The sequence below is a fragment of the Scyliorhinus torazame genome, chromosome 17 (genome assembly GCF_047496885.1).
Source record: "Scyliorhinus torazame isolate Kashiwa2021f chromosome 17, sScyTor2.1, whole genome shotgun sequence".
In the NCBI taxonomy this organism is placed as follows: Eukaryota; Metazoa; Chordata; class Chondrichthyes; order Carcharhiniformes; family Scyliorhinidae; genus Scyliorhinus; species Scyliorhinus torazame.
The window spans coordinates 140147024-140290512 of NC_092723.1; the positions used below are offsets into that span (position 1 = coordinate 140147024).

The 143489-nt window shown below is 54.5% G+C and overlaps 1 protein-coding gene across 2 annotated transcripts; it reads right to left on the reverse strand.

The window, feature by feature from the left end:
* Positions 1-48469: 48469 nt before the first annotated feature.
* Positions 48470-113844, reverse strand: LOC140394200 (epithelial sodium channel subunit gamma-like). 2 transcript variants are annotated; one of them, XM_072481187.1, is made up of 13 exons: positions 113278-113844; positions 111333-111671; positions 110230-110542; positions 103220-103419; positions 96127-96230; positions 90389-90552; positions 71516-71614; positions 71302-71419; positions 70755-70833; positions 70354-70411; positions 64443-64504; positions 58247-58322; positions 48470-50896 (listed from the first exon to the last, which is right to left on the reverse strand). In XM_072481187.1, exons 2-13 carry the CDS (start codon positions 111650-111652, stop codon positions 50534-50536), a joined length of 1956 nt encoding a protein of 651 aa, XP_072337288.1. In that variant the 5' UTR covers positions 111653-111671; positions 113278-113844; the 3' UTR covers positions 48470-50533. The 2 variants fall into 2 exon arrangements, with proteins under 2 accessions (XP_072337288.1, XP_072337289.1); XM_072481188.1 differs by lacking the exon at positions 71516-71614 and having other exon boundaries at positions 113278-113843.
* Between the last annotated feature and the right edge of the window lie 29645 nt (positions 113845-143489).

Genomic DNA, 143489 nt, shown 5'->3' on the forward strand with positions numbered 1-143489 from the left:
ACATACACACACAATCACACACACACACAATCACATATATATATATATACACACACACAAACACATATATGTACACACAATCACATATATACACACACAATCACATACACACACATAATCACATATATACACACACACAGACAATCACATATATACGCACACACAATCACACACACACAATCACATACACACACACAATCACATACACACACAATCACATATATACACACACAATCACATATACACACACACAATCACATATATACACACACAATCACATATACAAACACACACACAATCACACATATACACACACACAATCACATACACACACACAATCACATACACACACAATCACATATATACACACACAATCACATATACACACACACAATCACATTTACACACACACAAAATCACATACACAGACAATCACATATATTAACACACACATACACAATCACATACACACACACACAATCACATACACACACACACACTCAAATACACATACACACAATCACATATATACACACACACATAATCACATATATACACACACACACAATCACTCACACACACAATCACATATATATATACACGCACACAAACACATATATGCACACAAACACATATTTACACACACACAATCACATATATACACACACAATCACATATATACACACACACCACATATATATACACACACAATCAGATATATCCACACACACAATCACATATATACACACACACAATCACATACACACAAAATCACACACACACACAATCACATATATATATATATACACACACAAACACATATATACACACAATCACATATTTACACACACACACACAATCACATACACACACAATCACATACACACGCACACTCACATACACACACACACAATCACATATATACACACACAGAATCACAAACACAAATACATAATCACATATATATACACACACACACAGTCACATATATATACACATTCACAATCGCATACACACAATCACATATATACACACACAATCACATATTTACACACACAATCACATACACACACACACTCACAAACACAAGCACAATCACATATATACACACGCACAATCACATATATACACACACACAATCACACACACACAAACAATCACATATATACACACACACACAAACACATATATACACACACATTCACATATTTGCACACACAATCACATACATACACACACCCACACACAAACACATATATATACACACAATCACATATATACACACACACACAATCACATACACACACGCAATCACATATATACTCACACAATCACATATACACACACAATCACATATACACACACAAAATCACATTTACACACACAAATCACATTTACACACACACACAAAATCACATACACAGACAATCACATATATTAACACACACATACACAATCAAAATCACACACACACAATCACATACACATACACACAATCACATATATACACACACACATAATCACATATATACACACACACAATCACATATATACACACACACAACCACATATATATACACACACAGTCAAATATATCCACACACACAATCACATATATACACACACACACAATCACATGCACACACAATCACACACACACAATCACATATATATATATATACACACACAAACACATATATACACACACAATCACATACACACACAATCACATACACACACACACTCACATACACACACACAATCACATATATATATATATACACACACACACAGACAATCACATATATATACACACACACAACCACATACACACAATCACATATATACACACACAATCACATATATACACACACACAATCACACATATACACACACACACAATCACATATATATACACACACACAATCACATGTATATATACACACACACACATAATCACATATATATATACACACACAATCACATATATACACACAATCACATACACACACGCAATCACATACACACACACAATCACATAGATACACACAATCACATATATCACACAATCACATATATACACACACACAATTACATACACACAATCACAGATACACACACACAAAATCATATTTACACGCACACAGAATCACATACACAGACAATCACATATATATACACACACAATCAGGTACACAAAATCACTTACACACAGAATCACATACGTACACACACAATCACATATATATACACATACACAATCACATATACACACACAAAATCACATATATACACACACAAAATCACATACACAGACAATCATATATACACATATACACAATCACATATATACAATCAAACACACAATTAGATACATATATACACACACAATCACAGATATGCATACATACAATCACATACACACACGCAATCACATACACACACACACACAATCACACACACACACAATCGCATATATACACATACACAACATCACTTACACACAATCACATAAATACACACACAATCATATATACACACACAATCACATATACACACACACAATCACACACACACACACAATCACACACACACACAATCGCATATATACACATACACAAAATCACTTACACACAATCACATAAATACACACACAATCATATATACGCACACAATCACATATACACACACACAATCACATATACACACACAAACATATATATACATGCACACACATACACACAAACACTCATATATATACACACACACAATCACATATACACACACAATCACATATATACACACACAACCACATATACACACACAATCACATATATATACACACACAACCACATATATATACACACACAATCAAATTTATCCACACACACAATCACATATATACACACACACACAATCACATACACACACAATCACACACACACAATCACATATATATATACACACACACACAAACACATATATACACACACAATCACATACACACACAATCACATACACACACACACTCACATACACACACCCAATCACATATATATATATACACACACACACAGACAATCACATATATATACACACACACAACCACATACACACAATCACATATATACACACACAATCACATATATACACACACACAATCACACATATACACACACACAATCACATATATATACACACACACATAATCACATGTATATACACACACACACACATAATCACATATATATACACACACAATCACATATATACACACAATCACATACACACACGCAATCACATGCACAATCACATAGATACACACAATCACATATATCACACAATCACATATATACAGACACACAATTACATACACACACAATCACAGATACACACACACAAAATCATATTTACACACACACAAAATCACATACACAGACAATCACATACATATACACACACACAATCAGGTACACAAAATCACTTACACACACAATCACATATATACACACACAATCACATATATATACACATATACACATACACAATCACTTATACACACACAAAATCACATATATACACACACAAAATCACATACACAGACAATCATATATACACACACACACAATCACATATATACAATCAAACACACAATTAGATACATATATACACACACAATCACAGATATGCATACATACAATCACATACACACACGCAATCACATACACACACAATCACATATATACACACACAATCACACACACACACACACAATCGCATATATACACATACACAAAATCACTTACACACACAATCACATATACACACACAATCACATATACACACACACAATCACATATACACACAAACACATATATACATGCACACACATACACACAAACACTCATATATATATATATATATACACACACAATCACATACATACACACACAATCACATACATATACACACACCCAATCACATACACACAATCACATACATACACAGCAACACAATCACTTACACGCATACACATATACACACAATCACATACATATACATACACACAATCACATACATACATACAGACACACAATCACACACACACAACCACATACATATACACACAATCACATACATACACACACACAGTCACATACATATACACACAATCACATACATACACACACGCACAAAATCACATATATACGCACTGATTGGTGGAATTGCGGATAGCGATGAGGACTGTCGGAGGATACAGCAGGATTTAGATTGTTTGGATACTTGGGCGGAGAGACGGCACATGGAGTTTAATCCGGACAAATGTGAGGTAATGCATTTTAGAAGGTCTAATGCAGGTAGGGAATATACGGTGAATGTTAGAACCCTCAAGAGTATTGAAAGTCAAAGAGATCTAGGAGTACAGGTCCACAGGTCATTGAAAGAGGCAACACAGGTGGAGAAGGTAGTCAAGAAGGCATACGGCATGCTTGCCTTCATTGGCCGGGGCATTGAGTATAAGAATTGGCAAGTCATGTTGCAGCTGTATAGAACCTTAGTTAGGCCACACTTGGAGTATAGTGTTCAATTCTGGTCGCCACACTACCAGAAGGATGTGGAGGCTTTAGAGAGGGTGCAGAAGAGATTTACCAGAATGTTGCCTGGTATGGAGGGCATTAGCTATGAGGAGCGTTTGAATAAACTCGGTTTGTTCTCACTGGAACGAAGGAGGTTGAGGGGAGACCTGATAGAGGTATACAAAATTATGAGGGGCATAGACAGAGTGGATAGTCAGAGGCTTTTCCCCAGGGTAGAGGGGTCAATTACTAGGGGGCATAGGTTTAAGGTGAGAGGGGCAAGGTTTAGAGTAGATGTACGAGGCAAGTTTTTTACGCAGAGGGTAGTGGGTGCCTGGAACTCGCTACCGGAGGAGGTGGTGGAAGCAGGGACGATAGTGACATTTAAGGGGCATCTTGACAAATACATGAATAGGATGGGAATAGAGGGATACGGACCCAGGAAGTGTAGAAGATTGTAGTTTAGTCGGGCAGCATGGTCGGCACGGGCTTGGAGGGCCGAAGGGCCGAAGGGCCTGTTCCTGTGCTGTACATTTCTTTGTTCTTTGTTCTTTGTTTGATTCATATCCTGGTAAAGAGGAGCCCCAATTTTGTTACGATCCCAGAGCAGACGCCAAAACTGGCTAGGATACTGGTCAGAAACCCCAATATTCTATTTAATTTTGTAAGACTGTGAGGAAAGAATATCTTGTTCCAGGAGTGATTTCACAAAGAAATATGGGTATAGTATATTAAAACAATTTTATTAACACAGGATTAAAATAACTTTATCATCCTAGAAAATAACTTAATTACCCACTAAACAATACTTTTTAAACAATGCATTCCAGTGACAATGAAACACTAACTCCTAACATAAAACCAAGATTTTTAAAAACATGACTGCAGCAGCCACACACACACTAACCCAGGGTTTTAACCCTTACTGCACCAAATACACATCATACAATGGGCGGGATTCACCATTGGCCGACGCCGAAATCGGGAACGCGATTGGGTGGGGAATAGGTTCCGACGTCAAAAGTGCTGATTTGACAGCAAATCACAATTCTCCATCACCGTGACAACGGCGCCAATGCAGTTTGGAACGCAGGTACAGTAAACACCGTTTGCACATCATTAGCGGGCCCGACCCGGTATTCTCCAGGGCCTCCTCGATTCTCCGCCTCCGATGGACTGAGTTCCCGATACGCCATTCACTTGTGCTTTTAAAAATTGTGACACCAGCGTGGTGGCTGCTGAGGGAGAGAGAGAGGAGGTTGGATAGAGAGAGGAGTGGCCATGGGCTGCAGAGCCGGACACTGGCCGGGCTGGCTGGGGTAGTGGGGGGCCTTGCCTGGGCCGGGGGAGGAAGGGGACGGGGGGAACAAGCCGAGTGGCCAGGATGACCCCCCACGGGACTGGTGGGGTGTCCAGGCACGGACTGCCATTATTGCAGCCTGCAAGGCAGCCATCTTGCTGCTCATCCCATAACTACCCACCCTGGCCCCTGGTTCTGCAAAGTGACACCGACTGTATGGACGCCCACCACCCCAACCCCCGGCACTCTGTAGACAATGGATATTGGGATTCAACCAGCAATGGTGGCCTTCTTGCTAGTCGCTGCAGCCCTGGGGAATGCCTTGCAGCTGTACGAGCGGGCACTGCCCGAGGAGGAGGAGGCTGCGGAGCGTGCAGCAGCGGAGCGTGCCACTGCGGAGCGCGCAGCAGCGGAGCGTGCCACTGCGGAGCATGCCACTGCGGAGCGTGCCACTGCGGAGCGCGCAGCAGCGGAGCGTGCCACTGCGGAGCATGCCACTGCGGAGCGTGCCACTGCGGAGCGTGCAGCAGCGGAGCGTGCCACTGCGGAGCATGCCACTGCGGAGCGTGCAGCAGCGGAGCGTGCAGCAGCGGAGCGTGCCACTGTGGAGTGTGCAGCAGCGGAGCGTGCCACTGCGGAGCGTGCAGCAGCGGAGCGTGCAGCAGCGGAGCGTGCAGCAGCGGAGCGTGCCACTGCGGAGCGTGCAGCAGCGGAGCGTGCAGCAGCGGAGCGTGCCACTGTGGAGCGTGCAGCAGCGGAGCGTGCCACTGCGGAGCGTGCAGCAGCGGAGCGTGCAGCAGCGGAGCGTGCAGCAGCGGAGCGTGCCACTGCGGAGCGCGCAGCAGCGGAGCGTGCAGCAGCGGAGCGTGCAGCAGCGGAGCGTGCAGCAGCGGAGCGTGCCACTGCGGAGCGTGCAGCAGCGGAGCGTGCCACTGCGGAGCGTGCAGCAGCGGAGCGTGCAGCAGCGGAGCGTGCCACTGCGGAGCGTGCAGCAGCGGAGCGTGCCACTGCGGAGCGTGCCACTGCGGAGCGTGCAGCAGCGGAGCGTGCAGCAGTGGAGCGTGCCACTGCGGAGCGTGCCACTGCGGAGCGTGCAGCAGCGGAGCATGCAGCAGCGGAGCGTGCCACTGCGGAGCATGCCACTGTGGAGCGTGCAGCAGCGGAGTGTGCCACTGCGGAGCGTGCAGCAGTGGAGCGTGCCACTGCGGAGCGTGCAGCAGCGGAGCGTGCAGCAGCGGAGCGTGCCACTGCGGAGCATGCCACTGTGGAGCGTGCAGCAGCGGAGCGTGCCACTGCGGAGCGTGCAGCAGCGGAGCGTGCCACTGCGGAGCGTGCAGCAGCAGAGCGTGCAGCAGCGGAGCGTGCAGCAGCGGAGCGTGCCACTGCGGAGCGTGCAGCAGCGGAGCGTGCAGCAGCGGAGCGTGCAGCAGCGGAGCGTGCCACTGCGGAGCGTGCAGCAGCGGAGCATGCAGCAGCGGAGCGTGCCACTGCGGAGCATGCCACTGTGGAGCGTGCAGCAGCGGAGCGTGCCACTGCGGAGCGTGCAGCAGCGGAGCATGCCACTGCGGAGCGTGCAGCAGCGGAGCGTGCAGCAGCGGAGCATGCCACTGCGGAGTGTGCAGCAGCGGAGCGTGCCACTGCGGAGCGTGCAGCAGCGGAGCGTGCCACTGCGGAGCGTGCAGCAGCGGACCGTGCAGCAGCGGAGCGTGCAGCAGCGGAGCATGCCACTGCGGAGCGTGCAGCAGCGGAGCGTGCCACTGCGGAGCGTGCAGCAGCGGAGCGTGCAGCAGCGGAGCATGCCACTGCGGAGCGTGCAGCAGCGGAGCGTGCCACTGTGGAGCGTGCAGCAGCGGAGCGTGCCACTGCGGAGCGTGCAGCAGCGGAGCGTGCCACTGCGGAGCGTGCAGCAGCGGAGCGTGCCACTGCGGAGCGTGCAGCAGCGGAGCGTGCAGCAGCGGAGCGTGCCACTGCGGAGCGTGCAGCAGCGGAGCGTGCAGCAGCGGAGCGTGCCACTGCGGAGCGTGCAGCAGCGGAGCATGCAGCAGCGGAGCGTGCCACTGCGGAGCATGCCACTGTGGAGCGTGCAGCAGCGGAGCGTGCCACTGCGGAGCGTGCAGCAGCGGAGCATGCAGCAGCGGAGCGTGCAGCAGCGGAGCGTGCCACTGCGGAGCGTGCAGCAGCGGAGCATGCAGCAGCGGAGCGTGCCAATGCGGAGCATGCCACTGTGGAGCGTGCAGCAGCGGAGCGTGCAGCAGTGGAGCATGCAGCAGCGGAGCGTGCCACTGCGGAGCATGCCACTGTGGAGCGTGCAGCAGCGGAGCGTGCAGCAGCGGAGCGTGCAGCAGCGGAGCATGCCACTGCGGAGCGTGCAGCAGCGGAGCGTGCAGCAGCGGAGCATGCCACTGCGGAGTGTGCAGCAGCGGAGCGTGCCACTGCGGAGCGTGCAGCAGCGGAGCGTGCCACTGCGGAGCGTGCAGCAGCGGACCGTGCAGCAGCGGAGCGTGCAGCAGCGGAGCATGCCACTGCGGAGCGTGCAGCAGCGGAGCGTGCAGCAGCGGAGCATGCCACTGCGGAGCGTGCAGCAGCGGAGCGTGCCACTGTGGAGTGTGCAGCAGCGGAGCGTGCCACTGCGGAGCGTGCAGCAGCGGAGCGTGCCACTGCGGAGCGTGCAGCAGCGGAGCGCCAATGCAGTTTGGAACGCAGGTACAGTAAACACCGTTTGCACATCATTAGCGGGCCCGACCCGGTATTCTCCAGGGCCTCCTCGATTCTCCGCCTCCGATGGACTGAGTTCCCGATACGCCATTCACTTGTGCTTTTAAAAATTGTGACACCAGCGTGGTGGCTGCTGAGGGAGAGAGAGAGGAGGTTGGATAGAGAGAGGAGTGGCCATGGGCTGCAGAGCCGGACACTGGCCGGGCTGGCTGGGGTAGTGGGGGGCCTTGCCTGGGCCGGGGGAGGAAGGGGACGGGGGGAACAAGCCGAGTGGCCAGGATGACCCCCCACGGGACTGGTGGGGTGTCCAGGCACGGACTGCCATTATTGCAGCCTGCAAGGCAGCCATCTTGCTGCTCATCCCATAACTACCCACCCTGGCCCCTGGTTCTGCAAAGTGACACCGACTGTATGGACGCCCACCACCCCAACCCCCGGCACTCTGTAGACAATGGATATTGGGATTCAACCAGCAATGGTGGCCTTCTTGCTAGTCGCTGCAGCCCTGGGGAATGCCTTGCAGCTGTACGAGCGGGCACTGCCCGAGGAGGAGGAGGCTGCGGAGCGTGCAGCAGCGGAGCGTGCCACTGCGGAGCGCGCAGCAGCGGAGCGTGCCACTGCGGAGCATGCCACTGCGGAGCGTGCCACTGCGGAGCGCGCAGCAGCGGAGCGTGCCACTGCGGAGCATGCCACTGCGGAGCGTGCCACTGCGGAGCGTGCAGCAGCGGAGCGTGCCACTGCGGAGCATGCCACTGCGGAGCGTGCAGCAGCGGAGCGTGCAGCAGCGGAGCGTGCCACTGTGGAGCGTGCAGCAGCGGAGCGTGCCACTGCGGAGCGTGCAGCAGCGGAGCGTGCAGCAGCGGAGCGTGCAGCAGCGGAGCGTGCCACTGTGGAGCGTGCAGCAGCGGAGCGTGCCACTGCGGAGCGTGCAGCAGCGGAGCGTGCAGCAGCGGAGCGTGCAGCAGCGGAGCGTGCAGCAGCGGAGCGTGCCACTGCGGAGCATGCCACTGTGGAGCGTGCAGCAGCGGAGCGTGCCACTGCGGAGCGTGCAGCAGCGGAGCGTGCCACTGCGGAGCGTGTAGCAGCGGAGCGTGCAGCAGCGGAGCGTGCAGCAGCGGAGCGTGCCACTGCGGAGCGTGCAGCAGCGGAGCGTGTTGCAGCGGAGCGTGCAGCAGCGGAGCGTGCCACTGCGGAGCGTGCAGCAGCGGAGCGTGCAGCAGCGGAGCGTGCCACTGTGGAGCGTGCAGCAGCGGAGCGTGCCACTGCGGAGCGTGCAGCAGCGGAGCGTGCCACTGCGGAGCGTGCAGCAGCGGAGCGTGCCACTGCGGAGCGTGCAGCAGCGGAGCGCGCAGCAGCGGAGCGTGCCACTGCGGAGCGTGCCACTGCGGAGCGTGCAGCAGCGGAGCGCACAGCAGCGGAGCGTGCCACTGCGGAGCGTGCAGCAGCGGAGCGTGCCACTGCGGAGCGTGCAGCAGCGGAGCGTGCCACTGCGGAGCGTGCAGCAGCGGAGCGTGCAGCAGCGGAGCGTGCAGCAGCGGAGCGTGCAGCAGCGGAGCGTGCCACTGCGGAGCGTGCAGCAGCGGAGCGTGCAGCAGCGGAGCGTGCAGCAGCGGAGCGTGCCTCTGCGGAGCGTGCAGCAGCGGAGCGTGCCACTGCGGAGCGTGCAGCAGCGGAGCGTGCAGCAGCGGAGCGTGCCACTGCGGAGCGTGCAGCAGCGGAGCGTGCCACTGCGGAGCGTGCCACTGCGGAGCGTGCAGCAGCGGAGCGTGCAGCAGCGGAGCGTGCCACTGCGGAGCGTGCCACTGCGGAGCGTGCAGCAGCGGAGCGTGCCACTGCGGAGCATGCCACTGTGGAGCGTGCCACTGCGGAGCGTGCCGCAGCGGAGCGTGCCACTGCGGAGCGTGCCACTGCGGAGCGTGCAGCAGCGGAGCGTGCCACTGCGGAGCATGCCACTGTGGAGCGTGCAGCAGCGGAGCGTGCCACTGCGGAGCGTGCAGCAGCGGAGCGTGCCACTGCGGAGCGTGCAGCAGCGGAGCGTGCCACTGCGGAGCGTGCAGCAGCGGAGCGTGCAGCAGCGGAGCGTGCAGCAGCGGAGCGTGCCACTGCGGAGCGTGCAGCAGCGGAGCGTGCAGCAGCGGAGCGTGCAGCAGCGGAGCGTGCCACTGCGGAGCGTGCAGCAGCGGAGCATGCAGCAGCGGAGCGTGCCACTGCGGAGCATGCCATTGTGGAGCGTGCAGCAGAGGAGCGTGCCACTGCGGAGCGTGCAGCAGCGGAGCATGCCACTGCGGAGCGTGCAGCAGCGGAGCGTGCAGCAGCGGAGCATGCCACTGCGGAGTGTGCAGCAGCGGAGCGTGCCACTGCGGAGCGTGCATCAGCGGAGCGTGCCACTGCGGAGCATGCCACTGTGGAGCATGCAGCAGCGGAGCGTGCCACTGCGGAGCGTGCAGCAGCGGAGCGTGCCACTGCGGAGCGTGCAGCAGCGGAGCGTGCAGCAGCGGAGCGTGCCACTGCGGAGCATGCCACTGTGGAGCGTGCAGCAGCGGAGCGTGCCACTGCGGAGCGTGCAGCAGCGGAGCGTGCCACTGCGGAGCGTGCAGCAGCGGAGCGTGCAGCAGCGGAGCGTGCAGCAGCGGAGCGTGCCACTGCGGAGCGTGCAGCAGCGGAGCGTGCAGCAGCGGAGCGTGCAGCAGCGGAGCGTGCCACTGCGGAGCGTGCAGCAGCGGAGCGTGCAGCAGCGGAGCGTGCCACTGTGGAGCGTGCAGCAGCGGAGCGTGCCACTGCGGAGCGTGCAGCAGCGGAGCGTGCCACTGCGGAGCGTGCAGCAGCGGAGCGTGCCACTGCGGAGCGTGCAGCAGCGGAGCGCGCAGCAGCGGAGCGTGCCACTGCGGAGCGTGCCACTGCGGAGCGTGCAGCAGCGGAGCGCACAGCAGCGGAGCGTGCCACTGCGGAGCGTGCAGCAGCGGAGCGTGCCACTGCGGAGCGTGCAGCAGCGGAGCGTGCCACTGCGGAGCGTGCAGCAGCGGAGCGTGCAGCAGTGGAGCGTGCAGCAGCGGAGCGTGCAGCAGCGGAGCGTGCCACTGCGGAGCGTGCAGCAGCGGAGCGTGCAGCAGCGGAGCGTGCAGCAGCGGAGCGTGCAGCAGCGGAGTGTGCCTCTGCGGAGCGTGCAGCAGCGGAGCGTGCCACTGCGGAGCGTGCAGCAGCGGAGCGTGCAGCAGCGGAGCGTGCCACTGCGGAGCGTGCAGCAGCGGAGCGTGCCACTGCGGAGCGTGCCACTGCGGAGCGTGCTACTGCGGAGCGTGCAGCAGCGGAGCGTGCAGCAGCGGAGCGTGCCACTGCGGAGCGTGCCACTGCGGAGCGTGCCGCAGCGGAGCGTGCCACTGCGGAGCGTGCCACTGCGGAGCGTGCAGCAGCGGAGCGTGCCACTGCGGAGCATGCCACTGTGGAGCGTGCAGCAGCGGAGCGTGCCACTGCGGAGCGTGCAGCAGCGGAGCGTGCCACTGCGGAGCGTGCAGCAGCGGAGCGTGCAGCAGCGGAGCGTGCCACTGCGGAGCATGCCACTGTGGAGCGTGCAGCAGCGGAGCGTGCCACTGCGGAGCGTGCAGCAGCGGAGCGTGCCACTGCGGAGCGTGCAGCAGCGGAGCGTGCAGCAGCGGAGCGTGCAGCAGCGGAGCGTGCCACTGCGGAGCGTGCAGCAGCGGAGCGTGCAGCAGCGGAGCGTGCAGCAGCGGAGCGTGCCACTGCGGAGCGTGCAGCAGCGGAGCATGCAGCAGCGGAGCGTGCCACTGCGGAGCATGCCACTGTGGAGCGTGCAGCAGAGGAGCGTGCCACTGCGGAGCGTGCAGCAGCGGAGCATGCCACTGCGGAGCGTGCAGCAGCGGAGCGTGCAGCAGCGGAGCATGCCACTGCGGAGTGTGCAGCAGCGGAGCGTGCCACTGCGGAGCGTGCATCAGCGGAGCGTGCCACTGCGGAGCGTGCAGCAGCGGACCGTGCAGCAGCGGAGCATGCAGCAGTGGAGCATGCCACTGCGGAGCGTGCAGCAGCGGAGCGTGCCACTGCGGAGCGTGCAGCAGCGGAGCGTGCAGCAGCGGAGCATGCCACTGCGGAGCGTGCAGCAGCGGAGCGTGCCACTGTGGAGCGTGCAGCAGCGGAGCGTGCCACTGCGGAGCGTGCAGCAGCGGAGCGTGCCACTGCGGAGCGTGCAGCAGCGGAGCGTGCCACTGCGGAGCGTGCAGCAGCGGAGCGTGCAGCAGCGGAGCGTGCCACTGCGGAGCGTGCAGCAGCGGAGCGTGCAGCAGCGGAGCGTGCCACTGCGGAGCGTGCAGCAGCGGAGCGCACAGCAGCGGAGCGTGCCACTGTGGAGCGTGCAGCAGCGGAGCGTGCCACTGCGGAGCGTGCAGCAGCGGAGCGTGCCACTGCGGAGCGTGCAGCAGCGGAGCGTGCCACTGCGGAGCGTGCAGCAGCGGAGCGCGCAGCAGCGGAGCGTGCCACTGCGGAGCGTGCCACTGCGGAGCGTGCAGCAGCGGAGCGCACAGCAGCGGAGCATGCCACTGCGTAGCGTGCAGCAGCGGAGCGTGCCACTGCGGAGCGTGCAGCAGCGGAGCGTGCCACTGCGGAGCGTGCAGCAGCGGAGCGTGCAGCAGCGGAGCGTGCAGCAGCGGAGCGTGCAGCAGCGGAGCGTGCCACTGCGGAGCGTGCAGCAGCGGAGCGTGCCACTGCGGAGCGTGCAGCAGCGGAGCGTGCCACTGCGGAGCGTGCAGCAGCGGAGCGTGCCACTGCGGAGCGTGCAGCAGCGGAGCGTGCAGCAGCGGAGCGTGCAGCAGCGGAGTGTGCCTCTGCGGAGCGTGCAGCAGCCGAGCGTGCCACTGCGGAGCGTGCAGCAGCGGAGCGTGCAGCAGCGGAGCGTGCCACTGCGGAGCGTGCAGCAGCGGAGCGTGCCACTGCGGAGCGTGCCACTGCGGAGCGTGCAGCAGCGGAGCGTGCAGCAGCGGAGCGTGCCACTGCGGAGCGTGCCACTGCGGAGCGTGCCGCAGCGGAGCGTGCCACTGCGGAGCGTGCCACTGCGGAGCGTGCAGCAGCGGAGCGTGCCACTGCGGAGCATGCCACTGTGGAGCGTGCAGCAGCGGAGCGTGCCACTGCGGAGCGTGCAGCAGCGGAGCGTGCCACTGCGGAGCGTGCAGCAGCGGAGCGTGCAGCAGCGGAGCGTGCAGCAGCGGAGCGTGCCACTGCGGAGCGTGCAGCAGCGGAGCGTGCAGCAGCGGAGCGTGCAGCAGCGGAGCGTGCCTCTGCGGAGCGTGCAGCAGCGGAGCGTGCCACTGCGGAGCGTGCAGCAGCGGAGCGTGCAGCAGCGGAGCGTGCCACTGCGGAGCGTGCAGCAGCGGAGCGTGCCACTGCGGAGCGTGCCACTGCGGAGCGTGCAGCAGCGGAGCGTGCAGCAGCGGAGCGTGCCACTGCGGAGCGTGCCACTGCGGAGCGTGCCGCAGCGGAGCGTGCCACTGCGGAGCGTGCCACTGCGGAGCGTGCAGCAGCGGAGCGTGCCACTGCGGAGCATGCCACTGTGGAGCGTGCAGCAGCGGAGCGTGCCACTGCGGAGCGTGCAGCAGCGGAGCGTGCCACTGCGGAGCGTGCAGCAGCGGAGCGTGCAGCAGCGGAGCGTGCCACTGCGGAGCATGCCACTGTGGAGCGTGCAGCAGCGGAGCGTGCCACTGCGGAGCGTGCAGCAGCGCAGCGTGCCACTGCGGAGCGTGCAGCAGCGGAGCGTGCAGCAGCGTAGCGTGCAGCAGCGGAGCGTGCCACTGCGGAGCGTGCAGCAGCGGAGCGTGCAGCAGCGGAGCGTGCAGCAGCGGAGCGTGCCACTGCGGAGCGTGCAGCAGCGGAGCATGCAGCAGCGGAGCGTGCCACTGCGGAGCATGCCATTGTGGAGCGTGCAGCAGAGGAGCGTGCCACTGCGGAGCGTGCAGCAGCGGAGCATGCCACTGCGGAGCGTGCAGCAGCGGAGCGTGCAGCAGCGGAGCATGCCACTGCGGAGTGTGCAGCAGCGGAGCGTGCCACTGCGGAGCGTGCATCAGCGGAGCGTGCCACTGCGGAGCATGCCACTGTGGAGCGTGCAGCAGCGGAGCGTGCCACTGCGGAGCGTGCAGCAGCGGAGCGTGCCACTGCGGAGCGTGCAGCAGCGGAGCGTGCAGCAGCGGAGCGTGCCACTGCGGAGCATGCCACTGTGGAGCGTGCAGCAGCGGAGCGTGCCACTGCGGAGCGTGCAGCAGCGGAGCGTGCCACTGCGGAGCGTGCAGCAGCGGAGCGTGCAGCAGCGGAGCATGCAGCAGCGGAGCGTGCCACTGCGGAGCGTGCAGCAGCGGAGCGTGCAGCAGCGGAGCGTGCAGCAGCGGAGCGTGCCACTGCGGAGCGTGCAGCAGCGGAGCGTGCAGCAGCGGAGCGTGCCACTGTGGAGCGTGCAGCAGCGGAGCGTGCCACTGCGGAGCGTGCAGCAGCGGAGCGTGCCACTGCGGAGCGTGCAGCAGCGGAGCGCGCAGCAGCGGAGCGTGCCACTGCGGAGCGTGCCACTGCGGAGCGTGCAGCAGCGGAGCGCACAGCAGCGGAGCGTGCCACTGCGGAGCGTGCAGCAGCGGAGCGTGCCACTGCGGAGCGTGCAGCAGCGGAGCGTGCCACTGCGGAGCGTGCAGCAGCGGAGCGTGCAGCAGCGGAGCGTGCAGCAGCGGAGCGTGCAGCAGCGGAGCGTGCCACTGCGGAGCGTGCAGCAGCGGAGCGTGCAGCAGCGGAGCGTGCAGCAGCGGAGCGTGCAGCAGCGGAGCGTGCCTCTGCGGAGCGTGCAGCAGCGGAGCGTGCCACTGCGGAGCGTGCAGCAGCGGAGCGTGCAGCAGCGGAGCGTGCCACTGCGGAGCGTGCAGCAGCGGAGCGTGCCACTGCGGAGCGTGCCACTGCGGAGCGTGCCACTGCGGAGCGTGCAGCAGCGGAGCGTGCAGCAGCGGAGCGTGCCACTGCGGAGCGTGCCACTGCGGAGCGTGCCGCAGCGGAGCGTGCCACTGCGGAGCGTGCCACTGCGGAGCGTGCAGCAGCGGAGCGTGCAGCAGCGGAGCGTGCCACTGCGGAGCGTGCAGCAGCGGAGCGTGCAGCAGCGGAGCGTGCCACTGCGGAGCGTGCAGCAGCGGAGCGTGCCACTGCGGAGCGTGCAGCAGCGGAGCGCGCAGCAGCGGAGCGTGCCACTGCGGAGCGTGCCACTGCGGAGCGTGCAGCAGCGGAGCGCACAGCAGCGGAGCGTGCCACTGCGGAGCGTGCAGCAGCGGAGCGTGCCACTGCGGAGCGTGCAGCAGCGGAGCGCGCAGCAGCGGAGCGTGCCACTGCGGAGCGTGCAGCAGCGGAGCGTGCCACTGCGGAGCGTGCAGCAGCGGAGCGTGCCACTGCGGAGCGTGCAGCAGCGGAGCGTGCAGCAGCGGAGCGTGCCACTGCGGAGCGTGCAGCAGCGGAGCGTGCCACTGCGGAGCGTGCAGCAGCGGAGCGTGCCACTGCGGAGCGTGCAGCAGCGGAGCGTGCCACTGTGGAGCGTGCAGCAGCGGAGCGTGCCACTGCGGAGCGTGCAGCAGCGGAGCGTGCCACTGCGGAGCGTGCAGCAGCGGAGCGTGCCACTGCGGAGCGTGCAGCAGCGGAGCGTGCAGCAGCGGAGCGTGCAGCAGCGGAGCGTGCCACTGCGGAGCGTGCAGCAGCGGAGCGCGCAGCAGCGGAGCGTGCCACTGCGGAGCGTGCCACTGCGGAGCGTGCAGCAGCGGAGCGCACAGCAGCGGAGCGTGCCACTGCGGAGCGTGCAGCAGCGGAGCGTGCCACTGCGGAGCGTGCAGCAGCGGAGCGCGCAGCAGCGGAGCGTGCCACTGCGGAGCGTGCAGCAGCGGAGCGTGCCACTGCGGAGCATGCAGCAGCGGAGCGTGCCACTGCGGAGCGTGCAGCAGCGGAGCGTGCAGCAGCGGAGCGTGCAGCAGCGGAGCGTGCAGCAGCGGAGCGTGCCGCTGCGGAGCGTGCAGCAGCGGAGCGTGCCACTGCGGAGCGTGCAGCAGCGGAGCGCGCAGCAGCGGAGCGTGCCACTGCGGAGCGTGCCACTGCGGAGCGTGCAGCAGCGGAGCGTGCCACTGCGGAGCGTGCAGCAGCGGAGCGCGCAGCAACGGAGCGTGCCACTGCGGAGCGTGCAGCAGCGGAGCGTGCCACTGCGGAGCGTGCAGCAGCGGAGCGTGCCACTGCGGAGCGTGCAGCAGCGGAGCGTGCAGCAGCTGAGCGTGCAGCAGCGGAGCGTGCCACTGCGGAGCGTGCAGCAGCGGAGCGTGCCACTGCGGAGCGTGCAGCAGCGGAGCGTGCCACTGCGGAGCGTGCAGCAGCGGAGCGTGCAGCAGCTGAGCGTGCAGCAGCGGAGCGTGCAGCAGCGGAGCGTGCAGCAGCGGAGCGTGCCACTGCGGAGCATGCCACTGTGGAGCGTGCAGCAGCGGAGCGTGCCACTGCGGAGCGTGCAGCAGCGGAGCGTGCCACTGCGGAGCGTGCAGCAGCGGAGCGTGCAGCAGCGGAGCGTGCCACTGCGGAGCGTGCAGCAGCGGAGCATGCAGCAGCGGAGCGTGCAGCAGCGGAGCGTGCCACTGCGGAGCGTGCAGCAGCGGAGCATGCAGCAGCGGAGCGTGCCACTGCGGAGCATGCCACTGTGGAGCGTGCAGCAGCGGAGCGTGCCACTGCGGAGCGTGCAGCAGCGGAGCATGCCACTGCGGAGCGTGCAGCAGCGGAGCGTGCAGCAGCGGAGCATGCCACTGCGGAGTGTGCAGCAGCGGAGCGTGCCACTGCGGTGCGTGCATCAGCGGAGCGTGCCACTGCGGAGCGTGCAGCAGCGGACCGTGCAGCAGCGGAGCGTGCAGCAGTGGAGCATGCCACTGCGGAGCGTGCAGCAGCGGAGCGTGCCACTGCGGAGCGTGCAGCAGCGGAGCATGCCACTGCGGAGCGTGCAGCAGCGGAGCGTGCCACTGTGGAGCGTGCAGCAGCGGAGCGTGCCACTGCGGAGCGTGCAGCAGCGGAGCGTGCCACTGCGGAGCGTGCAGCAGCGGAGCGTGCCACTGCGGAGCGTGCAGCAGCGGAGCGTGCAGCAGCGGAGCGTGCCACTGCGGAGCGTGCAGCAGCGGAGCGTGCAGCAGCGGAGCGTGCCACTGCGGAGCGTGCAGCAGCGGAGCATGCAGCAGCGGAGCGTGCCACTGCGGAGCATGCCACTGTGGAGCGTGCAGCAGCGGAGCGTGCCACTGCGGAGCGTGCAGCAGCGGAGCGTGCAGCAGCGGAGCGTGCCACTGCGGAGCGTGCAGCAGCGGAGCGTGCAGCAGCGGAGCGTGCCACTGCGGAGCGTGCAGCAGCGGAGCATGCAGCAGCGGAGCGTGCCACTGCGGAGCATGCCACTGTGGAGCGTGCAGCAGCGGAGCGTGCAGCAGCGGAGCATGCAGCAGCGGAGCGTGCCACTGCGGAGCATGCCACTGTGGAGCGTGCAGCAGCGGAGCATGCAGCAGCGGAGCGTGCAGCAGCGGAGCATGCCACTGCGGAGCGTGCAGCAGCGGAGCGTGCAGCAGCGGAGCGTGCAGCAGCGGAGCGTGCCACTGCGGAGCGTGCAGCAGCTAACCGTGCAGCAGCGGAGCGTGCAGCAGCGGAGCATGCCACTGCGGAGCGTGCAGCAGCGGAGCGTGCAGCAGCGGAGCATGCCACTGCGGAGCGTGCAGCAGCGGAGCGTGCCACTGTGGAGCGTGCAGCAGCGGAGCGTGCCACTGCGGAGCGTGCAGCAGCGGAGCGTGCAGCAGCGGAGCGTGCCACTGCGGAGCGTGCCACTGCGGAGCGTGCAGCAGCGGAGCGTGCCACTGCGGAGCGTGCAGCAGCGGAGCGTGCAGCAGCGGAGCGTGCCACTGCGGAGCGTGCAGCAGCGGAGCGTGCAGCAGCGGAGCGTGCCACTGCGGAGCGTGCAGCAGCGGAGCGTGCAGCAGCGGAGCGTGCCACTGCGGAGCGTGCAGCAGCGGAGCGTGCAGCAGCGGAGCGTGCCACTGCGGAGCGTGCAGCAGTGGAGCGTGCCACTGCGGAGCGTGCAGCAGCGGAGCGCGCAGCAGCGGAGCGTGCCACTGCGGAGCGTGCCACTGCGGAGCGTGCAGCAGCGGAGCGCACAGCAGCGGAGCGTGCCACTGCGGAGCGTGCAGCAGCGGAGCGTGCCACTGCGGAGCGTGCAGCAGCGGAGCGCGCAGCAGCGGAGCGTGCCACTGCGGAGCGTGCAGCAGCGGAGCGTGCCACTGCGGAGCGTGCAGCAGCGGAGCGTGCCACTGCGGAGCGTGCAGCAGCGGAGCGTGCAGCAGCGGAGCGTGCCACTGCGGAGCGTGCAGCAGCGGAGCGTGCCACTGTGGAGCGTGCAGCAGCGGAGCGTGCCACTGCGGAGCGTGCAGCAGCGGAGCGTGCAGCAGCGGAGCGTGCCACTGCGGAGCGTGCAGCAGCGGAGCGTGCCACTGCGGAGCGTGCAGCAGCGGAGCGCGCAGCAGCGGAGCGTGCCACTGCGGAGCGTGCCACTGCGGAGCGTGCAGCAGCGGAGCGTGCCACTGCGGAGCATGCCACTGCGGACCGTGCAGCAGCGGAGCGTGCCACTGCGGAGCATGCCACTGTGGAGCGTGCAGCAGCGGAGCGTGCCACTGCGGAGCGTGCAGCAGCGGAGCGTGCCACTGTGGAGCGTGCAGCAGCGGAGCGTGCAGCAGCGGAGCGTGCCACTGCGGAGCATGCCACTGTGGAGCGTGCAGCAGCGGAGCGTGCCACTGCGGAGCGTGCAGCAGCGGAGCGTGCCACTGCGGAGCGTGCAGCAGCGGAGCGTGCAGCAGCGGAGCGTGCAGCAGCGGAGCGTGCCACTGCGGAGCGTGCAGCAGCGGAGCGTGCAGCAGCGGAGCGTGCAGCAGCGGAGCGTGCCACTGCGGAGCGTGCAGCAGCGGAGCATGCAGCAGCGGAGCGTGCCACTGCGGAGCATGCCACTGTGGAGCGTGCAGCAGCGGAGCGTGCCACTGCGGAGCGTGCAGCAGCGGAGCATGCCACTGCGGAGCGTGCAGCAGCGGAGCATGCCACTGCGGAGTGTGCAGCAGCGGAGCGTGCCACTGCGGAGCGTGCATCAGCGGAGCGTGCCACTGCGGAGCGTGCAGCAGCGGACCGTGCAGCAGCGGAGCGTGCAGCAGTGGAGCATGCCACTGCGGAGCGTGCAGCAGCGGAGCGTGCCACTGCGGAGCGTGCAGCAGCGGAGCGTGCAGCAGCGGAGCATGCCACTGCGGAGCGTGCAGCAGCGGAGCGTGCCACTGTGGAGCGTGCAGCAGCGGAGCGTGCCACTGCGGAGCGTGCAGCAGCGGAGCGTGCAGCAGCGGAGCGTGCAGCAGCGGAGCGTGCCACTGCGGAGCGTGCAGCAGCGGAGCGTGCAGCAGCGGAGCGTGCCACTGCGGAGCGTGCAGCAGCGGAGCATGCAGCAGCGGAGCGTGCCACTGCGGAGCATGCCACTGTGGAGCGTGCAGCAGCGGAGCGTGCAGCAGCGGAGCATGCAGCAGCGGAGCGTGCCACTGCGGAGCATGCCACTGTGGAGCGTGCAGCAGCGGAGCGTGCCACTGCGGAGCGTGCAGCAGCGGAGCGTGCAGCAGCGGAGCGTGCAGCAGCGGAGCGTGCCACTGCGGAGCGTGCAGCAGCGGAGCGTGCAGCAGCGGAGCGTGCCACTGCGGAGCGTGCAGCAGCGGAGCATGCAGCAGCGGAGCGTGCCACTGCGGAGCATGCCACTGTGGAGCGTGCAGCAGCGGAGCGTGCAGCAGCGGAGCATGCAGCAGCGGAGTGTGCCACTGCGGAGCATGCCACTGTGGAGCGTGCAGCAGCGGAGCGTGCAGCAGCGGAGCGTGCAGCAGCGGAGCATGCCACTGCGGAGCGTGCCACTGCGGAGCGTGCAGCAGCGGAGCGTGCAGCAGCGGAGCGTGCAGCAGCGGAGCGTGCAGCAGCGGAGCGTGCAGCAGCGGAGCGTGCCACTGCGGAGCGTGCAGCAGCGGACCGTGCAGCAGCGGAGCGTGCAGCAGCGGAGCATGCCACTGCGGAGCGTGCAGCAGCGGAGCGTGCAGCAGCGGAGCATGCCACTGCGGAGCGTGCAGCAGCGGAGCGTGCCACTGTGGAGCGTGCAGCAGCGGAGCGTGCCACTGCGGAGCGTGCAGCAGCGGAGCGTGCAGCAGCGGAGCGTGCCACTGCGGAGCGTGCCACTGCGGAGCGTGCAGCAGCGGAGCGTGCCACTGCGGAGCGTGCAGCAGCGGAGCGTGCCACTGCGGAGCGTGCAGCAGCGGAGCGCGCAGCAGCGGAGCGTGCCACTGCGGAGCGTGCCACTGCGGAGCGTGCAGCAGCGGAGCGCACAGCAGCGGAGCATGCCACTGCGGAGCGTGCAGCAGCGGAGCGTGCCACTGCGGAGCGTGCAGCAGCGGAGCGCGCAGCAGCGGAGCGTGCCACTGCGGAGCGTGCAGCAGCGGAGCGTGCCACTGCGGAGCGTGCAGCAGCGGAGCGTGCCACTGCGGAGCGTGCAGCAGCGGAGCGTGCAGCAGCGGAGCGTGCCACTGCGGAGCGTGCAGCAGCGGAGCGTGCCACTGTGGAGCGTGCAGCAGCGGAGCGTGCCACTGCGGAGCGTGCAGCAGCGGAGCGTGCCACTGCGGAGCGTGCAGCAGCGGAGCGTGCCACTGCGGAGCGTGCAGCAGCGGAGCGTGCAGCAGCGGAGCGTGCCACTGCGGAGCGTGCAGCAGCGGAGCGTGCCACTGCGGAGCGTGCAGCAGCGGAGCGCGCAGCAGCGGAGCGTGCCACTGCGGAGCATGCAGCAGCGGAGCGTGCCACTGCGGAGCGTGCAGCAGCGGAGCGCACAGCAGCGGAGCGTGCCACTGCGGAGCGTGCAGCAGCGGAGCGTGCCACTGCGGAGCGTGCAGCAGCGGAGCGCGCAGCAGCGGAGCGTGCCACTGCGGAGCGTGCAGCAGCGGAGCGTGCCACTGTGGAGCGTGCAGCAGCGGAGCGTGCCACTGCGGAGCGTGCAGCAGCGGAGCGTGCAGCAGCGGAGCGTGCAGCAGCGGAGCGTGCAGCAGCGGAGCGTGCCGCTGCGGAGCGTGCAGCAGCGGAGCGTGCCACTGCGGAGCGTGCAGCAGCGGAGCGTGCCACTGCGGAGCGTGCAGCAGCGGAGCGTGCCACTGCGGAGCGTGCAGCAGCGGAGCGTGCCACTGCGGAGCGTGCAGCAGCGGAGCGTGCCACTGCGGAGCGTGCAGCAGCGGAGCGTGCAGCAGCGGAGCGTGCAGCAGCGGAGCGTGCCACTGCGGAGCGTGCAGCAGCGGAGCGTGCCACTGCGGAGCGCGCAGCAGCGGAGCGTGCCACTGCGAAGCGTGCAGCAGCGGAGCGTGCCACTGCGGAGCGTGCAGCAGCGGAGCGTGCCACTGCGGAGCGTGCAGCAGCGGAGCGCGCAGCAGCGGAGCGTGCCACTGCGGAGCGTGCAGCAGCGGAGCGTGCCACTGCGGAGCGTGCAGCAGCGGAGCGCGCAGCAGCGGAGCGTGCCACTGCGGAGCGTGCCACTGCGGAGCGTGCAGCAGCGGAGCGTGCCACTGCGGAGCGTGCAGCAGCGGAGCGCGCAGCAGCGGAGCGTGCCACTGCGGAGCGTGCAGCAGCGGAGCGTGCCACTGCGGAGCGTGCAGCAGCGGAGCGTGCCACTGCGGAGCGTGCAGCAGCGGAGCGTGCAGCAGCTGAGCGTGCAGCAGCGGAGCGTGCCACTGCGGAGCGTGCAGCAGCGGAGCGTGCCACTGCGGAGCGTGCAGCAGCGGAGCGTGCCACTGCGGAGCGTGCAGCAGCGGAGCGTGCAGCAGCTGAGCGTGCAGCAGCGGAGCGTGCAGCAGCGGAGCGTGCCACTGCGGAGCGTGCAGCAGCGGAGCGTGCAGCAGCGGAGCGTGCAGCAGCGGAGCGTGCAGCAGCGGAGCGTGCCGCTGCGGAGCGTGCAGCAGCGGAGCGTGCCTCTGCGGAGCGTGCAGCAGCGGAGCGTGCCACTGCGGAGCGTGCAGCAGCGGAGCGTGCCACTGCGGAGCGTGCAGCAGCGGAGCGTGCCACTGCGGAGCGTGCAGCAGCGGAGCGTGCCACTGCGGAGCGTGCAGCAGCGGAGCGTGCAGCAGCGGAGCGTGCAGCAGCGGAGCGTGCCACTGCGGAGCGTGCAGCAGCGGAGCGTGCCACTGCGGAGCGCGCAGCAGCGGAGCGTGCCACTGCGAAGCGTGCAGCAGCGGAGCGTGCCACTGCGGAGCGTGCAGCAGCGGAGCGTGCCACTGCGGAGCGTGCAGCAGCGGAGCGTGCCACTGCGGAGCGTGCAGCAGCGGAGCGCGCAGCAGCGGAGCGTGCCACTGCGGAGCGTGCAGCAGCGGAGCGTGCCACTGCGGAGCGTGCAGTAGCGGAGCGCGCAGCAGCGGAGCGTGCCACTGCGGAGCGTGCCACTGCGGAGCGTGCAGCAGCGGAGCGTGCCACTGCGGCGCGTGCAGCAGCGGAGCGCGCAGCAGCGGAGCGTGCCACTGCGGAGCGTGCAGCAGCGGAGCGTGCCACTGCGGAGCGTGCAGCAGCGGAGCGTGCCACTGCGGAGCGTGCAGCAGCGGAGCGTGCAGCAGCTGAGCGTGCAGCAGCGGAGCGTGCCACTGCGGAGCGTGCAGCAGCGGAGCGTGCCACTGCGGAGCGTGCAGCAGCGGAGCGTGCCACTGCGGAGCGTGCAGCAGCGGAGCGTGCAGCAGCTGAGCGTGCAGCAGCGGAGCGTGCAGCAGCGGAGCGCGCAGCAGCGGAGCGTGCCACTGCGGAGCGTGCAGCAGCGGAGCGTGCAGCAGCGGAGCGTGCAGCAGCGGAGCGTGCCACTGCGGAGCGTGCCACTGCGGAGCGTGCAGCAGCGGAGCGTGCCACTGTGGAGCGTGCAGCAGCGGAGCGTGCAGCAGCGGCGCGCGCAGCTGCGGAGCGTGCAGCAGCTGAGCGCGCAGCAGCGGAGCGTGCAGCAGCGGAGCGTGCCACTGCGGAGCGTGCCACTGCGGAGCGTGCAGCAGCGGAGCGTGCCACTGTGGAGCGTGCAGCAGCGGAGCGTGCCACTGTGGAGCGTGCAGCAGCGGAGCGTGCAGCAGCGGAGCGTGCCACTGCGGAGCGTGCAGCAGCGGAGCATGCAGCAGCGGAGCGTGCCACTGCGGAGCATGCCACTGTGGAGCGTGCAGCAGCGGAGCGTGCAGCAGCGGAGCATGCAGCAGCGGAGTGTGCCACTGCGGAGCATGCCACTGTGGAGCGTGCAGCAGCGGAGCGTGCAGCAGCGGAGCGTGCAGCAGCGGAGCATGCCACTGCGGAGCGTGCCACTGCGGAGCGTGCAGCAGCGGAGCGTGCAGCAGCGGAGCGTGCAGCAGCGGAGCGTGCAGCAGCGGAGCGTGCAGCAGCGGAGCGTGCCACTGCGGAGCGTGCAGCAGCGGACCGTGCAGCAGCGGAGCGTGCAGCAGCGGAGCATGCCACTGCGGAGCGTGCAGCAGCGGAGCGTGCAGCAGCGGAGCATGCCACTGCGGAGTGTGCAGCAGCGGAGCGTGCCACTGTGGAGCGTGCAGCAGCGGAGCGTGCTGCAGCGGAGCGTGCCACTGCGGAGCGTGCCACTGCGGAGCGTGCAGCAGCGGAGCGTGCCACTGCGGAGCGTGCAGCAGCGGAGCGTGCAGCAGCGGAGCGTGCCACTGCGGAGCGTGCAGCAGCGGAGCGTGCAGCAGCGGAGCGTGCCACTGCGGAGCGTGCAGCAGCGGAGCGTGCCACTGCGGAGCGTGCAGCAGCGGAGCGCGCAGCAGCGGAGCGTGCCACTGCGGAGCGTGCCACTGCGGAGCGTGCAGCAGCGGAGCGCACAGCAGCGGAGCATGCCACTGCGGAGCGTGCAGCAGCGGAGCGTGCCACTGCGGAGCGTGCAGCAGCGGAGCGCGCAGCAGCGGAGCGTGCCACTGCGGAGCGTGCAGCAGCGGAGCGTGCAGCAGCGGAGCGCGCAGCAGCGGAGCGTGCCACTGCGGAGCGTGCCACTGCGGAGCATGCCACTGCGGAGCGTGCAGCAGCGGAGCGTGCCACTGCGGAGCGTGCAGCAGCGGAGCGTGCCACTGCGGAGCGTGCAGCAGCGGAGCGTGCAGCAGCGGAGCGTGCCACTGCGGAGCGTGCAGCAGCGGAGCGTGCCACTGTGGAGCGTGCAGCAGCGGAGCGTGCCACTGCGGAGCGTGCAGCAGCGGAGCGTGCCACTGCGGAGCGTGCAGCAGCGGAGCGTGCCACTGCGGAGCGTGCAGCAGCGGAGCGTGCAGCAGCGGAGCGTGCCACTGCGGAGCGTGCAGCAGCGGAGCGTGCCACTGCGGAGCGTGCAGCAGCGGAGCGTGCCACTGCGGAGCGTGCAGCAGCGGAGCGCGCAGCAGCGGAGCGTGCCACTGCGGAGCGTGCCACTGCGGAGCGTGCAGCAGCGGAGCGCACAGCAGCGGAGCGTGCCACTGCGGAGCGTGCAGCAGCGGAGCGTGCCACTGCGGAGCGTGCAGCAGCGGAGCGCGCAGCAGCGGAGCGTGCCACTGCGGAGCGTGCAGCAGCGGAGCGTGCCACTGTGGAGCGTGCAGCAGCGGAGCGTGCCACTGCGGAGCGTGCAGCAGCGGAGCGTGCAGCAGCGGAGCATGCAGCAGCGGAGCGTGCCGCTGCGGAGCGTGCAGCAGCGGAGCGTGCCACTGCGGAGCGTGCAGCAGCGGAGCGTGCCACTGCGGAGCGTGCAGCAGCGGAGCGTGCCACTGCGGAGCGTGCAGCAGCGGAGCGTGCAGCAGCGGAGCGTGCAGCAGCGGAGCGTGCCACTGCGGAGCGTGCAGCAGCGGTGCGTGCCACTGCGAAGCGTGCAGCAGCGGAGCGCGCAGCAGCGGAGCGTGCCACTGCGGAGCGTGCAGCAGCGGAGCGTGCCACTGCGGAGCGTGCAGCAGCGGAGCGCGCAGCAGCGGAGCGTGCCACTGCGCAGCGTGCCACTGCGGAGCGTGCAGCAGCGGAGCGTGCCACTGCGGAGCGTGCAGCAGCGGAGCGCGCAGCAGCGGAGCGTGCCCCTGCGGAGCGTGCAGCAGCGGAGCGTGCCACTGCGGAGCGTGCAGCAGCGGAGCGTGCCACTGCGGAGCGTGCAGCAGCGGAGCGTGCAGCAGCTGAGCGTGCAGCAGCGGAGCGTGCCACTGCGGAGCGTGCAGCAGCGGAGCGTGCCACTGCGGAGCGTGCAGCAGCGGAGCGTGCCACTGCGGAGCGTGCAGCAGCGGAGCGTGCAGCAGCTGAGCGTGCAGCAGCGGAGCGTGCAGCAGCGGAGCGTGCAGCAGCGGAGCGTGCCACTGCGGAGCGTGCAGCAGCGGAGCGTGCAGCAGCGGAGCGTGCAGCAGCGGAGCGTGCAGCAGCGGAGCGTGCCGCAACGGAGCGTGCAGCAGCGGAGCGTGCCTCTGCGGAGCGTGCAGCAGCGGAGCGTGCCACTGCGGAGCGTGCAGCAGCGGAGCGTGCCACTGCGGAGCGTGCAGCAGCGGAGCGTGCCACTGCGGAGCGTGCAGCAGCGGAGCGTGCCACTGCGGAGCGTGCAGCAGCGGAGCGTGCAGCAGCGGAGCGTGCAGCAGCGGAGCGTGCCACTGCGGAGCGTGCAGCAGCGGAGCGTGCCACTGCGGAGCGCGCAGCAGCGGAGCGTGCCACTGCGAAGCGTGCAGCAGCGGAGCGTGCCACTGCGGAGCGTGCAGCAGCGGAGCGTGCCACTGCGGAGCGTGCAGCAGCGGAGCGTGCCACTGCGGAGCGTGCAGCAGCGGAGCGCGCAGCAGCGGAGCGTGCCACTGCGGAGCGTGCAGCAGCGGAGCGTGCCACTGCGGAGCGTGCAGCAGCGGAGCGCGCAGCAGCGGAGCGTGCCACTGCGGAGCGTGCCACTGCGGAGCGTGCAGCAGCGGAGCGTGCCACTGCGGCGCGTGCAGCAGCGGAGCGCGCAGCAGCGGAGCGTGCCACTGCGGAGCGTGCAGCAGCGGAGCGTGCCACTGCGGAGCGTGCAGCAGCGGAGCGTGCCACTGCGGAGCGTGCAGCAGCGGAGCGTGCCACTGCGGAGCGTGCAGCAGCGGAGCGTGCCACTGCGGAGCGTGCAGCAGCGGAGCGTGCCACTGCGGAGCGTGCAGCAGCGGAGCGTGCAGCAGCTGAGCGTGCAGCAGCGGAGCGTGCAGCAGCGGAGCGCGCAGCAGCGGAGCGTGCCACTGCGGAGCGTGCAGCAGCGGAGCGTGCAGCAGCGGAGCGTGCAGCAGCGGAGCGTGCCACTGCGGAGCGTGCCACTGCGGAGCGTGCAGCAGCGGAGCGTGCCACTGTGGAGCGTGCAGCAGCGGAGCGTGCAGCAGCGGCGCGCGCAGCTGCGGAGCGTGCAGCAGCTGAGCGCGCAGCAGCGGAGCGCGCAGCAGCGGAGCGTGCAGCAGCGGAGCGTGCCACTGCGGAGCGTGCAGCAGCGGAGCGTGCAGCAGCGGAGCGTGCAGCAGCGGAGCGTGCCACTGCGGAGCGTGCAGCAGCGGAGCGTGCCACTGCGGAGCGTGCAGCAGCGGAGCGTGCCACTGCGGAGCGTGCAGCAGCGGAGCGTGCCACTGCGGAGCGTGCAGCAGCGGAGCGTGCAGCAGCGGAGCGCGCAGCAGCGGAGCGTGCAGCAGCGGAGCGTGCCACTGCGGAGCGTGCAGCAGCGGAGCGTGCAGCAGCGGCGCGCGCAGCAGCGGAGCGTGCCACTGCGGAGCGTGCAGCAGCGGAGCGCGCAGCAGCGGAGCGTGCCACTGCGGAGCGTGCAGCAGCGGAGCGTGCAGCAGCGGCGCGCGCAGCAGCGGAGCGTGCAGCAGCTGAGCGTGCAGCAGCGGAGCGTGCCACTGCGGAGCGTGCAGCAGCTGAGCGTGCAGCAGCGGAGCGCGCAGCAGCGGAGCGCGCAGCTGCGGAGCGTGCCACTGCGGAGCGTGCCACTGCGGAGCGTGCAGCAGCGGAGCGTGCCACTGCGGAGCGTGCAGCAGCGGAGCGCGCAGCAGCGGAGCGTGCCACTGCGGAGCGTGCAGCAGCGGAGCGTGCCACTGCGGAGCGTGCAGCAGCGGAGCGTGCCACTGCGGAGCGTGCAGCAGCGGAGCGTGCAGCAGCTGAGCGTGCAGCAGCGGAGCGTGCAGCAGCGGAGCGCGCAGCAGCGGAGCGTGCCACTGCGGAGCGTGCAGCAGCGGAGCGTGCAGCAGCGGAGCGTGCCACTGCGGAGCGTGCAGCAGCGGAGCGTGCAGCAGCGGAGCGTGCCACTGCGGAGCGTGCAGCAGCGGAGCGTGCCACTGCGGAGCGTGCAGCAGCGGAGCGTGCCACTGCGGAGCGTGCAGCAGCGGAGCGTGCCACTGCGGAGCGTGCAGCAGCGGAGCGTGCAGCAGCGGAGCGTGCCACTGCGGAGCGTGCAGCAGCGGAGCGTGCCACTGCGGAGCGTGCAGCAGCGGAGCGTGCCACTGCGGAGCGTGCAGCAGCGGAGCGTGCAGCAGCGGAGCGTGCCACTGCGGAGCGTGCCACTGCGGAGCGTGCCACTGCGGAGCGTGCAGCAGCGGAGCGTGCCAATGTGGAGCGTGCAGCAGCGGAGCGTGCAGCAGCGGCGCGCGCAGCTGCGGAGCGTGCAGCAGCTGAGCGCGCAGCAGCGGAGCGCGCAGCAGCGGAGCGCGCAGCAGCGGAGCGTGCAGCAGCGGAGCGTGCCACTGCGGAGCGCGCAGCAGCGGAGCGTGCCACTGCGGAGCGTGCCACTGCGGAGCATGCAGCAGCGGAGCGTGCCACTGCGGAGCGTGCAGCAGCGGAGCGTGCCACTGCGGAGCGTGCAGCAGCGGAGCGTGCAGCAGCGGAGCATGCCACTGCGGAGCGTGCAGCAGCGGAGCGTGCCACTGTGGAGCGTGCAGCAGCGGAGCGTGCCACTGCGGAGCGTGCAGCAGCGGAGCGTGCCACTGCGGAGCGTGCAGCAGCGGAGCGTGCCACTGCGGAGCGTGCAGCAGCGGAGCGTGCCACTGCGGAGCGTGCAGCAGCGGAGCGTGCAGCAGCGGAGCGTGCCACTGCGGAGCGTGCAGCAGCGGAGCGTGTAGCAGCGGAGCGTGCCACTGCGGAGCGTGCAGCAGCGGAGCGTGCAGCAGCGGAGCGTGCCACTGCGGAGCGTGCAGCAGCGGAGCGTGCAGCAGCGGAGCGTGCCACTGCGGAGCGTGCAGCAGCGGAGCATGCAGCAGCGGAGCATGCCACTGTGGAGGGTGCAGCAGCGGAGCGTGCAGCAGCGGAGCATGCAGCAGCGGAGCGTGCCACTGCGGAGCATGCCACTGTGGAGCGTGCAGCAGCGGAGCGTGCAGCAGCGGAGCGTGCAGCAGCGGAGCATGCCACTGCGGAGCGTGCAGCAGCGGAGCGTGCAGCAGCGGAGCATGCCACTGCGGAGCGTGCAGCAGCGGAGCGTGCAGCAGCGGAGCGTGCAGCAGCGGAGCGTGCCACTGCGGAGCGTGCAGCAGCGGACCGTGCAGCAGCGGAGCGTGCAGCAGCGGAGCATGCCACTGCGGAGCGTGCAGCAGCGGAGCGTGCAGCAGCGGAGCATGCCACTGCGGAGCGTGCAGCAGCGGAGCGTGCCACTGTGGAGCGTGCAGCAGCGGAGCGTGCCTCTGCGGAGCGTGCAGCAGCGGAGCGTGCAGCAGCGGAGCGTGCCACTGCGGAGCGTGCAGCAGCGGAGCGTGCAGCAGCGGAGCGTGCCACTGCGGAGCGTGCAGCAGCGGAGCGTGCAGCAGCGGAGCGTGCCACTGCGGAGCGTGCAGCAGCGGAGCGTGCCACTGCGGAGCGTGCAGCAGCGGAGCGCGCAGCAGCGGTGCGTGCCACTGCGGAGCGTGCCACTGCGGAGCGTGCAGCAGCGGAGCGCACAGCAGCGGAGCGTGCCACTGCGGAGCGTGCAGCAGCGGAGCGTGCCACTGCGGAGCGTGCAGCAGCGGAGCGCGCAGCAGCGGAGCGTGCCACTGCGGAGCGTGCAGCAGCGGAGCGTGCCACTGCGGAGCGTGCAGCAGCTGAGCGTGCCACTGCGGAGCGTGCAGCAGCGGAGCGTGCAGCAGCGGAGCGTGCCACTGCGGAGCGTGCAGCAGCGGAGCGTGCCACTGTGGAGCGTGCAGCAGCGGAGCGTGCCACTGCGGAGCGTGCAGCAGCGGAGCGTGCCACTGCGGAGCGTGCAGCAGCGGAGCGTGCCACTGCGGAGCGTGCAGCAGCGGAGCGTGCAGCAGCGGAGCGTGCAGCAGCGGAGCATGCCACTGCGGAGCGTGCAGCAGCGGAGCGTGCCACTGCGGAGCGTGCAGCAGCGGAGCGCGCAGCAGCGGAGCGTGCCACTGCGGAGCGTGCCACTGCGGAGCGTGCAGCAGCGGAGCGCACAGCAGCGGAGCGTGCCACTGCGGAGCGTGCAGCAGCGGAGCGTGCCACTGCGGAGCGTGCAGCAGCGGAGCGCGCAGCAGCGGAGCGTGCCACTGCGGAGCGTGCAGCAGCGGAGCGTGCCACTGCGGAGCGTGCAGCAGCGGAGCGTGCCGCTGCGGAGCGTGCAGCAGCGGAGCGTGCAGCAGCGGAGCGTGCAGCAGCGGAGCGTGCAGCAGCGGAGCGTGCCGCTGCGGAGCGTGCAGCAGCGGAGCGTGCCACTGCGGAGCGTGCAGCAGCGGAGCGTGCCACTGCGGAGCGTGCAGCAGCGGAGCGTGCCACTGCGGAGCGTGCAGCAGCGGAGCGTGCCACTGCGGAGCGTGCAGCAGCGGAGCGCGCAGCAGCGGAGCGTGCCACTGCGGAGCGTGCAGCAGCGGAGCGTGCCACTGCGGAGCGTGCAGCAGCGGAGCGCGCAGCAGCGGAGCGTGCCACTGCGGAGCGTGCCACTGCGGAGCGTGCAGCAGCGGAGCGTGCCACTGCGGAGCGTGCAGCAGCGGAGCGCGCAGCAACGGAGCGTGCCACTGCGGAGCGTGCAGCAGCGGAGCGTGCCACTGCGGAGCGTGCAGCAGCGGAGCGTGCCACTGCGGAGCGTGCAGCAGCGGAGCGTGCAGCAGCTGAGCGTGCAGCAGCAGAGCGTGCCACTGCGGAGCGTGCAGCAGCGGAGCGTGCCACTGCGGAGCGTGCAGCAGCGGTGCGTGCCACTGCGGAGCGTGCAGCAGCGGAGCGTGCAGCAGCTGAGCGTGCAGCAGCGGAGCGTGCAGCAGCGGAGCGTGCAGCAGCGGAGCGTGCCACTGCGGAGCATGCCACTGTGGAGCGTGCAGCAGCGGAGCGTGCCACTGCGGAGCGTGCAGCAGCGGAGCGTGCCACTGCGGAGCGTGCAGCAGCGGAGCGTGCAGCAGCGGAGCGTGCCACTGCGGAGCGTGCAGCAGCGGAGCATGCAGCAGCGGAGCGTGCAGCAGCGGAGCGTGCCACTGCGGAGCGTGCAGCAGCGGAGCATGCAGCAGTGGAGCGTGCCACTGCGGAGCATGCCACTGTGGAGCGTGCAGCAGCGGAGCGTGCCACTGCGGAGCGTGCAGCAGCGGAGCATGCCACTGCGGAGCGTGCAGCAGCGGAGCGTGCAGCAGCGGAGCATGCCACTGCGGAGTGTGCAGCAGCGGAGCGTGCCACTGCGGTGCGTGCATCAGCGGAGCGTGCCACTGCGGAGCGTGCAGCAGCGGACCGTGCAGCAGCGGAGCGTGCAGCAGTGGAGCATGCCACTGCGGAGCGTGCAGCAGCGGAGCGTGCCACTGCGGAGCGTGCAGCAGCGGAGCGTGCAGCAGCGGAGCATGCCACTGCGGAGCGTGCAGCAGCGGAGCGTGCCACTGTGGAGCGTGCAGCAGCGCAGCGTGCCACTGCGGAGCGTGCAGCAGCGGAGCGTGCCACTGCGGAGCGTGCAGCAGCGGAGCGTGCCACTGCGGAGCGTGCAGCAGCGGAGCGTGCAGCAGCGGAGCGTGCCACTGCGGAGCGTGCAGCAGCGGAGCGTGCAGCAGCGGAGCGTGCAGCAGCGGAGCATGCAGCAGCGGAGCGTGCCACTGCGGAGCATGCCACTGTGGAGCGTGCAGCAGCGGAGCGTGCCACTGCGGAGCGTGCAGCAGCGGAGCGTGCAGCAGCGGAGCGTGCCACTGCGGAGCGTGCAGCAGCGGAGCGTGCAGCAGCGGAGCGTGCCACTGCGGAGCGTGCAGCAGCGGAGCATGCAGCAGCGGAGCGTGCCACTGCGGAGCATGCCACTGTGGAGCGTGCAGCAGCGGAGCGTGCAGCAGCGGAGCATGCAGCAGCGGAGCGTGCCACTGCGGAGCATGCCACTGTGGAGCGTGCAGCAGCGGAGCATGCAGCAGCGGAGCGTGCAGCAGCGGAGCGTGCCACTGCGGAGCGTGCAGCAGCGGAGCGTGCAGCAGCGGAGCGTGCAGCAGCGGAGCGTGCCACTGCGGAGCGTGCAGCAGCTAACCGTGCAGCAGCGGAGCGTGCAGCAGCGGAGCATGCCACTGCGGAGCGTGCAGCAGCGGAGCGTGCAGCAGCGGAGCATGCCACTGCGGAGCGTGCAGCAGCGGAGCGTGCCACTGTGGAGCGTGCAGCAGCGGAGCGTGCCACTGCGGAGCGTGCAGCAGCGGAGCGTGCAGCAGCGGAGCGTGCCACTGCGGAGCGTGCCACTGCGGAGCGTGCAGCAGCGGAGCGTGCCACTGCGGAGCGTGCAGCAGCGGAGCGTGCAGCAGCGGAGCGTGCCACTGCGGAGCGTGCAGCAGCGGAGCGTGCAGCAGCGGAGCGTGCCACTGCGGAGCGTGCAGCAGCGGAGCGTGCAGCAGCGGAGCGTGCCACTGCGGAGCGTGCAGCAGCGGAGCGTGCAGCAGCGGAGCGTGCAGCAGCGGAGCGTGCCACTGCGGAGCGTGCAGCAGCGGAGCGCGCAGCAGCGGAGCGTGCCACTGCGGAGCGTGCCACTGCGGAGCGTGCAGCAGCGGAGCGCACAGCAGCGGAGCGTGCCACTGCGGAGCGTGCCACTGCGGAGCGTGCAGCAGCGGAGCGCGCAGCAGCGGAGCGTGCCACTGCGGAGCGTGCCACTGCGGAGCGTGCAGCAGCGGAGCGCACAGCAGCGGAGCGTGCCACTGCGGAGCGTGCAGCAGCGGAGCGTGCCACTGCGGAGCGTGCAGCAGCGGAGCGCGCAGCAGCGGAGCGTGCCACTGCGGAGCGTGCAGCAGCGGAGCGTGCCACTGCGGAGCGTGCAGCAGCGGAGCGTGCCACTGCGGAGCGTGCAGCAGCGGAGCGTGCAGCAGCGGAGCGTGCCACTGCGGAGCGTGCAGCAGCGGAGCGTGCCACTGTGGAGCGTGCAGCAGCGGAGCGTGCCACTGCGGAGCGTGCAGCAGCGGAGCGTGCAGCAGCGGAGCGTGCCACTGCGGAGCGTGCAGCAGCGGAGCGTGCCACTGCGGAGCGTGCAGCAGCGGAGCGCGCAGCAGCGGAGCGTGCCACTGCGGAGCGTGCCACTGCGGAGCGTGCAGCAGCGGAGCGTGCCACTGCGGAGCATGCCACTGCGGAGCGTGCAGCAGCGGAGCGTGCCACTGCGGAGCATGCCACTGTGGAGCGTGCAGCAGCGGAGCGTGCCACTGCGGAGCGTGCAGCAGCGGAGCGTGCCACTGCGGAGCGTGCAGCAGCGGAGCGTGCAGCAGCGGAGCGTGCCACTGCGGAGCATGCCACTGTGGAGCGTGCAGCAGCGGAGCGTGCCACTGCGGAGCGTGCAGCAGCGGAGCGTGCCACTGCGGAGCGTGCAGCAGCGGAGCGTGCAGCAGCGGAGCGTGCAGCAGCGGAGCGTGCCACTGCGGAGCGTGCAGCAGCGGAGCGTGCAGCAGCGGAGCGTGCAGCAGCGGAGCGTGCCACTGCGGAGCGTGCAGCAGCGGAGCATGCAGCAGCGGAGCGTGCCACTGCGGAGCATGCCACTGTGGAGCGTGCAGCAGCGGAGCGTGCCACTGCGGAGCGTGCAGCAGCGGAGCATGCCACTGCGGAGCGTGCAGCAGCGGAGCATGCCACTGCGGAGTGTGCAGCAGCGGAGCGTGCCACTGCGGAGCGTGCATCAGCGGAGCGTGCCACTGCGGAGCGTGCAGCAGCGGACCGTGCAGCAGCGGAGCGTGCAGCAGCGGAGCATGCCACTGCGGAGCGTGCAGCAGCGGAGCGTGCCACTGCGGAGCGTGCAGCAGCGGAGCGTGCAGCAGCGGAGCATGCCACTGCGGAGCGTGCAGCAGCGGAGCGTGCCACTGGGGAGCGTGCAGCAGCGGAGCGTGCCACTGCGGAGCGTGCAGCAGCGGAGCGTGCCACTGCGGAGCGTGCAGCAGCGGAGCGTGCCACTGCGGAGCGTGCAGCAGCGGAGCGTGCAGCAGCGGAGCGTGCCACTGCGGAGCGTGCAGCAGCGGAGCGTGCAGCAGCGGAGCGTGCCACTGCGGAGCGTGCAGCAGCGGAGCATGCAGCAGCGGAGCGTGCCACTGCGGAGCATGCCACTGTGGAGCGTGCAGCAGCGGAGCGTGCCACTGCGGAGCGTGCAGCAGCGGAGCGTGCAGCAGCGGAGCGTGCAGCAGCGGAGCGTGCCACTGCGGAGCGTGCAGCAGCGGAGCGTGCAGCAGCGGAGCGTGCCACTGCGGAGCGTGCAGCAGCGGAGCATGCAGCAGCGGAGCGTGCCACTGCGGAGCATGCCACTGTGGAGCGTGCAGCAGCGGAGCGTGCAGCAGCGGAGCATGCAGCAGCGGAGTGTGCCACTGCGGAGCATGCCACTGTGGAGCGTGCAGCAGCGGAGCGTGCAGCAGCGGAGCGTGCAGCAGCGGAGCATGCCACTGCGGAGCGTGCCACTGCGGAGCGTGCAGCAGCGGAGCGTGCAGCAGCGGAGCGTGCAGCAGCGGAGCGTGCAGCAGCGGAGCGTGCAGCAGCGGAGCGTGCCACTGCGGAGCGTGCAGCAGCGGACCGTGCAGCAGCGGAGCGTGCAGCAGCGGAGCATGCCACTGCGGAGCGTGCAGCAGCGGAGCGTGCAGCAGCGGAGCATGCCACTGCGGAGCGTGCAGCAGCGGAGCGTGCCACTGTGGAGCGTGCAGCAGCGGAGCGTGCCACTGCGGAGCGTGCAGCAGCGGAGCGTGCAGCAGCGGAGCGTGCCACTGCGGAGCGTGCCACTGCGGAGCGTGCAGCAGCGGAGCGTGCAGCAGCGGAGCGTGCCACTGCGGAGCGTGCAGCAGCGGAGCGTGCAGCAGCGGAGCGTGCCACTGCGGAGCGTGCAGCAGCGGAGCGTGCCACTGCGGAGCGTGCAGCAGCGGAGCGCGCAGCAGCGGAGCGTGCCACTGCGGAGCGTGCCACTGCGGAGCGTGCAGCAGCGGAGCGCACAGCAGCGGAGCATGCCACTGCGGAGCGTGCAGCAGCGGAGCGTGCCACTGCGGAGCGTGCAGCAGCGGAGCGCGCAGCAGCGGAGCGTGCCACTGCGGAGCGTGCAGCAGCGGAGCGTGCCACTGCGGAGCGTGCAGCAGCGGAGCGTGCCACTGCGGAGCGTGCAGCAGCGGAGCGTGCAGCAGCGGAGCGTGCCACTGCGGAGCGTGCAGCAGCGGAGCGTGCCACTGTGGAGCGTGCAGCAGCGGAGCGTGCCACTGCGGAGCGTGCAGCAGCGGAGCGTGCCACTGCGGAGCGTGCAGCAGCGGAGCGTGCCACTGCGGAGCGTGCAGCAGCGGAGCGTGCAGCAGCGGAGCGTGCCACTGCGGAGCGTGCAGCAGCGGAGCGTGCCACTGCGGAGCGTGCAGCAGCGGAGCGCGCAGCAGCGGAGCGTGCCACTGCGGAGCGTGCCACTGCGGAGCGTGCAGCAGCGGAGCGCACAGCAGCGGAGCGTGCCACTGCGGAGCGTGCAGCAGCGGAGCGTGCCACTGCGGAGCGTGCAGCAGCGGAGCGCGCAGCAGCGGAGCGTGCCACTGCGGAGCGTGCAGCAGCGGAGCGTGCCACTGCGGAGCGTGCAGCAGCGGAGCGTGCCACTGCGGAGCGTGCAGCAGCGGAGCGTGCAGCAGCGGAGCGTGCAGCAGCGGAGCGTGCAGCAGCGGAGCGTGCCGCTGCGGAGCGTGCAGCAGCGGAGCGTGCCACTGCGGAGCGTGCAGCAGCGGAGCGTGCCACTGCGGAGCGTGCAGCAGCGGAGCGTGCCACTGCGGAGCGTGCAGCAGCGGAGCGTGCAGCAGCGGAGCGTGCCACTGCGGAGCGTGCAGCAGCGGAGCGTGCCACTGCGGAGCGCGCAGCAGCGGAGCGTGCCACTGCGAAGCGTGCAGCAGCGGAGCGTGCCACTGCGGAGCGTGCAGCAGCGGAGCGTGCCACTGCGGAGCGTGCAGCAGCGGAGCGCGCAGCAGCGGAGCGTGCCACTGCGGAGCGTGCAGCAGCGGAGCGTGCCACTGCGGAGCGTGCAGCAGCGGAGCGCGCAGCAGCGGAGCGTGCCACTGCGGAGCGTGCCACTGCGGAGCGTGCAGCAGCGGAGCGTGCCACTGCGGAGCGTGCAGCAGCGGAGCGCGCAGCAGCGGAGCGTGCCACTGCGGAGCGTGCAGCAGCGGAGCGTGCCACTGCGGAGCGTGCAGCAGCGGAGCGTGCCACTGCGGAGCGTGCAGCAGCGGAGCGTGCAGCAGCTGAGCGTGCAGCAGCGGAGCGTGCCACTGCGGAGCGTGCAGCAGCGGAGCGTGCCACTGCGGAGCGTGCAGCAGCGGAGCGTGCCACTGCGGAGCGTGCAGCAGCGGAGCGTGCAGCAGCTGAGCGTGCAGCAGCGGAGCGTGCAGCAGCGGAGCGTGCCACTGCGGAGCGTGCAGCAGCGGAGCGTGCAGCAGCGGAGCGTGCAGCAGCGGAGCGTGCCGCTGCGGAGCGTGCAGCAGCGGAGCGTGCCTCTGCGGAGCGTGCAGCAGCGGAGCGTGCCACTGCGGAGCGTGCAGCAGCGGAGCGTGCCACTGCGGAGCGTGCAGCAGCGGAGCGTGCCACTGCGGAGCGTGCAGCAGCGGAGCGTGCCACTGCGGAGCGTGCAGCAGCGGAGCGTGCCACTGCGGAGCGTGCAGCAGCGGAGCGTGCCACTGCGGAGCGTGCAGCAGCGGAGCGTGCAGCAGCGGAGCGTGCAGCAGCGGAGCGTGCCGCTGCGGAGCGTGCAGCAGCGGAGCGTGCCACTGCGGAGCGCGCAGCAGCGGAGCGTGCCACTGCGAAGCGTGCAGCAGCGGAGCGTGCCACTGCGGAGCGTGCAGCAGCGGAGCGTGCCACTGCGGAGCGTGCAGCAGCGGAGCGTGCCACTGCGGAGCGTGCAGCAGCGGAGCGCGCAGCAGCGGAGCGTGCCACTGCGGAGCGTGCAGCAGCGGAGCGTGCCACTGCGGAGCGTGCAGCAGCGGAGCGCGCAGCAGCGGAGCGTGCCACTGCGGAGCGTGCCACTGCGGAGCGTGCAGCAGCGGAGCGTGCCACTGCGGCGCGTGCAGCAGCGGAGCGCGCAGCAGCGGAGCGTGCCACTGCGGAGCGTGCAGCAGCGGAGCGTGCCACTGCGGAGCGTGCAGCAGCGGAGCGTGCCACTGCGGAGCGTGCAGCAGCGGAGCGTGCAGCAGCTGAGCGTGCAGCAGCGGAGCGTGCCACTGCGGAGCGTGCAGCAGCGGAGCGTGCCACTGCGGAGCGTGCAGCAGCGGAGCGTGCCACTGCGGAGCGTGCAGCAGCGGAGCGTGCAGCAGCTGAGCGTGCAGCAGCGGAGCGTGCAGCAGCGGAGCGCGCAGCAGCGGAGCGTGCCACTGCGGAGCGTGCAGCAGCGGAGCGTGCAGCAGCGGAGCGTGCAGCAGCGGAGCGTGCCACTGCGGAGCGTGCAGCAGCGGAGCGTGCAGCAGCGGAGCGTGCAGCAGCGGAGCGTGCCACTGCGGAGCGTGCCACTGCGGAGCGTGCAGCAGCGGAGCGTGCCACTGTGGAGCGTGCAGCAGCGGAGCGTGCAGCAGCGGCGCGCGCAGCTGCGGAGCGTGCAGCAGCTGAGCGCGCAGCAGCGGAGCGCGCAGCAGCGGAGCGCGCAGCAGCGGAGCGTGCAGCAGCGGAGCGTGCCACTGCGGAGCGTGCAGCAGCGGAGCGTGCAGCAGCGGAGCGTGCAGCAGCGGAGCGTGCCACTGCGGAGCGTGCAGCAGCGGAGCGTGCCACTGCGGAGCGTGCAGCAGCGGAGCGTGCCACTGCGGAGCGTGCAGCAGCGGAGCGTGCCACTGCGGAGCGTGCAGCAGCGGAGCGTGCAGCAGCGGAGCGCGCAGCAGCGGAGCGTGCAGCAGCGGAGCGTGCCACTGCGGAGCGTGCAGCAGCGGAGCGTGCAGCAGCGGCGCGCGCAGCAGCGGAGCGTGCCACTGCGGAGCGTGCAGCAGCGGAGCGTGCAGCAGCGGAGCGCGCAGCAGCGGAGCGTGCCACTGCGGAGCGTGCAGCAGCGGAGCGTGCAGCAGCGGCGCGCGCAGCAGCGGAGCGTGCAGCAGCTGAGCGTGCAGCAGCGGAGCGTGCCACTGCGGAGCGTGCAGCAGCTGAGCGTGCAGCAGCGGAGCGCGCAGCAGCGGAGCGCGCAGCTGCGGAGCGTGCAGCAGTGGAGCGTGCCACTGCGGAGCGTGCCACTGCGGAGCGTGCAGCAGCGGAGCGTGCCACTGCGGAGCGTGCAGCAGCGGAGCGCGCAGCAGCGGAGCGTGCCACTGCGGAGCGTGCAGCAGCGGAGCGTGCCACTGCGGAGCGTGCAGCAGCGGAGCGTGCCACTGCGGTGCGTGCAGCAGCGGAGCGTGCAGCAGCTGAGCGTGCAGCAGCGGAGCGTGCAGCAGCGGAGCGCGCAGCAGCGGAGCGTGCCACTGCGGAGCGTGCAGCAGCGGAGCGTGCAGCAGCGGAGCGTGCCACTGCGGAGCGTGCAGCAGCGGAGCGTGCAGCAGCGGAGCGTGCCACTGCGGAGCGTGCAGCAGCGGAGCGTGCCACTGCGGAGCGTGCAGCAGCGGAACGTGCCACTGCGGAGCGTGCAGCAGCGGAGCGCGCAGCAGCGGAGCGTGCAGCAGCGGAGTGTGCCACTGCGGAGCGTGCAGCAGCGGAGCGTGCCACTGCGGAGCGTGCAGCAGCGGAGCGTGCCACTGCGGAGCGTGCAGCAGCGGAGTGTGCCACTGCGGAGCGTGCAGCAGCGGAGCGTGCCACTGCGGAGCGTGCAGCAGCGGAGCGTGCAGCAGCGGAGCGTGCCACTGCGGAGCGTGCCACTGCGGAGCGTGCCACTGCGGAGCGTGCAGCAGCGGAGCGTGCCACTGTGGAGCGTGCAGCAGCGGAGCGTGCAGCAGCGGCGCGCGCAGCTGCGGAGCGTGCAGCAGCTGAGCGCGCAGCAGCGGAGCGCGCAGCAGCGGAGCGTGCAGCAGCGGAGCGTGCCACTGCGGAGCGCGCAGCAGCGGAGCGTGCCACTGCGGAGCGTGCCACTGCGGAGCATGCAGCAGCGGAGCGTGCCACTGCGGAGCGTGCAGCAGCGGAGCGTGCCACTGCGGAGCGTGCAGCAGCCGACAGGCAGCAGAGGGGCTGGTGGCAGCCGCCCAGAGTGGAGAGCCAGCTGCCCAACAGGCTGAGGAGGAGTAGGTGCCGAGGAGGTGCCGCATCAGGCCTCGTGTGTACCGGCAGCGCCTGTTATCCGAGGACCTGCGGACAGGGCATGCTGTTGAAGACTCCAGCTGAGCAGAGAGATAGTCGACATATCTGCCAGATTATGGAGCATCTGACACCGCAGGAGTATGAGGGAGAACACGTGCTCCCGGTGGCGTCAAGGTGATGGTCGCCCTGAACCATTATGCGAGGATCCTTCCAGGTGCCGAGTGGGGACCTGCCCGGGATCTCACAGATCTCGGTGCACAGGTATATCCGTGCAGTCACGGAGGCCCTATATGCCCAGTCGGCGCAATGCATCCATTTCTATGTGGACCGAGCCCACCAGGATGCCCGGGCAGCAGGGTTCGCCTCCATCGATGGGATGCCCCGGGTCCAGGGGGTGATCGACAGGATGCATGTCCCCCTATGGGCACCTGCAGATAATAGACCGCTGTACACAAACCAAATGGGCTCCAATCGATGAACGTGCAGCTGATATGTGATCATTGGATGTGCATCATGCACGTCTGTGGCGGTACCCGGGCAGTGTGCACGACGTCTTCATCCTGACACTCGACGATTCCTGACATGTTCAGGACGCCCAGCCCGGCTGGGGGTTGGTTCCAGGGTGACAGGGGTTATCCACTGCGGCCGTAACTGATGACTCCTATCCGGAGGCCACACACTGATGCGGAGACCCACAACAACAACGCCCATGCAGCGACCAGGGGTGTGATCGAGCAATGCTTGGGCATCCTGAAGGTGCGGTTCAGGTGCCTGGACCGCTCTGGAAGGGCCCTCCAATATGATGCTGAGAGGGTCGACCACATTGTGGCGGCCTGCTGTCTCCTCCACAACATATCACAGCAGAGGGGCGATGTGTTGAAGGAGGAGGAGGAACGCCAGGCCTCGTCCGATGAGGAGGATGCAGGGGAGGGGAGGATGGGCAGGACTGTGAGCTCAGGCAGACACAGGAGGCCGCACGACCTGTGCGCCAGGGCCAACGTGCACGGGATGCTCTGATCACCTCCAGGTTCACCGATTGAGGGGGTGGAGGAGAGGGACTGGCTAGGGCCATGGCCTGCAACTCCCTTCGTGATACATACCTGCGATGAGCTCTGGTGCGCCGCATCGTACGGCGATGTCTGACTCCAGCCTACAGCAGCACTTTCCACCTGGGTGATCCCTGCATGCGAGCTGGCCAGTCCATCACACGGTTCCGTTTAATTCCTGGGGTGGCAGTGGTGGGGACGGTTGTGGGGGTGGGGGGGGGGGGAGAGCACCCTAGCCACCCACAGGGTCTGCCCATTCCCCCCCCCCTCACCAACGTCCCCCCATTCTACTCCCCCCTCCCCACTGTAGAAGCCAAGTATTTCAAATACAACTAGTATAGGTAAAAGATAGCTGTTTAAGCATAAATGTTGAGCCCCAGTTACAGCATAATTCACTTTTACTGAAGTCCGTTGTTCTGGCAAATGCATATTTTCAAAGACAGTGTGACATTAAAACAGCAAGTTTAATACCCATTTATATAATTTGACACTGCTTGTGCTAATTGTCAAGGACAGGGACTGAATACACAGCAACATATTTCAGAATGCAGATAACAGCTGGGTCAGAAAAGCTGATGTTGCACATTGAAGATGGACGGCTTGCCATCAAATCAAATGTGTTTGAGTCTAACCCAAACCAATTAGGATTATATTGGGGTGTTATTAGATGACTTAAGACAGATATGAAAGTGTATAACTAAAAAGTTTCTCCCCGCCATTTTGGGGTTTTGTTGTCTTTGTGAGTATTGTCTTTGTAGCTTAAGTTTTGTTTTAGTGTTTAGTTTAGTCAGTTTTGTCCTTTATAGTCTCCATTTTAGAGATGTCTTTTGGGGGTTCTGTCAGTCTAACAGTCTGTGTCAGTGATGTTAGTCCACTTTTGACTTTGAGTTTGAGTTTAGCTGAAGATTAGCTTTCTCTCTCTCTTCATGTTTCATTGCCAGACTTTGACCTTTAAAAAGTTACTTTCGAGCTGTCTGCCTAAGCAAAGAAAGATAATGTCTGTAATTCTCTGAAAGCTTCGAATTGTCTACGAATTGCCTTTTAAATGACTTTCAAATTGTAATCAAGCGACTACAAATAAAACAATTCTTTTTGGCACCTGAGGCGTTTATACTGCAAATTTCTGCTGAGTTCCAGTATTCGCAAAGTGCTACTGATAACCGAATAGCAGAGATGATATAAATTCCTTCAACTATACACAGTCGAATAATACAAGGAATCGAACAACTTAACACAGTCTACAAATATTACAAATCTTACAACTTGTCGTATTGCGCCAGGACTTGATTCATCAACTAAGCTTCCCCCAAACTTGGCGTGGTTCGACAGGTTAAGATCCCTATGAATTAAAGATTCTATTAAAGATTCCTATACCCACCCAGCCTGCCTGGATGCTCACCCCTCACACTCATTGGACAGAGCACCGAGGCAGTTTGTAACAATGGTAACAGGTGTTTAATGTAAATGAATATATACAGATTTGTACCCTAGTCCCTATAACTAAACTGTGCCCTGCACCTGTGCCAACTTAACTAGTGCCTAACTTCCTGGCCTTACGGGCCCTAACGCTACGTCTAGGTGGATCCCCAGGTGGTACAGCAGGGGTGGAGGCAGCCTGCTGTGATTCCTGCACTGCGACCTGAGTCCCCTTTGGCGGGCATCTTCTGGGGCGATTTGGCCTGGATGGGCCTGGCTGCTGCTTGGGTGTCCCAGGTGGCGTGGTGCTGCCCTGTAATGCCTGCTGCCCACCAGATGCACCAGGGATAGGAGGGCTTGAGTCCGAGGTGATGTGGTGTTCCGCCACCCTCCCCTGCGGGAGTCACTGGCAAGGCCCCCATCACTTCCTCCTCCCTCGAGATGGTCCCTGGGCTACTCCATGGGAAGGGGGTGAAGGGAGATATACCCTGAGGCTCCCTCACCACCTGGCGCTGTCAATCCTGGAGGCCTGCTCTGGTCTCGACCAGGGTCCGCACGCTCACGGCCATGGAGCTCAGGGAGTGGACCATCTCCATCTGGGACTGCATCACATCATGCTGTGACTGCGCCACCACCTTCTGGGTTTGTGTCACATCAGCCAGTGACTGCACCATCTCCATCTGGGACTGGGCCACCTCCTTCTGCATCTGTGCCATGTCAGCCAGTGCCTGGGCAATGCCACTGATGTTCCCAGCCATGGTCTGCTGTGATTGGGCCACACTCAGGAGCGCTGCTGCGATTTCCAGGTGGCTTTGGGACATGGTCGCCTGTGAGGTGGCAACCTTGTCCTGGGCCTCGGCCAGCGCCTGCACAGAATGTCCCAGGCCTTGGACATGCTGATTCACAGCCGAAACCCATGCCACCAATGCCTCCACCACGGACGCCACCCGTGCGGTGTTGGCCTGGGTGGGATGCATTGTCGGCACCACCTCCTGCTGCACGCGGTTGGACTCCTCCAACTGCACTTGCAGGTACTGAATGCTCTCCGATAACCCCTCATGTAGTCCCTGGCTCTGCGACTGCATCTCCACAATCAATGGGACTGTCTGTTCCAGAAGCTCGAGACCCGTCTGGACGGCAGTTAGTCCCGGGGATCGGCCTGCTGGTGATGGGGCAGGTCACCTGGCGTCCCCCGCCCCAGACAGTGCCACAGCCGGAGCCCCCCCGTGAGCCCAGCATCAACGCTGAAAGCAGCTTGGACACCAACCCTCCACCCACGACACAGGGGACCCCAGAGTTCAGGTCAGAGGATGACACTGATTTCCCGTCACAGCTGTCTCCAACACCCTCCACCATCTCAGAGACACTGGGAGTTTCTTTGGACACTATCTGGTGCGCACTACACTGTTGACCCCGGTACAACAGAGGTAGGAGCACCTGAGGGGGCAGACGGTCGGAGGGCAGGCCGATCCCAGGGACTAGCTGCCACCCAGACAGGACTCCAGAATTGCATACATGGACCGTGTCACCTGGTGTGATCCGCCTAGGTGGGGCATGTCTGAGAGGGCAACGCCTCAGTTGCTTACCTTCTTGCCAATATCGGGTAATGCCAGGCTGAGGCGAGTCTGAAGCCCATGTCCCATAAGAAGCTGGCACACATCGGTGGTGGCGTATGGTGTGATACGGTAGCAAAAAAGTAAGCACACCAAACCCATGTCAAGGGACCCCGTGATGTGCTTGGGCATTCCATGCTTGAATGTCTGGACTGCCCGCTTGGCCAAACCATTGGAAGTGGGGTGAATGGGGCAGTCCATATGTGGCGTACTCCATTGGCCGATTAGAGGAATCCCAAAGGCTACGGGCGCAGGAGATGTTGCCAGCCATGCATGGCACCGAGCCCAACACTGCTAGAGTGGCGACCGCAGTGGAAAGCCTGGAGCATGCGTCCACTTCTCGAGTGGTTGAGTCCAAGGCATGGTTCAGTCTGTGATGACCATGGCTGAGGGTCTCACCATCATGTCCAGTCGCTGAGGGACGTGCCCCAGCTGCAGGTGGACATTGCCGAGGCATTGCAGAACATGGCCCAGTCACGGAGGGCCATTGCTGAGGGCGTCCAAATCCCCCCTCCTGACACCGGCGCATCTCAATGGCAGTGAGCAGAACAGGGTGACATGGCGACCCCAGTGATGCAGGTAAGTCGACTCCCACCACCACCAACCCCCCCCTGCTCCAGGTCCACTAGAGCACTGTTTTTCAAGCTTTTTGGCCCGCAACCCATCTTTACCAACCGGCCATCCGTCGGGACTCACGCCGGCCGATCTTTGTGCCCCATGCTGACTGAACGTTGTGGCTGATTTTTTTGCTTACCTTTAATGTGACAGGTGAGCCTGCTTTGTCCTCACGATCTCACTTGCTTTGTCATTCAATGTTACGTTTCTGCTAAGGACTTCAGCTGATGATTTAAGTTCTCGCTGCATCGTTTGAAAAAAATCAAGAGATTTGTCCTCGAACTCGCCATGCTTAGTCTTCAAATGCCTTTGAAGTTTTGAATATTTAATTTTTCATTTGCCATACTTCCCTGCACATAACACACATGGGCTTTGAAACATGATTCGCTTTGGCATAATTAATAAAGCCATACCTCAAGACATCATCTTCATACTGCTGTGTTTCCGATTTCAGCTTCTTCTCAATGGGTTGTTCACCAGAGGCCCTGGAGCTCACACCAGCACTGCTTTGTCCTGCTGTGGACTCTCCTGAGAAGCTCTCTGCAGCAGATTCAGTTGTGAGTTCCTGGCCTGTTTGTGACTCTGACCTTCTCTTCCTTATTACAAACTGACCCATCTTCAGTTCTTCACACAATCCTGTTGCTTGCTTGCTGGCAGCTACAAAATGGAGGAATCTCTCCTTCAGGATTTCACGGCCATAGCAGGGATCGCGTGACATCAGTGTATTCGCCGGGCACGTGACGTGCTCTCTGCTGCCACTTCTGGTGCGAAGACTGCCGTTTTTAACAAGAAATTTGGTCCTGGGACAGTAGAACCATAGAGCACTAACGTCAGAAGGAGGCGGTACTAGGGCAGCACACTGACGTCAGGAGGAAGCGGCACGAGACCAGTACACTGACATTAGGATGAGACGGTACTGGGATAGCGCGCTGGCGTCAGGAGGAGGCGGTACTGGGATAGCGCGCTGGCGTCAGGAGGAGGCGGTACTAGGGCAGTGCGCTGACATTAGGATGAGACGGTACTGGGATAGCGCGCTGGCGTCAAGAGGTGGCATTCTGTGCCACTGGGCTCCGGGTCTCTGCATTGCTGGATCTGCCTGAGAGGGTGTGCATATGGATGGCATTAAACAGCACATGGTGTCCCATGAGTTTTGTTTGTGACGGCTGATAATTATAATACACCATTATAGTGACAGGAGTGCAGAAGTTTCAAACATTCACACGCTGGTGCTTAAATTCGACTTGCCCTCCCCCAGAGGAGAAACACACTGGATTTATTTTCTGTGATTGCTGCTGGTGCTTTCTTCTTGGATCTCAGTTTGAAGATCAAACAAAGTGCTGTAATCCTGTTTTTATAGCTGTGACATAATTCCCCCTCCCTGTGACGGTGTCGGCATTGAAGTACTTGTGGAGGCCAGTGAACTGGTGCTGACTGCCAGCACTGTAACCCGCCATTCACATCCCTCACACAAATATCACTCGGCCTCTCTCCTTCACACGCCCCGAGCTCCAACACGCCCCGAGCTCCAGCATTCCCAACACCAGAGCTCCGCCCCTGCCTCCTCCTATTGGTCAGTGGAGCAGGTCGATGTCAATGTGACGTTAGGAAAGCTAATCTGGGTGCCAATCAGATGGAGCAAGGCAAAACGCTGCGGCATTCGCGGCCGGCATTCTCAATCAAAAAGTCGGTGCCGGCTGTTGCCGCTCCTCCCGCGATGGGGAGTGCCACGACTAAACGCTCCGCGACCCTCTCGACACCCGCCGCGACCCACCTGCAGATCGCAGCCCTAGGTTTGAAAAACTCTGCTCCAGAGGACGTCTGCCAAGACCATCAAAGGCCACAGGGTGCAGAAAGCAGCAGGCTGTCCCCACCTCTGATACAAATCCTGGAGACACTCCTAGAGCTAGCACTTGACCACGGAAGATTGAGAAGAGTCAGGAGCACACAATGGGCACTGGTGTGGTCATTATCTGTAGCTCGGGAGAATGGAAATCTGTCACAGTAAAATGTTCACTATTAAAACATGTCACACCTCATACTCTGTCACGTTAATCTTCACAGTGGGCCTGCCCGCACCCCTACCCCCTGTTGCCCTCCGCTCCCCAACCCCCCTGTCCTCGGGCACAGTGGTCCAAGATCAAAGGTCCCCGATGCAGACCCCGTTCAGAGGGTGTGTGTGAGCAGAAAGACAGGAGTCAGAATTTAGCAGAAACTGAGGAACACCAGAGCTAACCTCACTGTGAGTTATCATCACTCTCCTGCCCTGTATAGTGACCTGCTGACACTGCCAACGCAGGCCCATCACCCTGGAGTAATGGTACACAGACTCTTGGAGGGGGTAACAGGGTGGTCGGGGAGAGAGCGGTGTGAAGTGGGGTGGGGGGGGGGAGAATGGGGAGAAGGGAAATGGGGGAGGAATGCAGAGGGAAGGGGAAATGCGTGGAAGGAGAATGGGGGGGAAGGAAATGAGGGGGGGGGGGTTGGTTTGAGCTGACATATGCAGCCTTATCCTAGAGGAATCTGGAGACGATGAAGGCCTCCCTGATCCTCCTGGCATGTCAGACCCTTGCCGCCGCCTGTCCTGCATTCACTGGCTCTTCCTCCACGTCCCCCTCATCCTCCCCCTCAGATGAGGCCACATGTCCGTCTGCCTCCTCCTCCTCCAGCATGTCACCCCTCTGCTGTGCCAGACTGTGGAGGGCACAGCAGACCACCACAAAGTGGGAGAACCTCTGGGGGTGTACGGCATGGCATCATACCTTGAGCATCCCCATGCACCACTCAATGACAGCATGGGTGGCAACATGGGCTTCATTGTATTGGGCCTCCAGCTCAGTCTCAGACCTCCATGATTGACTGTTATTTTTTGTTTTGATCTGGAATATACAGGTAGATGTTGATTTGTACATTGAGCAGGGTGCAGTTTGTGTTTGGGGGATTGTTCTTGTATTTGTTTTTTCTTTGGTTGGTTATTTGATGAAAATGTTGAAAATGAGGAGAATAAAAAGATTTAAAGAAAGAAAAGTAAATGAAATGAAAAACAAACAAATGGCAGAAATGCCCAGCCGGTCAGGTTGCGCGGGAAACAGATCTCACATTTCATGCCAGCACTCTGACTCTCTCCACAGATGCTGCCTGACCTGCTGAGCATTTTCAGCATTTTCAATACTTATCTCAGATTTCCGTTGCCTGAGTGTTTGCTTTTGTCTCATGTACTAATAATAATCTTTATTAGTGTCACAAGTAGGCTTATACCAACATTTCAATGAAATTATTGTGAAAAGCTCCTCGTCGCCACACTCCGGTGCATGTTCGAGTACACTGAGGGCGAATTCAGAATGTCAATTCGCCTAACAACACGTCTTTCAGGACTTGTGGGAGGAAACCGAAGCACCCGGAAGAAATCCATGCAGACACAAGGAAAACGTGCAGACTCCGCGCAGACAGTGACCCAAGGCGGGAATCGAACCTAGGACCCTGCCACCGTGAAGCAACATTGTGCTACCGTGCCGCGTACCTGGATTGTGGAGGGAGCAGGTATTGAGGGGGAGAGAGTGGGAGTACTGAGGCATAGAGTGTGGGGCAGGCTGTATTTATTTCCTCAATTGGTATTTAAATTGAAAAGATTGTAGAGCGACCAGTCAAAATAATTGCTGTATGTTGCTGCTCTGAAATTACACCATAGGAGCCTGTCGTCAATGGGCGAGGGCTGAAATCACACCACCATAATGGTGTTGTGACTGTGAATGGACTTGGAAATGGCAATGACAAAACTGTCTTTAAAATAATCCGATAACCTTCAGATCTGCCTGAGGCTATTGGCTAATTTCAGCACATGAATTTAACCCACCATCCCCCTGCTGCCTTTGAAAGAGCTAGCCAATTAATAACATTCCCTGCTCTTTCCCCATTGCACTGTACATGTTTTCCTTTCAAGGCCTTGTCTGAAAGAAAGACTTCTTTGGGGTGGCACTGTGGTGAGCACTCCTGCCTCACAGCACAGGGGACCTGGGTTCAATTCTGACCCTGGGTCACTGTCTGTGTGGAGTTTGTATGTTCTTCCTGTGTCTGCGTAGGTTTCCTCCAAGTGCTCCGGTTTCCTCCCACAGTCCAAAGATGTGTGGGTTAGGTGGATTGGCCGTAATAAATTGCTCCAGAGTGTCCAGGGATGTACAGGTTAAGTCATGGGGTTAGGGCGGAATGGACATGGGTAAAGTGCCCTTTCGATGTGTTGGTGTAGATTCGATGGGCTGAGTGGCCTCCTTCTGCACTGTAGGGATTCTATGATTTTCCATATCTCTTTGGTTACTATTGAACCTGCTCCTGGCACCCTTTCAGGTAACACATTCCAGATCTTGACTTGTTGCATCTCATCTCTGCTTACTTTTCCAATTATCCAATTGTACGACTATATAGAGTTTGTGAATGGACTGGAGGCACAGAGGCCAGGAAGTACCTCAATACTGCGGTACAGTACAAAACCAGCACCGGTAGTTCCTCACCTTCCTGAATACAAAATAAAAGCACACCCAACATCCTAAACAAATAGTCAGCCTGAGACACATACAGCACCAGAAAACAGCTGGGGCTGACACTGAGACACACAGACTGCACAGCACTAGATGGGACTAAAGCATTTGTGATTTTAAATCACCTTTTTATTTTTACAATAAAGGTTGTTGGGTACACTTTCAAAAATGATTTACAATTTGTGACTTTTGTTACATGTTAGAATCAAACACAGAAGAACTACTTATATACGGATTGGACCGGTTCCAGCTGGATGACCAGTAGTTTGTTATTGGCAACAATTTGAAATAGCGTTTATTACTGATTGGATCACAAAGGTAAGAGGGAAGAAGACCGTATACATTCCTGGACTAAAGGTATCATTTGCTTTGATTATTGTGTTTTACTAGTTCATGCCTCCCCTGAACTGGCTCACGTCTCTGTGCTCACTCACCCTGCACCGGCTTATTCCCACATCTAAGCGGCACGGTAGCATAGTGGTTAGCACTGTTGCTTCACAGCGCCAGGGACCCGGGTTTATAATATAATAATCTTGATTAGTGTCACAAGTAAGCTTACATTAACGCTGCAGTGAAGTTACTGTGAAAATTCCCTAGTCGCCACATTCCAGTGCCTGTTCGGGTACACTGAGGGAGAATTCAGAATGTCCAATTCACCTTACAGCCAGTCTTCCGGGACTTGTGGGAGGAAACCAAAGCACCTGGAGGAAGCCCACGCAGACACGGGGAGAACGTGCAGACTCCGCACAGGCAGTGACCAAGCCGGGAATCAAACCCCACAGGTCCCGGAGGATGTGCTTGTTCGGTGAACTGGACATTCTGAATTCTCTCTGTGTATTTGAACAGGCGCCGGAGTGTGGCGACTAGGGGATTTTCACAGTAACTTCATAGCAGTGTTTTTAAAAAATAAATTTAGAGTACTCAATTCATTTTTTCCAGTTAAGGGGCAATTTAGCATGGCCAATCCACCTACCCTGCACATCTGTGGGTTGTGGGGGCGAATCCCATGCAAACACAGGAAGAATGTGCAAACTCCACACAGACAGTGACCCAGAGCCAGGATTGAACCTGGGACCTCGCCGCCTTGAGGCAGCAATGCTATTCATAGCAGTGTTAATGTGAGCCTACTTGTGACACTATCAAGATTATTATCCTCCTATATGGTATTATTTTACTGCTAAACAAAATTAAATCATAGAATAGAATCCCTACAGCGCAGGAGGCCATTCGGCCCATCGAATCTGCACCGACTCTCTGAAAGAGCACCCAAACCTAGGCCCACTCTCCCACCCAATCCCCGTAACCTAGTAATCTAACCATTGGACATTAAGGGGCAATTTAGCAAGGCCAATTCACCTAACCTGCACATATTTGGACTGTGGGAGGGAATCAGAGCACCCGGAGGAAACCCACGCAGACACGGATAGAGTGTGCAGACTCCACACAGTCACCGAAGGTCGGAGTCGAACCCGGGTCCCTGGCTCTGTGGGGCAGCAGTGCTAACCACTGTGCCACCCCAATAAGTGTATTTGCACTCATTCCTTAAATTGCAAATATTGTCAATGGGACAGGTCTGTTTGAGAGGCTTCAGTCTCTCAATAATCCCTACATCAAGAGTTCCGACTCCACTTTCTTGGATGGGGCCTGGAATATCTCTGGAGTCCGCAACCTATTGGTGGATCACACTTCTGCTCACCAAGAGCCTTGTTTACTGCATTGCTGCTAGATAGCCGATGGATTATGTATATGCAAGTAAAATTATCTTGCAAGAGGAACACGGAAGCCAAGTGCCTTTTAAAACAGATTGTGCAATTTACCCAGGGAGACAAGGGAAACCGGGAACCTAAATATTTCCCCTCTATGCAGGCAAGTGTTAGAACTTCTGAATGTATAAGGTAGGTTGGTGCCTAAGCCCTGCTAAGTTGGTACCTTCAGAGTGACCCCACAAACTTGATCTAGGGGTTAGCTGGGGTGGGGGTGAGAGGTCAAGAGAGCACAATTTCAACATGTGGAGGACACAATCGAAACGTGGGAGACATGTAGATCTGGTATATCTGTACTGGGATGATCTAATATTTTAACTGTACTGAGAAATGTTCCTTGGTCTTTGACGTACAGAACTTAATTAAATTGAAAATCATCAAAAGCCCTTGCAAAAATGCAATCAGTGGCTGCAGGACTCCACAGTGGAGATGTCTGGGATGAAACTGCTGCGAATCCGCAAGGTTTCATAAGTGGGGGGAAGTGTGTCTGGGCAAGGGGGTCGAGGCAGCTGGAGGGCAGAGTTGAAAGTTGGTGGGTCTTCATCACTGATGCAGAAAGGAGCTCCATGAGCTGAGTTGCTGATGGTTGGTGGCAACTCCTCCTGTTCCTTCTGCCACCACTTGCGTACGGTCTGCACACATTTCCGTCCGATTATCAAGAACATATCAAAGATGAACACTTCAACAATCTCAATGATGCAAACTACAGAACAGCTCATCCACAGACCCAGCTGGCCTCCAAAGTTTGAGAGTAAGGTGACGATCTGGAATGAGAGAGGTGGAGCATTAGAATGACTGCAGAGTCAATGATTGTGGCCTAAACCCCTGAATTGGTGAAATGGGAGGAGGAAAGAGCTGCCTTCTTGAGCCGCTGTAGTTGTCCATGTTGTGTAAGTACACCAACACTGCAACTCGGAAGGGAATTCCAGGATTTTGATCCAGTGACAGTGAACAGATGACAATATCGTTCCAAGTCAGGATGGTGTGTGGCTTGGAAAGGAACTTGCAGGTGCTTCCATGTATCTTGTCCTTCTAATGCGGAGGTTGTGGGCTTGGAAGGTGCTGTCGAAGGAGCCTTGATGAGTTGCAGCAGTCCATCTTGTAGATGATACACACTGCTGCCATTGTGCATTGGTGGCGGAGGGAGGGAAGGTTAAGATATTTATTTATTTTAACTTTTTCAATTAAGGGGCAATTTAGCGTGGCCAATCCATGTAGCCTGCACATCTTTGGGTTGTGGGGGTGAGACCCACCCAGACACAGGGAGAATGTGTGAACTCCACACGGACAGTGACCCGGGGCCAGGATCAAATCCAGGTCCTCGGTGCCGTGAGGAAGCAGTGCTAACCACTGCGTCACCGTGCTGCCCTGTGAATGTTAAGATGATGGATGGGGTGAAAATCAAGTGGGCTGCTTTTGTCCTGACTGGTGTTGAGCTTCTTGGGGTTGTTGGACCCACCCAGACAAATGGAGAATATTCCATCATACCCCTGACTTGTTGGTTGGAGAGGCTTTGGGGAATCTGGAGCCTCTGACCTTCTCTTGTAGCTATAATATTCATATGGCCTGTCCAGTTCAGTTTCTGGTCAATAGCAACTCCCAGGATGTTGACAGGTAGGGGTTCAGCAATGGTAATACCATTGAATGTTAAGGGGACATAGTTAGATTTTTCTTGTTGAAGATGATCATTGCCAGGCATTTGTGAGGCATGAATTTTACAGGCCACTTATCAACCTAAGGCTGAAAGTTGGCCAGGTCTTGCTGCATATGGACACAGACTGTTTCAGTATCTGAGGAGTCCCAAATGTTACTGAACATTGTGCAATCATCAGCGAACTTACTCACTTCTGACCTAATGATGGAGGGAATGCCATTGCCATTAATGAAGAGGCTGAAGATCGTTGGGCTTAAGACACTACCTGGAGGAACTCCTACAATGATGTCCTGACCTCCAATTACCACAGACATCTTCCAATGTGCTAGGCATGACTCCAGCCAGGAGTTTCCCCCTGATTGCCACTCACTCCTTGATGCCACAATTGCCCACCTTCTCAACCTTGCCCCTCACCTGAGGTGTGGTGACCCTCACCAACAGTCAGCTCTCCCCTCAAAGGGGAGAGCAGCCTATGGTCACCTGGGACTATGGGGACTTTCATTGCTGAGTAAGGGACACTTGATAGCAATGTCAACGACAACTTCCAACACTTTGCTGATGATGAAGAGTAGACAGATGGGGTGGTAATTGGCTGGCTTGGATTTGTCCTGTTTTTGTGGACAAGAAATACATGGGCAATTTTCCACATTGCATGGCTAATTCTGAAACACAAGTCTTCAGTACTACTGCCAGAGTATTGGTCAGGGCTCATAGCCTTGGCAGCATCCAGTGCCTTCAACCATTTCTTGACATCATGTGCAGTGAATCAAATTAGCAGGAGACTGGTATGAGTGATGCTGGGAACCTCAGGAAGCCTGGTAATTAGGGTCACTTATCAACTTTTAATGATTTCCTGCAGTAATTTACTTCACTAAGTGAGCATTTTGTTTGGGTTAGATTATTCAATTAACATTCAACATTTTATTGCAAACATCATGGGCTGTTAAAGTTCACTTACAGACCAACCTTATTGATACAATGCAGTGAAGAACCTAGGCATGATGTTTATATAGGCATTGAGGGTATAAGCCCTATTTCTCCATCTCTCACGACTTCCATTGATTTCCAGTACATCAGTGCCTCAATTTTAAAATTCTTACCCTTGCTTTCAAATTGCTCCCTGACCTTGTCACTCCTACTCCTCTGACTTTCTCCAACCCTATTACCCTCCAAGATCTCCGTACACATCCAATTCTGCCTTCTTGCACGTCCCTGAATTTCTGGATCTCTGGAATTCCCTCCCCAGACTCTCTGCCTCGCTAGTTTCTCTCCTTCTTTATGATGCATCTTAAAACCTACTTTTTTGACAAAGGAAGTGTTTGGGACTGAAGTAAACAAAATGTTTATTCAGTATGATAGCAGTATTTGCACAGGCCCCAGTTACACAACTCCAGGTCCTCACTCCTTTGTGTCAGCTGCTGGTGCAGTTGACCTGTTATACTAGTGCTGGTTACCCCACAACCCAATCAGCACGAGGGAACAATCATCCCCAGCTGGATGAGTCCCATGCAGGTTATTTGTTAATTTTTAATTGTTTAAATATTTTAATTCAATTTTAGCAAATTTTCAACAACCCCCCCCCCCCCCCCACCCCTTACAGAAAAAAGCATAACACACACAGGTCAACATCGTACACTTATATCGCGAATTCCCCCAATGTACAACCCCCCCACCATGAAACAATAATAAACACATACCCAAACCCCCCCCCCTGCTCTCCCCCTGGGTTGCTGCTGCTGACCACCTCCTAACGTTCCGCTAGAAGGTCTTGGAACGGTTGCCACCGCCTGAAGAACCCTTGCACAGCCCCTCGCAAGGCAAACTTTACCCTCTTCAATTTAATGAACCCTGCCATGTCGCTGATCCAGGCTTCTATGCTTGGGGGCTTCGCTGTAGCAGAATCCTCCGCCGGGCTACCAGGGATGCAAAGGCCATAATACCGGCCTCTTTCGCCTCCTGCACTCCCGGCTCGTCCGATACCCCAAATAATGCTAACCCCCAGCTCGGCTTGACCCGGGTGTTCATCACCTTAGACACAGTCCTCACAAAACCCCTCCAAAACCCATCCAGCGCCGATCACGCCCAGAACATATGAGCGTGTTTTGTTGTGCTCCCCGAGCACCTCACACACCTGTCCTCTACCCCAAAAAACCTACACAACCTCGCCCCTGTCATATGCGCTCTGTGAAGAACCTTAAATTGTATCAGGCTAAGCCTGGCGCAAGAGGAGGAAGAATTAACCCTACCCAGGGCATCAGCCCACAGACCCTCATCTATCTCCTCCCCAAGCTCCTCCTCCCATTTACCCTTTAGCTCCGCCACCGAGGACTCCTCCTCTTCCTGCATCTCCTGATAGACCGCCAAGACCTTGCCTTCTCCAACCCACACCCCCGAGAGCACCCTATCTTGAATCTTACGTGCTGGAAGCAGCAGAAATTCCCTCACCTACATGTACCTGAAGGCGTTTCCGGGGGGAAGCCCAAATTTCTCCTCCAGCGCCCCAAGGTTCGCAAACGTCCCATCTATAAACAGGTCCCCCATTCTTTTAATTCCTGCCCGATGCCAGCTCAGAAACCCCCCATCCATTCTCCCCGGGACGAACCGATGGTTCTCTCGGATCGGGGACCAAACCGAGGCCTCTATCTCACCCCTGTGGCGCCTCCACTGCCCCCAAATTTTCAGAGTCGCCGCCACCACCGGACTCGTGGTGTACCTTGTCGGCGGGAGCGGCAGCTGTGCCGTCACCACGCTCTGACTCGTGCCCACACAGGACGCCATCTCCAGCCTCTTCCACGCCCCTTGCAGGTTATGACAGCCACCTTGTATCTCCTTAATTTGATGACACTCCTGTGAAAACCCTGGAATGTTTCATTATGTTACAGGTGTTATGTAGGTGCAAGTTGCAGTAATTTGTCATTCTGTGCTGAATGGACCAATTAAACTCCAAATTGTTACTGGCAGGCAGGTGATGAGTGCTTCATGGATAGAGGACTTCATGGATAGAGGACTGGTGAGCTCACATGAAGCAGTGGGTTGGATTAAATGGATCTGAAGCAGAGAGTAGGGATGAATAGGCTTCTTCGAGTTGGCAAAATATAACTAGTGGAGTGCCACAGGGATCAGTGCTTGGGCTTCAACTATTTACAATCTAAATCAATGACTTGGTTGAAGTGATAGACTATATGGTACCTAAACCTGTCGATGACACCAAGATAAGTAGGCAGGTAAATTATGAAGAGGAGGTAAAGGGCGGGATTCTCCAGCCGCGCCCACCCGGTGACCAGAAATTCTTGCCCGAGGTCAATGGACTTTTACATGGCCCGCATCCTGCCCGTGGGGATCTTGCGGTGGGCGGATCGGAAGAATCCAGTCCAAAGAGTCTACATACGGAGTATAATGTGGGAAAATGTGAACTCCTCCACTTTGGCAGGAAGAATAGAAAAGCAGCATATTATTTAAATGGAGAGAGATTTCAGAACTCGGTGGTACAGTGGGGCTTGGGTGTCCTGGTAAATGAATCACTGAAGTCACAATGCAGATACAGCAAGTGATTCGGAAGGCAAATGGAATGTTCTTATTTATTGCAAGGGGAGGGCGGCATTGGTTAGTGCCGCTGCCTCATGGCGCCGAGGACCCCAGGTTCGATCCCGGGCCCGGGTCACTGTCCCGTGTGGAGTTTACACATTCTCCCTGTATCTGTGTGGATCTCACCCTCACAACCCAAAAAGATTTGCAGGGTAGGTGGATTGATTACGCTAAATTGCCCCTTAATTGGAAAAAAAGAATTGGGTACTCTAAATTTATTTTAAAAATTAATAGTAAGGGGAATGGAATATAAAAGTAAGGAAGTTTTACTGCAGTTGTACAGGGCCTCGGTAAGACCGCATTTGGAGCACTGTGTACAGTTTTGGTCTCCTTATTTGAAAAAGGATATCACACGTTAGAAATGGTGCTCTTGTGGCTCAGTGGTAGCGTCCCTACTGCTGGACCAGAAGTTCTGGGTTTGAGTCCAAAGCCAGGAGTTGTTAGCTGTAGAAGGAGGGTTCATAATGTGGATCAGTGGGCTGGTAAACAGCTCAGGATCCACCACTTTCCCCACTATTCCCCAAAGGGAAAAAGAGTTTATGGGGAGGCGGTGGCGTATTGTCATTGAACCAGGTTCAAATCCCACCACTGCAGATGCTGACATTTTAATTCGGTAAAAATCTGGAATTAAAAGTCTAATGATGACCATGAAACTATTGACGAGTGTCGTAAAAACCCATCTGGTTCACTAATGTCCTTTAGAGAAGGAAATCTGTCTTCCTTACCTAGTCTGGCCTACATGTGGTCCCAGGCTGACAGCAATCTGGTTGACTCCCAAATGCCCCGTTAAGGGCAATTAGGGATGGTCAATAAATGCTGGCATAGCCTGTGACACCCGCGTCCCATGAATGAATTAAAAAAAATATACATTTTTAAAAATTGCATGAGAAGCAGTTGAGAGAAGATTCACTCGACCCATTCCTGGGATGAAGGGTTTGTCCTATAAAGGAAGAGTGAACAGGTTGGGCCTATACCCATTGGAGTTGAGAAGAATGGAGAGGTGATCATATTGAAACATATAAGACCCTGAGGGGACTTGAGAGGGTGGATACCGTGAGGATGTTTCCTCTTGTTGGGAAACTAGAATTGGGGGACAGAATTTAAGAATAAGAGGTCGCCCTTTTAAAAGCTTTTTCTCTCAGAGGGTTGTTAGTCTGTGGATTTCTCATGTCCAGAGAGCCATGGAGGCCGAGTCATTGCATATATTCAAGGCTGAGTTAGGTAGAATTTTCATAGACAAGGGAGTCGAGTATTATGGGGCAGACAGCAACGCGGAGTTGAGACCACAACCAGATCTTATCAAATGGCGGAGCAGGCTCAAAGGGCTCACAAGTCCAGGCACAGTGGTATTGTCACTGGACTGGTAATCCAGAGACCCAGGGCAAGATCTGGGGACCCGGGTTCGAATCCCACCAGGCCAGATGGTGACATTTAAATTCAATACAAATCTGGAATTAAAAGTCTAATGATGACCATGAATCGATCGATTGTCGTAAAAACCTACCTTGTTCACTATTGTCCTTTAGGGAAGGAAATTTTCCCTCCTTACCTAGTCTGGCCTACATGCGAATCCAGATCCACAGCAGTGTGGTTGACTCTCAAAAGCCCTCTGAAATGGAGAGCGTTAGGGATGGGCAACAAACGCTGGAACAGTCAGCGACGCACACCTCCCGTAAACCAATAACAAAAAACGTTCCTATTACAGCAGCCATTTAATTCAGTAAAATTCTCCATATCCTGTATCCCTCCCTTAAACTATTGTTTGAGATGAGTGGGAATTTCATGGACTGTAATCCCTTTGATGTAGTTTTCTCTCTATTTCTTTCCTTTTCTCTCCAGTACTAAAGGGGTTAAGTTACCTTTTCCTCATCATTTCTTTCCCTTTCTCTATGGGGCTAAATGGGTTAAAGTATGAGAATGGGTTGCATAGATGAGGTTTGTATTCCCTTAAGTGTGGAACATTAAAGGGTGATATAATTGAGGTGATTAACGGATTTGACAGGCTAGATAGAAATTATTTTCCTGGTGAGGGATTCCGGAACAATTAGAACAAGGCTATTCAGGGATGATAGCAGATGGATAGTGGGAACTCTCCTCCATCGAAAAGCTGTCAAGGCTGGGAGAAGGGCGGGGGGAGCACGGAGGGGCAGACTTGATGGGTTGCTCTCAGGCAAGCTGGGTTAATAAACCAAGGCGGGTCAGTGAACTTAAAATACAAATTAATCACAATCTAAATGAATAGCAAAGTAAGGGCAGCACGGTGGCGCAGTGGTAGCACTGCAGTCTCATGGCGCCGAGGTCCCAGGTTCGATCACGGCTCTGGGTCACTGTCCGTGTGCAATTTGCACATTCTCCCCGTGTTTTCGTGGGTTTCGCACCCACAGCCCAAAGATGTTCAAGGTAGGTGGATTGAACACGCGAAATTGCCCCTTAATTGGAAAAAATGAATTGGGTACTCTAAATTTATTTTAAAAATATGAATGGCAAAGTAGACCCGAGGGCCTAAATCGCCGCCTCCTGTAGCTGTGTTCCTCTCCTGGAGACTCCTTGCTAGATTTTGAATACGTATGATCACTGGAGACTATTATTCATTCACATGTGATCCTCGGGAGTGGTAGTCATCAGGCTATTTAATCACAGAGGCATCTCATCCCTGTAGTCACCCAATTTCAGTTATGTCCACTTCTGGTCTGAACCCCTGGATTGGGTACCTGTAGCAATTTCCTAATCACTAGCCATTGGTGCGGAGACTCTCTGCCTTCGCTGTTGTCTAATTTAGCTAACCACAGACTGATGAACAAACCTGGGATCCCCCTTCAGTGTTTGGTTAAAAATCTCACATTAACGGATACAATGAGTATTAATGAACACTTACGTCATTGGCAGCTGTTTCAGAAATGTTCCTCTGATTGAGATCTTTGTAGAAGATGCCCAAATTGGCTAACTCATTCCTGTTAGGTGGAAATAAGACCATGATGTCTCAGTAAAGTCTGTGCACTCTTATGTACATGCCTGCTAGACACAGACGTAAAGCATGGAATAGGCTGAACCCATAGCCCCTTATCCTATTGCATGGAATCCAAGTGAAAGAAGAAAGACTTCCATTTAGATATTGCTTTTCACAACCTCAGGACATCCCATAGTCTTTAAAGCCAATTAAGTACTTTTTAGGGTATAGTCATAGGAACATAGGAATTAGGGGCAGAAGTAGGCAATTCGGCACTTCGAGCCTGCCCCGTCATTCAATCAGATAATGGCTGATCTCTTCCTGGTCTCAAGTCCACCTCTCTACCTATTCCCCATATCCCTTTAACCTGGCTTTTTTTTTTTTCAATCAGAAATATATCTATCTCCCTCTTGAAACCATTTAATGACTCAAGACTCCACCGCACTATGGGGCAGCGAGTTCCACAAATTCACCACCCTCGGCGAGAAGTAGTTGCTCCTCATCTCAGTTTTAAATATACCATCTCTCAATCTATATCTGTGACCTCTCGTTTTGTCATTGTCAACCCCACTATACAGAATCCCAATGGGACAGCATGGTGGCGCAGTGGTTAGCCCTGCTGCCTCACGGCGCTGAGGACCTGGGTTCGAATCCCGGCCCCAGGTCACTATCCATGTGGAATTTGCCCATTCTCCCAGTGTCTGCATGGGTCTCGCCCCCACAACCCAAAAATGTGCAGGGTAGGTGGATCGGCCACGCTAAATTGCCCCTTAATTGGAAAAAAAGAATTGGGTGCTGTAAATTCTTTAAAAAAAAGAATCCCAATGGACCAACCTCTTTACCACTTGTTTGTCTGTTTTAAAAAAAAACAGAAAATGCTGAAAAAACTCAGCGGGTCTGGCAGTATCTGTGGAGAGAAAAGACCGTTAATGTGGGTGATTTTGAGCCCTCTTGTTCCACCCATGAGAAACTTTGTGCAAGCTCGAAATCTGGAGAGAATTGAAAACTGATTCTCGCCGACGGGATTGTGTTTTGCAATTTTCACCTCCCCTCTCTCCGGTGGATTATGGTGAATCACGCCTCGGAATACTGAGAACCTCATTTAACAGATTAACTGGTCATTAGCATGCACTCTCTTCAGACCTTCCCCCTCACAAAATATTCACCGGGCGCCGGTGTGACGTCACACTGGAGTAATTTACAACAGGCCTACAAAAGTGTGTACCTGGCGGCTTCACCTCCGAGGGGGATATCAGACTTGAGCTCTCAGGCAGCCGTGGTTGTCCAGGCTCTTCACTGCTCAGGGGGCTTCAGAGAGGATGTGGGGGACACGGATAAGTTCAACTCAGGGCCCGGGGGTGTGGGGGGGGGGGGGGGCACAGTGGTTAGCGCTGCTGCCTCATGGCGCTGAGGACCCAGGTTTGATCCCGGCCCTGGGTCACTGTCTGTGTGGAGTTTGCATATTCTCCCCGTGTTTGCGTGGGTCTCATCCCCACAACCCAAAGATGTGCAGGGTAGGTGGATTGGCCACGCTAAATTGTCCCTTCATTGGAAAAAAGGAATTGGGTATTCTAAATTTTAAAAAACTTCAGTGCCAGGACTGGGGTTCAATCACTCAATCTTGGGAGGAGGGGTCGCTAGCAGGCCTTACCTTCCATTCACTTCAGGGCGCCCCTTTCTTTAAGGGGCTCTGGAGGCTGGCATGCAGGCATCACTTCCTGTGTCCTCCTTGCTGGGCTTGTGGCCAAGGCACCACTGAAGGAGAGCCCGTCCTTAGTGCGAGCTGGAAAGTGGATTGGAGGAGGTGAATACAGAAGGTCAGCACTGGGCGCAACTGTGAGGTTACTGGGTGGGGTCCCATGGGAGCCAGACTGCAAGGGCAGAATGGAGTTCCCAGGAATGGCTTGCAACCCTATCTCATGAGGAATGAAGATCCTCTCAATTGGGGAAGCACAATCGAACTGTAAGTAGAACCCCCACACTCCCCAGTGATTGCAATGATGAAGTTTCCCTGGATAAGCGGATAGCAGGAGCCGCCAAGAGCATGGCATGATTCATGTGGGGAAGAAACTTTTCAAAATTCCGTGAAAAATCCAATGGTGGGAATATGCACCATTTTTCTCACCAGAACTGACATTTGCCATTTTTTGGTAAGATTCGCCCATTGTTTCAAGTCCATAACGTAGCTGATTCTGAAAGTAAGGTCCAGAATCGTAAGAAAGGAAACTATGATGGTGTGAGGCACAGGTTGGCTATAATGGATAGGGAAACTGATATATTACAGGTTTATTGATTTACTAATTGTTTCATTGATTTATTTGGGACCTTTAAGAATTAATGCTGTATAATTTTTAAATTCAGTACTTAGACAGAAAATGGAATATCCACAAAGCCAAAGTCATGGTTTCGTATAGAAATATGAGAACTGCTGGTCAAAGCCAATATTGTTTCAAAAGACACTTTCATAAGGCCTTCGTAATGAATAGGTTATTGTTCCACAATACATTTAGTAATAAAAATGTATCAAAAGCAAGGTTAGTGCCAGCACCTTACCAGTGTAGAAATGGCATACATGGCAGATGCACGTCGACATTTAATTAATTTGATGGGACATTGGTGAATTTTAAGTAATGACCAATGCTTGGATAACAAATCATGTTCTAAGTGACAGACAGTTGTTAGAATAAATCAGCTGAGAATTAGAACCAATGAAACTAAGTAAGGGGCTAAACCCAGATAAGGATTCCCTTAAGAATGTAATCCATATGATTGATTAGAGAGAAGAATTTAGGCGGTCCAAGATCCTTGAATCATTCGTGAAAATTACTTTTAAAAAGGACTTTTGTTGAAACGACTTTTAATTTGTAAATCTGAAGTCACTTTTATCTTGAAGTTTTTTGTTTTCACTCTTCATTGTCTCAAGGACATTTCAATGTACTCACAGAAAGTTTGTCGATTTAATTTTGAGTAAATGTACTAAACGAATTCTTGAAGAAATAAAGAGTGCTTTATACACCTATACAACTGGACTGTGACCTGTCTTGTTACCTGTAAAGCAGGTAATCTGTGCTACTCAACTCATTACAGTAGAGGCTTTGGAAGAAGGCTCAAAGTCGTCCAGAAGTTTTACAGAAGGTTTATTGAGCAACACAACTTAAATAACTGCGTGAGTTCTTACTTTAAGAACTGTACTAGTAGAAAGGTTACAACTTTTCTATGCTCTACAGCTAGGCTTGACCACACTAGCAGCCCTGAGCTAAATTTCTGCCTCTGTTCTCCTCACAGTCAAATCAGCCAAAGAGAGCAGAGGGCTGCTTGCGTCCCGCTTTTATACACGCCAGTGCTGCCCTCTAGTGGTCTTTCCATTACCCATCAGCCCCTTCTGTACATACCCATGTAAAAATCACTACAAGACCTATGAGTGAGAGATCAGGCGAATCTTACAGAAACGTTACTCAAAAGGCTGAGTGTGGATAGACAATGGCAAATGTTCAAGGAGTGCTTGGGGGAACTGCAACAATTGTTTATTCCTGTCTGCTGCAAAAGTAAAATGGGAAAGGTGGCCAAACCATGGCTTACAAGGGAAATTAGAGATAGCATTAGATCCAAGGAAGAAGCATACTAATTGGCCAAGAAAAACATCAGACCGGAGACTTGGGAGCAGTTTAGAATTCAGCAAAGGGATTGATTAAGAAGGAGAAAATAGAGTACGAGAATAAGCTTGTCGGGAACATAAAAACTGTTTGTAAACGTACCTATAGAGGTAGGTGAAGAGAAAAAGATTGGTGAAGACAAATTTAGGTCCCTTACAGTCAGAAACAGGGGAATTTATAATGGGGAACAAAGAAATGGCTGAGCAAATACATAAGGAGGACACAAATGTTGGGGAACACAGGGTTTAGTGCGAGGGAGGAACTGAAGGAGATCAGTATTAGTAAAGAAATGATGTTGGGAAATTAATGGGATTGAAGACCGATAATAATACATCCCAGAATACTTAACGAAGTGGCCTGAGAAATAGTGGGTACATTGGTGGTAATCACCCAAGATTCTATAGAATCTGGAACAGTTTCTACAGATTGGAGGGTAGCTAACCCCACTATTTAAAAAGGGAGATAGAGGAACAGGGAATTATAGACCAGTAAGCCTGATGTGGCAGTGAGGAAAGTTATAGAATACATTATCAAAGATTTTATTGCAGAGCACTTAGAAAACAGTGGCAGGATTGGACAGAGTCAGCATGGATTTATCAAAGGGAAATCAGGCTTGACAAATTTACTGGAATTCTTCGAGGATATAACTAGTAGAGTTGATGAGTGGATGTGATTTATTTGGACTTTCAGAAAACTTTAGTTAAAGTCCCACATAAGAGATTAGCATGTAAAATTAAAGTGCATGGGATTAGGGGTAGTGTGTTGAGATGGATAGAAAACTGGTTGGCAGATAGGAAACAAATAGCAGGCAGTGACTAGTGGGGTATCGCAGAGATCATAGCTCCAGATTTGCAGAGGACACAAAGCTGGGTGGGATGGTGAGCTGTGAGGAGGATGCAGAAATCTTTCAGTGTGATTTGGACAAGTTGAGTGGGGGGCCAATGAATGGCAGTTGCAGTATAATTTGGATAAATAACAATAATAATCTTTATTGTCACAAGTAGGCTTACATTAACACTGCATGAAGTTACTGTGAAAAGGCCCTAGTTGCCACATTCCGGTGCCTGTTTGGGGGAGAAGTCAGAATGTAAGGTTATCCACTTTGGTAGCAAAAACAAGAAGAGAGATTATTATCTGAATGACCGTAAATTAAGAGAGGGGAATGTGCAACGGGACTTGGGTGTCCTTGTACACCAGTCTCTGAAGGTAAACATGCAGGTACAGCAGGCAGTAAAGAAGACATGTTGGTCATCATAACGAGAGGATTTGAGTGCAGGAGCAGGGCCTTGATGAGGCCACACATGGAATATTGGGTACAGTTTTGGTCACCTTATCTGAGGAAGGCTATTTTTATTTTTTATAAATTTAGAGTACCCAATTAATTTTTTCCAATTAAGGGGCAATTTAGCGTGGCCGATCCACCTAGCCTGCACATCTTTGGGTTGTGGGGCGAAACCCACGCAAACACGGGGAGAATGTGCAAACTCCACACGGACAGTGACCCAGAGCCGGGATCGAACCTGGGACCTCGGCGCCGTGAGCTAGCAGGGCTAACCCACTGCGCCACCGTGCTGCCCTGAGGAAGGATATTCTTGCCCTAGAGAGTGCAGAGAAGGTTCACCAAACTGATTCCTGGGATAGCAGTACTGACATATGAGGAGAGATTGAGTCGGTTAGGATTATATTCGCTGGAGTTTAGAAGAATGAGGGGAGAATCTCATCGAAAACCATAAAATTCTAACAGGACTAGACAGAGTAGATGCAAGAAGGATGTTCCCGATGGCGGGGGTAACAGTCTGAGGATAAGGGGTAAACCGTTTAGGACTGAGGTGAGAAGAAATTTCTTCACCTAGTGAGTGGTAAGCCTGTGGAATTCATTCCCACAGAAAGTAGTTGAGGCCAAAACATTGTTTGTTTTCAAGAAACAGTTAGATATGGCACTTGGGGCGAAGGGGATCAAAAGATACGAGGGGAAGGCCTGATCAGGCTATTGAGTTGGATGATCTGCGATGATCATAATGAATGGTGGAGCAGGCTTGAAGGGCCGAATGGCCTCCTCCTTCTCCTATCTGTTATGTTTCTATGTATGACTGTTCTTCTGAGCTGGTCTGACTCAAAACGTTAACTTTGTGTTTATCTCCACAGATGCCGTCAGACCTGAGTTTTTCCAGGATTTCCTGTTTTTAGTTAGAATTTCCAGTATCCACAGAATTTTGCTTTTATTTTCATGTTTTTTCTAATGCATGTGTTGGTAAGTTGTGTTTGCACACCCCAATAACTTGGTTAACAAAGATCCTGCCAGGTACAGTAGTGTGTGCCCGGGTGATAATGCTACCACGGTTGAACTGCTCAGTGCCACTTACTGTCCAGAATCGCACATAAAGAATGTCACTAGGCGAGTGGTACCCATCCCGTACTGCGTGAGCCAGCACCCTCAAGAAATTAAGGCAAGTTAACAAATCAGAGCTTACTTTCTCAATGTTCTGTTTCCACGAAGCCCTTTTTCCCAGCTCAGAAGATGAAGAATCCATTCCTATTGGAGGAAGGACAATGAAGTGAGATAATTTCATCACATTCCGACCAAGGGTCAGAATGGGAGTAGTTTATTCATACGTCAATCTGGTTCTCTCTCCTCCCTTTCACCATGTTTAACATATTCTAACACTTCATCAGCACAACTCCTTTAGAAACCCTGCACATTCTCTGTTCCACCTACCATGGAGAAGGTAAACAAGCTCACCAGTACAGAGTGTGTTAGCTGTGGTTCATTCCTAGTATTCTCACCTTCCCGTACCGGCCTCCCCGAACAGGCGCTAGAATGTGGCTAAGGGCTTTTCACAGTAACTTCATTGAAGCCTACTTGTGACAATAAGTGATGATTATTATTATTATCTAAGTCAGAATGTGGTGGGTCCAAATCTCACTTCAGACACAAGAGCACTAAAATCGGGACTGATTTTCCAGGGCAGTACTGAGTGCGTGATACACTGTTACGGTGAGATATTAAACTGAGGCCTATCTGATTGTTAAGAGGTGGTGGTGTCGTGGTAATCTCACTAGACTAGTTATCTCGAGTCTCTGGGGACACAACAGTGGGTAAAATTTAATCTCAATTAATCAAATCTGAAATTGAAAGCTGGACTCAGTAATGATGACGATGAAACTATCATTGATTGTCATAAAAACCCATAGCCTTCACTACTGTCCTTTATGGAAGGAAATTTGCTGTCCTTACCTGGTCTGGCCTACCTGTGACTCCACAGCCGCAGTGATAGGGTTGACTCTTAATTGCTCCCTCAAATGGTCTAGCAAGCTGCTTTAGTTCGATGGCAATTAATAATATAATATTTATTATTGTCACAAGTAGGCTTACATTAACACTGCATGAAGTTACTGTGAAGATCCCCTCGTCGCCACACTCCAGCGCCTGTTCGGGTACACAGAGGGAGAATTCAGAATGTCCAATTCACCTAACAGCACGTCTTTCGGGATTTGTGGGAAGAAACCGGAGCACCCGGAGGAAACCCACGCAGACATGGGGAGAATGTGCAGACTCTGTACCGACAGTGGCCCAAGTCAGGAATCAAATCTGGGACCCTGTGGCTGTGAAGCAACACTGCTAATCACTGTGCTACCATGCCACCCTTAGCAATTAGCAATGGATTACAAATGTTATCTTTGTCAGAGATGCCCACATCAATGAAAGTATAAATTAAAAACATGAATATAAATAGATGCTACTTTGAAGAAGAGCAGGAACCTATCCCCGATGTCCTGGTCAATCCACATCACAAGAAACAGATAATCCACTCATTTATCAGTGGATTTGTGGGAAATTGCTGTGAGCAAATTAGCTCCAAGCCTCCTATATTACATTGGGCGGGATTCGCCGTCTGTTCACGGCAGCTGGATTCTCCCGTCCTGCTGTAGTGAATGGAAGATTTAGCTGTGCGCCAAATTCTCCATCCTCGCTTGCAACGGTAGTGGGACGGACTCGCAACGGAGAATCCCGGCCATCACACACTTTGTTGGCTGTAAAGTGCTTTGGGATGTTGCGAGGTGACGAAAGGCACTATGTCTATGCAGATCTGTCTTTTCAGTCTGTATGGGTGTGTGAGTGTTTGTTTATGTCCATGAGCTTGTTTGTATTTCAGTGGTCAGTTTGCATGTGTGTCTGACTAAGTGGGAATGAGTGGGTGTGTGAGTTAGTGTGAATGTGTATTTACTTGGGAGTGTCCATGGATGTTACTGGGTTTGTGACGGAGTGAGCAGGGGTGTGAGAGAGTGTGTGAGTGCGTTGGATAGTTAACTTGTTTGTTGTGTTTGAGTAGAAAGTGTGCATGCGGCCATCTGTAAACAATACTCGACTCCCCAACGATGTTTACCTTTGAAAGATTTCTCATTCGACACACGCTGACTATAAATAAATAATCCAGTTGCTAGAGGTGGGGTATATGTTATAACCTGCCTACTTACCATTGGCTGGGGACTAATGACAATCCCACAATCCTGTGGGAGTATGAGCTTCCCCAATGAGGCGGGCGGAGAAACCATTAGTAAACTCCAAGTATAAATAAAGCTGGCCAATTTGGAAACAGCAGGAAGGAGTGTGCAGCAAGGGAAGTTGCTGCTGCTGTTATTATATATATATATATATATATATATATATGTTATTGTAAATAAATGTTATTACTTTGTATCCTTAAAACTCGTGCTGGATTCTTCGTGGCCCTCACAAAGCTGGCGCCGAAGGTGAAAGTGAATAGCTGTCTACACTGCTGAAGCCACCTCCCTGGATTTTTGTTGGATACAGGTTGGAAGTTGTTTTCTATTATACCATGCCTCTGTACGGACGTTTGGATGTTTTTGATGCTGCGCTGGAAAGCTGGAACCAGTACACACAACGGATGCATTACTATTTCTGGTCAAACAATATCACCGAAAACGAGCGCCAGGTGGTCATATTGCTCACCGCCTGCGGCCCGCATACATTTGGGGTGATTAGGAGTCTTACGTACCCAGCTGCGCCGGACACCAAAACGTTTGATGAACTTGTGAATATAGTGGGGCAACATTTTAACCCAACCCCGGCCACGATAGTCCAGCGTTACCGGTTTAATACCGCTGAGAGGACCCCTGGAGAATGCCTTGCCGATTTTCTATCCAGGCTACGCAGGATTGCGGAGTACTGTGACTATGGTGAGACCTTGTCAGAAATGTTACGCAACCGTTTGGTTTGCGGTATTAACAATGTGGCCACCCAGAGAAAGTTGTTAGCTGAGCCAACATTGACTTTTCAACAGGCCATTCAAATAGTATTGTCCCGAGAGAGCGCAGAACGAGGAGTGCAGGAGCTACAGGGAATGGAAGTGCATGCCTTGGGGCGCAACCCCTTCCGTCCGAAAACGTCCCCCCGCACTCCTGCGGTACCTTGGGCGAGGCAACGTCTGGACCGACGCCAGTGGCCGTCGGACATTCCTCCCCGAAGGGAGCCGTCTCCAGAACCAATGGATGAGGAGCCATGTCCGTGTCAGACTTGTAGGCGCCGACCCCGTCGCGGACGGCGGTCCTGGGGGCGCCAGAGGCGCCATCGTCCCGACCGAAACTGGGACCAGCCCAGGGGCCGTAATTGGGACCAGCCCAGGGGCCGTACCTTCCATGTGGATGAATCTGCGGCGACTACTCCTGAGGACGTGGAGGCGGAGGACGACTGCCTGCAGCTCCATTGTGTGGCAGCTCCCCGTGTGGCCCCCATTAAGGTGACAGTACGGGTCAATGGCCACCCGCTTGAGATGGAGTTGGACACTGGCGCAGCGGTCTCCGTGATCGCCCAGAGGACATTCGACCGCATGAAGCAGGGTATACAGACCCTTACATTAACCGACTCACAGGCCAGGTTGGCCACCTACACGGGGGAACCACTGGACATTGCAGGAACTACAATGACCCCTGTTGTTTATGGATGCCAGGAGGGGCGTTTCCCACTTATCGTGGTGCGCGGCCATGGGCCCAGCCTGTTGGGTCGGGACTGGTTGCGCCATTTGCGGTTGCAATTGCAGCACATCCTCCAAACAGTTTCTGAAGGGTTGACTGAGGTGCTAGGACGATACCCAGATGTATTCCAGCCTGGTTTGGGGAAAATAAAAGGGGCCGTAGCCCATATCCAAGTCGAACCAGGAGCCACGCCACGCTATTTCCGGGCGCGCCCGGTGCCTTACGCCTTGCTCAAGAAGGTAGAAGGGGAGCTCACTCGTTTGGAGAGTTTGGGTATTATCAGGCCCATCCGTTTTGCTGATTGGGCAGCACCAATTGTACCTGTAATGAAGCCAGATGCCACAGTTCGCTTGTGTGGCGACTATAAACTTACAGTGAATACGGCTTCCCGACTCGACCGATATCCAATGCCTTGCATAGAGGATCTCTCCGCGAAGCTTGCAGGTGGACTCTCGTTCACAAAATTAGATATGAGTCACGCCTACCTGCAGTTGGAGCTGGACCCTGCCTCCTGACCATATGTAACGATTAATACACACCGGGGCCTGTATGAATATACATGGTTGCCCTTTGGAGTATCCTCTGCCTGCGCAATTTTTCAACGTGTTATGGAGGCCATTTTGAGAGGTTTACCACGTGTTGCTGTCTACTTAGATGACGTTTTGATCACAGGAACGTCGGAGCAGGAACATTTGGAAAATCTGGAGGCTGTCCTTAGACGCTTTTCGGAGGCTGGAATCCGTTTACGTCGCTCAAAGTGTGTATTTCAGGCAAAGGAAGTAGTCTACCTAGGTTATCGGGTGGACCGTGAAGGTTTGCACCCCGTCGCAGAGAAGGTGCGTGCAATTCAACAGGCCCCCGCCCCGACTGACACTTCGCATCTTCGTTCTTTTCTCGGTCTCGTAAACTATTACGGGAAGTTCCTCCCCAATCTGGCAACTACGCTGGCCCCGTTGCACCTTCTGCTGAAGAAAAATCACACCTGGGTTTGGGGTCAGCCGCAAGAAACCACTTTCCGGCGGGTAAAGCAACAATTGTCGTCGTCTGGGTTACTAACCCACTATGATCCTGTATCGCTGGATTCTATAATCCCACCGTTTGTCAATGGGATTTCAACAATTGAAAAGATGCGTTTGTCGTTTAGTACGCATTGCCTCCCCGAGGTGCTGGTCACGGATAACGGCACTCCATTCACGAGTGAGGAGTTTGCGAGGTTCACGAAGATGAACGGCATACGCCATATCCGCACTGCCCCTTACCACCCGGCTTCAAGTGGGTTGGCAGAGCGCGCAGTGCAGACATTCAAAAGAGGCCTAAAGAAGCAGTCTTCCGGATCAATGGACACGAGACTGGCTCGCTTTTTGTTTCCGTATAGGACCACCCCCCATACGGTGACTGGGGTAGCTCCCGCAGAACTCCTAATGGGCCGGAGACTTCGCACCCGCCTTAGTATGGTTTTCCCGGACATTGGCGCAAAAGTACGCCGCACACAAGAACGGCAGGGGCAGGGATTTTCTCGGCATCGGCCGATTCGGCAGTTTGCGCCCGGTGACCCAGTGTTCGTTCGGAATTTTGCTGGTGGTGCCCAGTGGGTTCCTGGTGTAATTTTTCGCCAAACGGGCCTTATATCTTACCAGGTGCAATCCCAGGGTCGTCGCCAGCGCAAACATGTAGACCATGTTCGGTCCAGAAGACTATCCCCTCAAAAGATTCCCCGCCCCCGGAGTTCATTTCTACAGCCGCAGAGACCAGAGACAAGGGAAGGTAGTCCTCACAATCTTCCACTGGTGCCTCACTCGAAGCCTGCGCAGGTCGTTACAGAACCGAATGGAGATAGAGACGCTGACATGACGGAGGCAGCAGACTCTGACTCCGAGATGGAGACACAGGATGCATCAGAGGGGGAATCCTCGGGTCCACGGGCCGTGGATGTACAACCGTTGTGCCGTTCATCACGGAAGCGCCGGTCTCCGTCTCGTTACACGCCGCCTGATCCAGCGCCGCATGCAAATGGTGTCCGGCCTGCGGCAAAACGAGTCCGACGCCCTCCTTCGCCAGGGTCTTCGGTGGATTCCTTGGACTTTGGTGGGGGAGGGATGTTATAACCTGCCTACTTACCATTGGCTGGGGACTAATGACAATCCCACAATCCTGTGGGAGTATGAGCTTCCCCAATGAGGGGGCGGAGAAACCATTAGTAAACTCCAAGTATAAATAAAGCTGGCCAATTTGGAAACAGCAGGAAGGAGTGTGCAGCAAGGGAAGTTGCTGCTGCTGTTATATATGTATGTCATTGTAAATAAATGTTATTACTTTGTATCCTATAAACTCGTGCTGGATTCTTCGTGGCCCTCACAAACGTATATCTCCCCGTTTGTTACTGCTCACCTCAGATGGTGATGAAGGCCACTCAGCATCACTAATGGTCATTGTCCATTCCTTGGAACTGTGGGAAAGATCACACAAAGCATTATTAGCAAGCTGAGTCACTGAGATAAAGTGAAAGAGAAAGTTGAAATAGGGCACTGATTCTACGGGACCAGCATTGAACCCGAGACTGGCCCTTACAGCAGTGAATTGGACTAGGATTGTACAGAGAATGTTCTTTACATCTGTTCAGGTGGCCGGATAATCTGAAGACAAGGAAGCAGATACTTTTCTCTGTAATGAGTTCTGAGGAGGTTGTAAATGTCATGGGGAATAATTGCAATTCTGCATCTTTGGTGCTCTCTCCAGACGTGTCTCAGAGTTGGGGAAGGATTGTCAGGTTTTGGGCCTGGGGAACTTACTGACAGGCAGGTCGACAAGTCTTCTGGCAAACCAACTGCTCCTGAATAAACTGGTTGCGCAGTCTGTAATAGCAGGAAACTGTGGGGAAAGAAAGCAGTTTCTTAAACAATCGCGGGTAACACAATAATCTCACTTGATATTAACACAGAATTAAATCCATATTGTTTCAGATCTTCTGAATGACCTAGTTCTAAGTTTAAGATTAGTACTTGTTCTGGACTCTGCACCCCCCACTTGCACCCGCCACTGGAGTAGCTTCTCCTATTAAATCATTTCATCGTTTTAAGCATCTCGATCAGATCTTTCCCTCAACATTCTACCAGCATCCTGCTCAACACTCCTTCACTAACCATCACCGTCTAAAATTGGAGACTAATTGGAAATTAAAATTGAAGCACTTTTTGGGATCTTGCTGTGCATAAAGTATCCCCTCTATCGAACCACATAACAGGTCAAATTGCTTCAAATTTATTTGTTATATTATGATCTTTGGATGTAGAATTCTACACAACTGGAGGTATCGGCAGAGAGAAAGTGTGAACTCACTCCATCCTGGGTACTTTGTGTAGTCGCAGTATTCTGCTTCTGGTGGCAATGGCTTTGCGTAGTGAGCACAGCCACAGCTACGGACCATTTCCATTTGAAAGCACGAGTGCAGACACATCTATAGGGCAAACAGAAAATCAGCCAGGTTAGACTGCGGCCTCTATCCTCAACCCTTAGGTTTGTTTTGTCAGCTGTAAGTAAGTTGAATCCTTACCTGCAAAGAATAGGTCTTGTTATAGAGATTTATCACAGGCACATCAAAACCATCTACAGTACAGTCACTATAGGGGCTGCTCAGCCTCTTCAATACTGTCTGAAACAACAGCAAGAGTGTTGTGAGAGTCTTCAGGAAAAGGCAAATCATAGCCATCAAAACTATCAATCAAGATTGGGGGGTACACACACTTAATATGTTCATAGAATCAGGTGTGCTACTTTGCAGGTGTTAACGCATAAGAGAGAATTTAGTACAGTGCAGCACGCCTTTGTACTCAGGCTGAACTAATCTATTGTAAAACGGGTACAGCAGAGAAGGTGGCCATTCAACCCATCGTGTCCATGCTGACTGTCTGTCAGAGTAACGCAGCTAGTTCCACTCCTCTGACTTTCCCAGTGGCTCTGCCAAATGTTTTCTTTCAGATGCTTACCCAAGAATCTTTGGAAAGATACAATTGAATCCAGTAGATACTAACCACGTGTGTGTAAAAAAGCCTTTCCTCATGTCACTATTGGTTCCAATGTCCTCTGGTTCTTGACCTTACTGTAGTGATCTTTACATGGATATGTACAGAAGGGGCCGATGAGTAATTGAAAGACCACTAGGGGGCAGCAATGGCGTGTATAAAAGCGTGACGCAAGCAGCCCTCTGGTCTTTTTGGCTGATTTGACGGTGAGGAGAACAGAGGCAGAAATTTAGCTCAGGGCTGCTAATGTGGTCAGGCCTGTCATAAGATACACCAGAATATTATGGTGCAGACACACACACACACTGATGGACATGCAGTGGGACCAATCAGCATACACAACACCGCAGCCAATCACCAGTGAGAGCACACGCACTATAAAAACAGGGGACAGGAGAGTTCCCGCTCATTCTAGTAGCAGCCAGCTCGGAGCACAGAGCTCACAGCCTGCAACACAGACATTCACCATGTGCTGAGTGCATCACCTGGTTAGGACTAGGCAAGGGTCAACAGTTAAAGAGTTAAAGCTGGTATTGCATTTACCCACAGATCAAGTATGTTAAGATAGTTAACCTTATAATAAAATAGAGTTGCACCACTTCCAGTGTTGGTGACCTGTTTGTGATCCAGGACACCCAACACATCAAGGCCTAGTTGCAGATAATAGAAAAGTTGTAATCTTTCTACTAGTACAGTTCTTAAAGTAAGAACCCACGCAGTTATTTAAGTTGTGTTGCTCAATAAACCTTCTGTAAAACTTCTGGACAACTTCAAGCCTTCTTCCAAAGCCTCTACTGTAACTGAGCTGAGTAGCACAGATTACCTGCTTTACAGATAACAAAACATGGTACCAGATTGGCTTTAATCGGATAGTACTAGATAGATTAGGTTAGAGACCAGAAAGAACCAAAACAAGCAGCAAAAGTAACGGCTGGCCAATCGACTGTGAAAGACTTCACAGCATTTTGATTCCAAACAACCTACCGAAGCGATGGACCACACGTCCCTTCCAGAGTTGCTGAAAACTATCGGTAATTTAAATAGTAACTGGAAAATGTATAAACAGCAGCTTCAAATATACATGGCGGCTACTGCCTTAAATGCAGCCCCCGACGAGAGAAAGATTGGGATTTTACTCTCATCGGCAGGCCGGCAAGCTGTAGACATTTATAACTCTTTTACGTATGGTGACAATGAAGATAAAACTAGCTTTCAAGTGATAATGGCAAAATTTGATGAACACTGTAAATCACAATCAAATGAAATCATGGAACGCTTTAACCTGCGTAACAGATTCCAACGAAATAGGGAGACTATCTCTAATTTTGTCACAGATCTCCGATTGCTAGCAGAAGGTTGTAACTATGCTGATGTAACAGACTCCATCATCAGGGATCAATTAATCTATGGTCTCTCAGATGAAAATTTAAGGGAATCATTAATGCAGCAAAGTGATTTAACTTTAAAAACTACCATAGCAAAATGCTTACAGCAAGAACAGAAAAGACAGTAGTACCTGGAGTTTCTTGAGAAAAAAGACATGGAGAAAGTACTCCACGAGGTAGAAGATGTTAAAATGGTGGCATCTCCTCACAGGCCTTCTTTTCCGGCTGCTGGCGCCCATTACAGCATGTCTGCGCATGCGCGCAGTCAGGAGAAACGCGATCACGCAAGATCCCGGTATGTGCAGACCGACCCCAGCCAAAAGAGCGAGTCGCACATGCGCGATCGCTGCCTACGCGTGACATCATGGGTGTCATGACGTGCTACCGCTGTGGCACCGCCCATTTTAAAGGGCACTGCACTAGGGAAAAGATTACTTTATTCATAAAATTTATCATAAGCATTACAGAACATTTTGAATTGTCTTGACTGTACATTTCCATCAGGGTTACACATTGCCTTGACTTTCTTCCATTCAATTTTGATATTATACACATATCACTCTTTACATTACAATTCCTTCTTAAATATTTACATTGTCATGTTTGTTTTATACATTGGAGTGTTGGTGGCCCAGACCAGGGGGGGTTTACACTGTACCCGCCCCTCGGTGTATATTTGCTGGTCAGACCTTACACAGTGGTCTTTCCCCATTGCGCCTTGGCGGCAGCTGCCCCAAGCTTGAGTGCGTCCCTCAGCACGTAGTCCTGGACCTTGGAATGTGCCAGTCTGCAACACTCGGTCGAGGACAATTCTTTGCACTGGAAGATCAGCAAGTTTCGGGCAGACCAAAGAGCGTCTTTCACCGAGTTGATGACCTTCCAGCAGCAGTTGATATTTGTCTCGGTGTGTGTCCCTGGAAACAGTCCGTAGAGCACAGAGTCCTGTGTCACAGATCTGTTCGGGATAAACCTTGACAAATACCACTGCATCTCTCTCCAGACCTTCTTTGCAAAGGCACATTCCACAAGGAGGTGTGTGACCGTCTCATTTCCCCCACAGCCACTCCGAGGGCAGCGTGCATTGGCGCAGAGCCTTCGGATGTGCATGAAGAATCTGACAGGGAGGGCCCTTCTCACCACCAGCCAAGCTAGGTCTTGGTGCTTGTTTGAAAGTTCTGGTGATGAGACGTTCTGCCAGATGACTCTGGCAGTCTGCTCAGGGAACCATCCAACGTCCTCCACGGTCTCCTTTTCCCTGAGGGCCTCGAGGACATTACGTGCTGACCACTGCTTCATTGCTTTGTGGTCAAGGGTGTTTTTCTTCAAAAACTTTTCCACGAAGGACAGGTGGTACGGTACGGTCCAACTACTTGGAGCGTTACGCGGCAATGAGGCCAGGCCCATCCTTCGTAACACCGGGGACAGGTAGAACCTCAGTATGTAGTGACACTTGGTGTTTGCATACTGGGGGTCCACGCACAGCTTGATGCAGCTGGACACAAAGGTGGCCAACAGGATGAGGGAGGCGTTGGGTACGTTCCGCCCTCCCTTCTCCAGAGGTTTGTACATGGTGTCCCTTCGGACATGGTCCATCTTGGATCTCCAGATGAATTTGAAGATGGCCCGGTTGACTGCTGTGGTGTAGGGTCGGGTTATGGGCCAGACCTTCGCCACGTGCAGTAGCACCGAGAGTGCCTCACACCTGATGACCAGGGTTTTGCTCGCAATGGAGAGGGAGCATTGCTCCCACCAGCCCAGTTTCTGCCTTACTTTGCTATGCGCTCCTCCCAGTTTTTAGTGCACGCCCCAGCAGCTCCGAACCATATTACCAGCACCTTCAGGTAATCTGACCTGACAGTGAAGGGGACAAAGGACCGGTCGGCCCAGTTCCCAAAGAACATGGCCTCGCTCTTGCCCCGGTTTACCTTGGCTCCCGAGGCCAGTTCAAACTGGTCGCAGGTGGTCAAGAGCCTGCGTACAGACGCAGGATCCGAGCAGAAGACGGCAACGTCGTCCATGTACAGGGAGGCCTTGACTTGCATGCCTCCACTGCCAGGGATCGTCACTCCTCTTATACCCGGATCCTTCCTGATGCACTCGGCAAAAGGTTCTATGCAGCACACAAAAAGGGCAGAGGAGAGAGGGCAGCCCTGCCTGACTCCGGATTTGATCTGGAACTTTTCTGATTCCCACCCATTGATTGAGAGTGCGCTATAGATGTTTGTGTAGAGCAGTTTGATCCAATTGCGAATTCCCTCCCCAAACCCCATTTTGGAGAGCACATCCATCATGTAGGTGTGCGATATCTGTCAAAAGCCTTCTCCTGGTCAAGGCTGATGAGGCAGGTGTCCACCCTCCTGTCCTGCACGTAGGCGATCGTATCCCTGAGTAGCGCGAGGCTATCAGAGATCTTCCTGCCGGGTACAGCACAGGTCTGGTCAGGGTGGATCACCGACTCCAGAGCAGACCTGACCCGATTGGCAATGACCTTGGCTAGAATTTTGTAATCCACATTCAACAGTGAAATGGGTCGCCAATTTCGAATTTCTTCCCTTTCCCCCTTCTGCTTGTAAATGAGGGTGATGATGCCTTTCCTCATGGACTCTGACATGCTGCCTTCCAGAAGCATACTCTCGTACACTTCCAGCAGGTCTGGGCCCATCCAGTCCCACAGAGCCGAATACAACTCAACCGGTAAGCCGTCGCTTCCGGGAGTTTTACTTGTCTCGAAGGGCTTGACGGCCTTTGTCAGCTCATCCAGAGTTAGTGGTTTGTCCAGGTTTTCCAGCTCGCTGTCGCCTATGACCGCCGTGATAGTCGACAGGAAGGTCTGGGAAACAGTGCTATCTGTTGGCTTCAGATCATACAGTCCGGCATAAAAGGATTGGCTGATCCTCAGGATGTCAGACTGCGATGACTTTACAGAGCCATCTTCTTCCTTCAGGCTGCTGATCACAGAGGTCTCTCTGTGCACCTTTTGGAAGAAGAAGTGTGAACACTTTTCAACCTGCTCCACGGAGCGGACTCTGGAACGGAAGATAACCTTGGAGGCCTCCGAGGTGTAGAGCGAGGCTTGCTGGCTCTTCACCTCTTGGAGATCCTCCTTGACATCCGCCCCCATCGACTGCAGCTGGAGCAAATTTTGCATAAAAAGATGTTTAAAGTGCTCCAAGATGAATCACTTTGCCTCCCAGTGTCAGTCCACATCCAAATATTACTCTTCAATGCAAAGGCGCACTTTCAAGGTGCGCACAGTAGATGCAATGGACACTCAGACACCCGAAGAAAACTTTTCCGACCACGAAGAGTTCCACTCCTGGGAGAACACATACTGCGTTTGAATCATAAACGCCACAGAGGAACCGCACGAGCTGACCACACAGCCTCAATACGTGCATACCATTGGATCCACAAGCGAATGAAGTGCCACGGTGCAAGTGAACAACTCCCCAATTACGTTCAAGCTTGACACAGGGACATCCACAAACTTTATGACAAGCAAAGATCTTGCATCCAGCCCAGGGGCACACGAGATGATACCTGCTGCATGCAAGTTAACAGACTACAATGGCAACCAGATCACCTCGAGGGGATCATGCCACCTACAAATAGTTCATAAGAAAGTCACGAAAGGACTACGTTTTGAAATCGTGAACGACAAAAGAACGTAACTGTTAGGTGCTCAAGCCTGCAAGGATTTACGGCTGATACAAAGGATTTTCATGAACACGGTTGACTCATCATGACTGGCCGATGTCATCCAGCTGCTTCTCAGTGAGTATCCTGACGTCTTTTCTGGCATGGGTACGTTACCCTACAAGTACAAAATCCTGCTCAAAGACGATGCAACACGGGTCATTCATGCACCAAGGAGGGTACCAGCTCCGTTGCGGCACAAGCTAAAAGCAGAACTCCAACGCCTCCAATCTCAAGGCATCATATCACTGGGCACACAGCCGACTGACTGGGTCAGCTCGTTGGTATGTGTCAAGAAGGCGTCTGGTGAACTCAGAATCTGTTTAGATCCCAAAGACTTGAACAAAAACATTCGCAGGGAACACTACCCTATCCCCAAGCGAGAGGATATAACGAGTGAAATGGCGAAGGTTCGCATATTCACCAAACCTGATGCCTTACAAGGCTTCTGGCAGATGCAGCTCGATAATTCCAGCCGACTGCTGTGTACCTTCAACACACCGTTTGGACGACACTGCTATAATCGTATGCCTTTCGGGATTATCTCTGCATCCAAAATATTTCACAGAATTATGGAACAGATGACCGAAGGCATTGAAGGCGTCCGTGTATATGTTGATGACATCATAATATGGTCAACGACAGAGAAAGACCACATTGTTCGGTTAAAACAAGTCTTCCTGTAGGGGGACTAGCCTACAAGCTATGGTGACGGCCCCATTGCCGTTCTCACCGAAGAAATACACCACAAGCCCGGTGGTGGTGGCGACTTTGAAAATTTGGGGACAGTGGAGACGGCATAGGGGAAAGACGGGAGCCTTGGTGGGGTCCCCGATAAGAAACAACCATAGGTTTGCCCTGGGGAGAATGGATGGGGGATTTGGAATATGGCAAAGAGCAGGAGTAACACAATTGAGAGATCTGTTTGTGGATGGGAAGTTCGCAAGTCTGGGAGCGCTGACCGAGAAATATGGGTTGCCCCAAGGGAATGCATTCCGGTATATGCAACTGAGGGCTTTTGCGAGGCAGCAGGTGAGGGAATTCCCGCAGCTCCCGACGCATGAGGTGCAGGACAGAGTAATCTCAAAGACATGGGTGGGGGACGGTAAGGTGTCAGATATATATAGGGAAATGAGGGACAAGGGGGAGATTATGGTAGATGAGCTGAAAGGGAAATGGGAAGAAGAGCTGGGGGAGGAGATTGAGGAGGGGCTGTGGGCGGATGCCCTAAGTAGGGTAAACTCATCGTCCTCGTGTGCCAGGCTAAGCCTGATTCAATTTAAGGTGTTACACAGGGCGCATATGACTGGAGCACGGCTCAGTAAATTTTTTGGGGTAGAGGATAGGTGTGCGAGATGCTCGAGAAGCCCAGCGAATCACACCCACATGTTCTGGTCATGTCCGGCACTACAGGGGTTCTGGGTGGGGGTGACAAAGGTGCTTTCGAAAGTAGTGGGGGTCCAGGTCGAACCAAGCTGGGGGTTGGCTATATTTGGGGTTGCACAAGAGCCGGGAGTGCAGGAGTCGAGAGAGGCCAATGTTTTGGCCTTTGCGTCCCTAGTTGCCCGGCGCAGGATACTGTTGATGTGGAAGGAAGCCAAGCCCCCGGGGGTGGGGACCTGGATAAATGACATGGCAGGGTTTATAAAGCTGGAACGGATTAAGTTCGTCCTAAGGGGATCGGCTCAAGGGTTCACCAGGCGGTGGCAACCGTTCATCGAATACCTCACAGAAAGATAGAGGGAATGGAAAAGAAGAAGGCAGCAGCAGCAGCCCGGGGGGGGGGGGGGGGGGGGGGGGGGGGGGGGGGAGGAACCAGAAGGAGTCTCAGGGTTATTAATATATATGTATAATATGTATAGGTCGTTGCTATAAATAATTGTATATTGGATTGTTAAACCATATTTTTGGAGAGTGTTTATCTGATACAAGGCAGTTGCCATTTAGTTTTAGTTTTCGTTATATATTATTTATTCTTTGTTTATAAAACAGGTCATTGTTATTTATACGGTTATATTATTGTGTAAAGGATACACAATGTACTGTGATGGTTGACCAAAAATATTGAATAAAATATTCTTAAAAAAAAAACAAGTCTTCCAAAGAATCCACCAATTTGGGCTGAAGCTGAACCAATCATAGTGCACCTTCGCACGTTCATCTCTGACCTTCCTGGGTGACACGATATCAGGGCACGGGGTGAAGCTGGATGCTGAGAAAATCGCGGCAATTCAGAACATGCAGCGGCCACGTGACAAGACAGCGGTGCTCAGGTTTCTTGGATTCATCACCTTCCTAGGCAAGTTCATATCGAACCTAGCAGCACGGACGGCGGCGTTACGACAAGTGATAAGGAAGGACAAAGAGTTTGACTGGACTCCACGCCACCAAGAGGAGTGGGTGGATCTGAAGCACCAATTGATGGCAGCTCCAACGCTGGCATTCTTTGACCTGGCAAAACCCACAAAGATCTCCACTGACGCTAGTCAACATGGAGTTGGTGCAGTGCTACTTCAACAGTCGGACTGGGTCCCAGTGGCATACGCTTCTCGAGCGATGACTGCCACCAAGTGCAGGTATGCACAGATAGAGAAGGAGTGCCTGGGATTGATCACGGGTATAACAAAATTCCACTACTATGTGTCTGGTCTTCCCACATTTCTAGTGGAGACTGATCATAGGCCACTGGTCAATATTATCAACAAAGATCTCAATGACATGACGCCGCGCCTGCAATGCATGATGATGAAGTTGCGGAGGTACGACTTCACGCTGGTCTACATTCCAGGGAAGGACCAAATAATAGCTGACACCTTTTCCCGAGCCGTTGATGCTGACAGTCCACCTCCGGCTTCCATTATTGATGTAGAAGCTCATGCACAGTGGTGCAGGGTGACACGCCTGGCAACGGACGAGAGGCTGCAGCAAATTCACTTTTGCCTAGGTTTATCACCAAACCTGCCTCCTGAAGTCGATCGAATAACTCCCTCAGATGTTTTAAATGTTCTTTCCATGTCTGGCTGAAAACTACCAAATCGTCGATGTATACCACACAATTGGGTAATCCTGAAATGACTGTATTAGTTAACCGTTGAAATGTTGCTGGGGCGTTTTTCATGCCAAATGGCATAACTTTGAACTGGTATATACCATCTGGAGTCACAAAAGCTGAAATTTCCTTTGCCCTTTCAGATAAAGGTACTTGCTAGTAACCTTTCAGTAAATCCAATTTGGAAATAAAAGCGGATTGTCCCACTTTCTCAATGCAATCCTCCAAACGTGGGATAGGATAAGAGTCCGTTCTTGTAACTGCATTCACCTTTCGATAGTCCACACACAACCATTGGGTACCGTCAGGTTTAGGTACCATCACTATGCGTGAGCTCCATTGGCTGCAACCCACGTCAATTATGCCATTTGTAAGCATACTCTCAATCTCTTTGTTAACCTGTGCCAATTTTAAAGGATTAAGTCTATATGGATGTTGTTTGATAGGAACAGCATTTCCCACATCTACATCATGTATAGTTATTTTAGTACTTCCCAATTTATCTCTACAAACTTGCCCATGTGATATCAATAACTCTTTCAGGTCAGTTCGTTTTTCCTCTGGAAAGTAACTTAACAATTCATCCCAATTTTTAAGAACATCCTCATTTTCCAATTTAATTTGAGGTATGTCAAATTCACAGTCATCTGGGTTTGGTTCGTCACTTTGAGTTAGAATCATTAAATCCTCCTTTTTCTCTCCTTCCCTTTCAAAGTACCTTTTAATCATACTCACATGACACACTCGGTGAGTCTTCCTTCTATCTGGTGTTTTTAACCACATAATTCACCTCACTTAATTTCCTTTCAATCTGATATAGTCCACAAAACCTAGCTTTTAAAGGCTCCCCTACCACTGGTAACAACGCTAAAACTTTATCCCCACTGGCAAAACTACAAACTTTGGATTTCTTGTCCGCTACCCGTTTCACCACATTTTGTACAACTTTCAAATGTTGTCTAGCCAATTCACCTGCTCTATTTAATTGTTCCCTAAAATTTGAGACGTAATCCAATAGTGTAATTTCCGATTTCTCACCCACCAATTTTTCCTTAATCAATTTAAGTGGTCCTCTTACCTCATGACCAAAAATTAGTTCAAAAGTACTAAATTTGGTAGACTCATTAGGTGCATCCCTAATTGCAAACAATACAAATGGGATTCCTTTATCCCAATCCTCTGGATAATCTTGACAATACGCCCTCAGCATTGTCTTTAATGTTTGATGCCACCTTTCTAACGCTCCCTGCGATTCTGGATGGTACGCAGTTGATTTAAATTGGTTTATTCCTAAGCTATCCATAACTTCTTTGAATAACTTTGAAGTAAAATTTGATCCTTGATCCGATTGAATTTCTGTGGGTAGTCCATATCGAGTAAAGAATTTAAGTAACTCCTCCACAATCCTTTTAGCTGTATTATTACGTACTGGAATGGCCTCTGGAAAGCTAGAAGACACATCCATTATAGTCAAAAGATATTGATTCCCACATTTTGTTTTAGGAAGCGGTCCTACACAATCGATTAGGACCCTTGTAAAAGATTCCTCAAATGCTGGAATGGGTATTAAGGGCGCTGGTTTTATCACTGCTTGAGGTTTCCCTATCATTTGACATGTGTGACATGATTGACAAAATTTAACTGCATCTTTATGTAGTCCAGGCCAATAAAAACGTTTCTGGATTTTCGCTTGAGTTTTCCTTATACTCAAATGACCTCCCACTGGTACCTCATGTGCAACTCGCAACACCTCCTTTCTATACCCTACCGGTAATACTACTTAATGAATATCTGCCCACTTTTCATCTGCCTGCATTATGTACAGGTCTCCATTTTCTCATCAAGACATCACTTTTACGGTAATAACACTCTGGTATACTCTCAGATTCCTCTTCCGTATATGCTTTCTGATACATCCGCTTTATTTCTACATCTTTCTGTTGTAACTCCGCCAATTTTCCTGAACTAAAAATATCCGCCTCATCCTCCACCTGTTCTTGATCAAAAATCGTTTCTGATAATTGCACTTCAACTTCATCTTCTCCTCTTGTCTTAACCTGTGACTTTGCGACCTTGTTACTACACAATCCGGAAAAATCCCAGGATATTCGTCCTTCAACACTTCAGTTGACTGATTTTCCACTGGCTTATCAACCACAGTAGGCATCACTCCCACCTGCGATCCAGCTATATCATTACCCAAGATAAACTGTATTTCTGGACAAAATAGTTTCTCTATTACTCCTACTATCACTTCACCACTCTTCACTGGACTTTCCAACCTTACCTTATATAATGGAATGCTACTCCTCTCACCCTGAATTCCACATATCACCACCTTTTCTGGCAACATTCTTCCCAAAATACATAATTCCTCATCTCTTACCATTAAAGATTGATTAGCCCCTGTATCTCTTAAAATTGTGACTTCTTTACCTGCTCCTCCTGATACACATGAGTAAACTTTACCCACACAAGTAAATTCTTTAAAGACATCTGGCACCTTCTTAACAATTACTTATTGAACAGGCTGTACAATCATTTGCATCTCCTTCATTTCCCTTGGGCTTTCCTTTACCACTCTAACAAATCCCACTGTCTTATCCTGTTTTACCACATCAGCCTTTCCAGTGCTTTTCTTCAGGCCTAATTTATTACAGTGAAAACATTTGAAACTTTTCATTTCTTTTCCACCCTCCTGGATTTATTTTTTAATCTGAGGTACACTCTCTTTATTGTCTCCCATCAGATCACCTTTACCACTTGCGTATTTCTCATGTCCCCAGTTTCTATCCCTCACCGGCTGAAACTGATGTCGGAAACCAACCTTTGATTTATGAACTAATTCATAATCATCTGCCATTTCTGCTGCTAGTCTCACAGTTTTAACCCTCTGTTCTTCCACATGAGTTCTCACTACATCAGGAATTGAATTTTTAAACTCCTCCAAAAGTATTATTTCTCTGAGAGCTTCATACGTTTGGTCTATTGTCAAAGCCCTTATCCACCTATCAAAAATATTCTGTTTGAGCCTTTCAAAATCCATGTATGATTAATCAAATTCTTTCCTTAAATTTCTAAATCTTTGTCTGTAAGCTTCAGGCATTAGCTCATATGTACTTAAGATGGATTTCTTCACCTCCTCATACGTTCCAGATACCTCCTCTGGTAGTGATGCAAACACTTCACTAGCTCTACCTACCAGCTTTGTTTAAATCAGTAATACCCACATGTCCTGTGGCCATTTCATTTGTTTAGCTACCTTCTCAAATGAAATGAAAAAGGCTTCCACTTCCTTCTCGTCAAACCTTAGCAATGCTTGGACATATTTAAATAGATTTCCACCAAGCCTTTGACTTTGACGCTCTTTCTCACTATCCTCCAACTGTACGTTTCCCTTTAAGTCTGCCAATTTTAACTGATTGTCATGTTTCATGACCATTTTCTGAAGTTCAAACGCTCTCTCTTTATCTTTTTCCCTGATCTGGATCTCCTTTCTTTTTCTTTTTGTTCTGCTAGGGCTATTCCTTCTTTTCTCAATTCTTCTCTCTCCTTTTCTTTTTTCTCTCTCTCTCTCTTTCTCTTTCGTATTCAAGCCACTTTGATTCTTTCTCATGTTCCATTTGTTCAATTTGCAACTGAATTTTTGCCATTTCCAATGAGTCAAACGGTATCTCAGGCAACTTTAAATGCTTAACCACCGCCATAATTATCTCATCTTTTCGCATTTTGTCAGGTAATGTTAGCTGCAATGTTTTTGCCAGACCTAACAGTCTGTTTTTACTCTCTGAAAGTAAGGTATCACGTGTTATCGTGTCCACCCCCAAAAACCTCTGAGCCTCTGAAAGAGCCATTGTCCACAACACTCCCCACTTAAACTAAAATACCACACCGGAAAAGCAACACTCCTTCACTGTCTTTAAGTTCACAAAAGCCAATCCAATAGATAGACTTGTATCCCCCTCGAGCCCCCAATTGTTATGGGAGAGACGTTTTCAGAACCCCAAAATGTATCATGGAGTTCAACCAACCACCCCCTTTAATGCTAGTGTTGCTTTTCCAAGCACATGGCTTGGTATTACAATTATGGACAAATGGTTTTTAAACACAAAACAATGTTCATTCCATGAACTCAACTTAACCTCTTAAACAAACAATGGATCTCTTAACACCCCTTACTTCAAAGATAACCCCAAAAATATTACAACACTAAATAATCCTTCAGTTATTCCTTTCAACATCCATGAGACTTAACACCTTTAAACAGAAACACATCAGGTTAAAGGCTTTACTATTATGAGTTTAAATCACCCAAATGATCCAGAGATAGTCTTTCATGGCAGAGACCACAATAAATCCAGCTCACTGCAAACACAGACACACACACCAGCTCTTTTCAAACTGAAACTAAACAACTGCAAAATGGCTGATCTAAAGCCCAGCCCCACCCACACTCTTGACAGCACTGCATTTCTTAAAGGTACATTGCTTAAACATCCATTTCTTAAAGGCACTCTCACATGACAGTATTGTCTTGTTTCATTCCATGGGTCGACACTATGTTCTTCTCATCGATTATTACTCCAACTTTCCGGAAGTAATGAAACTCCCGGATCTCACATCGGCGTCAGTTATCAAAGCCTGTAAGGAAACCTTCTTGAGGCATGGCATCCCACAGGTGGTCATGTCCGACAATGGTCCTTGCTTTGCAAGCTGGGAGTGGTTGGAATTCTCAAAAAAAATACAACTTCAAGCACGTGACGTTGAGTCCACAATTTCCTCAATCGAATGGCAGGGTGGAGAAAGGTGTTCACATTATTGAGCAACTGATCAGCAAGGCCACTGACTCGAATTCCGACAGACATTTGGCTCTATTGTCATATCGTTCATCACCTTTGAGCTCTGGGCTGTCTCCGGATCAAATGCTCTTCAATCGAGATGTGAGAACAACTCTACCGGCGTTACACTTCGCCAATCCAGATCACTCGCCAGTCCTGGACAAGATGCGTCGCCAACGTCACGGACAAAAGCAGCACTATGACCGGCATGCAAAAGTGCTGCATCCGTTAGCGATCAACGATATGGTTAGACTGCGACACCCTGGTGGAGGTTGGTCTAACATGGCGATGGTGCTCCGCCAAGTATCGCCACGATCGTACTTTTGAGAAGCCTGATGATGGAATACTGTTTTGACGCAATCGGCGAGACCTGCTGAAGGTTCCACCTCATCAACCTGTATTTCCGACATTAGATCTGCAGGACTCTATCATGCGACATCCCGGGACACCAGCGGTTGGTGCCCAAATGGACATAAAAACCTCTGGGTCTCCATGCCCACTCAGGAGGTCTACCCGAATCAGACATGCACCCAACCGTCTGAACTTGTGAACATGAACTGATACAATCATTGCTTGCTGTTCTGTATTTGTGCATGAAACTAACTGTGTTTGATTTTTTTAGTTACAGCTCTGCAGCTATGAAAAAAAAAAGTGAACAAGGGGGATGTAGTGATCTTTACATAGGTATGTACAGAAGGGGCTGATGGGTAATGGAAAGACCATTAGGGGGCAGCACTGGCATGTATAAAAGCAGGACGCAAGCAGCCCTCTGGTCTTTTTGGCTGATTTGACTGTGAGGAGAACAGAGGCAGAAATTTAGCTCAGGGCTGCTAGTGTGGTCAGGCCTAGTTGTAGAGCATAGAAAAGTTGTAACCTTTCTACTAGTACAGTTCTTAAAGTAAGAACTCACGCAGTTATTTAAGTTGTGTTGCTCAATAAGCTTTCTGTAAAACCTCTGGACAACTTCGAGCCTTCTTCCAAAGCCTCTACTTTAACTGAGTTGAGTAGCACAGATTACCTGCTTTACAGGTAACAAAACACTTACCACCAATGGGAACAGCTTCTCCCTGTCTCCTCTATCCAGGCACCTCATGATTTTGAATACTTCTGTGGAGTCTCCTCTCAACCTTCTCTACTCGAAGGAGAAAAGCCTCAATTTGCAATTGATCCTTGTAACTAATGTCCTTCATCCCTGGCACCCTCTTTAATGCCTTTGCATCCACCCTGAAGTGTGGTGCCTAGAATTGGACACAATCCTCCAGCTGATGCCAAAACAGTGTTTTATAAAGCATCACCATAACTTCATTTTGTTTGTAACCTATGGCTGGGATTTTCCGCTCCTGCTCACGTCAGGTCGACGATGGGATTGGAAAACATGGCGGAACAGCAAAGTAACGTTTTACGTTGACGTAAACGTGTGACTCGATTGTACCTTCCCTCCATCATTGATGGGCGCATTTCCCAACGTTCAAGAGTAGATCATTATAATAAATCAACATATGGGGTGGCACAGTGGTGCAATGGTTAGCACTGCTGCCTCATGGCGCCGAGGACCCGTGTTTGATCCCAGCCCCGAGTCACTGTGCATGTGGAGTTTATACATTATCCCCCTCCTCCCTGTTGAAGAAGATTTTGACTTTGGCTGGGTCTGGAGGGAGGGATTATTTTGTGCATATAAGGTGATATCCTATCAGCGGAGTCCGCTCTGTTGAATGAGATAAAGGTGAAATTAGAGGGTGAGTTGGGTCCCATTCTGGATGATAAGTATGGAGCGAGGCCCTTCGCATGGTCAACTCCACGTTCTCATGTGCGCGGCTTAGTCTCATCCAATTCAAAGTGGTGCACAGGGGTCACCTGACTAAGATGAGGATGAGTGGATTCTTCTCTGAGGTGGAGGACAGGTGTGGGCATTGTTGTCGGGGCCTGGTTCACACTGCTGTTACTGCGTGTCAGTGGTGAAGGGAGTGAATGTTTGCGGAAGGGGTGCCAATCAGGCGGGCTGCTTTGTCCTGGATGGTGTTGAGCTTCTTGAGTGTTGTTGGCGCTGCACTCATCCAGGCAAGGGGAGAGTATTCCATTACACTCCTGACTTGTGCCTTGTAGGTGATGGACATTGGGCAGTCAGGAGGTGAGTTACTCGCTGCAGGATTTCTAGCCTCTGACCTGCTCTTGTAACCACAGTACTTACATGGCTTGTCCTGTTCAGTTTCTAGTCAATGGTAACCCTTCAGGATGTAGATGGTGGGGGATTCAGTGACTGTAATGCCATTGAATGTCATTCTTGTTGGTGATGGTCATTGCCGGGCACTTTTATGGCACAAATATTGTTTGCTACTTGTCAGTCCAAGTATTGACCAGGTCTTAATGTTTTTGGACATGGACTGCTTCAGTATCCGAGGAGTTACGAATGGTGCTGAACATTGTGCGATCATCAGCGAACACACCCACTTATGACCTTATGAGGGAAGGAAGGTCATTAATGTACCAGCTAAAGATGGGAGGGTGTAGGACCCTGATAAACCCCTTCAACAATGTTCTGGCCTCCAATTACCTTCCTTTGTGCTGAGTATGACTCAAACCAGTAGTGAGTTTCTATCACTATTACCATTGACTCCAGTTTTGCTAGGGCTACTTGATGTCACACTGGGTCAAATGCTGCCTTGATGTCAAGGGCAGACACTCTGGAGTTCAGCTCTTTTGTCCATGTTTGGACCAAGACTGTAATAACTCCAGGGGCCATATGGTCCTGGCAGAACCCAAACAGAGTGTCAGTAAGCAGATTATTGCTTTGTCAGTGCTGCTTGATAGCACTATTGATTACATCTTCTACCAAATTTTTAATTATGTGCAGTGTTGTTCCTGGCCTCCCGTCCTGCACTCCTCATTGAACCAGGGTTGATCCCCTGGCTTAGTTGTAATGGTAGAGTGGGGCAATAGGATAAGCTATGAGTTACAGATTGAATACAACTGACTACATGCCTGCTGCTGATGGCCCAGAGTTCAGGGATGCCCAGTTTTGAGGTGCTGGGCTCGTGGTACATGGTAATTAGCAAGAGGTTTCTTTGTCCATGTTGACCTGATGCCATGAGACTTCATGAGGTCCAGAGTCGATGTTTTTAAAATAAATTTAGAGTACCCAATTCATTTTTTCCAATTAAGGGGCAATTTAGCGTGGCCAATCCACCTACCCTGTGCATCTTTGGGTTGTGGGGGTGAAACCCACACAGACACGGGCAGAATGTGTAAACTCCACACGGACAGTGATCTGGGGCCGGGAACGAACCCGGATCCTCAGCGCCATAGGCAGCAGTGCTAACCACTGCTCCACCATGCTGCCCTGGTCCAGAGCCAATGCTGAGGACAACTACTTCTCAATTGTATACCAATGTGTTGCCAACTCTGCTGGGTTCGTCCTGCTGGTGGAGCTGATGGAGAAAGTGAAGTCTCATGGGGTCCAGGGTGTACTAGCTAGATGGATAAAGAACTGGCTGGGCAACAGGAGACAGGGAGTAGTAGTGGAAAGGAGTTTCTCAAAATGGAGAACTGTGACCAGTGGTGTTCCACAGGGATCCGCGCTGGGACCACTGTTGTTTGTGATATACATAAATGATCTGGAGGAAGGTATAGGTAGTCTGATTAGCAAGTTTGCAGATGACACTAAGATTGATGGAGTAGCAGATAGTGAAGGGGAGTGTCTGAGAATACAGCAGAATATAGATAGATTGGAGAGTTGGGCGGAGAAATGGCAGATGGAGTTCAATCCGGACAAATGAGAGGTGATGCATTTTGGAAGATCCAATTCAAGAGCGAACTATACGGTAAATGAAAAAGCCCTGGGGAAAATTGATGTACAGAGAGATCTGGGAGTTCAGGTCCATTGTACCCTGAAGGTGGCTGCGTAGGTCAATAGAGTGGTCAAGAAGGCATACGGCATGCTTTCCTTCATCGGAAGGGGTATTGAGTACAAGAGTTGGCAGGTCAAGTTACAGTTGTATAAGACTGGTTCGGCCATGTTTGGAATACTGCGTACAGTTATGGTCGCCACATTACCAAAAGGATGTGGGTGCTTTGGAAAAGGTGCAGAGGAGGTTCACCAGGATGGTATGGAGGGCGCTAGCTATGAAGAGCGGTTGCGTAGATTAGGATTATTTTCATTAGAAAGACGGAGGTTGAGGGGGGACCTCATTGAGGTCTACAAAATCATGAGAGGTATAGACAGGGTGGACAGCGAGAAGGTTTTTGCCCCAGAGTGGGGGACTCAATTACTAGGGGTCACGAGTTCAAGGTGAGAGGGGAAAAGTTTAAGGGAGATATGCGTGGGAAGTTCTTTACACAGAAGGTGGTGGGTGCCTGGAACGCATTGCCAGCGGAGGTGGTAGAGGCGGGCACGATAGGGTCATTTAAGATGTATCTAGACAGATACATGAATGGGCAGGGGGCAGAGGGATACAGATCCTGAGAAAATAGGCGACAGTTTTAGGTTGAGGATCTGGATCGGCGCAGGCTTGGAGGGCCGAATGGCCTGTTCTTGTGCTGTAATTTTTCCTTGTTCTTTGTTCTTTTATGTGTTCCGGGATGGTGATAATGGTGTCTGGGATGTTATCTGTAAGCTATGATTCCATGAGTATGGCTATGTCAGGCTGTTGTTTGACTAGTTTGTCAGACAGCTCTCCCATTTTTGGCACAAAGCCCCCGATGTTAGTAAGGAGGACTTTGCTGGGTCGATAGGGCTGAGTTTGCCATTGTCGATCCCGGTGCCTCGGTCAATTCCGGGTAGTCCATCCAGTTTAATTCCTTTCTTTAACTTTGTAGCGGTAGAACGGAGTGGCTTGCTAGGCCATTTCAGATGGCAGTTAAGAGTCAACCAAATTGTTGTGGATCTGGAGTCACATGTAGGTAAGGACAGCAGATTTCCTTCCCTCAAGGACATTAACAAACGAGATGGGTCTTTACAACTATTGAAAATGGTTTCATTGTCATCATTAGTCTTTTAATTCCTGTTTTTTTTATTGAAAGCAAATTCCATCATCTTCGGTGGTGGGATTTGAACCTGGTCCCCAGATCATTACCCTCGGTCTCTAGATTACTTGTCCAGTGACAATACCACTACACCACTGCCTCCCCAAAAAGGAAAGAAAAGCAGTCTCAAAAATAAACTTTATCAGAACATATCCGCCCTGCCTCATTCCTATTCCCAAAGAACAGCATTTTAAAATCACATCACCAACAGTTTTGTCTGTTCCATTAAGAAGCTTTTGGTTAGGTAATCTCAAAAGTCAAACAGAAATAGTCCTGACATTTGAAGTTAATTCCAAACCAAGTTTGTAGAACACCGTAAGGTTTGCTATGGCATCTGTTGACCTGGGATTATTGGATCATGCATGATGTTTAGTTCTCCCCCAACCCCAATGAACAAGGTCCCTTTTGGGGGTTTACCTTGTCAAGGCCCATGGCTGTCTCAGTTGCTGTCTGTATCTCAATCCCCATGTCTTCAACAAATGGCTGTTCATTCTGATCATGAATGACAATTTTCGCTCCCATTGAGGTGAACAGATATGGATTATACTCATTCTCATCCAGGTGCAGAGTTACCTTCAGGCCTGTGAGAGAGAAAATAAATAAAGACTTGTGCTTATATAGTGCCTTTCATGAATTCCGTACATCCCAAAATGCTTTACGGTCAATAAACTGTAGTTCCTGTTGTGATGTAGGGAACACAGTAACTAATTTGTGTACTGTGGGCGGCACGATGGAGCAGTGTTTAGCACTGCTGCCTACGGCACGTAGAATCCAGGTTCGATCCCGGCCCCAGGTCACTGTCCGTGTGGAGTTTGCACATTCTCCCCGTGTCACTCCCACAACCCAAAGATGTGCAGGGTAGGTGGATTGGCCTTGCTAAATTGCCCCTTAATTGGAAAAAAGAATTGGGTACCCTAAATTTTTTTTAAAAATCGAATTGATGGACAGCAAGCCGTCACAAACAGCAATGGGAAAATGGCCAGATAATCTGATTTAATTTTTAAAATTTCACCTACCCTGCATATCTTTTGGATTGGGGTATGAGATCCCCGCAGCACGGGGCGAAAGTGCAAACTGCACACGGACACGGGATCAAACCCGGGTCCTTGGCACCGTGAGGCAGCAGTGCTAACCACCGTGCCGCCCTATAATCTGCTTTAATGATGTTGGTTGAGGGATATTGCCAAGGACAGCACTAAAAACTCTACTGTTTCTCTTCAATTATCATAGATTATCATAGAATTTACAGTGCAGAAGGAGGCCATTCGGCCCATCGAGTCTGCACCGGCTCTTGGAAAGAGCACCCTACCCAAGGTCAACAACTCCACCCGATCCCCATAATCCAGTAGCCCCACCCAACACTAAGGGCAATTTTGGACACTAAGGGCAATTAATCATGGCCAATCCACCTAACCTGCACATCTTTGGACTGTGGGAGGAAACCGGAGCACCCGGAGGAAACCCACGCACACACGGGGAGGATGTGCAGACTCCGCACAGACAGTGGACCCAAGCCGGAATCGAACCTGGGAACCTGGAGCTGTGAAGCAATTGTGCTATCCACAAGGCTACCGTGCTGCCCACAGTATAATGGGGTCTTGTATATCCACCCGAAGGGGAAGATAGAGGCTTGGTTTATTGTCTCATCTGAAATAAGGGGGTGGGATTCTACATCCCACCGCACCGTTTTCTGGTGCGGCGCACCCCCGTCGACAGCAGGATCCTTCATCCCGCCAGCTGGCCAATGGAGTCTCCCATTGTGGGCACCCTCACGCTGTAGGGAAATCCGTGGGCATGAGTGCACTGCAGGCAACGGAGAAGCCAGTCCAGTAGCTCCAACAGTGCAGCACTCCCTCAGTACTGTCGTAGATTAGAATGTCAGCCTGGATTACTGCTTAAATCCGTGGAGGGGGTGGAGTTTGAACTCATGGTCTCCTGACTCGGAGGCGAAAGATATATAATGAGCCATGACTGACATGGCCTTTGACCATTAATACTCCAGTGTGATGCAAGTTTTATCGCATTGTTCCCTCACCGCCTCTTTGTCCTTCTCCCATTCTTTCCTGAAAGCAGTTGGTAATTGGGGGATAAAAATACTTTAAGAGCAAAGGGAGAATTTGAAGAAATTTTCTTCCGCAGAGGGTTGCTAGGATATGGAATGTCCAACTGAAATGGTGGAGGAGGCAGAATTTATCACAAATTTTAAAAGAAAAATGGATAAATACTTGAAAAAGAAACATTTCGCAGGATCTGGGAAAAATAATCTTCTTTCGAAGAGCCATCGTCACAGGTACAATGGACTGTACGGCCAGCTCCTGTGCAGTTCATGTGAGTAATTTTAATAGTTCCTGCGTTCACTCACGCATGTATCTGACAGTGTTGAAAACAGTGGCTTAGAGGACAATGGGTCGGAGTGAGTAAAACCTTGAGATGGCTATCAGTCAGAGTTTATGATGGATATCGGTCAGAGCTTATGTGCAAGAAGTGGTTTATCATGAAGGTCATTTACTTTGTGGTAATTATAGCAAAACCTAGAAGGGGAGTTGAAACTGCTGGAGGAAAGAGAAATAAGGTTGTAATAACTGTAATAGAGATTTCAAATGGTTTTCCAATGGCTTGGTGACTTAATCCAGTCAGTAACTGAGTTTTACAAGCTGCAAAGGACCCAGAGTTGAGCCTTGTCCTGTGCTGTTAGCCGATAGTAGACTGTAAAAGCTAGGGCCAGAGTAAAGGGTAGGCCACATCCTGGATCTAAGTAAAGGTAGGCTGTACCCAGGACCATACGATAGACTGCATAAACAGAGTAAGATGTTGGACAAAATCATTTCAAGTTCCGTTTTCTCTTGAACTTTTGACAACAGACGGGATGATCCATTTGGGCAACTATGGGCGGAATTCAATGGAAAACTTTCTTAGTTGATTTGTGACGTGTTTTTCAGGAAGTTTCCCGCTGGCTCTGTCAGCGAGATCCCCACAGCTATTTAATGACACTCCATCACTTTCATGGACCCTGGACAGTTTCTCACCGGTTTAGCCCACACTTAGAATTTTTTTTAGCACTGGGAAGCTGAACTCAGAGATCACGCCGCCATTTTGAAAAGGTATCCCGATCTCTAAGCACACTTGTGGGTCCCCCACACTCCCTACCCATGGGCAATATCGCCCCCACACACATGGGCACTGCCCCCCCCCACCCCCCCCAAGTGAGCACACCCTGCTATGGGGTCCCTACTCTTCAGGCCTCCCCACACCTCCTTACAGGCCCCTTCCAGGACACCCACCCATCAACCCCACAACCTCCAAGAGGCCCCTACTTACCTGCCATGCACCGCCCCCATTCTTCAAACCCCCCTTCGCCCTCCTTTCATGGGCATGGCCCTCCTCGGCCCCTGGCCCTTGGCAGTGCCACCCGGGCACTGTGGCAGTGCCAATCTGACATGAGCACTGCCAAGGTGTCTGCGTTCCAGGGGGAAGGTCAGCGAGCCACCCTGCACTGACCCTGACCATCATGGGATCTCCGCTAGCCCAGGAGACCCCCCCAGCTGCCGTTCTGCCTAGTCCACGTTTGTGTGGACCAGTTCTGAACGGCGCCTGGCTGCTGGGGAGGTCAGTAGAGCCCGGCAGCCCAGAAGATCCCGGGTAAGCTCGTTGACTTCGGCAAGTGCCATTTGGTCACGCCCCTTTTGGCCATGATTCTGACTCCGACGGACTTGGGTAGAGCCCATGAGGCGTGAAGGCTGTCGGGAAATCCGCAGGAGGCTTCTCCCGGCATCCATCAGCCTCACCGCACTCAAGCGAGAGCGCAGCGCAGCCGGTAGTTCGTGCCCTATGTGTTGATGCCGGCACCGACGCCGGGTGCGGTTCCCATTCCCATTCCCATTGGGGGGCGCTAAGAAAGCCAGGTCATGCAAATGGGGCAGCACTCTGCTGGCGTGAATTCTGAGCAATCCCTGGCCCAGTAGGCATTCTAACCCTTAAGAGCCTGGCAGCTGGAGCTGTTTTTAAGCACTCCATTTACAGACAATCCACCAAGATGGCTCACAGAAGATGTTACGGCAGTCTGAGGTGGACCCACAGCTCCATGCGAGTGTGGTGTGGAGGGACACCTTCTTCCCCTGGGTGGGCCACAGGCCCAAGCCCACCTCCCTGAACAGAGCCTGGGAGTTGGTGGCAAAGGCAGCCAAGTGCTGCCAACCTCACCAGGAGGAGACAGTTGCTGATCCTGAGGGGTGGAGGGTCACTGGTGAGGCCTCTGCCCTGAGAGGGGCAGGAAACCAGGGAGGTCTCCAAAGACCATGGTGCGGGTGTCCTCTGGTTGCGGTGAGCTCTGCTTATCCCCTGCTAACTTTGCAGTGGAGCAGTGCTTCTGAGGAGTCCCAACAACTGAGTATCCAATTCTTTTTTTTCCAATTAAGGGGCAATTTAGCGTGGCCAGTCCACCTACCCTGCACATCTTTGGGTTTGTGAGAGTGAGACACGGAGAGAATGTGCAAACTCCACACGGACAGTGACCCAGTGCCGGGATCGAACCTGGGGCCTTGGCGCCGTGAGGTAGCAGTTACCTGGTGGGCTCCTGATTGAGCTTGGCATTGCCCATCCCCTTGATGATACAGCTGGGGTATGCGGGTGTGCCCAGAGTGGCAGCCTGGGCGGGCTCCCAGATGACCAGAGGCCTTCTGAGCATTCAAACGACACAGGCAGCACTCAGCAGTGTGAGCAGCCAGGAGCCTGTAAGTAGCACCAAGGAGGTGTATTTGAAAGATCGCCTGCAGCAATGGCAGACTGAGCCAGATCATCCCGATCCTGGGCTGGACACCCTGGGCACGGTTCTCCACTCCCACGCCGGTTGGGAGAATCGCCTGGGCCGCCAAAAGTTCCGGGGACGCTAGTCCGACGCCCTCCCGCGATTCCCCCAAGCGGTGGGAACGGCCCGGTCAAGTTTTGCGGGACGCAGGCCGGAGAATCACCGGAGACACCCAAAATGGCGATTCTCCGGCACACCCGCTATTCTGAGGCCCACCCAGGCCAAAACGGTGGGTTCCCCCCGGCGCCGTCCACACCTGGTCGCTGCAGTTGTGGGCGGTGCGTGAATGCTGGGGGGGGGCGGCCCGTGGGGGGGGGGGGGGCGAGGGGGGATCCTGCACCGGGCTTGACCTGGAATGTGGGGTGGCCCGCGATCGGTGCCCAACGATCGTCGGGCCGTCCTCTCTGAAGGAGGGCCTCCTTCCTTCCGCGGCTCCGCAAGATCCGTCCCCCATCTTCTCGCGGGGCAGACTTAGAGAGGACGGCAACCCGCGCATGCGCGGATGACGCTCGTTATGCAGCGCCGGCCGCGTCATCTACGCCGCGCCGCTTTTACGCGGGCGACAAGGCCTCGCGCGGGTAGATGACGCGGCCCCGATCCTGGCCCATTGTCAGGGCCTGAATCAGTCGGGACCGGGGCCATTCCGCGCCGTCGTGAACCTCAACGGCGTTCATGACGGCGCGGCCACTTCGGCGTGGGAGTGGAGAATTGCGCCCCGAGTCCACAGACTTGGCACCAAGTTGCTCCCCGCTACTGCCCCCGGCCCAGGCAAATACTTGTAGTAAATTGCGCCTGCGAGACATCCACCTGGGAGGGGTGGAGCATCGCGAAAGGGCAAAGCATGTTCTGTCCATGCCGCTAATCATGTTTTAGCTGCATGCAAATGCCAGTTTGCCTGCCCCCACTGTAGTGGGGCACAAATCTCGTTCCTCGCCACTGGGGAGGGACCAGGTGAGGAACCCGAATCAGCATGGGGTGCAAACCTCGATTTTTGCTGGACGCCCGATTCTCCGCCCGTTCGCAATTCACATTTCCCACGTCGCAAAGCGGAGAATCAGCACAACGTCTTTCTTTCTTTCTTTTTAAATTTAGAGTACCCAACTATTTTTTTTTTCCAATAAAGGGGCAATTTAGCGTGACCAATCCACCCATCCTGCACATCTTTGGATGTGGGGGTGAAACCCACGCAGACATGGGGAGAATATGCAAACTCCACACGGACAGTGACCAAGGGCCGGGATTCGAACCCGGGTCCTCAGCGCCGCAGTCCCAGTGCTAACCACTGCGCCACGTGCCGCCCAGCCCAACGTCTTTCTGTCGGAAATAAATATTTTCGCCCAGTGGGTTTTACCATTTTCGTGACCGCCGGTGATGGTTCGGAGGATGATGCCGTTCTCACCACCATTGAAGGTGAAGCAGTTTCCATGGAGGGGGTGGTGCATTAGACTGAAGTTCCTGCAATAGGGAGAGGGACACAAACCTAAGTAACTTGACAGGAAAAGCAAATCAGCAAAGGCTGGTCAGTAATCGGAAACAATGGACAAATGTTGCCACTTATACAGCAAGTATTGTCCCTCTGATAGTGTGGTTCTTCCTCACGAACGTCCCTCAGACAGTGCAGTACACCCTCACGACTGCTCCTCTGACTGTGTGGTTCTACTTCAGTATTGCCCCTCTGACAGCACAGTGCTTTCTCAGTACTGCCCCTCTGACGGTGCAGCACTCCATCAGCACTGTCCCTCTGACAATACAGCACTCCCTCAGAACTGTACCTCTGACAGTGCAGCACTCCTTCAGCACTGTCAAAGAACAAAGAACAAAGAAATGTACAGCACAGGAACAGGCCCTTCGGCCCTCCAAGCCCGTGCCGACCATACTGCCCGACTAAACTACAATCTTCTACACTTCCTGGGTCCGTATCCTTCTATTCCCATCCTATTCATATATTTGTCAAGATGCCCCTTAAATGTCCCTATCGTCCCTGCTTCCACTACCTCCTCCGGTAGCGAGTTCCAGGCACCCACTACCCTCTGCGTAAAAAACTTGCCTCGTACATCTACTCTAAACCTTGCCCCTCTCACCTTAAACCTATGCCCCCTAGTAATTGACCCCTCTACCCTGGGGAAAAGCCTCTGACTATCCACTCTGTCTATGCCCCTCATAATTTTGTATACCTCTATCAGGTCGCCCCTCAACCTCCTTCGTTCCAGTGAGAACAAACCGAGTTTATTCAATCGCTCCTCATAGCTTATGCCATCCATACCAGGCAACATTCTGGTAAATCTCTTCTGCACCCTCTCTAAAGCCTCCACATCCTTCTGGTAGTGTGGCGACCAGAATTGAACACTATACTCCAAGTGTGGCCTAACTAAGGTTCTATACAGCTGCAACATGACTTGCCAATTCTTATACTCAATGCCCCGGCCAATGAAGGCAAGCATGCCGTATGCCTTCTTGACTACCTTCTCCACCTGTGTTGCCCCTTTCAATGACCTGTGGACCTGTACTCCTAGATCTCTTTGACTTTCAATACTCTTGAGGGTTCTACCATTCACTGTATATTCCCTACCTGCATTAGCCCTTCCAAAATGCATTACCTCACATTTGTCCGGATTAAACTCCATCTGCCATCTCTCCGCCCAAGTCTCCAGACAATCTAAATCCTGCTGTATCCTCAGACAGTCCTCATCGCTATCCGCAATTCCACCAACCTTTGTGTCGTCTGCAAACTTACTAATCAGACCAGTTACATTTTCCTCCAAATCATTTATATATACTACAAACAGCAAAGGTCCCAACACTGATCCCTGTGGAACACCACTGGTCACAGCCCTCCAATTAGAAAAGCATCCCTCCATTGCTACCCTCTGCCTTCTATGGCCTAGCCAGTTCTGTATCCACCTTGCCAGTTCACCCCTGATCCCGTGTGACTTCACCTTTTGTACTAGTCTACCATGAGGGACCTTGTCAAAGGCCTTACTGAAGTCCATATAGACAACATCTACTGCCCTACCTGCATCAATCATCTTAGTGACCTCCTCGAAAAACTCTATCAAGTTAGTGAGACACGACCTCCCCTTCACAAAACCGTGCTGCCTCTCACTAATACGTCCATTTGCTTCCAAATGGGAGTAGATCCTGTCTCGAAGAATTCTCTCCAGTAATTTCCCTACCACTGAAGTAAGGCTCACCGGCCTGTAGTTCCCGGGATTATCCTTGCTACCCTTCTTAAACAGAGGAACAACATTGGCTATTCTCCAGTCCTCCGGGACATCCCCTGAAGACAGCGAGGATCCAAAGATTTCTGTCAAGGCCTCAGCAATTTCCTCTCCAGCCTCCTTCAGTATTCTGGGGTAGATCCCATCAGGCCCTGGGGACTTATCTACCTTAATATTTTTTAAGACACCCAACACCTCGTCTTTTTGGATCACAATGTGACCCAGGCTATCTACACCCCCTTCTCCAGACTCAACATCTACCAATTCCTTCTCTTTGGTGAATACTGATGCAAAGTATTCATTTAGTACCTCGCCCATTTCCTCTGGCTCCGCACATAGATTCCCTTGCCTATCCTTCAGTGGGCCAACCCTTTCCCTGGCTACCCTCTTGCTTTTTATGTACGTGTAAAAAGCCTTGGGATTTTCCTTAACCCTATTTGCCAATGACTTTTCATGACCCCTTCTAGCCCTCCTGACTCCTTGCTTAAGTTCCTTCCTACTTTCCTTATATGCCACACAGGCTTCGTCTGTTCCCAGCCTTTTAGCCCTGACAAATGCCTCCTTTTTCTTTTTGACGAGGCCTACAATATCACTCGTCATCCAAGGTTCCCGAAAATTGCCGTATTTATCTTTCTTCCTCACAGGAACATGCCTGTCCTGTATTCCTTTCAACTGACACTTGAAAGCCTCCCACATGTCAGATGTTGATTTGCCCTCAAACATCCGCCCCCAATCTATGTTCTTCAGTTCTCGCCTAATATTGTTATAATTAGCCTTCCCCCAATTTAGCACATTCATCCTCGGACCACTCTTATCCTTGTCCACCAGTACTTTAAAACTTACTGAATTGTGGTCACTGTTACCAAAATGCTCCCCTACTGAAACATCTACCACCTGGCCGGGCTCATTCCCCAATACCAGGTCCAGTACCGCCCCTTCCCTAGTTGGACTGTTTACATATTGTTTTAAGAAGCCCTCCTGGATGTTCCTCACAAACTCCGCCCCGTCTAAGCCCCTGGCACTAAGTGAGTCCCAGTCAATATTGGGGAAGTTGAAGTCTCCCATCACCACAACCCTGTTGTTTTTACTCTTTTCCAAAATCTGTCTACCTATCTGCTCCTCTATCTCCCGCTGGCTGTTGGGAGGCCTGTAGTATACCCCCAACATTGTGACTGCACCCTTCTTATTCCTGATCTCTACCCATATAGCCTCACTGCCCTCTGAGGTGTCCTCTCGCAGTATAGCTGTGATATTCTCCCGAACAAGTAGCGCAACTCCGCCTCCCCTTTTACATCCCCCTCTATCCCGCCTGAAACATCTAAATCCTGGAACGTTTAGCTGCCAATCCTGCCCTTCCCTCAACTAGGTCTCTGTAATGGCAACAACATCATAGTTCCAAGTAGTAATCCAAGCTCTAAGTTCATCTGCCTTACCCGTAATGCTCCTTGCATTAAAACATATGCACTTCAGGCCACCAGACCCGCTGTGTTCAGCAACTTCTCCCCGTCTGCTCTGCCTCAGAGCCACACTGTCCCTATTCCCTAGTTCTCCCTCAATGCTCTCACCTTCTGACCTATTGCTCCCGTGCCCACCCCCCTGCCATACTAGTTTAAACCCTCCCGTGTGACACTAGCAAACCTCGCGGCCAGGATATTTATGCCTCTCCGGTTTAGATGCAACCCGTCCATCTTATACAGGTCACACCTGCCCCGGAAGAGCTCCCAGTGGTCCAGATAACGGAAACCCTCCCTCCTACACCAGCTGTTTAGCCACGTGTTTGTCTGCTCTATCTTCCTATTTCTAGCCTCACTGGCACGTGGCACAGGGAGTAATCCCGAGATTACAACCCTCGAGGTCCTGTCTTTTAACTTTCTGCCTAGCTCCCTGAACTCCTGCTGCAGGACCTCATGCCCCTTCCTGCCTATGTCGTTAGTACCAATATGTACAACGACCTCTGCCTGTTTGTCCTCCCCCTTCAGGATTCCCTCTACCCGTTCGGAGACATCCTGGACCCTGGCACCAGGGAGGCAACATACCATCCTGGAGTCTCTTTCACGTCCACAGAAGCGCCTATCTCTGCCCCAGACTATAGAGTCTCCTATCACTATTACTCTTCTGCGCTTTGACCCTCCCTTCTGAACATCAGAGCCAGCCGTGGTGCCACTGCTCTGGCTGCTGCTGTTTTCCCCTGATAGGCTATCCCCCCCGACAGTATCCAAAGGGGTATATCTGTTCGAGAGGGGGACAACCACAGGGGATTCCTGCACTGACTGCCTGCCCTTTCTGGTGGTCACCCATTTCTCTGCCTGCACCTTGGGTGTGACCACATTTACATAACTGCGATCTATGACGCTTTCCGCCACCTGCATGCTCCTAAGTGCATCCAATTGCTGCTCCAACCGAACCATGCGGTCTGTGAGGAGCTGCAGTTGGGTACACTTTCTGCAGATGAAGCCATCCGGGACGCTGGAAGCCTCCCGGACCTGCCACATCTCACAGTCAGAGCACAGCACCCCTCTAACTGACATTGCGTCAATTAATTAAAATTAAAATTTGTCTTTTTTTTTTAATACTTTTTTTTTAAATTGCAAAGTTACTGTCAACTATCTGTTTCCTAGCACTAGATTTCTAATAGAAATGCGATAGCTAACTATAATACTCTCCGATCTCTGGCTTAGATATCCTCTAAATTATAATTAAGTTACTATGTTTAATTAGTTCCCAAATACTCAAATACAGCACTCCCTCAGCGCTGTCCCTCTGACAATGCAGCACTCCCTCAGCACTGTCCCTCTGACAATGCAGCACTCCCTCAGCACTGACCCTCTGAGAATGCAGCACTGTCCCTCTGACAGTGCAGCATTCCCTCAGCTCTGTCCCTCTGACAGGGCAGCACTCCCTCAGCACTGTCCCTCTGACAATGCAGCACTGCCTCAGCACTGTCCCTGACAATGCAGCACTCATTCAGCACTCTCCCTTTGACAATGCAGCACTCCTTCACTCCTGTCCCTCTGACAATGCAGCACTTCTTCATCACTGTCCCTCTGACAATGCAGCACTCCCTCAGTGTTGTCCCTCTGACAATGCAGCACTTCTTCATCACTGTCCCTCTGACAATGCAGCACTCCCTCAGTGTTGTCCCTCTGAGAATGCAGCACTCACTCAGCACTGTCCCTCTGACAATGCAGCTCTCCCTCAGCACTGTCCCTCTGACAATGCAGCACTCCCTCAGCACTGTCCCTCTGACAATGCAGCACTCCCCCAGCACTGTCCCTCTGACCATGCAGCTCTCCCTCAGCACTGTTCCTCTGGCAATGCAGCACTCCCTCAGCACTGTCCCTCCGACAGTGCAGCACTCTTCAGCACTGTCCCTCTGACAATGTAGCACTCCCTCAGCGCTGTCCCTCTGACAATGCAGCACTCCCTCAGCACTATCCCTCAAACAATGTAGCACTCCCTCAGCGCTGTCCCTCTGACAATGCAGCACTCCCTCAGCACTGTCCCTCTGACAATGCAGCACTCCCTCAGCACTGACCCTCTGAGAATGCAGCACTGTCCCTCTGACAATGCAGCACTCCCTCAGCACTGTCCCTCTCACAATGCAGCACTTCTTCATCACTGTCCCTCTGACAAGGCAGCACTCCCTCAGCACTGTCCCTCTGACAATGCAGCACTCCCTCAGCACTGTCCCTCTGACAATGCAGCTCTCCCTCACCACTGTTCCTCTGACAATGCAGCTCTCCCTCAGCACTGTTCCTCTGGCAATGCAGCATTCCCTCAGCACAGTCCCTCCGACAGTGCAGCACTCTTCAGCACTGTCCCTTTGACAATGCAGCACTCCCTCAGCGCTGTCCCTCTGACAATGCAGCACTTCCTCAGCACTATCCCTCTGTCAATGCAGCACTCCATCAGCACTGTCCCTCTGACAATGCAGCATTCCCTCAGCACTGACCCTCTGACAATGCAGCATCCCTCAGCACTGACCCTCTGACAATGCAGCTCTCCCTCAGCACTGACCCTCTGACAGTGCAGCACTGTCCCTCTGACAATGCAGCACTCCCTCAATGCTGACCCTCTGACAATGCAGCACTCCCTCAGCACTGTCCCTCCGACAGTGCAGCACTCTTCAGCACTGTCCCTCTGACAATGTAGCACTCCCTCAGCGCTGTCCCTCTGACAATGCAGCACTCCCTCAGCACTATCCCTCAAACAATGTAGCACTCCCTCAGCGCTGTCCCTCTGACAATGCAGCACTCCCTCAGCACTGTCCCTCTGACAATGCAGCACTCCCTCAGCACTGACCCTCTGAGAATGCAGCACTGTCCCTCTGACAATGCAGCACTCCCTCAGCACTGTCCCTCTCACAATGCAGCACTTCTTCATCACTGTCCCTCTGACAAGGCAGCACTCCCTCAGCACTGTCCCTCTGACAATGCAGCACTCCCTCAGCACTGTCCCTCTGACAATGCAGCTCTCCCTCACCACTGTTCCTCTGACAATGCAGCTCTCCCTCAGCACTGTTCCTCTGGCAATGCAGCATTCCCTCAGCACAGTCCCTCCGACAGTGCAGCACTCTTCAGCACTGTCCCTTTGACAATGCAGCACTCCATCAGCGCTGTCCCTCTGACAATGCAGCACTCCCTCAGCACTGTCCCTCTGACAATGCAGCATTCCCTCAGCACTGACCCTCTGACAATGCAGCATCCCTCAGCACTGACCCTCTGACAATGCAGCTCTCCCTCAGCACTGACCCTCTGACAGTGCAGCACTGTCCCTCTGACAATGCAGCACTCCCTCAATGCTGACCCTCTGACAATGCAGCACCCTCTCAGTGCTGTCCCTCTGACGATGCAGCTCCCCCTCAGCACTGTCCCTCTGACAATGCAGCACTCCCCCAGCACTGTCCCTCTGACAATGCCGCTCTCCCTCAGCACTGTTCCTCTGGCAATGCAGCATTCCCTCAGCACTGTTCCTCCGACAGTGCAGCACTCTTCAGCACTGTCCCTCTGACAATGCAGCACTCCCTCAGCGCTGTCCCTCTGACAATGCAGCACTCCATCAGCGTTGTCCCTCTGACAATGCAGCACACCTTCAGCACTGTCCCTCTGACAATGCAGCACTCCCTCAATGCTGCCCCTTTGACAATGCAGCACTCCTTCAGTGCTGTTCTTCTCTATTCAGTTGAATGTTAATGAGATGTATTTGCATATAGCTCAATGAATGAACCTTGAATCACATGGAAGTCCATCGAACACACAGCTTAATATGAGGTCATCAGCAGAGTAACTCATCTGGACTTTGGTTTTATGGGGCACCTGTGCCATGATATTGAGGTAGTGCAGCCGATACCATTCCTGGATGGCGGTTATTCCTGAATTGAATGTGTAGATGGTGCAGGCAGCATTTCCATCATCATTTTCATCGCACTGTTGTCAGAAAGAGGAGAACAAGAGAAAACTCATTACAAAAAAGCACGGCAGCAATAAAAGCACAAGGTCTGAGTCCATCCTCCAGCTCCAGTCCGTAATAGTCTACTTACTCCGACCAGTACCAGTCTCTCTGAAATGAATGAAAATGAAAATCACTTATTGTCACAAGTAGGCTTCAAATAAAGTTACTGTGAAAAGCACCTAGTCGCCACATTCCGGCGGCCTGTTCGGGGAGGCCGGTACGGGAATTCAACCCGCGCTGCTGGCCTGGTTCTGCTTTACAAGCCCGCTATTTAGCCCACAGTGCTAATCCAGCTCCGGTACTGCTCAGATCAGTACCAGTCCCTCTGCCCCGGTCGGTACCAGTCCCGCTGCTCTGGTTAGTACCAGTCGCCCTGCTCCGGTCAGTACCAGTCCCTCTGCTCCGGTTAGTACCAGTCCCTCTTCTCCGGTCAGTACCAGTCCCTCTGCTCCGGTCAGTACCAGTCTCCCTGCTCCAGTCCACCTGCTCCGATCAGTACCAGTCTCCCTGCTCCGGTCAGTACCAGTCCCCCTGCTCCGGTCAGTACCAGTCCCCCTGCTCCGGTCAGTACCAGTCCCCCTGCTCTGGTCAGTACCAGTCTCTCTGCTCCGGTCAGTACCAGTCCCCCTGCTCCGGTCAGTACCAGTCCCCCTGCTCCGGTCAGTACCAGTCCCCCTGCTCTGGTCAGTACCAGTCCCCCTGCTCCGGTCAGTACCAGTCCCCCTGCTCCGGTCAGTACCAGTCCCCCTGCTCCGGTCAGTACCAGTCCCTCTGCTCCGGTCAGTACCAGTCCCCCTGCTCCGGTCAGTACCAGTCCCCCTGCTCTGGTCAGTACCAGTCCCTCTGCTCCGATCAGTACCAGTCTCCCTGCTCCGGTCAGTACCAGTCTCCCTGCTCCGATCAGCACCAGTCCCTCTGCTCCGATCAGTACCAGTCCCTCTGCTCTGGTCAGTACCAGTCCCTCTGCTCCGGTCAGTACCAGTCCCTCTGCTCCGGTCAGTACCAGTCCCTCTGCTCCGGTCAGTACCAGTCCCTCTGCTCCGATCAGTACCAGTCCCTCTGCTCCGGTCAGTACCAGTCCCCCTGCTCCGGTCAGTACCAGTCCCCCTGCTCCGGTCAGTACCAGTCCCCCTGCTCCAGTCAGTACCAGTCCCTCTGCTCCGGTCAGTACCAGTCCCTCTGCTCCGGTCAGTACCAGTCCCCCTGCTCCGGTCAATACCAGTCCCCCAGCTCCGGTCAGTACCAGTCCCCCTGCTCTGGTCAGTACCAGTCCCTCTGCTCAGGTCAGTACCAGTCCCCCTGCTCTGGTCAGTACCAGTCCCCCTGCTCCGGTCAGTACCAGTCCCGCTGCTCTGGTCAGTACTAGTCCCTCTGCTCCGGTCAGTACCAGTCCCCCTATTCCGGTCAGTACCAGTCCCCCTGCTCCGGTCAGTACCAGACCCCCTGCTCCGGTCAGTACCAGTCCCTCTGCTCCGGTCAGTACCAGTCCCCCTGCTCCGGTCAGTACCAGTCCCTCTGCTCCGATCAGTACCAGTCTCCCTGCTCCGGTCAGTACCAGTCCCCCTGCTCCGGTCAGTACCAGTCCCTCTGCTCTGGTCAGTACCAGTCCCTCTGCTCCGGTCAGTGCCAGTCCCTCTGCTCCGGTCAGTACCAGTCCCTCTGCTCCGGTCAGTACCAGTCCCCCTGCTCTGGTCAGTACCAGTCCCTCTGCTCCAGTCAGTACCAGTTCCTCTGCTCTGGTCAGTACCAGTCCCTCTGCTCTGGTCAGTACCAGTCCCTCTGCTCCGGTCAGTACCAGTCCCTCTGCTCCGGTCAGTACCAGTCCCTCTGCTCCGGTCAGTACCAGTCCCTCTGCTCCGGTCAGTACCAGTCCCCCTGCTCTGGTCAGTACCAGTCCCTCTGCTCCGGTCAGTACCAGTCCCTCTGCTCCAGTCAGTACCAGTCCCTCTGCTCCAGTCAGTACCAGTCCCTCTGCTCCAGTCAGTACCAGTCCCTCTGCTCCAGTCAGTACCAGTCCCTCTGCTCCGGTCAGTACCAGTCCCCTTGCTCCGGTCAGTACCAGTCCCTCTGCTCCGGTCAGTACCAGTCCCCCTGCTCTGGTCAGTACCAGTCCCTCTGCTCCGGTCAGTACCAGTCCCCCTGCTCCGGTCCACCTGCTCCGGTCAGTACCAGTCCCCCTGCTCCAGTCAGTACCAGTCCCTCTGCTCCGGTCAGTACCAGTCCCCCTGCTCCGGTCAGTACCAGTCCCTCTGCTCTGGTCAGTACCAGTCCCTCTGCTCCGGTCAGTACCAGTCCCTCTGCTCCGGTCAGTACCAGTCCCTCTGCTCCGGTCAGTACCAGTCCCCCTGCTCCGGTCAGTACCAGTCCCTCTGCTCCGGTCAGTACCAGTCCCTCTGCTCCGGTCAGTACCAGTCCCTCTGCTCCGGTCAGTACCAGTCCCTCTGCTCCGGTCAGTACCAGTCCCTCTGCTCCGGTCAGTACCAGTCCCTCTGCTCCAGTCAGTACCAGTCCCTCTGCTCCAGTCAGTACCAGTCCCTCTGCTCCGGTCAGTACCAGTCCCTCTGCTCCAGTCAGTATGAGTCCCTCTGCTCCAGTCAGTACCAGTCCCTCTGCTCCAGTCAGTACCAGTCCCTCTGCTCCGGTCAGTACCAGTCCCCCTGCTCCGGTCAGTACCAGTCCCTCTGCTCCAGTCAGTACCAGTCCCTCTGCTCCGGTCGGTACCAGTCACCCTGCTCCGGTCAGTACCAGTCCCTCTGCTCCGGTCAGTACCAGTCCCTCTGCTCCGGTCAGTACCAGTCCCCCTGCTCTGGTCCACCTGCTCCGGTCAGTACCAGTCCCCCTGCTCCAGTCAGTACCAGTCCCTCTGCTCCGGTCAGTACCAGTCCCCCTGCTCCGGTCAGTACCAGTCCCTCTGCTCCGGTCAGTACCAGTCCCTCTGCTCCGGTCAGTACCAGTCCCTCTGCTCCGGTCAGTACCAGTCCCTCTGCTCCGGTCAATACCAGTCCCCCTGCTCCGGTCAGTACCAGTCCCTCTGCTCCGGTCAGTACCAGTCCCTCTGCTCCGGTCAGTACCAGTCCCTCTGCTCCGGTCAGTACCAGTCCCTCTGCTCCGGTCAGTACCAGTCCCTCTGCTCCGGTCAGTACCAGTCCCTCTGCTCCAGTCAGTACCAGTCCCTCTGCTCCGGTCAGTACCAGTCCCTCTGCTCCGGTCAGTACCAGTCCCTCTGCTCCAGTCAGTACCAGTCCCTCTGCTCCAGTCAGTACCAGTCCCTCTGCTCCGGTCAGTACCAGTCCCTCTGCTCCGGTCAGTACCAGTCCCCCTGCTCCGGTCAGTACCAGTCCCTCTGCTCCAGTCAGTACCAGTCCCTCTGCTCCGGTCAGTACCAGTCACCCTGCTCCGGTCAGTACCAGTCCCTCTGCTCCGGTCAGTACCAGTCCCTCTGCTCCGGTCAGTACCAGTCCCTCTGCTCCAGTCAGTACCAGTCCCTCTGCTCCGGTCAGTACCAGTCCCTCTGCTCCAGTCAGTACCAGTCCCTCTGCTCCGGTCAGTACCAGTCCCCTTGCTCCGGTCAGTACCAGTCCCTCTGCTCCGGTCAGTACCAGTCCCCCTGCTCTGGTCAGTACCAGTCCCTCTGCTCCAGTCAGTACCAGTCCCTCTGCTCCGGTCAGTACCAGTCCCCCTGCTCCAGTCAGTACCAGTCCCTCTGCTCCGGTCAGTACCAGTCCCCTTGCTCCGGTCAGTACCAGTCCCCCTGCTCCGGTCAGTACCAGTCCCCTTGCTCCGGTCAGTACCAGTCCCCTTGCTCCGGTCAGTACCAGTCCCCCTGGTCCGGTCAGTACCAGTCCCCTTGCTCCGGTCAGTACCAGTCTCACTGCTCCGGTCAGTACCAATCCCCCTGCTCCGGTCAGTACCAGCCCACTCACTGTGCTCAGTGCCAGCTCACTCACTATGCTCAGTGCCAGCCCACTCACTGTGCTCAGTGCCAGCTCACTTACTGTGCTCAGTGCCAGCCCCCTCACTGTGCTCAGTGCCTGCCCACTCACTGTGCTCAGTGCCAGCCCACTCACTGTGCTCAGTGCCAGCTCACTCACTGTGCTTCAGTGCCAGCCCCCTCACTGTGCTGAGTGCCAGCTCACTCACTGTGCTCAGTGCCAGCTCACTCACTGTGCTCAGTGCCAGCTCACTCACTGTGCTTCAGTGCCAGCCCCCTCACTGTGCTCAGTGCCAGCTCACTCACTGTGCTCAGTGCCAGCTCACTCACTGTGCTTCAGTGCCAGCCCCCTCACTGTGCTCAGTGCCAGCCCACTCACTGTGCTCAGTGCCAGCCCACTCACTGTGCTCAGTGCCAGCTCACTCACTGTGCTTCAGTGCCAGCCCCCTCACTGTGCTCAGTGCCTGCCTACTCACTGTGCTCAGTGCCAGCTCACTCACTGTGCCCAGTGCCAGCCCACTCACAGTCCTCAGTGCCAGCCCACTCACTGTGCTCAGTGCCAGCTCACTCACTGTGCTTCAGTGCCAGCCCCCTCACTGTGCTCAGTGCCTGCCCACTCACTGTGCTCAGTGCCAGCTCACTCACTGTGCCCAGTGCCAGCCCACTCACAGTCCTCAGTGCCAGCCCACTTACTGTGCTCAGTGCCAGCTCAGTCACTGTGCTCAGTGCCAGCTCAGTCACTGTGCTCAGTGCCAGCCCCTTCACTGTGCTCAGTGCCTGCCCACTCACTGTGCTCAGTGCGAGCGAGCTCACTGTGCTCAGTGCCAGCCCACTCACTGTGCTCAGTGTCAGCCCACTCACTGTGCTCAGTGCCTGCCCACTCACTGTGCTCAGTGCCTGCCCACTCACTGTGCTCAGTGCCAGCCCACTCACAGGCCTCAGTGCCAGCCCACTCACTGTGCTCAGTGCCAGCTCACTCACTGTGCTCAGTGCCAGCTCACTCACTGTGCTCAGTGCCAGCCCACTCACTGTGCTCAGTGCCAGCTCACTCACTGTGCTCAGTGCCAGCTCACTCACTGTGCTCAGTGCCAGCCCCCTCACTGTGCTCAGTGCCAGCTCACTCACTGTGCTCAGTGCCAGCCCACTCACTGTGCTCAGTGCCAGCCCCCTCACTGTGCTCAGTGCCTGCCCACTCACTGTGTTCAGTGCCAGCCCACTCACTGTGCTCAGTGCCAGCTCACTCACTGTGCTCAGTGCCAGCCCACTCACTGTGCTCAGTGCCAGCTCACTCACTGTGCTCAGTGCCAGCTCACTCACTGTGCTCAGTGTCAGCCCACTCACTGTGCTCAGTGCCAGCTCACTCACTGTGCTCAGTGCCAGCCCACTCACTGTGCTCAGTGCCAGCTCACTCACTGTGCTCAGTGCCAGCCCACTCACTGTGTTCAGTGCCAGCCCACTCACTGTGCTCAGTGCCTGCCCACTCACTGTGCTCAGTGCCAGCTCACTCACTGTGCTCAGTGCCAGCCCACTCACTGTGCTCAGTGCCTGCCCACTCACTGTGCTCAGTGCCAGCTCACTCACTGTGCTCAGTGCCAGCCCCCTCACTGTGCTCAGTGCCTGCCCACTCACTGTGCTCAGTGCGAGCGAGCTCACTGTGCTCAGTGCCAGCCCACTCACTGTGCTCAGTGTCAGCCCACTCACTGTGCTCAGTGCCTGCCCACTCACTGTGCTCAGTGCCTGCCCACTCACTGTGCTCAGTGCCAGCCCACTCACAGTCCTCAGTGCCAGCCCACTCACTGTGCTCAGTGCCAGCTCAGTCACTGTGCTCAGTGCCAGCTCACTCACTGTGCTCAGTGCCAGCCCACTCACTGTGCTCAGTGCCAGCTCACTCACTGTGCTCAGTGCCAGCTCACTCACTGTGCTCAGTGCCAGCCCCCTCACTGTGCTCAGTGCCAGCTCACTCACTGTGCTCAGTGCCAGCCCACTCACTGTGCTCAGTGCCAGCCCCCTCACTGTGCTCAGTGCCTGCCCACTCACTGTGTTCAGTGCCAGCCCACTCACTGTGCTCAGTGCCAGCTCACTCACTGTGCTCAGTGCCAGCCCACTCACTGTGCTCAGTGCCAGCTCACTCACTGTGCTCAGTGCCAGCTCACTCACTGTGCTCAGTGTCAGCCCACTCACTGTGCTCAGTGCCAGCTCACTCACTGTGCTCAGTGCCAGCCCACTCACTGTGCTCAGTGCCAGCTCACTCACTGTGCTCAGTGCCAGCCCACTCACTGTGTTCAGTGCCAGCCCACTCACTGTGCTCAGTGCCTGCCCACTCACTGTGCTCAGTGCCAGCTCACTCACTGTGCTCAGTGCCAGCCCACTCACTGTGCTCAGTGCCTGCCCACTCACTGTGCTCAGTGCCAGCTCACTCACTGTGCTCAGTGCCAGCTCACTCACTGTGCTCAGTGCCAGCTCACTCACTGTGCTCAGTGCCAGCCCACTCACTGTGCTCAGTGCCAGCTCACTCACTGTGCTCAGTGCCAGCTCACTCACTGTGCTCAGTGCCAGCTCACTCACTGTGTTCAGGGCCAGCCCACTCACTGTGCTCAGTGCCAGCTCACTCACTGTGCTCAGTGCCAGCCCACTCACTGTGCTCGGAGCCTGGACCCTTGATTTGATCTTTTGGCTGCTCAGCCCCCAGGATGTCTTCACTGATCAATCGTAGAAACAAGGGCATCAAGTTGGGACACAGCTTATCCAGAGTTTACCCTCTGACGTCTCCATACACCTTTGTGTCCTCCCCCTCTACCTTGCCACTCCAGTGCAGCCGCAATGAGCTTCATTTTAAGCTGGAGGTGCAACTCACCAGCTTGAAGCCGACTGTTTTGTCTTGGGACTGTGTATTGATGCTCTCAAACAACTTGGTTTTCATTGTCCCATTGATCTTGTGCTGTTTCTTGGTGATGAGGTCAGTCACAATGCTATACTCGTGGTCCACCAGCTCAATCTGCAGCAGCGGAATGTTCTGGAACAATATGTCATTTTGGCTGTTTGTGGGGATCTTGTGCAGAGTTTTCACTTGGCTGTTATTGGGACTATCTGTGAAGCGGTACAGCTCCTTGATGGCAATCAGAGTCTCCTGGTCTAGTTTCTCAAAGAGGTGTCTTGTTGCATTGTATCTGTGAACAGATATGAATAAACCTGGGCTAAATAGAAATTGTTGCACCTTAAATCCAAGGTCCATAATGTTCACTTTCTGCCACCCTGGTACACGTGATGCAACAAATATGGAGTTATTGACCAATTATAACAATCAAACTCTATCAATTAGTCCCCAACAAACCCAGATACGGGGCAAAGAAAACCACACTGGTGAAATCCATAGGTCCAAAAACACATTTTACTCCAAAGCTACACTCTCCACACGTCAAGTTTAATACTATTCATGCACTGTATTACATAATATTGTTTTCTCAAGGTATTTATTTAATTTGTGTTTGAATGTAACATCACTAACCATTCCCATCGTCTCCCCAAGGAGCTTGTTCTATAGATTGATATCTCACTCATGATCTCCCCAGGAAGAGATATTAAACAAAATATTAAACCAAGGCCCCTTTTGCTCTCTAAGGGGGATGTAAAAGATCCCAAGGCACTATTTTGGAGAAGAACAGTGGAGTTCTCCCAATATCGTGGTCAGTATTCATCTCCCAATCAACATCACTGATGCACATTGTTACCTCATTGTTTTGGGGAGCTTGTTGACTGCAAATTGTCTGCTGCATTTCCCACATTGCAACAAGTGATTACACTTCGGAGCTAATTCAGTCACTATATGTCCTGAGGTTGTGAAACGTGCTATAGTTCATTCTTTTGGACATACCGTGGGCTTCACAGGGAGCGTAGGGTTAGTGAGAGACTGAGGGTTGGGAATTGAGGGACTACAGTTCAAGAGTCACAGACACTGACCTGTACGGGTTTATGTTGCAGATGGTGACGGCAGGAAAGGTGATTTCCTGAAATTGGACAGTGATGGTGACCGAGGCAGTGTAGTAGGAGATGATGAGGAGAGCGCACTGCCACAAGATGATGCCCACCGTGCTGAGTGTCAGGATCACCCAGGCAGCCCGGCGCAGCCGGCCTCTCGATACCACAATCCTGCGGCAGCCATGGGTGTTGGTGTGGTAGCAGTACCATTTCACCAACTCGCAGGCATTCGCTGCCTGTGGTCCAGTCACCGGCAGCTTCTCTTTGATCTTCTCCTTCAGTCGCTTTGTTCCTGATTCCATGGTATCTCTGCAGTGGACTCTTGGCACAGGAGAAAATTTCACAATAAACTGATAGTCATGCTCCCTCCTCTTCCTCTCCTGTCCCCCTTCCCCCCCCCCCTTGCCACCCATCCCGTCCCCCCCACCCCTTCACCCTCCCCACCTGGCCCATACCTCCCCCTCCACACCCCGCCATTCCCTCAAAATGCCACACAGATCCTACCCCTCCCCCAGCCCCTTTCTTCTCCCCTCCCCTTCCCCATCCCACCTCACCACCTCTCCTCACCATGACCACCGCAACCCACCCCAGCACCCTCTCTTCTCCCCACCCTCTCCCACTCCCATCTCACCACACCCCTCATTATGCCGCTCCTACCTGCTCCCTCCCCACACCCCAAGTGTCCCTCCCCTTTCTTCTCCCCCTCCCTTCCACTTCCTTTTCACCCACCCCTCCCACTGCATCCCGTCCCTGCCTGTCCACTACCTCGCCCCATCCTCCATTCTTCTTCCCTCCTCTTCCCCTCCTTCCCATCCCGCTCCTCCCCCCCCGTCCCCCTTCCCCCCCCTTGCCACCCATCCCCCCCCCCCACCCCTTCACCCTCCCCACCTGGCCCATCACCTCCCCCTCCACACCCCGCCATTCCCTCAAAATGCCACACAGATCCTACCCCTCCCCCAGCCCCTTTCTTCTCCCCTCCCCTTCCCCATCCCACCTCACCACCTCTCCTCACCATGACCACCGCAACCCCCCCCCCAGCACCCTCTCTTCTCCCCACCCTCTCCCACTCCCATCTCACCACACCCCTCATTATGCCCCCCCCCCTGCTCCCTCCCCACACCCCAAGTGTCCCTCCCCTTTCTTCTCCCCCTCCCTTCCACTTCCTTTTCACCCACCCCTCCCACTGCATCCCGTCCCTGCCTGTCCACTACCTCGCCCCATCCTCCATTCTTCTCCCCTCCTCTTCCCCTCCCTCCCCTCCAGCCACTCTTCTCACCTTTCCCGCCCCTCCCCCTCCTGTGTCCCTTCCCCTCCCCATCCCTCCACCTCCCCCTCACTCCCTCTTCCTGCTCACTCAGTTGGTGTTATGTGAAACGAGTTCCAACCATTAGCTGGATAGAAACGATGCGCTCCTTTCGCAAAACATTCGACTAAATAAAAACCTCTCGCGCGTTTGCTTCTTTTGAAGTGACCAGGGATGGACCTGCTAGCGGGACCGTCAATCATGAAGTAAATATTCACTAATTTCAACATCCCAAAGGATTTGGGGGATTTATTTCTCCTTCCCACTGTTTAAACAATTTGAAGTGTTTTTTTTCTCTAAACTTTTTCAGCGCCGCTAATTAAAAAAAATAAAACAATGAAACTCCAAGACACCAACTCCTGGAGTCATATTGGAACAAATTTACCAGAAAACGCTCTTTCTCATATCAAACAATCCCATTCAAACCCAGTTTAAAAAGTTCGAGGGGGGGAAGAGTTTCAATGCAACAGAGTGGTTAACTAATCATTTTAAAGTTTCACCAACACTCCAGTGAGATTTTGTTTAGATTGTCTCATTTTTCTGTCCTAATTGAGAAAGTTCTCTTCAGTATTATTCGTTTACGTTATTTTCTGACTGAAGATAATTCGCGCGTTAAATACATACCTGTTTCGGGCGTGAGGGACTCGGCTACAGAATAATTAAGCGACCTCTGGAAACTGGCCTTAAGTTCTGTGCGTGGCTTGTTGGAGAGAGAGACTGGATTCGATCGGCAGCTCTGGCTGCACAAAGTGACCCCTGGGTGAAGGGCTCAAAGTGACACCTCCTGGGTACAGCCCCTGGTCAATGACTCAATAGCACCTTTTCTATATTATACAAACAAACTATCTTATGTCCCAGAGGAATTGAGATATAAAAAAAATTTTAGAGTACCCAATTATTATTTTTTCCAATTAAGGGGCAATTTAGCGTGGCCAATCCACCTACCCTGCACATCTTTTTGGATTGTGGGAGTGAGACCTACGCAGACACGGGGAGAATGTGCAAATTCCACACGGAAAGTGACCCGGGGCTGGGACCGAACCTGGGTCCTCGGTGCCGTGAGGCAGCAGTGCCAAACACTGCACCACCGTGCCGCCCTGGAATCGAGAAATTTTTTAAAAGCTGGATGACCAAACTCCAGTTCAAGAAAGCGAATAAATGAGAATGTAGCGGAAAATACAACAGGTTCGTCAGGTCACGGCAAGGGAGCTCTTGCAAGGTTAGCATCTATTGCCCAACCCTAACTGTCAAAAGTGATTGATGATGCAAATACGAGACCTGTTCCACTACTCTTCAGGGGACTGTAATGTGACCAGATTTACCTGTTTTTAAAAATGTACAATAGGCACAAAGAGCACCAATATAGCAGTGGGAAGTCCCACGCCTACTCTGCACACACATTGGTCTGGCTGCTAAATTTGGGCAAAGCTATAATTTCAGGCATCTCAGGTGGCCTCCTTGGGCTTCCTGTGTGATGCACGATCAATGACTACTAATGCGAGGTTGTAGTCCAACTGAAGGCTTTAATAAGCTGGATGTTTCCCCCAGCAGCTCAAGTACAGAATGAGGGCTGCTGGGGTGGCACGGGCTCTTATACCCCGCCTAGCAGGGCGGAGCTACCATACAGCTTGACCAATAGGAAGCATACAATTTCTACCAATGGTGTTCCAGCCTTACCAGGTACCGTAATACCTCTACTACCACATTCACCCCCTGTTAAAAAAGAGTCCGGCAGGGGTGGTGACCTGATACTACAAACATGGCAACGTGGTAGAATTAGTTATGGAGGTACCCTAATACCTCCGTACAGCGTTTTGTAACTATTTACAATTCTAGTAACTATTTACAATTTATGATTTAAGTTTACAATTTAAAATGAAGCAATCAGTCGATCAGGGGCCCTGGTCGTCCTCTGTGATCGTCGGAGCTTCGGTGGTGACTCCAGTGGAGGCTAGGGCGTGGCCTCGATCTCTGTGGCAGCTTCGGCACCCCTAGACGGCGCTGGTGGGGAAAACGGTTGACCTGGGAAGGGAGCACCTGCGGGGTGCGTCGGTGGGTGGGGGGGCTTAGACGGGGCCGACGGAAGGACCAATCCTCCTGTAAGGTGCCCTGGCGGTGGGGAGGGTGGGACTGGTGGCTGGGGTGTGCGTGGGGCTCCGGCGGGTGCCAGGTCTCGAAGGGCGACCGTATCTTGTCGGCTGTCAGGGTATGCCACATAGGCTTACTGGGGGTTAGCGTGGAGAAGATGGACTCTCTCGACCAATGGGTCCAACTTGTGCGCCCGCATGTGTTTTCGGAGCAGGATGGGTCCGGGAGCTGCCAGCCAGGTCGGGAGCGAGGTCCCAGAGGAGGACTTCCTGGGGTAGACAAGGAGACGTTCGTGAGGTGTCTGGTTGGTTGTGGTTCAAAGCAGTGACCGGATGGAGTGGAGGGCATCCGGGAGGATTTCCTGCCAGCGGGAAACTGGGAGATTCCTGGGCCGTAGGGCCAGGAGGACGGTCTTCCAGGCCGTTCCATTCTCCCTTTCGAGGCGATGCCCTTGCTGAGCAGGAATTGACGCAGTTCGTCGCTCATAAAGGAGGACCCCCATATCACTATGTATGTAGGCGGGGAACCCGAACAGTGCAAAGATGCTATGGAGGGCCTTGATGACGGTGGTTGCGGTCATGTCGGGACAGGGGATGGCGAATGGGAACCGGGAGTACTCATCAATCATTTTCAGGAAGTACGTGTTGCGGTCGGTGGAGGGGAGGGTGCCTTTGAAGTCATGCTGAGGCGTTCAAAGGGACGGGAAGCCTTTATCAGGTGCGCTTTCTCTGGCTGTTAGAAGTGCGGTTTGCACTCCGCGCAGATTTGGCAGTCCCTGGTGGCTGTCCTGACCTCCTCAATGGAGTAGGGCAGGTTGCGGGTCTTGATATAGTGGAAAAAGCGAGTGACCCCCTGGTGGCAGAGGTCCTCGTGGAGGGCTCGGAGGTGGTCCACTTGTGCGGTGGCACATGTGCCGCGGGACAGGGTGTCAGGAGACTTGTTTAGCTTCCCGGGACGATACAAGATCTCGTAGTTGTAGGTGGAGAGTTCGATCCTCCACCGCAAGATCTTATCGTTTTTTATCTTGCCCCGCTCTGCATTATCGAACATGAAAGCAACCGACCGTTGGTCAGTGAGGAGAGTGAATCTCCTGCCAGCCAGGTAATGCCTCCAATGTCGCACAGCTTCTACTATGGCCTAGGCCTCCTTTTTGACTGAGGAGTGGCGGATTTCGGAAGCATGGAGGGTAGGTGAGAAGAAGGCCACAGGCCTGCCCGCTTGGTTGAGGGTGGCCGCCAGAGCTACGTCAGACGAGTCGCTCTCTACCTGGAAGGGGAGGGACTCGTCGATGGCGTGCATCGTGGCCTTTGCAATGTCCGTTTTGATGTGGCTGAAGGCCTGGCGGGCCTCTATCGGCAGGGGAAAAGCTGTGGATTGGATCAGGGGACGGGCCTTGTCCGCATAGTTGGGGACCCACTGGGCGTAGTAACTGAAAAACCCTAGGCAGCGCTTCAGGGCCTTGGAGCAGTGAGGGAGGGGGATCTCTATAAAGGGGCGCATGCGTTCAGGGTCGGGGCCTAGAACTCCATTTCGCACTACGTAGCCGAGGATGGCTAGGCGGTCGATGCTAAACACACATTTATCCTTGTTGTATGTAAGGTTAAGGATCTTTGCGGTCTGGAGGAATTTTCAGAGGTTGGTGTCATGGTCCTGCTGGTCGTGGCCGCAGATGGTGACATTATCGAGATACGGGAATGTTGCCCGTAAAACGTACCGGTCAACCATTCGGTCCATCTCGCGCTGGAAGACCGAGACCCCGTTGGTGACACCGAAGGGAACCCTTAAGAAGTGATAGAACCGCCCACCTGCTTCGAAGGCAGTGTATTTGCGGTCACTAGTGCGGATGGGGAGCTGGTGGTAGGCGGACTTGAGATCCACCGTGAAGAAGACCTTGTAATGCGCGATCCTGTTTACCAAGTCGGATATGCGGGGGAGAGGGTATGCGTCCAGCTGCGTAAACCTGTTGATCGTCTGACTGTAGTCGATGACCATCCTATGCTTCTCCCCGGTCTTTACCACCACTACCTGAGCTCTCCAGGGGCTGCTACTGGCTTCAATGACCCCTTCCCTCAGTAGCCTTTGGACCTCTGACCTAATAAAGATCCGGTCCTGGGCACTGTACCGTCTGCTCCTGGTGGCGACGGGTTTGCAATCGGGGTGAAGTTCGCAAACAGGGAAGGCGGGTCGACCTTAAGGGTCGCGAGGCCGCAGGCAGTAAGGTGGGGTATAGGGCTGCAGAATTTGAAAGTTAGACTTTGGAGGTTACACTGGAAGTCTAAACCTAGGAGTGTGGCCGCACAGAGATGGGGAAGGACGTAGAGCCGGTAATTTTTAAACTCCCTTCCCTGGACTGTGAGGTTTGCTACACAAAACCCCTTTATCTCCACTGAGTGGGAACCGGAGGCCAGGGAGAATTTCTGATTAACGGGGTGGACGAGCGCCTTACCGTGTCGGGGTATATGAAGCTCTCCGTGCTCCCAGAGTCGTTTCGGCAGGACATCTCATGCCCGTTGATAAATACAGTAATTGTAGCAGTTGAGAGTGTTCGAGGCCAGGACTGATCCCAAGTCACCGAGGCTAATCGCAGCAGTTGAGTGTTCTCTTGGGGCAGTGTGTGGTCAGCCGAGCTGGGGTCCTGGGGGTCCATCCAAGATGGCGGCTCCCATTGGTCGCACATGGCTGGGGGTGCATAAAATGGCGGCGCCCATCCATCTAACGTGGCATCCGCGGGACAAGATGGCGGCGCCCAGGGGCCGCACGTGGCCCTGGAGTCGGAAAATGGTGGCGCTCACTGGCCGCACGGGGACCGTGGAGAAGTTTGTGGTGGCGGTCCGCTTTCGCCGCCGGAGACCGCGGCAACTGCACAGGCCTCGCATACCACCACGAAATGGCCCTTTTTACCGCATCCCTTGCAGGTGGATGCGCGGGCCGGGCAGCGCTGGCGGGGGTGCTTGGCCTGCCCGCAAAAGTAGCAGTGAGGCCCCCGGGGTTGCCAGGCCGCCTTGCAGCACAAGCTTGTGGGGGGATGGGGGATGTCCTGTGGTCGGCTGCGGAGGGCGTCCACGCTGCCCAGGGGGCTGCCGCGCAGTCGGGAACGTAAGCGCGGGCATTTCTGGAGGCCACATCCAGGGAGCCTGCAAGGGCCCGTGCCTCCTTGAGACCTAGCGTGTCTTTTTCCAGAAATCGCTGGCGGATTTGGGAGGACAGCATACCTGCCACGAAAGCGTCCCGGACCAAGAGTTCAGTGTGTTCACTCGCCGAAACTTGCGGGCAGCTGCAGTTTCTCCCCAACACCAGGAGTGCACGGTAGAATTCTTCCAGCGATTCCCCAGGGATTTGTCGCCTCGTTGCTAGCAGATGTCGGGCGTAGACCTGGTTTACTGGGTGAATATAATGTCCTTTTAGCAGCTCTATTGCTGCATCAAAATCTTCCGCTTCCTCGATGAGGGTGTAAATCTTCGGGCTCACCCTCGAGTGCAGGACTTGCATTTTCTGTTCTCCCGTGGGTGTGTTTTCGGCCGTCCCGAGATATCCTTTAAAACATGCCAGCCAGTGCTTGAAGATTGCCGCTGAGTTCGCCGCGTGGGGGCTGAGTTGCAGACACTCCGGCTTGATTCGGAGCTCCATCCTTTTAAATCTAGCTTATTAAATTGATGCACGATCAATGACCACTAGAGCGAGGTTGTAGCCGAACTGAAGGCTTTATTAAGCTCAATGTTGCCCCCAGCAGCTCAGGTACAGAATGAGGGCTGCTGGGGCGGCACGGGCTCTTATACCCCACCTAGCAGGGCGGAGCTACCATACAGCTTGACCAATAGGAAGCATACAATTTCTACCAATGGTGTTCCAGCATTACCAGGTACCGTAATACCTCTACTACCACACTGTGTTACACCCTATGGCTGGTGTGCAACACAGTGTGACCGGTGTGGAACACAGATTGAGTGGTGTGAGACACAGTGTGAACCACTGTACACCTGTATTAGGGGATGTAAGGTAGGACCTGTACTACAGGTTCGCCGGTAGCCCCTGCCTGCTAGCTCCGCCCAGGAGGAGGAGTATAAATATGCGTGTCCTCCATTCAGCTGCCATTTCACCAGCTGCTGTGGGAGGCCACGCATCTTACTGCAATAAAGCCACAGTTGTACCCAATCTGAGTCTTTGTACAATTGATCGTGCATCAATTTATTGCAGTAAGATTTTCTACAAACTGGACATCCGAATCAAATCAGATCGCCTGCAGTGGATCCGCAATCGACCGACATCAGAAAAGACTTTAATCACTGGCTAGCTTGCTTCGAGGTTTACATAAACTCAGCGAACACCCCACCGACGGAGGCTCAGAAGATGCAGGTCCTGTACTCCAGGTTGAGCTCAAGCGTGTTTCCGCTGATCCAGGACGCCCTGACCTACGAGGAAGCCATGGCGCTCCTCAAAGAGAACTACGCGCAGAAAGCGAACACACTCTTCGCCAGGCACGTACTCGCCACTCGCTCTCAACTACCTGGTGAGTCCATTGAAGACTTCTGCCGGGCCCTAATCCCACTCATCAGGAATTGTGACTGTCAGGCCGTTACTGCCACCGAACCTTCTAATGTCCTCATGCACGATGCTTTTGTAACGGGGATTGGGTCGGACCTCATCCGACAAAGACCGCTTGAAGGGGCCACGCTCGACCTAGCGGAGACAAAAAAACTAGCGCTCTGCATGACGGTCGCCTCACGTAATGTTCAGGCCTACACCTACAGCCGCGCGGCCCTCCCCTCCTATCCCTCCTGGACCCCGCAAACGGCCGCCCCAGTCGGGGCCTTACCCAGCCCCAGTCAATAAGCCTGCACCACATGCCAATCCGCGCACCCCAGGGGTCCCGATGTTACGTCTGCGGCCAGCAGAAGCACCCTCGCCAACACTGCCCGGCTCACACTGCCATTTGCAAGGCTTGCAGCAAAATGGGCCACTTCGCCGCAGTGTGCCAGGCCCGCGCAGTCGCCGCTATCGCCCCCTCCTCCCTGATACACGCACAATGGGCGCTGCCATCTTCACCTCCCGGGGCCACGCGCGGCCAGTGGGCGCTGCCATCTCCCCCCCCCCCAGTCCACGTTCATCTTGTTCAGCTCCAACAGCGTGCGGCCCATGGGCGCCGCCATTTTGTCCCCCGTAGGATCTACAGTCTCCGCCATCTTGTCTTCCCCACGGGACATGGATGCCGACGAAATTCCACGACCTGGGCCCCCCACGCTCTCCGTCTTCTGCCACCAGTGAAGATCAGCCGCAGCTCGCCTCGACGACGCTAGACCAGTCTCGTCCACACAACCTGGCCACCGCTTCGACTACGGTGAAAATCAACGGCCACGCAACCTCTTGCCTGCTGGACTCCGGGAGCACCAAAAGCTCCATCCACCTGGATACAGTAAGGCGCTGCTCCCTCGCGGTCCACCCCACCAATCAAAGGATCTCCCTGGCCTCCGGATCCCATTCCGTCCCGATCCGAGGCTTCTGCACGGTCACTCTCACGGTCCAGGGCGTAGAATTCAGCGGCTTCCATCTCTACGTCCTTCCTAATCTCTGCACTGCACTATTACTGCGCCTGGATTTCCAGTGCAATCTCCAGAGCCTCACCCTCAAATTCGGCAGGCCCCTACCACCCCTCACGGTGTGCGGCCTCGCGACCCTAAAGGTCAACCCCCCCTCCCTCTTTGTCAATCTAACTTCGGATTGCAAACCCGTTGCCACCAGCGAGGTTGACGTCGTGGTCCTGCTGATCATGACCTGACGGTCACATTGTCTAGATACGGATACGTGGCCCGCAAGCCCTACCGGTCGACCATTCGGTCCATCTTCCTTTGGAAGACCGAAACCCCATTGGTGACGCCGAGGGGGACCCTTTGGAAGTGATATAGCCGGCCGTCTGCCTCGAAGCCGATATATAGCCGGTCCGATTTATGGATGGGGAGCTGGTGGTAAGCGGATTTCAGGTCCACCGTTGAGAAGACCCGATGTGCAATCTGGTTAACCATGTCACGTATGCGTGGGAGGGGGTACACGTCGAGCAGCGTGTGTGTACCGGTTGATGGTCTGGCTGTAGTCCATGACCATTCGGTGTTTCTCCCCAGTTTTAACCACTACCACTTGAGCTCTCCAGAGGCTGTTGCTGGCCTCGATGATGCCTTCCCGAAGCAGCCGCTGGACTTCGGACCTGATGAAGGTCTTATCCTGGGTGCTGTACCGTCTGCTCCTGGTGGCGATGAGTTTGCAATCTGGAGTTAGGTTGGCAAAGAGGGAAGGTACAGAGGGAGAACGGGACGGTTTGGAGGGCCGTCCAGCTGGCCCTATGGTCCAGGAACCTCCCAGCCTCTCACTGGCAGGAGGTCCTCCCTGATGCACTACACTCCATCCGGTCACTACTGTGCACCGCTACGAATAACACACCCCATGAACATCTCTTTACCTTCCCCAGGAAGTCCACATCCGGGGTGTCGCTCCCGACTTGGCTCGCAGCTCCAGGACCGGTCCTGCTCCGTAGGCACATCCGACTCCACAAGGCAGACCCGTTGGTGGATAAGGTACACTTGCTCCATGCCAACCCCCAGTATGCCTATGTGGTGTACCCCGACGGCCGCCAAGATACTGTCTCCCTCAGGGACCTGGCACCGTCAGGTTCCAACTGAACACACTTCCCCGTCCAGGCGCCATCCTCTCCTTCCCCGGCGCTTCCAACATGAAAATGAAAATCGCTTATTGTCACAAGTAGGCTTCAAATGAAGTTACTGTGAAATGCCCCTAGTTGCCACATTCTGGCGCCTGTTCGGGGAGGCTGTTACAGGAATCGAACCGTGCTGCTGGCCTGCCTTGGTCTGCTTTCAAAGCCAGCGATTTAGCCCTGTGCTAAACAGCCCCTGATTAACCCCACCAGGACCATCCGTCCTTCACCTGCCCACGCAAGAGGATGAAGAGGATTTTGGCACGCTCCCGGGGTCACCCGACATCAGGCCAGCACCGACGTCGCCAGCATCGACATCGCCGCCACCGTTACGTCGCTCCCAGCGGAACGTCAAGGCACCAGACCGGTTGAACCTCTAACTGGCACCGGACTTTCAAGAGGACATTTTTTTTTTCTCACTTCCTTTTTAATAAAACACTGTACATAATTTTCAATACTGTATATAGTTCTACACCACCCCCGCCAGACTCTTTTTTAACAGGGGGTGAATGTGTTGAACCACTGTACACCTGTATTAGGGGATGTAAGGTAGGACCTGTACTACAGGTTCGCCGGTAGCCCCTGCCTGCTGGCTCCACCCAGGAGGAGGAGTATAAATATGCCTGTCCTCCATTCAGCTGCCATTTCGCCAGCTGCTGTAGGAGGCCATGCATCTTACTGCAATAAAGCCACAGTTGTACCCAATCTGAGTCTTTGTACAATTGATCGTGCATCACACAGTATAACTGGTGTGTAACAGTATTAATGGTGTATAACACAGTACGAGTGGTGTGAGACACAGTATGACTGGTGTGGAACACAGTATGAGTGGTGTATAACATAGTACGAGTGGTGTGAGACACAATATGACTGGTGTGTAACAGTACGGCTGATATATAACACAGTATGACTGGTGTATAACACAGCATGAGTGGTGTGAGACACAGTATGACTGGTATGTAACACACTATAACTTGTGTGAGATACAGTATATCTGGTGTGTAACACAGTACGACTTGTGTGAGATACAGTATGACTGGTGTGTCGCACCATATGACTGGTGTAAGTTGCACCACTTCATGTAAAACACTGTATGGCTAGATCTTCCCCCCTGGATCAACACCTTGCCCCTGTGGCAAGGCCTGTAAGCTCCTCAGGTCTCTGAGTAATGCTGTCAGGAGCTCCTTGCTCCTGCTTGGGCTGCACATGGTGGTAAGGTTGGGGAGAGGTACCAGACAATGTGTGGTCCAAACTTTCCTCAATGGTAGACCAGCTGAAGGAAGACAGTGTGTCTCACTGGCTGCAAAGGTGAAAGAAGGCTTCCGCACCAAGGTGGTCCCAGTCACAGTGGTTTGACATGTCAACAAAATCTGATTATCAACCCCATCAAGACCTGTCGTTAATGACAACGCCCCAAGGTACACACATTTAGCAAACTCATGCACAGGTTTCTACCAGGGTCCCTTTGCTAAGTCTGTGGTGATGGCAAATTGACAATGGAGACAGGGCTGTGTACCTGGGAGTCGATGGTCCAGAATCTGCACACAGGTGGCAGATGCATGAAGGCCGCTGGACATCTATGTTGGGACAGAGGAATCCCTGGGCAGCAGCATCTGTGTCACCCTCTGCTCAAGGGGAGGCAGTGACGCAGCGATATTGTCGTTATACTAGTAATCCATAGATCCTGGGTAATGCTCTGGGAACTGAGGTTGAATCCCACCATGCAAGATGATGAAATTTGAATTCAATAAAAAATTAAAAGTCTAATGATGACCATGAAACCATTGTTGATTGTAGTAAAAATCCATCTGGTTCACTAATGTTGTTTAGGGAAGGAAATTCTGTTGTCCTTACCCAGTTTGGCCTCCATGTAACTCCCAGACCGACAGTAATGGGACTCTTAAATGTCCTCAGGGATGGGGTAATAAATGCTGGTCCAAGCAGCAATATACCCATGAATGAATAAGAAAAAAAAATCACCCCAAATGGGGAGAGGGCTAGAATAGGTGCCATAGAAATAGACTGTCCCACTTTCTCCTGGCCGGGGAACAACACATTGCGGGATCACCATCTTTGTGGTCAAAGAAAGAAAATTTTAAATTTTACAATTTGGAATGGCAGAACACTTATGGATGATCTCAAGGACGACCATCCAGAAAGAAGAACTGCAATTGTATCACATGAGCTATAGAGACTCCAAATTGACATTGCCGCTCTGGGTGTGGCATGCTTTCCAGGGAAGGGGCAGCTGAAGAAACAAACAGGGAATACATTTTCTACTGGAAAGGAAAGACTGACAGTGATTCTCATGTCCATGGAGTTGGTTTTGCCATATTAGATGCAGTGCCAGGGTTCAACACCTATAAAAATTTAAGGCTTGTGACACCTCACCTACAGCTCAGCCCAGCCAACATGGCACCATTGTCAGCGTTTGTCCTGACCCTTGACTCTGATGAAAATGTCAAAGAAAAGTTCTATTCTGACCTTGACAAAGTCCTCACTGCCAACCCCTCCCCACCAAAAAAAAAGAAAAGATCATCTTTCTGCGGGACTTTAATAACAGATTTGGCCATGACGCAATTTCTGGAGTGGAAGCATTTGGAAACGAACAGGATAGGAAACGCCAATGAAAATGGCATCCTCATGCTGACAAAGTGTGCTCAGCTTGGTCTTATTACAACAAACACTCCCTTCTGCCAGAAGGACAAGTACCAAACCACATGGAGACATCCTTTATCCAAGCACTGGCACCCTGTGGATTATGTCACTGTTCATATCAAAGGTCTAAGTGACATATGTACCGTTTAATCCATGGGGAAAGGGCGGCACGGTGGCGCAGTGGTTAGCACTGCTGCATCACGGTGCCGAGGACCCGGGTTCAATCCCGGCCCCGGGTCACTGTCCGGGTGGTGTTTGCACATTCTCCTCGTGTTTGCGTGGGTCTCACCCCCACAACCCAAAGATGTGCAGGGTAGGTGGATTGGCCACATTAAATTGCCCCTTAATTGGAAAAAAATAATTGGGTAGTCTAAAGTTAAAATAAAAATCCATGTGGAAGACTGATGCCTGCTGGACAGATCGTCAGCGTGTTTGACTGGTGATGAATGTCCACCGAGCATCAAGACATTGCAAGACTTAAAAGCCCAACAGGAAGAAGATCAATGTCTGAGCCCTAAAACAGCCCTACTGAAGAGAGGAGATCGATGTGCAGCTCCTGCCCAATCTAGAAAATCTTCACACATCCAACTCAATTCCAGAGCAGTGGGATCAAACAAAGTCAGCTGTACTAGACTCCTGTGTCGACTATTGGCTTACCTAGACTCCTGAGTCGAGTATTGGCTTACCAGGACTCAACAAAAGTAATGCTGACAGATGTGACTCCTGGAACAAAAATGGGCAACCTTCATTACCAGGTTGACTGAGGTGACTGAGGTGAAGGAACTGAGGTCATTGATATGCAGATTAGCCAAGCAACACTGTAAACCAACATTTTTCAAAGTGTGGGTCAGGGGCGGGTAGGTACACCCATTGTGCAATTAGGGAGGGAGTTCCGGCAGTTTGACCCAGCGACAGTGAAGGAATGGTGATATATTTTCAAGTCAGGGTGGTGAGTGACTTGGATGGGAACTTCCATGTGTTGGTGTTCCCATGTGGCTGCTGCCCTTTTCCTTTTAGATGGTAGTGGTCATGGGTTTGGAAGGTGCTGCTTAAGGAGCCTTGGTGAGTTCCTGCAGTGCATCTTGTAGGTGGTACACACGGTTGCCACTGTGGAGGGATTGAATGTTTTGGAAGGGGTGCAAATCAAGCGGGCTGCTTTGTCCTGGATGGCGCTGAGCTTCTTGAGTGTTGTTGGAGCTGCACTCATCCAGGCAAGTGGAGAGTATTCCATCATACTTCTGACTAGGTGGTGGTAAGACTTTGGGGAGTCAGGAGGTGAGTTGCATAATGCAGGATTCCTAGCCTCTGACCTGCTCTTGTAGCCATAGTATTAATATGGCTAGTCCAGTTCAGTTTCTGGTCAATGGCAACCCTCAGGATGTTGATTGTGGGGGATTCAGTGATGGTCATGCCTTTCAATGTCAAGGGGCGGTGGTTCGATCCTCTCTTGTAGGAGATGGTCATTGCCTGGCACTTACATGGCATGAATGTTACTTTTTCCTTACCAGCCCAAGCCTGTATTGTCCAGGTCTGCTGCATTTGCATGTGGACTGCTTCAGTGTCTATTAAGTCACTATTAAGATGCTAGCATTGTGCAATCATCAGCGAACATCCCCACATCTGACCTTATGTTGGAAGGAAGGGAATTGATAAAGCAGCTGAAAATGGTTGTGCCTAGGACACTATCCTGAGGAACCCCTGCAGTGATTTCCCGGGACTGAGGTGACTGACGTCCAACAACCATAATCATCTTCCTTTGTGCCAGGTATGACTCCAACCAGTGGAGAGTTTTCCCCCTGATTCCCACTGACTCCAGTTTTGCTCAGGCTCCTTGATGCCATACTCAGAGTCAAATGCTACCTTGATATCAAGGGCAGTCAGTCTCACCTCATGTCTGGAGTTTGTCCATGTTTTGTCCATGTTGAACCAGGGCTGTAGTGAGGTCAGGAGCTGAGTGACCCTGGCGGAACCCAAACTGAGCGTCAGTGAGCAGGTGTCGTTTGATAGCACTGTTGATGACCCCTTCCATCACTTTACTGATAATTGGGGGTCGACTGATAGGGCTGTAATTGGCTGGGTTGGATTTGTCCTGCTTGTTGTGTACAGGACACATCTGGGCAATTTTCCACATTGTCAGGTAGATGCCAGTGTTGTAGCTGTACTGGAACAGCTTGGCTAGGGGCCCGGCAAGGTCTGGAGTACAAGCCGTCAGCACTATTGCTGGAATATTGTCAGGACACATAGCCTTTGCAGTATCCAGTGCCTTCAGCCGCTTCCTGATATCACGTGGGGTGAATCAAACTGGCTGAAGACTGACATCTGTGATGCTGGAAATCTCTGGAGGAGACCAAGATAGATCATCCACTTGGCACTTCTGGCTGAAGAGTATTGTGAATGCTTCAGCCTAGCTTTGTGCACAGATGTGTTGGGCTCTTCCATCATTGAGAATGGGGATATTTGCAGAGTCTCCTCCTCCAGCGATTTGTTTAATTGTCCACCACCATTCAAGACTTGGATGTGGCAGGACTGCAGAGCTTAGACGTGATCCATTGGTAATAGAATCACTTAGCTGTGTTTATCATTTGCTACTTATGTTGTTTGGCGTGCAAGTAGTCCTGTATTGTAGCTTCACCAGATTTACACCCCATTTTACGGTATGCCTGATATTGCTCCTGGCAAGCCCTTCTACACTCTTCATCAAATCAGGGTTGATCCGCAAACTTGGTGGTAATGCTAGAGTGAGGGATATGCCAGGCCATGAGGTTGGAGATTGTGGCTGAGTACAATTCTGCTGTTGATGGTCCACAGCGCCTCATGGATACCCAGTCTTGAGTTGCTAGATCTGTTCTGAATCTATCCCATTTAGCATGATGGTAGTGCCACACAACATGATGGACGTTCTCTTTAATTTGAAGGTGGGACTTTGTCTCCATAAGAACTGTATGATGGTCACTTCTACCAATACTGTCATGGACAGATGCATCTGCGGCAGGCAGGTTGGTGAGGATGAGGTCAAGTATGTTTTTCCTTCTTGTTGATTCCCTCACCACCTGTTGCAGACCCAGCCGAGCAGTTATATCCTTTAGGACCTAGCAGGTTCGGTCTGTAGTGGTGCTACTGACCTAGTCTTGGTGATGGACATTGAAGTCCCCCACCCAGAGTAAATTCTGTGCACTTGCCACCCTCAGTGTTTTCTCCAAGTGGTGTTCCACGTGGAGGACTACTGATTCATCAGCTGATGGTGGATGGGATGTCGTAATCAGCAGGAGGTTTCCTTGCCCATGTTTGACCTGAAGCCATGAGACTTCATGGGGTCCAGCGTCAATGTTTTTAAAAAATATATATTTTATTAAAGTTTTCAAACACAATTTTTCCACCTTACAAATCAACATAAAAGATAACACAATAACTAATAAGTAACATTATTTAAATAAAATAGTGAACTGGCAAAGTAACAAAAAAATAGTGCTCTCTCCCCCCCGGGCTGCTGCTGCTGACGATCTATTTTCCCTTAACATTCTGCAAGATAGTCAAGGAACGGTTGCCACCGCCTGGAGAACCCCTGAACCGATCCTCTCAACGCAAACTTCATCCGTTCCAGTTTTATGAACCCTGCCATGTCGTTTATCCAGGCCTCCACGCCGGGGGGTTTCGCTTCCTTCCACATGAGTAAGATCCTTCGCCGGGCTACCAGGGACGCAAAGGCCAGAATAGCGGCCTCTTTCGCCTCCTGCACTCCCGGCTCTTCCGCTACCCCAAATATAGCTAACCCCCAGCCTGGCTTGACCGGGACCTTCACCACCTTTGAAATCACTCTTGCCACTCCCCTCCAGTACTCATCCAGTGCCGGACACGACAAAAACATGTGTGTGTGGTTCGCCGGGCTTCCCAAGCATCTCCCGCACCTGTCCTCCACTCCGAAGAACCTGCTCAGCCTTGCTCCCATCATGTGTGCTCTGTGTAGAACCTTGAATTGTATCAGTCCAGCGTCAATGTTGAGGACTTGCATCAAGTAATTGAATTTCATTTAAGCCAATTATAAATCAAGATTTTAATATCACCATCTTCAGATTTATGGCTGTTTTATTTACAAGAACCACATAAGGCTCTCTCCCAGTGAAATCTGTTCTTTGTTTTCCCCTCCTCAGTCTTCTTCCTTCGCTTCTTTTTTCCTCGAGGCAATGTCCCACAATGAACGCAGGTTCACAATTGTTGCTGGCCCTCCAGTATCTCTCATGAGTGACTATTCTTCATGTCTGATGCTGGATGGTGAACTTGTATAGATAGGAGGACATCAGAGGCTGATCCTGTTCTCACTCAACGTTGACATAAATTCAGTGCACCAAGGGCTACTGGATAGTGATTAAGTGCAGGAAATTAGCTGATTTTCTTTCCCTCTCTTGCCTGGAGAAAGAATGCTTTAGTATCCCAAACACTGTCTTGACTCAGAATAGACTGGGTAAGTGAACATGGCATGGGTCCTGAAGGTCGGCCAGTTGGCAAAAGTGGGTTCCTGGAAAAAAAGTTTGAAAAACACTGTTGTCAGAATACTTACCTGAGGCAAGTGTACAACAATGGGGCATAGAATTTCAGGATTAAAGCAAAGCTGGTAAGTGTTCGAAAGAGACGATGAAGGTGAATTTCACACTTACATTCTTAAAGAGCGACCTAATGTAAGGAAAGTAACTAAGAGGGACTTCTGAAAAAGGTAGTTCAGATAAGAAAAGATCAAAAGGAAAAGCAGTATATCAATTGCAGAGTTCATCCTATACAGAGAGCTGTCCCAAGAACGCAGCCACACACAGTAGGAAACTGTGTTCGCGCCAAGCAAGTGCCTGGAGAAATGTTGTCTGAGCAGCCATCATGACATGTAAAGCTCTTTTGAAGCCACCAGAGCCTCTTGCGATGAATGTAGGAATTTCAGATATATTGGGCGGGATTCTCCGAGCCCCGCGCCAGGCCGGAGAATCGCCGCAACCGTGCCACGCCGCCCTGTCGTCGGCACGCAATTCTCCGAGGAGCGGAGAATCGGCACCATTTGCGTCGGCGCGTTTGGCACTGTGTCGGTCGCAGGCCGCTGTCCGCGGCTGGGCCGACGATTCTCCGGCCTTGATGGGCCGAGCGACCACGCGAAAGTGGCAGAGTCCCGCCGGCGCTCCCGACACTGCTCGCAGCCAGTGGGAACTCTGCGCGCAGTGTCCGGGGGCGGCCTGTGGGGGGGGGGGGCTCCTTCATCAGGGGGGGGCCTCCGATGGGGTCTGGCCCACGATCGGGGCCCATCGATCGGCGGGCCAGCCTCTCCAGCCCCGGCCCTATTTTGTTACGCAGTCGGCCCCTGAACCCCCGCGCCATGTTGCGTCAGGGCTGGCGCGTTGAGGAAGTCCCCCGCGCATGCGCGGGTTGGCGCGGCGCCCAGTTGGCACCGGGCAGGGAGGCTGGAGCGGCATGAACGGCTCCAGCACCGTGCTGGCCCCCTATGGGGGCCAGAATCGGTAGTGCACGCGCCCATTCCGCGCCGTAGTGTTGACACTTTGCCTCCATTTCGGAGAATTCCGCCCATTGTATTATATGTACTTGGTACAGTAGGGGTTAAAAATCTGGGTTAGTGTGTGTATGACTGTTGCAGTATTGATTTCAAAAATCCTGGTTTGCAAGACAGCTCGGCTTTTGGGGAGACAGAAGTGCAATTAAAGCATCATAAAAGCTTGGGCTAATGGATTTTTGTGTGGATTAAGAGGGTTCCTTGGGAAGTAGATAGTTGGAGACATTGGGGGCAATCCAACAGCCATGCTGCGCCAGAAAAGCAGCTCGCTGCGGCGCTGTGTGGTCCATAAAAGCAGGGAGACCCTGATCCCGTGATCTACCCAAGATACGCCATCTCGCGAGACGTTGCGATGTAAATCCCTCCCATAATAGGCGGGATCACTTTTTGGCAAATCTGTATATTGGAGCAAGGCAGTTAGCCTCACTCTAAGGTGAAGATTCCCGAGGTAACTGAGGCTTTGGGATTCATCACATTTGCCTCAGAGACATTGAGCGAGCGCTGTTCAGCACAGGTCCACACAAAAACGAGGACCAGACGGAACGCCACTCATGGGGGTCTCCCAGGGGACTGGAGGCCCCCAGCTGCATGCCCTTTGGGCACGGTTGTGCCCTGGCACTGCAGGTGTCACCTGGGCACTTTGGTAGTCCAGCCTTGCACCATGGCAGTGCCACCTGGGTGCCAGCCTGGCACTGCCAAGGTGCCCAGGTGGCACTGCTAGTTGAAATGGGCACTGCCAAGGTGCCAGGTGGGCATTTTTTGCACGCACAAGCAATCGGGCCAGGGTTGCCCCGTGTGGGTGTTGGGGGAGTGTGGGGCGACCCATAGTGTGTTTGGGCTGGGGGGGAAATCAGGGATTGTTTATAAATTACGTCCCGATCGCTCGTTTTCCTGTGAGTGGTGCCCACTATACAAAATGGGGCTATGTGCGGCCTTGGCCGTACATTCCCTGTTCAGGGCCCGTTGAATAACCCATGTGTTTCTCGGCACTGCGAGCGTGGGAAACACGTGGCTAAACGTGCTCACTAGGGCACTTTGTTCCCTTTTGGGAGAATCGCACCCATTGGTTTTTTTTTCAATTTAGAGTACCCAATTATTTTTTCCAATTAAGGGGCAATTTAGCATGGCCAATCCACCTACTCTGCACATTTTTGGGTTGTAGGGGCGAAACCCATGCAGACACAGAGAGAATGTGCAAACTTCACACGGACAGTGACCCAGAGCCAGGATCGAACCTGGGACCTCAGCGCCGTGAGGCAGCTGTGACACCCATTGTGTTTCAGCTTGGTAAGATGATATAACTAATGGGAGGACCTAGAGTACCAGGTATTTTTGCATAAAAGCAGGCAGTGTAGTTGGGAGATGGAAGTCAATCTATGAAGACAGTTTCTGAAGACTTCAGCTAGAGATCCTGCATTGTTCCGACAGGGTCAGTTCTTATTCTTTAAAGCAGTGTCAAAAAATCTCTTTCTCAAAGTGGAGTGTCCAGACAACTCTGTGCAGCAAATTTCTCTGAACACTGACTGTATTTAAAAGTGGATTGAGGTCTAAGATGGTTCTGTTGTTTGAGTAGAAGTAAATGTAGCAGCTAAGGGCTATGTGTCACTGCATTGATGAGTATTGTTTAAGGGGTAATTAATTGTAAGCTATTTTCTTGTATGATGTTAAAGATATTTTAATACTGTGTTAGTAATAAAGTTTGTTTTAATATACCATGGGCGGGATTCTTCGGTCTCTGACGCCGAAATCGCATTCAGCGATCAGTCGGAGAATCTATATTGGTGCCAAAATCAGGGGCGACGCCGCTTTCGGGATGCTCCAACCCCTCCAAAATGATGTACTCTAGGAGTACGCCGCACGCCGTATGGAGGGCCTCAGGACGTTACCTGACGCCCTCGCCTCGATGCTCCGCCCCTGATGGGCCGAGTTCCCGATGCCGTGTGTCTCTCATGCTATTTTTTTGTTGGGAACTTGGCATGGCGGCTGTGGACTGAGTCCAGCGCTGTCACAGTTGGGGGAGAGCTGATCCGCGGGTAGGGGAGCTTTGGCAGGAGCTGGGGGCACTGGTGGGGGAGTAGTCCATGGGTGGCGAGCCTGGTCAAAGGAGGACACTATTTGGCAGGCCGGGTCCGCACGCGGCCGGCACCATGTTGCACGGCGCCACCGTTGTAACCAAACCTGCCATGGGTTATACTAAAATAAGGGCTGGAGGGCACCACGGTGGCGCAGTGGTTAGCACTGCAGTCTCACGGCGCCGAGGTCCCAGGTTCGATCCCGGCTCTGGGTCACTGTCCGTGTGGAGTTTGCACATTCTCCCCGTGTTTGCGTGGGTTCAGCCCCACAACACAAAGATGTGCAGGGTAGGTGGATTGGCCGCGCTAAATTGCCCCTTAATTGGAAAAAATGAATTAGGTACACTACATTTATATTTTAAAAAATAAGGGCTGGTGCAAGCACTAGGCAAACTAGGTGGTCGTCTAGAGTGGCAAAATGTAATGGGGGGCAGCAAAAAACGTAATTAACTATTCATGAAACTGCATACGTGATATTATGACACGAGAGAGTGTACTCGTAAAACAAAGGCTTTAATAAACAGAGAACTTCGCCAGTCGGAGAGATGAGTGCTCACTGAGCGCCGCCCACAGGACGTCACCTTATATCCGGCCCCTGGGAGGTGGATCCGGAGGCGGAGTCCCCCGGGGTTCCAAACCCGGTCTTAAAAGGACATTACATGCATGATCTTAAAGGCATATTACCCATTCATCACAATACGTAAACAGGTTTCAGCAGCAGGTCTAGGACTAACGATGTATATCCACCTATAATGACATGCATATAGATTTCCACACATTTATATTTCCTGAAATTTCATTCTATATTCCTCATTCTGTTCATGTGAGTTTTACAAAATCTACATGACTATTCCAAAACTGCAAAATAGTAAATAATATCAAAGGACATAATCAATTGAAATGAGCCGCTTGACCCTCTTTGAACCCCTTTTTTAATCCAATCTTTTTGTCCCTCCCTCAAAGGGCCATCTATCACTTTTTCACCAGTTTTGCTTTCACAGAGCGCTGCCCTTTGTTCTGCTATTACCACGTTCTGCTATCTTACCTTTATGCCATTATCAGCATCTTCTTTAGTCTTCAAAACCCACGTTCTGCTATCTTACCTTTATGCCACTATCGTGAAATGAAAATCACTTATTGTCACAAGTAGGCTTCAATTAAGTTACTGTGAAAAGCCCCTAGTTGCCACATTCTGGCACCTGTTCGGGGAGGCTGTTACAGGAATTGAACCGTGCTGCTGGCCTGCTTTGGTCTGCTTTCAAAGCCAGCGATTTAGCCCTGTGCTAAAACAGCCCCTCCTTTCAGCACCTTCTTTAGTCTTCAAAACTATCATTGACATGCCATAGCACCACTACAGTGCAAAAGGAGGCCATTTGGTCCATCGAGTCTGCAACGAACATCCGTCTTGTGCCCAGATGTGCAGGGTAGGTGCATTGGCCACGCTAAATTGCCCCTTAATTGGAAAAAAATTAATTGGGTACACTATATTTATTAAAAAATAAATATTTGACAAATCTCTTCTAGTTCCCACCAATCCCTAACCTTCTACTTTTCTCCACCTGCTCAGCCCCTTCTTAAGGTGTATAAAAGCCATCAAATTTCTCCCTATCTTTAGCCCTGAGTAAGAATCATGCAGACTCGAAACATTAACTCTGTTTCTCTCTCCACAGATGCTGCCAGACCTGCTGGGCTTTTCCAATATTTTGTTTTTATTTCAGATTTCCTGCATCCGCAGTGCTTTGCTTTTATTGTACTATTGTAATAATTATTGACAGTGTAGATTGTGCATAAAATTACCTAATAATTGTTGCAGGAGCCATATTAACATTACAACATGCATTTCTTTCCGAGTGGAAAGTATAGAACAATGAGAATGTGCAATCAGTATCAGAATATTATACTTTTGGGGCAGCACGGTGGCGCAGTGGGTTAGCACTGCTGTCTCACGGCGCCAAGGTCCCAGGTTCGATCCTGGCTCTGGGTCACTGTCTGTGTGGAGTTTGCACATTCTCCCTGTGTTTGTGTGGGTTTCGCCCCACAACCCAAAGATGTGCAGGGTAGGTGGATTGGCCATGCTAATTTGCCCCTTAATTGGAAAGAAATGAATTGGGTACTCTAAATTTATTTTAAAAAGAAAATAGAATATTCTCCTTTTGCATGTAAAATAAATCTGTATTTATAAATGCAACATTTCTATTCATACAAGGCTGAGAGATTGCCTAGGGCACCTAATACTCTTGCACCGGTCCTGATTAAAATATAGCACAATAAACTGATGATAATACTGAAAAACTGGTAATAATACATGTTTAATAGTAGCAGTGAAAACTAGGATCCTATTCCAACAAATCCATGAGGTGGAAATAATTAATGCTCTATGCATTCTTGCATGTGAATACAGCCGGCAGGCATATGAATTGAGCAAGTCTGCAGTATTTTACAAACCAATGCTGTGCTGCCACCTAGCCATTGAATGTCAGCTGCACTCCCGGGACAGACCTCCATGGGAGGATCTGAACACTCCCCCAACGTCCAGTGTCTTCTGCACTGCGACCTTCCTGAGTGTTCCCGGTTTGCCAGTAGACTTAAGGGTCTCAGGGATCAGTGGATACTGGAGTGTATGGCAGATACAGAGAACAATATAATTTGAATATTTTTTATCAGAAGTTGTGATTTGTTATTTGAGCTCCTTTAAAAAGGAGCCATTATGTACCAACCATTGAAGTTATTTTGTTTAAGGATCAATCCTGGAAACATAGAAACATAGAAAATAGCAGCAGGAGGAGGCTATTCGGTCCTTCGACCCTGCTCAGCCATTCATGTTTTTAAAAAAAATTTAGTGTACCCAATTCATTTTTTTCCAATTAAGGGGCAATTTAGCGTGTTCAATCCACCTAGCCAGCACATCTTTGGTTTGTGGGGGCGAAACCCACGCAAACACAGGGAGAATGTGCAAACTCCACACTGACAGTGACCCAGAGCCGGGATCGAACCTGGGACCTCGGCGCAATGAGGCCGCAGTGCTAACCCACTGCGCCACCGTGCTGCCCTCTGCTTCGCCATTCATTATGATCATGGCTGATCATCAAGTTCAATACCCTTAATCCCGCCTATCTTTTGATCCCTTTAGCCTCAAGAACTATATCTAATTACTTCCTGAAATTACACAATGTTTTGGCTCAACTACTTTCTGTGGTAGAGAATTCCACAGATTCACCACTCTCTGGAAGAAGAGATTTCTCCTCACCTCAGTCCTGAAACGTTTACCCCTTATCCTCAAATTATGACTCCTAATTCCCGACTCCCCCACCATCGGGAACATTCTTTCTGAATCTACCCCTGTGTAATCCTTTAAAAAACAACATTCCCAATGAAGGGGTAATTTAGCGTGGTCAATCCACCTATCCTGCACATCTTTGGGTTGTGGGGGTGAGACCCACAGAAACACGGGTAGAATGTGTAAACTCCACACGGACAGTGACCTGGGGCCGGGATCGAATCTGAATCCTCGGCGCCATGAGGCAGCAGTGCTGACCACTGCGCCGCCATGCTGCCCCTTACCCTGCTTAATCCAGTTAGAATTTTGTCAGTTTCTATGAGATCCTGTTGCTCTTATTAGCCTTAGTTTTATTAGCTCTAATTCTGTCACCTTTGCTCACGAGTCGCCAGGTATCTTTCTGATACCGCCATGTGGTTCAAGCTCAAGTAATGATTAATAATGCAGCACACCGCTTAGTAAATGTTAAATCAACGATCATTTATTATATACAGCAATAAATACTTATACAATAATCCTACTTCTAGACTATTACCTACCACTAAAGGCCAATACTTAACTTTGATGATGGCCCACCAGGTCAGGGAAACGAATGGTCTATCGAATTGGGTCTGGCCTGCGGGATTCAAAAAGGCTGGTACGGGTCGATAGTCTGGAACACCTATCTGATAGCGATCGCTGGAGTAAGACTTACTTGTTCTTTCGTCGAAGGGTCTCGAAGGTTGCGAGTAGGAGAAGAAGGGTCGATCTGAACTTGGCCCCTATTTTTATAGTCCCTAGGGGCTTCCCGCCTCTCGGGGCGGACCTTGACCCTGGTTCCAAGTCATTGGACTTGGTTCCAATCACTGGGTTCGATATGCTCCAATAATGGGGCGATTCCTTGATCGGGGGGTGGTCGTCCACCTTTCTTTGTCTCAGCCACTGCAGGCGCCGAAAAGTCTGGATCGGCTTTCAATTGCTAATTTGTAGCAATTGTTCCCGGGGATGGCCGATTAAAATGCAGGTGGCTGGGTTGATGGTTGCAGGTATCGGTCTGGGCCGACTTCCCCAGAGCCGAATACTTGTTCTGCCTGCAGCTGTCCGTTTGAGTCCTGTTGGCTGATTTTCCCATCAGCCTCTTTAGTTCGCCATTTTAGATCGGGGTTTGGCCAAATACTCGGGAATCAGCCATTTTAGGTGGCTACAATCCCCTTTCACTCTTCTAAACTGCAATGAATACATTCCTAATTGACATAGTATGTCCTCATAAGACAGTCCCACCATCCCATGAATCAGCCTGGTAAACCTTTGCTGCATCCCCTCCATAGCAAGAACAACCTTCCTCAGATAAGGACACCAAAACTGCTCATAATACTCCAGGTGTGGCCTCACCAATGCCCTATACAATTGCAGTAAAACATCTCTATTCCTATACTCAAATCCTCTTGGTACGAAGGCCAACATACCATTTACCTTCTTTACTGTCTGGCTATACCTTCCCACTTACTTTCAACGATTGATGCACGAGGACACCAAGGCCTTGCTGAGTATTCACCTCACTCAATTTACACCCATTCAAATAATAATCTGCCCTCCTATTTTTGCTACCACAATGGATAACCTCACATTTATCCACATTATACTGCATATGCCATGCATGTGCCCACTCACTCAGCCTGTCTAAATCCTGGTGAAACATCTCTGCATCCTTTTGCCTTTTGTCTGCCAACCAGCTTTCTATCCATCTCAAAACATGACCCGTAATCCCATGCACTTTTACTTTACATATTAATCTGCTATGTGAGACCTGGTCAAAAGCCTTCTGAAAGTCTAAATAAACCACGGCGGCACGGTAGCACAGTGGTTTGCACAGTTGTTCACAGCTCCAGGGTCCCAGGTTCGATTCCCGGCTTGGGTCACTGTCCGTGCAGGTCTGCACATTCTCCCCGTGTCTGTGTGGGTTTCCTCCGGGTGCTCCGCTTTCCTCCCACAGTCCAAAGATGTGCAGGTTAGATAAGTTGGTCATGCTAAATTGCCCTTAGGTTAGGTGGGGTTACTGGGTTACGGGGATGGGGTGGAGCTGTGGGCTTAATTGGGTGCGCTTTCCAAGAGCCGGTGCAGACTCGATGGGCCGAATGGCCTCGCTCTGCACTGTAAATTCTATGAACATCCTCCGGTTCTCCCTGGTCAACCCTACTGGTTACATCTTCAAATAGTTCTGGTAGATTTGTCAAGCATGATTTTCCTTTTGTAAATCCATGCTGACTTTGTCTGATTACACCACTGCTTTCCAAATGCTACGAAATCACAATAAGCGATTATTATTATTATTATCTTTGATAATGGACTCCAGCAACTTCCCTCCTACCGATGTTAGGCTCACTGGTCTATAGTTCCTTGTTTTCTCTCTACCTCCCTTTTTGAATAGTGGGGTTATATTCACTACCCACCAATCTGTAGGAACCATTCCAGAGTCCAAAGAATTTTGGAAAATGACCACCAATGGGTCTACTATTTCTAGGGTCACTTCCTAAATATTCTGGGATGAAGATTATCAGGCCATGGAGATTTGTCCACCTTGAATCCCATTAATTTCCCCAAAACCATTTCTTTAGGAATAGTAATTTCCTTCAGCTCCTCACTGAAACCTGTGTGTCTCAGAATGTCCGGTACATTATTCATGTCTTCCTTTGTGAAGACAGAAGCAAAGTACAAATGTAGTTCCTCAACCATTTCTTTGTTCCTTTATGAATCCCCCTGTTTCTGACTATAAGGGGCCTACATTAGTTTTTTTTTTAAAAATATGTTTTATTGAAATTTTTTCCCCAAACAACAATTTTTCCCCTCTTACAAAGCAAACGCAACAATAATACAGAAATTTTTAACAATACACAAGTAACAAAACCCCTTTATCTTTGACCTAAACTAAACTAAACCCCCCCCCCTCCCCCCCCTTCCCCCTGGGTTACTGCTGCTGGTCATCTGTCTTCCCTCTAACGTTCCCCTAGGTAGTCGAGAAATGGCTGCCACCGCCTGGTGAACCCTTGAGCCGATCCTCTCAGGGCAAACTTTATCTGCTCCAGTTTAATGAACCCCGCCATATCATTTACCCAGGCCTCCAGTCCGGGGGGTTTCGCCTCCTTCCACATGAGTAGGATCCTGCGCCGGGCTACTAGGGACGCAAAGGCCACAACGTCGGCCTCTTTCGCCTCCTGCACTCCCGGCTCTTCCGCAACTCCAAATAGAGCTAACCCCCAGCCTGGTTTGACCCGGGCCTTCACCACCCGCGAAATCACTCCCGTCACTCCCTTTCAATACCTTTCCAGTGCCGGGCACACCCAAAACATATGTGCGTGGTTTGCCGGGCTCCCGCCACACCTCCCACATTTGTCCTCCACTCCAAAGAACCTGCTCAATCTTGCTCCCGTTATGTGTGCTCTATGTAGCACCTTAAATTGAATCAGGCTAAGCCTGGCGCATGAGGAAGGGGAATTTACCCTGCTTAGGGCATCAGCCCACATACCCTCCTCTATCTCCTCCCCTAGTTCTTCTTCCCACTTTCCTTTTAGTTCGCCCACCGACTCCTCCCCCTCTTCCCTCATTTCTCGGTAAATCTCTGACACCTTGCCCTCTCCGACCCACACCCCTGAAAGCACCCTGTCCTGTATCCCCTGTGTCGGGAGCAACGGAAATTCCCTCACCTGTTGTCTAGTAAACGCCGTCACCTGCATATATCTCAAGAAATTTCCCCGGGGCAACTTATACTTTTCCTCCAATTCTCCCAAGCTCGCAAAAGTCCCATCTATAAATAAATCTCCCACCCTCCTAATTCCCAACTGGTACCAGCTCTGAAATCCTCCATCCATTCTTCCTGGGGCGAACCTATGGTTGTTCCTGATTGGGGACCCCACCAGGGCTCCCCGCACCCCTCTCTGTCGCCTCCACTGTCCCCAGATATTCAATGTTGCCGCCACCACCGGGTTCGTGGTAAACTTTTTAGGTGAGATCGGTAGCGGCGCCGTCACCAGCGCCTCTAAACTCGTCCCTTTACAGGACTTTCTCTCCAGTCTTTTCCACGCCACTCCCTCACCCTCCATCATCCATTTACGTATCATTGCCACATTGGCGGCCCAATAGTAATCGCCCAAGTTCGGTAGTGCCAATCCTCCTCTGTCCCTACTACGCTGAAGGAACCCCCTCCTTACTCTTGGAACTTTCCCTGCCCACACGAAGCTCGTGATGCTCCTATCTATTTTATTAAAAAAGGTCTTGCTGATTAGTATAGGGAGACATTGAAATACAAATAAGAACCTCGGGAGGACCATCATCTTAATTGCTTGCACCCTGCCCGCCAGCGATAGAGGCTGCATGTCCCACCTCTTGAAGTCCTCCTCCATTTGTTCTACCAACCGTGTCAGATTAAGTCTGTGCAAGGTTCCCCAGCTCCTAGCGATCTGAATCCCCAGGTATCGGAAGTTTCTTTCCACTTTCCTTAGAGGCAAGCCTTCTATCTCTCTACTCTGGTCCCCTGGATGTATCACAAATAATTCACTCTTCCCCATGTTTAGCCTATACCCCGAGAAATCCCCCAACCCCCTCAAAATTTGCATAACCTCTATCATCCCCCCCGCTGGGTCCGACACGTATAACAATAGGTCATCCGCGTATAACGAGACTCGGTGTTCTTCTCCCCCTCTAATCACCCCTCTCCATTTCCTGGAGTCTCTCAACGCCATGGCCAGAGGTTCAATTGCCAACGCGAACAACAATGGAGACAGCGGGCATCCCTGTCTTGTTCCCCTATATAGTCGGAAATACTCCGATCTATGTCGACCTGTAACTACGCTTGCCGTTGGAGCCCCACAAAGAAGTCTAACCCAGCTAATAAACCCGTTCCCAAACCCAAACCTCCTTAACACTTCCCATAAATACTCCCACTCCACCCTATCAAATGCCTTCTCTGCGTCCATTGCCGCCACTATCTCTGCCTCCCCCTCCACTGGGGGCATCATTATCACCCCTAATAGTCGTCGCACGTTAACATTCAGTTGTCTCCCTTTTACGAACCCTGTCTGGTCTTCGTGCACCACCCCCGGGACACAGTCCTCTATCCTCGATGGCAGTACCTTTGCCAACAATTTGGCGTCCACGTTCAATAATGAAATGGGTCTATAGGACCCGCACTGCAACGGATCTTTATCCCTCTTCAAAATTAACGATATCGTCGCCTCCGACATCGTCGGGGGTAGAGTCCCCCCTTTCCTGGCCTCATTGAACGTCCTCACCATCAACGGGGCCAACAAGTCCACATATTTTCTGTAATACTCCACCGGGAACCCGTCTGGTCCTGGGGCCTTCCCTGCTTGCATGCTTCCCAGTCCCTTAATAACCTCGTCCACCCCAATTGGTGCCCCCAGGCCTACCACCCCCCGCTCCTCCACTTTCGGGAACCTCAATTGGTCCAGGAACTGCCGCATCCCCATCTCTACCTCTGGGGGTTGAGACCTATACAGTTCCTCATAGAAGGTCTTGAACACCTCATTTATCTTTCCTGCCCTTCGCACCGTGTCTCCCCTTTCGTCTCTAATTCCTCCTATCTCCCTCGCTGCTGCCCTCTTTCGCAATTGATGAGCCAACAGGCGACTAGCCTTTTCCCCATATTCATACCTCCTCCCCTGTGCCTTCCTCCACAGTACCTCCGCCTTTCTGGTGGTCAGAAGGTCAAATTCCGCCTGGAGTCGTCTCCTCTCCCTGTACAATTCCTCCTCCGGGGTCTCTGCAAATTCCCTATCCACCCTTAAAATCTCCCCCAGTAATCTTTCCCTTTCCTTGGCCTCTGTTTTCCTTTTGTGGGCCCCAATGGAGATCAGCTCTCCTCTGACCACCGCTTTTAGTGCTTCCCATACCACTCCCACAGGGACCTCGCCGTCGTCATTGACCTCCAGGTATCTCTCAATGCACCCCCGCACTCTTGCACACACTCCCTCATCCGCCATCAGTCCCACATCTAATCGCCAGAGTGTTCTCTGCTCCCTTTCCTCTCCTAATTCCAGGTCCACCCAATGTGGGGCATGATCCGAAACCGCTATGGCTGAGTACTCAGCTTCTTCCACCCTAGAGATCAACAACCTTCCCAAAACAAAGAAATCTATCCGGGAGTACACTTTATGGACATGGGAGAAGAAGGAAAACTCCCTAGCCCTAGGTCTAAGAAATCGCCATGGATCCACTCCCCCCATTTGGTCCATAAACCCCTTAAGTACCTTGGCCGCTGCCGGCCTTCTTCCGGTCCTTGAGCTGGATCTATCTAGCCCCGGGTCCAGCACCGTATTAAAGTCCCCTCCTAAAATCAAGTTTCCTACCTCCAGGTCCGGTATACGCCCCAGCATCCGTCTCATAAATCCCGCATCGTCCCAGTTTGGGGCATACACATTAACCAACACGACCTCCATTCCCTCCAGCCTGCCACTCACCATTACATATCTACCTCCGCTATCTGCTACGATGTTCTTTGCTTCAAATGCTACCCGTTTCCCCACCAAAATGGCCACCCCTCTATTCTTGGTCCGCCACCTTTAGGTGCGTCTCTTGGAGCATAACCACGTCTGCCCTTAGTCCTTTCAAATGCGCGAGCACTCGGGCCCTTTTTATCGGTCCGTTCAGGCCTCTCACGTTCCACGTGATCAGCCTCACTAGGGGGCTACCTGCCCCCCTCCAGTGTCAACTAGCCATTACCTTCTCTAGGCCAGTCCCATATCCCGCCTCCGCGCTCCCGCTCGCTCCCCCAGCGTCGCACACCATCCCCGCCCACCCACTCTTCAGCCATTTCCTTTTGGATTTCCGCAGCAGCAACCCAGTTGTCCCCCCCCCTCCCCCTCCCTCCCCCCCTCCCCGCTAGATCTCTTTCTAGCATGATTGCTCCCCCCATATTACTTCCGTAAGTCAGCTGACTTCAACTGACCCCGGCTACTCCTGCTCACTCCTCGACCCCCCCGTGTGGGGAACTCCCATCCGTCTTCCCGCCTTATTCTTTCTGGCGCGGGAACATCCCTTTACCTGACCCGCCTCTTATGGCGCAGCTCCCTTTCCCCTCCCCCTCCCCTTCCCCATTCTCCAACTATGTCCCGTCTTTCCCCCCTCACCGGCGCCCACATTTCCCCAATGTCTCCCCCCTTCCCAATTTACTTCTCAATTAACTTCAACCATAACATTAACAATAACATTTCCTGCAGCATCAGTCCCTCAGTTCCGATCCAATTTCTCTTCTTTGATGAAGGTCCATGCTTCCTCCGCCGTCTCGAAATAATGGTGTCTCTCCTGATACGTGACCCATAGTCTTGCCGGCTGCAGCATCCCGAACTTCACCTTCCTTTTATGCAACACCTCTTTGGCTCGGTTGAAGCTCGCCCTCCTTCTCGCCACCTCCACACTCCAATCCTGGTATACCCGTACCACTGCATTCTCCCATCTGCTACTCCGCACCTTTTTAGCCCATCTCAGGACCTCTTCTCTATCCTTAAGGCGGTAAAATCGCACGATTATCGCCCTGGGTGGTTCTCCCGCTTTTGGTCTTCTCGCCGGAATCCGATTTGCCCACTCCACCTCCAAGGGGCCCGTAGGGGCCTCAGCACCCATCAGTGAGCTCAGCATCGTACTTGCATACGCTCCACAGTCCACTCCTTCCACACCCTCAGGGAGACCCAGTATCCGAAGGTTCTTCCTTCGCGCTCCATTTTCTAGGGCTTCGATCCTTTCAGTACACTTTTTATGAAGTGCCTCGTGCGTCTGTGACTTAACCGCCAGGCCCAGGATCTCGTCCTCAATATCTGTCACCTTCTGCTCCATCACGCGGAGCTCTGTCTCCTGGGTCTTTAATGTCTCCTTGAGCCCCTCAATTGCCTGTAGCAACAGGGTCAGCACCTCCCTCTTCAGCAGCTCCACGCACCGTCTCACAATTCCATCCTGCTCAGGCCCCCATGTCGCCTGCGCTTTCTCCGCCGCCATCTTGCACTTCTCTCTTTCTGACCCATTGGTCGACGATTCCTCACGCTGCAGCCGCCGCCGCCGGTTTTTTCCTCCTTCGTTTGGGGGGGACTCCCTTCTCACACACCCCACACCGGGTTGCGTCGTCGAAAAATTCCCCGTTGGGGCTCTTAAAAGAGCCCGAAGGTCCGTCGGAGCTGGAGCCGCCGAAGCGTGCGGCTAGCTAGGCATCACCGCAACCGGAAGTCCCTTCAGTGGCCTTGATGAGGTCTTTTCACAGTTGTTCCCTCTGCTGCTAGAATTCACCTTTGATACAGGCCCTCAGGTCAGCTTGCAGCTTTAAGCTTGCCCTTCCCCCGCCTGCATGCTGGAAGAGGCCCTGTTTATCCTGCAGTTGCATCCAAATCTTTTACTGTTTCTGCCGTGTCTGGCAACCCAGAGACATACCCTTCCTGGGGGACACTGTCGGGGGAATATTGCAGCCTTCTTCCCACACCGGGAAATGTCAAACAAATGCCGTGGGGGCCCTGTAAAAGA

What these genes read in the sequence shown, in the direction of transcription:
- LOC140394200 (XM_072481187.1), bottom strand. Translation starts at nt 111,652, where the DNA reads ATGGAATCAGGAACAAAGCGACTGAAGGAGAAGATCAAAGAGAAGCTG. An exon ending in GGAAACAGAACATTGAGAAA is followed by an intron (nt 58,323 to 64,442) that starts GTAAGCTCTGAT and finishes TCCACCTAACAG; the next exon opens with GAATGAGTTAGCCAATTTGG. An exon ending in CTGAAACAGCTGCCAATGAC is followed by an intron (nt 50,897 to 58,246) that starts GTAAGTGTTCAT and finishes CTCTCATTCCAG; the next exon opens with ATCGTCACCTTACTCTCAAA.